This window comes from Phyllobates terribilis, unplaced genomic scaffold (assembly GCF_046119375.1).
Source record: "Phyllobates terribilis strain yellow unplaced genomic scaffold, ASM4611937v1 Scaffold_5__5_contigs__length_657084704, whole genome shotgun sequence".
Taxonomy (NCBI): domain Eukaryota; kingdom Metazoa; phylum Chordata; class Amphibia; order Anura; family Dendrobatidae; genus Phyllobates; species Phyllobates terribilis.
The window spans coordinates 183,704,734-183,808,504 of NW_027362765.1; the positions used below are offsets into that span (position 1 = coordinate 183,704,734).

At 43.6% G+C, this 103,771-nt stretch overlaps 3 protein-coding genes and 1 long non-coding RNA gene across 8 annotated transcripts; 3 read left to right on the top strand and 1 right to left on the bottom strand.

Moving 5' to 3' along the window:
• The first annotated feature begins 134 nt into the window (after positions 1–134).
• Positions 135–1,883, top strand: LOC141271036 (uncharacterized). Its single transcript, XR_012321804.1, has 3 exons — positions 135–179; positions 878–963; positions 1,801–1,883. It is a non-coding gene; the product is annotated as an uncharacterized lncRNA (long non-coding RNA).
• Positions 1,884–19,320: 17,437 nt separating this feature from the next.
• LOC141271037 (coenzyme Q-binding protein COQ10 homolog B, mitochondrial-like) lies at positions 19,321–23,699 on the top strand. The gene is made up of 5 exons (XM_073681140.1): positions 19,321–19,524; positions 21,621–21,770; positions 22,199–22,391; positions 22,871–22,972; positions 23,290–23,699. The coding sequence occupies exons 1-5, from the start codon at positions 19,418–19,420 to the stop codon at positions 23,449–23,451; spliced, it is 714 nt and encodes a 237-aa protein (XP_073537241.1). The 5' UTR covers positions 19,321–19,417; the 3' UTR covers positions 23,452–23,699.
• Positions 23,700–26,487: 2,788 nt separating this feature from the next.
• Positions 26,488–78,779, top strand: MLX (MAX dimerization protein MLX). Of its 5 annotated transcripts, none has more exons than XM_073683582.1 (9): positions 26,488–26,611; positions 55,182–55,320; positions 65,885–65,921; positions 68,625–68,708; positions 72,173–72,279; positions 73,456–73,555; positions 75,008–75,107; positions 75,861–76,062; positions 78,000–78,779. In XM_073683582.1, the coding sequence occupies exons 1-9, from the start codon at positions 26,574–26,576 to the stop codon at positions 78,054–78,056; spliced, it is 864 nt and encodes a 287-aa protein (XP_073539683.1). In that variant the 5' UTR covers positions 26,488–26,573; the 3' UTR covers positions 78,057–78,779. The 5 variants fall into 5 exon arrangements, with proteins under 5 accessions (XP_073539683.1, XP_073539687.1, XP_073539684.1 ...); XM_073683583.1 differs by having other exon boundaries at positions 26,559–26,611; positions 55,185–55,320; XM_073683586.1 differs by lacking the exon at positions 55,182–55,320 and having other exon boundaries at positions 26,510–26,611.
• A 1,675-nt stretch (positions 78,780–80,454) lies between these two features.
• On the bottom strand, positions 80,455–96,834 carry PSMC3IP (PSMC3 interacting protein). Its single transcript, XM_073683587.1, has 8 exons — positions 96,673–96,834; positions 93,879–93,979; positions 93,275–93,364; positions 90,992–91,103; positions 90,384–90,529; positions 83,361–83,414; positions 81,049–81,108; positions 80,455–80,791 (listed from the first exon to the last, which is right to left on the bottom strand). The coding sequence occupies exons 1-8, from the start codon at positions 96,695–96,697 to the stop codon at positions 80,735–80,737; spliced, it is 645 nt and encodes a 214-aa protein (XP_073539688.1). The 5' UTR covers positions 96,698–96,834; the 3' UTR covers positions 80,455–80,734.
• Between the last annotated feature and the right edge of the window lie 6,937 nt (positions 96,835–103,771).

The window sequence follows — 103,771 nt, forward strand, 5'->3', positions numbered from 1 at the left end:
GTAGGGGGGTCGTCTTATACACCAGGTCGTCTTATACGCCGGAATATACGGTATGTAGGATTAATATTGTCTAATACATTTTATTTCTTCATCATTTTTTCACTCTTTTAGAAACAACTATGTTGGCGGATGCTGACAGTAGAATCTGTGAGATCCCGGAGATCCAAGAATCTGACGGTGTAAGTATCATGGAGAGAGATGTGGGTGTATCACCAGATTATGGGGTGTGAATGACACGTCCAGTATTATCCCCCATATAACCATGGATGTCTCTATTCTAAGAGGAGATGACACTATTGTGTTAGATAATAGCATTTATATTAAATGGAATCTGTCACCAGGTTTTTGCCATCCCATCTGAGAGCAGCATGATGTAGAGGCAGAGACCCTGATTCCAGCGATGTATCGATTACTTTACTGGGTGCAGCAGTTGTGATAAAATCACTAATTTTTCTGCTCTGAATGCTGAGCTCTGTATAACCCCGCCCACACCACTGATTGGCTGCTTTCTGTGTGCACTGTGCATAGGCAGAAAGCTCAGTGGTGGGGGCAGGGTTATACAGAGCAATAGGACTACATGGCACAAGACAGATAGTCCTCTAGTGACAATCTACAGCAACACACAACTTCGTAAGTGATATATCGCTGGAATCAGAGTCTCAGCCCCTACATCATGGTGCTCTCAGAATATATAACAAAACCTTGCAGACAGATTCCCTTTAGGTTCTCCTCTGTGTGTCTGTTGAACGTCCAGCTTGTTTCCTACATCGCATCAGTGCACATCAGCTGTGGCATAATATAGGAGGGAGACGTTTTTGCATCTGGAGCTTTTTTCCAGCTTCTTCTATATCTTTATATCAATTCTATTCTTTTATAGAGCGTGATCAAATCATTGACCCCGTCAAGACAGCCGCATGAGAGCGACTATGAGACATCCAAACTGATCAGCAGTGGAAATTTTGGGTGAGTTTTCTGTTGGCATAATCCACATTTCTCAAGGTTCCCAACGACAATGCTCCAGCCTCTGTGCTCTGCCCTTCAGTGTTATCATGGGAAAATTATATGATTCTGTAAGAAAACAAACTGTTAAGGAAAGGGATTAAAATAGAATAATATATTACACCTGCCTGTCCTAGACCCTCATCTGTTCTTACACTGCCACCCCCATCAGAGCTTCCCGATCCTCCACGCCGGTCTTTGTTTTTCTTCAGGCTCCATTAGAGAACTGATAAGAGTAATTGGCTACACACGGTCAAGTGAGGGGTGACACAAAATTTACGTCAATGACATCTGCACCCCCCACCCTCCACCATGACCATGTGAGTCTACTCACTGGTCTCAGCAATAAAGACTGGCACAGAGGACAAGTGGCTATAATGGGTTTCATTTTTTGTAACTCCTTCGCTCCCCTCCATTTATTATGTGGTTATGTCTTGGGGTATGCGGGAGCATAATTAACGTCATGTTATGGCAATTGGAGCACTTTTAATTTGGACCAACTTTTATTTGCACTGAATCGTATCTACTGGTCAAATGTAGTGAATCTGCCCAAGAATAATTTCGGTAGATTCTCTCATCTGTAATGTGACCTGGGTGAGGGCTCCGGCGGACGTGGCATTGTGTAGACCTCCCATAGGTGATCTATGTAGTGATCTTTTATGGATATCTAGACATGGATTTCCAGTGACGGCCGGACTTCTAGCATTAAACATTAGTACAAAAGATTATACAGTATAATGACTTCTATAGATGTTGTTTTAATAAAGATTTATTCTAACCATGGATTCTCTTTCTCTCCAGTGCCGTCTACTTAGCGCACCATAAAGACTCACACCAGATCTTTGCTTTGAAGAAAATGGCCAAGCGGAACCTGGACACTCCAAAAAGAGTGGAATGGGCCTTTCTGGAGAGGGACATCCTAACATTCGTTGATTGTCCCTTTCTGGTCTCCATGCTCTGCTCCTTTCCAACGAAATCTCACCTGTGTATGGTCATGGAGTATGTAGGAGGTAGGACATGTATATTGTAGTATATTCAGCCCATGTCTGCTTACGATTTATCCACATGGATGGTTATCCACGTGGACGGTTATCCACAAGATGATTAGGATGGTTACATCCCCACAGAGCATTTACGATAGGTTATCTATTACCAAGATGACCCGAAAATCATTGATCTGTGTGCAGGGGCACTATGGGGCTCGTGATTCGGATGGGGACCGGCGCCACTCAGCACTGGGCCCCATTTCTCCACCTGTCATGAAATTTCAGCGGTATCTGCATCCTCAGAATGTGGATACCGATGAATACAATGGTGGATCAGGGAGACAAAGGCAAAGCAGGTGCGATGACGTCACAAGATTGCACCTGTAGTGTGGAGTCTCTGTACTTACACTGCACAGACCACAGCAGTGTGCCAGGGAAAATGGGGCAAAGTGAGTAGTGCTTTTTGTTAATGTCAGTAATTATGGGGGCTATAATAATAAATGGGTTTCTGGAAGGAGCCAATAATACGGATTTGGGTTCTGGTGTGACCATCATACTGATTTGGGGGTGGGTGAGGGCCATGATACTGATTGGGGGACTTGTGAGGGCCAATCATACTGAGTGGTGGGACTGGTGGGGGTCATAATACTGAGTGGTGGGGCTGGCGGGTGCCATAATAGTGAGTGGTGAGGGCCATTATACTAAGTGGTGGGACTGGTAGGACCCATAATACGGAGTGGTGGGGCTTGTGAGGGCAAAAATATGGAGTGGTTGGGCTGGGGGGGCATAATACTGAGTGGTGAGGCTGATGGAGCCATAATCTAGATTAGTGGGGTTGTGGGGGCCATAATACATAGAGGTGGGGGCCAAAATACTGAATGGTGTGCTGTGTGAGCGGCTATGAGGGACTATGAATGCCCCCATATTGAGTTGGCGGCGGTGAATACTCCTACACTAAATGGCAGTCTTCATATTGAGTGGTGTGCTGTGGGGGTTCTCATTTTGTGTAGGGGTCCTCATTCTGTATGGGGTTCCTAATTTTGTTTGAGTGGCTGTGGGGCCCATCATACTGAGTGGGGAGTTGTGGGGGCCATTACATTGTGTGAGGGGCTGTCGGGGCCATTATACTAAGTGGGGGAACTGTGGGCGCCATTATACTGAACAGGGGGCTGTGACTGGCCTCATACTCAGTGGGGGAATCATACTGACAGGTGCTACCTCCCTGTATGTGTAAGATGAAACTGCAGGAAGGAGGAATCACTGTGGGGACATCTTATTCAGTGTGTGGGTGGGGGCATTTTTAGGAGCATCATACCCTAAAATGACCGTAAAAAGTGTATTGCTGTTGAGAACACTAAGGGGTTTATATAAATATATATATATATATATATATATATATATATATATATATATATGTATATATATATATATATGTTGGTTTTTTTTTTGAAGGGGCGTGCAATTAGAACTTTTGCTATGGGGCCCTTAGATTTCTATGTACGCCACTGTCTGTGTGATCTCCCTGTAAGTCCGCACTGAGTATGTCAGTATCTCCAGCTGTAGACGAGATGTGACATCACTTCATGTTATTACTTACATGGACGACATTTCTCCATTGATTCAGACTAATATTATTATACATTATATCTGTATATATTCTATCCTATCCCAATGTCTCCGCTCACTTCCCATTATACATCATGGTGATCTGCTGTATAAACCACTCACCGGTCATATTTCCTTTCTTCTATAGGTGGCGACTGTGAGATGCTCCTAAGCACCAGGGGTCCTCTATCTGTCCCCTTGGCCCGCTTATACTTTGGAGAAGCGGTTCTTGCTGTGGAATACCTCCATAGCTACGGTGTTGTGCACAGAGACCTGAAGCCGGATAAGTAAGTGCCCCTCGTAGTATAATAAAGGGGGGAAGTTATCATTTATTATCATATGGTCTGTGAGGCTAAAACCATCTTCTCTTTCACAGCCTCCTGATTACATCTGCTGGACACATAAAAGTTACCGATTTTGGGCTTTCAAAAGTTGGTGTCATGATACCAAAAACCAACACCTACAAGGAATTAGCGGAGGACATCACCAGGGAGTTCCTGGATCGTGAGGTGGGTAACACTTACAAGAACACGGTTTGCTCTTTACAAATCTCATCACACTATTGTGTCGTCTCTACATTCTTCATTTCTAGAGAACGTTTCCATTGATATTTTATCTTTTGTCATTGTGTTTTTATGGCGAGAACTTGTTATAATAATCATTTCATCATTCTCATCTCTTTCTTCTGTTGTTTTCCAGTTATGTGGCACCCCATATTACATCGCCCCAGAGGTCATCCTGAAACAAGGCTATGGAAGACCTGTTGACTGGTGGTCAATGGGGATAATCCTACATGAATTTCTCACGGGATCTGTACCATTTGATGGAGATTCTGTAGCTGAGCTTTATGACAGGATTGTCATTGGTAAGTGGAATAATCCGACCATTGCTTTGATCGGTTACATTGGTTTAGGTGTTTACTTTGCTTTAGCTTACAGTCCAGTAAAGAGATTTTATTTTCTGTATAACAGGCGACATAATTTGGGATTGTAATTCCGCTCCTACTCCCAATGCGCAGAACCTGATTACTGGGCTGCTCAGAACAAATCCTGCAGATAGATTTGGGACAGGTAAGAGATATAATACTATTAATATTCCTATTAATATTCACCTATCACACTTATCACTCATGTCCATGAGAATCAACACTTCTCTATCAGCTCATCCATTCCTAGTTCTCCACACTATGACTTTCAGTCTTCTTCCTTCATGTTGACTCAGTTATGTCATTAATTCAGATTAAGTTAAACTGTTCAGATATGAAGCAATCTCTGACAATGTCCACATCACTTTTGTTTTCTTGTTTTTTTTTACAGGAGGATCACTTGAGATCAAGAGTCATCCATTCCTGAGTGACTTAGATTTTAACAACCTTCTAGGTCAGAAGCCGGAGTACATTCCTCAGCTTGCCTCAGATGTGGACACCAGCTTATTTATCGGTAAGTAGAAGAAGACATCATCTAGACTAAGCAGCTGTTTGTCTTGTCTTTCTTAAAATGTAATAATCAGTACCCACTAATATTAGTGATAAACGATGCCTGTTTTATACTAACAATCTCTAATAACACTTCATTGCTTTTGTAGATCACTCTGAAATAGACCATTCGGTCTCAGAGGATGAGGAGGGCACCAGTGAGAACAATGAGAGCCTTGACTTCCAGAACTTTACATCATCTTCTGAAAGGCTTTCTAAAGTAAGTATGTGATCAATAAATCCAAAATATGTAAAACAAAAAAGACCTCTAAAAGTAAAAAAAAGTATTTCATATCTTGTTTTTGTCCATGTTTAGCTCTGTACCATCACTACCAGAACGATGAATGATGAGGACCAGAAGTCTCCTCCAGAGTGTACCCCAGCAACCGATACAAATATCTCAGAAATGTGAGTAGATTATGGGGTCATTACTGGGAGTTCCAGGCTGATATATGTGCACAACACAAAATATAGGACATAAATACCATAATATCAAATTCAGCGTCAATGATTAGCGGTCATTGTGCTTTTGGCTTCAGCAACCGCTGGTGATAATAGCCCATAATTGCAGCCATTCACGTGTATTAGAGCTGCCGATACTGTAGGAGAGATGTAGTATTACATGCCAGCCATTATTGGTAGTTGTTTTTCGCTCTGATCCATAGAAGGTAGATTGGAGCATAAAACCTTCCTCACTATGACTGTCATATGTCCTATTAGACCCTCTAGTCGGTGTTCTTCTAGTGAGACCACCCCTTTATTCTGCATTTACTTGTGATTTACATGTTTTTTTCTTCCTAACAGGCAGAAAGAATCGTTTTCTGAATCTGATAGTGACGACGCTATAAACAGCTTGCCATCCTCGTCCCCATCATCAGGTATGTATCTACAGCATCAAAATGAAAATTCAAGCCTCAAATATTTGATTTTTCTGTATTAGGTCTCCTATGTCCAGGTTTCATGGATCCCAATTATATTTTCCATGGGCCCATACTGTATTTCTATTTCCCTAATTTTCTCCAGGAGTTTTTTTATGGATTCTGTGAGATACGTTTTAGCATTCAGGAACTCTCTTCAATATAAGGAGACATTGTCCCATATAGTAGAATATCGCTCATTAGTGATGCACCACGTGGCGGCACACAGGGCGCTTACTGCTCCATATCAGTGATACATCTAATGCCCCTCAGATTAGGTCATGAACGGTATATAGGACTTATTCTGCCCTATAATAATGTAATGCCAGATTATCAGGACTATACGGGACAGGACTAGAACAATTCTTCTATATACAGTACACAAAGCCGATCCTATAAGAATATTTCTTTACTGAGTTTTTTTTTTACTTTGATCAGAATTTCCAACTGAAGAGGAAAGAAAATCTGAAATGAATCTGAGTATAGACCAACAAAACTCAGAAAATGGGAAAAAGGGGAAAAAGAGACGAGGTAAGTGTGAGAATCATCTCCATGTTGTGTGATGTTAGTGATGAGAATAAGTCATGGGGAGCAGATGTTATCTGTCAGTGATGGGATTGTCACATGTATGATGGCTGACAATGACCCCGGACATCTGTGTGAATAAGATTCCTCTGTTGTCCGGCCGGCCACACTGACCGCACAGTAGTATCATGTAATATGGAGTCCCATCACTTTCATTGTATTTATTTCTCTTCTCTTAGGTTCCATCTTCCGCCGGATCTTATCATCCTGCCGGCGTGGACTATCCAGGGCAGCTCGTGCATTTGCATGCTGTCACTGTTGCCCAAGTGTCATCTAAAAGACGGAAAAGCTCCGCATCTAGCGGAGTACAGCAGATCCACCATCACTGCTGGACCTGTAAAGAAGGACCTTCACCATCTAGCTGTGGCCTTCTAACTGTAACATCTCTACCCGGACTTGTTTCGGTAATGCCTCTGTCACCAGGCTCCGCAGTATCCATACTGCTCGCCTGACTTGGCTTTTTTTTACTGATCACCTGGTATCTGACCCGGATTTCTTCCTGACTATGATTTTGTCTACTGATCCTGTTCCTGATTTTGTTCATCCCTTATCCTTCTACCCTATCCTTAATAAAAAAAAAAAACTATCAAACTTCAGTCCGCATTTTGTTAAGTGCTAAAAATATAAAAATACATATTAACACTTCTGCTTTTAATAGCAGTCTTTCTTCGTAGCAAATATATATACATATATATATACAATGCCGTTCAAAAGTTTGGGGTCATTTAGAAATGTCATTATTTTTGAAAGAAAGGCACATTTTTTTTCAATTAAGCTAACATGACTCAAAAATACACTCTCTACATTGTTAATGTGGTAAATGACTTTTCTAGCTGCAAACGTCTTGTTTTTATTGCAATATCTACATAGGCCCATTTCCAACAACCACCACTCCAGTGTTTTAATGGTACATTGTATTTGCTAGCTGTGTAAGAAGGCTAATGGATGTTTAGAAAACCCTTGCACAAGTATGTTAGCCCAGCTGAAAACGGTTTGGCTAATTTGAGAAGCTATAAAATTGACCTTCCTTTGAGCTAGTTGAGAATCTGGAGCATTACATTTGTTTGTTCTATGAAACTCTCAAAATGGCCAGAAAAAGAGAACTTTCATGTGAAACTCGACAGTCTATTCTTGTTCTTAGAAATGAAGGCTATTCCATGTGAGAAACTGCCAAGAAACAGAAGATTTCCTACAACGGTGTGTACTACTCCCTTCAGAGGAGAGCACAAACAGGCTCTAACTAGAGTAGAAAGAGAAGTGGGAGGTCCCGCTGCACAACTGAGCAACAAGACAAGTAGGTTAGAGTCTCTAGTTTGAGAAATCGACGCCTCACAGCTCCTCAACTGGCAGCTTCATTAAATAGTACACGCAAAACACCAGTGTCAACTGAAAAGGCGACTCCGGGATGCTGGCCTTCAGGGCAAAGTGGCAAAGAAAAAGCCATATCTGAGACTGGCTAATAAAAGGAAGAGATTAATATGGGCAAAAGAACACAGACATTGGACAGAGGAAGATTGGAAAAAAGTTTTATGGACAGACGAATCAAAGTTTGAGGTGTTTGGATCACACAGAAGAACATTTGTGAGACGCAGAACAACTGAAAAGATGCTGGAAGAGTGTATGATGCCATCTGTCAAGCATGGTGGAGGTAATGTGATGGTCTGGGGTTGCTTTGGTGCTGGTAAAGTGGGACATTTGTACAAGGTAAATAGGATTTTGAATAAGGAAGGCTATCACTCCATTTTGCAACGCCGTGCCATACCCTGTGGACAGCGCTTGATTGGAGCCAATTTCAGTGTACAACAGGACAATAACCCAAAGCACACCTCCAAATTATGCATGAACTATTTCAGGAAGAAGCAGGCAGCTGGTATTCTATCTGTAATGGAGTGGCCAGCCCAGTCACCAGATCTCAACCCCATTCAGCTGTTGTGGGAGCAGCTTCACCGTATGGTACGCAAAAAGTGTCCATCAAGCCAATCCAACTTGTGGGAGGGGCTTCAGCAATCATGGGGTGAAATTTCTCAAGATTACCTTAGCAAATTAACAGCTAGAATGCCAAAGGTCTGCAATGCTGGAATTGCTGAAAAGGGAGCATTCTTTGACGAAAGCAAAGTTTGAAGGAGAAAATTATTCTTTCTAATAAAAATCATTATTTCTAACCTTGTCAATGTCTGGACTATATTTTCTAATCATTTTGCAACTCATTTGATAAATAAAAGTATGAGTTTTCATGGAAAACACAAAATTATCTGGGTGACCCCAAACTTTTGAACGGTAGTGTATATATGTATATATAAATACAAATATATATATATATATATATATATATATATATATATATATATACAGTATACATACACTATATAAAAAGACACATATGCATGTTTTTTCTCAATATCTGACATGAAATCAGAGTAAATCTTTCCCATTTTAGGTCAATTAGGATCACCATAATTTTTTATATTTGCCAAATGCCAGAATAATGAGAGAGAGAGAATGTTTTAAGGCATGTTTATTACTTACTGCAAAGTCAAAGTCAAAAGTTTACATACACTAAGATTACTATGCTTTTAAACAATTCTGGACTGCCGATGTCATGTGTTTGGAAGCTTCTGATAGTTTTTTTTGGCAATATCTGAGTTAATTAGAGACAAACCTGTGGATATATTTTAATGCACATCTGAAACACACTTCTTCTTTGTGTAGCATCATGGGAAAGTCTAAAAAAATCAGCCAAGTTATCAGGAAGAGAATTGTGGACTTGCACAAGTCTGGTTCATCCTTGGGTACAATTTCATGATACTCGAAGATGCCAAGTTCATCTGTACAAACAATTATACGCAAGTAAAAAGCAAGATGGGAATGTCCAGCCATCATATCGCTCAGGAAGGAGATGAGTTCTGTGTCCCAGAGGAACGTGTTTTGGTCCAACATGTGCATATCAACCCAAGGACAAAAGCAAAAGACCTAGTGAAGATGATGGCGGAAGCTGGTAAGATTGTGTCAATAACCACAGTGAAACGAGCACTGTATCAACATGGGCTAAAAGACCACTCTACCAGGAAGAAGCCATTACTCCTAAAGAAACATAAAAAAAGCCAGATTAATGTTTGCAAATGCACACAGGAACACAGACCTTAATTTTTGAAGATATGTCCTGTGGTCTGATGAAACTAAAATTTAAAGGGGTTGTCCGGTACTTTTAAAAAAATGCCAGTGTGTTTTAAAGATAAATACAACCTTCTTTCTAATTACCTTGCGCTGCTGATACTGCCTGTGAGTGGCCGCTCACAGGCATCACGTGACCCCCCGCTGACGTCACGACAAGTGAGGTGTGACTCAGCGCTGGGGTTCCCGTCACACCCAGCATCCACCGCGCACTTTCCCAGTGAATGAGGACAGGAAGAGTGCGCGGTGTATGTCGGGTGTGACGCAGGGGAATAACCCGGCCCACAACCCAGCAGCCACCGGTGGAACGCGGAAGAGGGACCCCCGGCTGCCGCCGCACCTTGTTGACGTCAGCGGATGTCAGCTCTGGCTGCAGCCGGGGGTCACGTGCTGCCTGTGAGCGGCCACCGATAGCGCCGCTCACAGGCAGTATCAGCAGCGCAAGGTAATTACTCACAGGCAGTATCAGCAGAGCAAGGTAATTACTCACAGGCAGTATCAGCAGCACAAGGTAATTAGAAAGAAGGTTGTATTTATCATTAAAACACACTGGCATTTTTTTTAAAAGTACTGGACAACCCCTTTAACTTTTTGGGCATAATGACCATTGTTGGGAGAAGCTTGAAAGCCTAAGAACACCATCTCAACTGTGAAACACAGGGGTGGCATCATCATGTTGTGGGGTTGTTTTGCTGCAGGAGAGACTGATACACTTCACAAAATATATGGCATCATGAGAAAAGAAGATTATGTAGCAATACTGAAGCAACATCTCAAGACATCAGTATACCACAAAAGGTCACAAACTTATATGCTTCCAATAAATATATCACCATCAAAGAAACCTAGGCCATATGCGCCTTGGTTTAAATGGAAGAAAAAATAGAAAGACACATAAAATTAATTATTATTTATTTCAACAGTTTAAAATAGAAACAGGATTAAAAAACAGGTGCCCTCAGAATACATAACAAACATATTCCCTTAGCTAAACAAATACAGTGGTGGGGGGCCCTATATCAAAAAGGGTCAAAAGGTATATTACAACTAATAAATATTGTGCACAATTCCTAAAAAAAGGGGACTAATAATGATATAATAATTTGATAATTTAATATCGGTAAATAGTACAACCTGCAGATAAGTAAAGTGCAAATGTGCCTGAAACAGTATCAAAATATGTAAATTAATATATATATATATATACATACACCCTAAGTCAAATTATAAATAAATATATAAAGTGAAAAAGTGCATAAAGAGATTAGTGCATACAAAAATACACTTGCAGGTGTACCAGAAGAACAAAGGTAGTGCAATAATTGTAATTACATCTTATGCATCCCATTTAGCAAGTGCTAACAACAAGACCTGTCAGGTGGATGCATAGAAATAAAAGCACAGAAGTAATGTGTACACCTCAAAAGAGATTACTTACATAATGACCACCAAGGGAATAGCAAGGGGAGATATGCCGTCCTAAACCCCTAGCTTGGGTGGAAATGGGCTTCCAAATGGACAGTGACACAAAGCATACTGCCAAAATGGTAACAAAGTGGCTTAAGGATAACAAAGTCAATGTTTTGGAGTGGCCATCACAAAGTCCTGATCTCAATCCTATTGAAAATTTATGGGCAAAGCTGAAAAGGCAAGTGCGAGCAAGGCAACCTACAAACCTGGATCAGTTACACCAGTTTTGTCAGAAGGAATGGGCCCGAATAACGACCAACTATTGTGAGAAGCTTGTGGAAGGATATCCCAAATGTTTGAAACAAGTCATTCAGTTTAAGGGCAATGGTACCAAGCACTAATGAAATGTATGTAAACTTTTAACTTTGCAGTAAGTAATAAGAATGCCTTAAATCATTCTCTCTCTCTCATTATTCTGACATTTGGCAAATACTAAAAATTATGGTCATCCTAATTGACCTAAAACGGGAAAGGTTTATTCTGATTTCATGTCAGATATTGAGAAAAACATGTATATGTGTCTTTTTATATAGTGTATGGAAACTTCGGGTTTCAACTGTACTGGTCAAACGGGGGTGTTGATGCTGCTACCAGTGGGGAGGAATGGGAAGGAAGGTGATGCTGATGATTGATGATGATGCCACTAGTAAGAGGCGTGGGTGGAGAAGGGGACTTGTTAAGTGGTTTCTGGGAGATATTTTGCGCTGCACGGTGGTATTTGGCACTGCTGGGGAGGTAATTAGTGCTGTACTATAGTATTTACTCCGTGCTGATGTGTCTATATGGAGACACATATATATAGTATTTGTGTGCTATATAATGTTGCAGCGCCTAAGGGACCATGTTGAAAATTCTTGTATAAAGTACAGTAATTGCTGTCCATACAGGGTCCTTAATTAAAAACTGTGCAAAGCGATGCTATGTTAGACTTCAAACACTCACAGCCTAAGTAAACTCATAACACATACTGTATATTGCACACCCCTTAACTTTTACAAAACAGAAAGAGGGACAAACTAAGCACCCAGGTAAATTTTGCCAATGCCCCTAGTCTCACTTATTTACCATTTCTTTCTATGGCAGAGGGGACATGGAGGCAATGAGGGTCATTCAGCAGAAGACTGGTACTATTCCATTGTATCCAGGATGGTTGGGACCTATAGATTTATTTTTGTTCATTCATTCATAGTTGTAGCAGTGAGAACTTTCTCATTCTTTCAGTGTTTGTTCTGGTTCACACCTCTGTATACAAAATAATCCGAGGACGCACATTCAGCTGAAATGTATTGCGGTGGAAGGACTCGCTGGCTCTCTGCGCTACAATACACGACATCGGCAGCTAGCCTCAGCGTGCCTGTGACTGGCGGCGCATGGCAGTGATATCATGTGCTGTCCGTCGCTTGTACGCAGAAGTCCGCTGCGAGGACCTCAAGCAGCGTGGGAAGGTAAGAATAATCTTTTCTTTATGTGTTGGAAAAGAACAAAGCCCTGACCTGCCAGGACAACGGGGATGCCTCCTTAAATTGGGGACATCCCGATGAATCCGGGACTGGGGGAGCTATGTGTAATATGGTACTGGCAGTCCATCTTGTTTTAAGCAGATGGGTTTTAGCTGTTTTTGAAACCTAATTTGAGATTAGGAGGTAAGCACGGGAGGAGAAGTGGAGAAAAAAGCAGATTTCTTTGATAACATCTAAGGGCTCTTTCACATGTCCTGATATTTCCGGTGCTGGAAAAACCATTACCGGAGATATCCGTGTGCCACATTAGGAGCACAAGTACCAGCGCTTGGGAATCAGCGGTACAGGTAGGTATCTCCTCCAAACACATAACCCTAATGGCATGAACGTTAAACATGATCTTACTTATCATTATATTTAGCTCTAGTCCTCAGTTTTTCATCCTTGTGTATTGCTATATTTGTCACTCTCGCATTTTTTGTACTGGGGTTTTTCTTGGTTTGTTCTTACTATGTATATTGTTTTTAACATATTTATGGCTTTTCCTAATTGGACTTTTTTTATATCCAGGTTCTGATTGGTAGCTCTGTGTCAGATATCATGACAGGATGTTCTATATAAACATGACCGTGGCCTCTGGAAGCTAGCAATGATTAAGAACCACTAGGTTCGAAACGCATCTGCTCCGGTCAGACTCCCCACGGGGTTGTGACTATATGCTACTTGTCTATCTATATTTTTAACTAATCTAATAAAGACTTTGGATTTTACGAATTACACTTCTTCCTCTCTAATCAGTCTCCCAGAGGCTCAGCTGGCTCTCCACGCTCCAGGAACTCCGAGGGTGAGCTGACTTTTAATTTATTGTGCTTTCTCCTATGGGTAGGTTCACACGAGCCTATAAAATATCATTTATAGTTTCATTCTGAAAAGTGGGACGATTTTTTCTCACTTGTCATCCATGCGCAATCCGTTTCTTTAAAGCAGCTATTAATCATTTCCAGGACCATTTTATAGTTTCCTATATTACACAATAACAATGTATCTGTAAAAATCGGGTGCTATACTGTGGCTCCATGTTGAATCCAATTTTTTTCATGCACCCATAGACTTAAATGGGTGGGCCTCATCCGATTTACAGAAGAAACTAGTAAAAGCTGCGATTTTTTTCACACTTAGATTTGGTCAGTGAAAAAAAATCGCTCACTGCACTACCCCATTGAATACATTGATCCGAGTGCTGTCACTTTTTTTTGTGAACGAGCCCTATCAGTCAGTGAAATACAGACAGCACATAGATAGTATGAGGGCTGTCTGATTTTTTATAGACTTGCATTGGCGAGTTTGATATGTGATGCTGATCAAAATTAGACATGTCTTTGAGTTTTTGTACGGTCGTAGTAGACTGCGTCTGGTTGTCCGCCTCCAGTAAGCGTATATGGCCAAAAATTATGTGCGACAGAGCACATGTTCACTCTGTTGACACCCTTAGAGTATATAGCCCCGTCGGCGCATACGCCCAAATCTCGTTTTGTGTGGGATTTGGACATAAGCCCCGACGGAATCACTGAACAAGTGCCAAAATGCAGTGTCAAAGCACCCCAAGGCTACGTTCTCACGATGAGCTTTTAGCGCGTTTTTGACGCTGCATGTTTTCTCTGAGTCTTACAGTTCCAGCAAAGTGGATGGGATTTATAGAGAACTTGTGCCCACGTTGCTTCTTTTTTAAGCTGTGTAAACTGACCTGCGGTGCGTTTTTCAAATTCGCTGTTTTCTGTGCAGATTTTCCCCATAGACTTACATTAGATGTGAAAAATTTGCAGGTAAAAAACGCACATGTGTTTTAAGTGAGTTTCCGCTGCGAAAATGCATCAAAAATGTATGTAATCCACACCTAAGTATGTCAATAAAGTTCAGTGAAATAAAAATACCAGGAAGTTTCAAAAACAAGGCAGCTTTATTTAAAGAATGACACCTAACAGAATTAAAAGCCACAGCATCAAAAAAGTTATAAAAACGCATGTTAAAAAACGCACACTAAGACGCAATAAAAAATGTAGGTAACCTAATTTAAATAATAGGTGCAGAAATGCTGCAACATCAAAACCACATCAAAAGCTCATCGTCGGAAAGTAGCATTAGGTCTCTTTCACACGTCAGTGTGTCCGATAAGTGTAGTGACAGTTTCCAAAAGTACCGGAGACACTGACACACGCAGACCCATTCAAATGTATGGGTCTGTGCACATCTCAGTGTGTTTCCACGGACCGTGTGTCCTTGTACTCCGCACGCTGACATGTCCGTTTTTTTGCGGATGCACAGTCCGCAAAACATCCCACACGGATGACATCCCTGTGTCATCCGCGTGACACGTACCGGCGCTTGGGAATGGCGCTGTTCCCAAGCGCCGAATGCTGAACACTGCCCTCATCATGGTTCCCTGCTGTTGCTGCGATCAGCACCAGCAGGGACAATGATGAGAGTAGTAGTAGTCTGCTTCCACTGTGTCCCTTTGTAAAATAAGAATAAAATAATAAAATCCATATACTCACCTGTCCTAAGTGTCCCCCGCTGTAATCCATGCGACCGATCAGCAGACGAGCCAAGGAGAATGAGCGGGAGGGCTCTGGAGCTGAGCTCAGGAGCGGTGTCCTGTCACTCATTGAGCGCAGCTCCGGAGCCGCTACCAGGAGTGGCTCATTCTCCCCCGCTCCTCGGCGTCAGTGGTCATAGGATTACAGCGGGGGACATTTCCGGACAAGTGAGTATAAGGATTAGACTAGGATTAGACTACTACTACCCTCATCATTGTCCCTGCTGGTGCTGATCACAGCGCCGGCAGGGAACCATGATGAGGGCAATGTTCAGCATCCGACGCTTGTGAACAGCGCTAACTGTAGCGCTGATGCCCAGGCGCAGGTCTGTGCGATCCTGATGAGGCACACGGTTGCCACACGTGTGACACACACGGCGCGAATATCTCCAGTACCGGAAATATACGGGAGTGTAAAACCGGCCTTAAGGTAAGTTCACATGCTGCTTTTTTGCAACATTTTTTTATGCAAATTTTCAGCTGCGTTTTACAGTACCATCAAAGTCTATGAGATTTCAGAAATCTCATGCACACACCTTGAATTTTTATCCTGAATGATTTGTCAAAGAGCTGACTTTTAGAAAAATGCAGCATGTCACTTCTTTCAGCGTTTTTGCAGCGTTTTTTCACCCATCGAAAGCAACGGGTAGTGCAAAAACACCACAGTAAAAAATGCAGGTATCAGGTTTTGCTGCGTTTTTTGGTACCAAAACCTGAGGAAGTTGAATCAGGTTATTTCTTTATGCACTAAACTTTTTTCAGCGTGCACAAGAGACAAATGAACACTGACAAAAACGTCTCAAAACACATAGCAAAAACGCATCAAAACCTGCCTTTTTTGGGGTTGCTTTTTTATTGCCAAGAGAGCAGGTTGTGCCCCCAGAAAAAAAAGAACAGCAAAAACGCAATGTGTGAACATAGTCTTATAGGGATTCTGGCTGCTCACTCTGCTGACAAAAGTTCTTATTGCAGACATAGACTTGGCCATAGTTTTTTATTGTGCTAATATACCCATCCCACAGATGTAGCTATGGCGTCACATTACACCATTCACCCAGTTTATGGCAAGGCAGGGGTTATGTCAGAGCTCAGTCTAAGGCTATGTGCCCACGTTGCGGAAATGAAGCAGAAAATTTCTGCTTCATTTCCGCATGTCCTCTCCCGGAAAAACGCATGCGGAATTCCGCACGCGTTTATTGCGCGTCTATCGCGCGCTTATCGCGCGTTTACCACATGCGGAATTGCCTTGCGTTTTTAATGCATTGCACAAGGCAATTCCGCTTGCGGAAACACAAAATTAATGAACATGCTGCGGATTTTTGAACGCAGCATAAACGCTGCGGAAAAATCCGCAGCGTGGGCATAGAACTTGCGGAATCCCCTTGGGGACCATGGGGAGCGTATTACCTAGCGTTTAACAAGCGTTTACGCTGCGGAAATTCCGCAGCGTAAACGCTTGAAAAACGCTACGTGGGCACGCAGCCTAAACTGCTTAAAAGCTCCATACTTTTGGTTTCAGGTTGGGGTCTTGTCTGGAAGTGGCAAAATCCTGGCCAGAGCAGATTTTTCCAGGCCCAGGAAACTGTTGTTTTGTAATGCCTGATCCTATTATCTCCTCTCACAGATTTCTGGCAGCTGCTTGGGCTACGTTCACACCTGTGTTCAAGTATTTTGTCTGTCTTTTCCATTTTAGGATTTGACAAACAGAATTAATTCCCAAAATGGATCCATTGTATATCTGATGCAAAGAGAAGCAGAGGGACCCCATTGATTATAATGGGTCCATCTCAGTCCCATTATGAGTCAGGTTTTAGAATGCAAAAACAAAAATTCTCCAGGACGCGCTTTTTGTTCTGCTGCAAAAACTGACACAGCACAATCAAAAAGGACCCCATAATAATAAATGTTTGCATCCAATCTTCAGTGGATCAGTTTTTAGGATTAATTACATTTCTGTTCCTAAAAGTGGAATGACTGAATGCAGGCACGAACATAGCCAAAATATTCTGTCTATTCGCAAGACATGTGCACTCGGTCAAATTATGTATTTATATGTAGTGGGGGACCAAGAGAGATGGCTGTCACTTATTGCCAGAGTCATGTTCATTGTGGCTTACGGCTATTACCAGGGGTCCAATCTGTACCTCTGCATGCCTCCCAAGCCAATTACACATGTATTTTTCCTGTATCTTATGTCCGAACCCCCCTACGGGTGCACTGAACAGGTGCCAGAACACAATGTGAAAGCACCCTAAGTATTGATTCTATGGTAAATTATGGTGCTGCCCCATACAGGCCACATAGACTCCATGGAGGGAATTTATCAAGGGTTTTATACCATTTTTTTTGCATCAAAAAATAAAAATGTTTCTTGTATGCCGTTTTTGCTAAACGCTTTACAACTTTTACTATTGTACAGCACTCTCACCACTTTTTTGTGAGTAATCTGGGGGTGGTTAGTCATTCAGATAGCCAGATTTATGAATTGTGACTGAAAAAGTTGCCATCTCATTCTGGTAGGTAGGAGTGAGTGGGCAACTTTTTTAAAAAGTAAAATGTGAGAAATCAGCTCTAGACAGAAGCGTTATCGCACCACATTTATCAATGATTGTACAACAATTTGATAACTTTGATGCAAACAACAGCAAATCAGCAACAAGGAAAAGTCACTTCTAAAACTCCCTTCATAATGAATTCCCCCCTATCTGTTGTAACAAAAAGGATCTTGGAGTAACCGGGCACCCTTATTAGCACATGTATGAGCCTCACAATGCACTGTATTAGCATCAATTCCAGTGACTTTTTATGTTTGTAGCTATTGTCATGCTAGGTGACCACGAAACAAATGGTGAAGCCCCAGGCAACAACCTTCACCTTTCTTGGCCAGGTGCCCCACCTGCATCATGGAGCGTTTTACAAAGATCTGATGGAGGGACTGTGAATAGTCACAACTGGCCCTTGTTATCCAAACACAGAATGGGAACAATAGCTTAGATTCCAGATATTCTTGGTTTGCAGACTTTATAAGACTAGAAGGCTTCCTTCAAAGAATGAATTTCGTTAACGGCAACTTTGGCCGGCATAGAGAAATATAGATGGCTAACGTGGGAATAAACCTATAGCCCCATTCAGACTTCTGTTTTTTTTTCCTTGTACATGAAAAAAATTGTGTTTTTATGATCAGAGTTATACGTTCTCCTGAACATACCCTGAATGAGGCGTTAGTATGAAGTTGGCTGGAGTAAGGCCTCATTCACACGTCAGTTTTTTTTGACGTATGAGAAAAAGTGTCCGAGTTTCACCAGTGATTTTCATCAGAGTTTAGATTAGATTGGTCAGAGATTCATCAGTTTTTTTTTCATTGAGAAGAAAAAAAATTAAGTTTCTACGACCAGTCAGTGAAAAATGGACAGTGTATATATGGCATAAAAAATGCAGTCAGGTTTTTTTCACTGATCTATAGACTTACATCGCCGATTTTGCTCTGACACTTGGATCAATATCTGCCTTGTCTCCGCAATTTTGCACAGACTACTCCGTCCGAGGAAAAAATCTGAACTGAACAGATCCATAGACTGTGATTGGTGCGAAAAATACGGATAACACTCATACGTAAAAAACTGACGTGTGAATGAGCCCTAAGACGCACTCAATTCATTAAAGGTGTTTTCCACTGCTAGGAAATTGGACTTGCAACCACTCTAAGGCCTCGGCCCCACTATCAGTGTTTGGTCAGTATTTGGTCAGTATTTTTTCTCAGAAGTGGGAGCCAAAACCAGGAGTGGGTGATAAATGCAGAACTGGTGACTTGTTTCTATTATACCTTTTCTCTGATTGTTCCTCACCTGGTTTTGGCTCCTGCGAAAAAATACTGACCTAATACTGATAGTGGGGCCGTGGCCTAAGAAATGCACATCTCTGAATAGCTTTGGTGGATAGTCAGCACTAACTTCTGATCCTGCACTGCGCATGCGGTCAGAACTCCTCAGGTCACTACAGAACACAGGGAGGAGTTCAAAAGGAAACCCCGCCCATCTGCGTGACGACATCGCCCGGTCTTTGTCAGTAGAAGGAAACTGAACTGCTGGGAAGGAACTTGTTCATTAGCTCAGAAGCCGGGAACGAGTGAGGAGCTCTGCTGCCGAGACACAGCCGCCATGACCGGACACTGCGGGAAAAGCGCCTCTGTGCTGCTGCGAGCCCTGCTGGAGGCGGAGAGCCGGCCGTGCCATGCGGTGCTGAGGAGCAAGCAGCGAGGACTCAGGTGAGAGAGCGGACCGAGTACTACTACCACCACCATTATACTGGTACTGTAACTACCGCACTGCTTCCCCCAGTGTGGGCCGGACTCCTGTGGTGAAGGAGCAGCAGTGCTATGAATGTGGTAATAGATCTTCCCAGGTCATAATGGGTTTGGGTTATTTGCACCCTGGTTGCTGTGATGTGCGCACACTGACGATCGTTAGAGGAGCTCTTCAGTGTACGACCACCATGGCGTGTACTGACCTGTAGTCCTGGCGACCACACATGAGATCTGGGTAATTGGGGATGTCGGTCACAGTTGTGATTGTCGCCCTGTAGTCACTGATGTCCCTGGGATGGGGGGCACATTACCTGCATGGTCTTGCTGGGCACTGTATAGAGGTAGTGCTCTGTCTGGCCCTATAGGTGACGCCACATGGCTTTGTGGTGATATATTGCTCTTTTCTAGTATATAATCCCAGTAGTCAGTACAGATGTCCCCTGTTATACCATTATGTAACTTCTTGGCTGTCCTACAGGCGTCTGAGTGTTTCACCTATGAATCCTCTGTAATCTTGTCTTCTCTGTTCTGACAAGTCTGATCCCCCTCAGGAGTTCACCAGCAGTAATTCTCAGAATATATTATTCGATCAATAGTGTTAGGTGGGAGCCGCTCATTCACTTTCATTGGATCAGGCCACGTCAGATGGCAGGCATTTCTTTGTGAGATAATGACGTCTGGGGAGGGAGGACCTCTGGACTATTCTTGGAACTCCGAAGACTTCTAGACTTCTGGCATTTTTTAAACCTCGTGATGAGGCCCCTGCAGGGGAAGTTTCTTGGAATTTCTCACACCACAGGAGAGAATTGTTACATTTTAGCACTATTCTTGTCTTGCAGTTACGATGTATATTTTGCAGCATTTTTTTGTCAAAATTGCCATGACTTGACAACTTTTATCGGCGATCAAACTACAACAACAAAAAAAAGCAACTATATCCATCTCACACACACATTTGGATCTGTACATATTAGGATCTTGGCATCTTTTGAATACCGTTATTTGTAGTACGCCCGGCAGAGGTTAGGACTCTAATGATTAGACTCCTTACAGCCATGCTTGCCTTTCAGCATCTGTACTCAAACTTTTGGTTTTAGAATTGTAGAAAAGCGCAGAATGCCATGACTGTCTGTGCTTCTGGTAAAAAAAAACAAAAAACACCCGAGGTAAAGATGGTCGAGAGCCTCTTGGATAGTTATGTGAAAATATCATGTAACACACATTATAGGACCAGAAGCATCCCACCTGCCCTATAAATCTCACTGCTGGCATACGTCCGTGTTAAATGTGCCTAGATTGCCAACCGGACCGGTTGCCCTGACCCCATATGGCACACACAGGCTTCTTACATGGCCCATGGGCTGCTCTCTGGTGTCTCTGCTCCTAGGGCAGAATACCTCCATTGTATGCCACTATTAATTTCTCACAGATTGGAGCCTACAGACATCAGCATTACGGATCCAGTCCTAGATATAAGATCTTATGTATCAGTTTGGGTTTAGGTATTTGGTGCTTTCCGAGGAGCGAGTGTGAAGAAACTTCTAGAGCCGGTCTATTGTAGTTTGCTGTAATGCACGGTTTCCTGGAAGGGAAGTGTCACGACATGGTGACTCAGAGAACAATGCCTTGTGTACAGGAAAGTGCCTTTTACACACCATTCCCACACGGCCCTGTAGACCGGTGGTCTGCATCCTGTAGCAAACCACAAGTCCCAGCGTATGCTGACCTCATGCTCGAGTTGTAGCTGCAGAGGGTGCAGACTTCCGCTTTAAAAAATAGCAATGTTGCGTTAGTGGCAAAATAAGGAGTAAAAAATATCAAAACTTAGGATAAGGAGCCGTTCTCTGAAGTAGTGTAACATCGGATGCAGAACTAGTCTGGCTGCATATGAATGGAGCTGCAGGCTGTTAAGAGACAAGTCCCATGCTGTTACTTTCCAGCATAGTCTGGAAATTCTATCCCCATGATGGGGGATCTGGGATATTTTTACCAAAGCACATTCTTCAGATTGACCTTTTGAGCTGTACAAAAAATTTTTTCTTCTACATCTATTTCAGACATCTGAGCTCCTGTGGAATACTCGCGTCACAATCTACACGACTACCTCTACCGTCTCCAGTCCATGTGCCCACGAGATCCTTCCTGAACCTTGCTGCACCCATCCTGGGGAGCAAAAGAATGGAGTATACAGAATCCAAAGTCTTGGGGTAAGTAGTTATCTTATTGGAGGAGAAACAGAAATGTATTTAAGGGGCTGCTTGGGTCTACAGAAATTGTTAGATTTGTGAGTCCCACCCCTGGGATCCCCAACAGAACAAGGAATTTACCATTGACTGTCTTCTCCTCGTTCTCCAGTATAAGGTGAATCGAGCAACTGGTTGGGCAAGTCTTTGGCCCTGAAGATATTACAGCTTACTGCTGTGCTGGGCTACAAGCCCTTGGGATTCTTTCTCATTCCCCACTCGTCCTTATTTGCTAGCTGGCTTAGTAGGCTATTACCTGCCATTTTCTTATTTTTGTTATAAGGAAGTACATTTGTTTTGCGGACTCTCCTACAGAAGCAGCCATAACTATTTTATCTGGTTTTCATATATAACACAATCTAATATAATGGCCTTTTGTTATTTCACTTTAGGTATTCGATAAAGCAAATGTTTGACATTGTTGCAAATGTGGAAGACTACAAGAGGTTTGTGCCTTGGTGCAACAGTTCGAAAGTCTTGTCCAGCCGCAACGGAGTGACCCGAGCTGAGCTAGAAGTTGGCTTCCCACCCATCGTGGAGCGTTACACCTCTGAAATATACATTAAACCAAACCATCAAATTCGGGTGAGTTCTTCTCTACAGTTTTTTGTTTTTTTTTTTAATTACACTTGATTTTACAAAGGTTAATTATAGCAATTTAGTCAGCAACGTCATTCTTTGGCCTGTAACACCCTTATGTCGGCGTATGCTATATCATTGGCGTACATGCCCACATCCTGATTAGCATTGAGGTGAAAGGTTCTTTATTCGCATGATGTAAGATTCTGGGGAAAGTCGTCTCTCTATGGACTTTGTACTGCCAAGCCTGCGCTGTCTGGCACGTAGTCTGACCTTTGTTCTTCATCATGCCGGTCTGTACGAGAGAAGTCTGTGAACAGTTGCAAAGGTGGAAATCCTCTTGCAAACTTGAACCAGTTTTTACCCTCTTAGTGAGACACTGTATAACAAAGCTTTCACCTATTTGCTAGTATATGCCTTATGTAGGAGTACTATCAACATTATTGGTCTCTTAATTATTCCTTTTATTCTCCCCCTTGGCACAGGCTGTCTGCAATGATGGGAAGTTGTTCAGTCATCTTGAGACGGTGTGGAGATTTGGGCCAGGTTTACCTGGACGCCCGGACACCTGCAAGCTTGAATTCTTTGTAAGTTGTCGTACACCTATCATTGAAACTACAATTAGGATAGGACCTCTGTTTTGCAATTAGATTTTTGCTCAACCCTAAAGCAATGAAGTAATTATTACAAACTTATTCCAGCCTGTGTATTTCATACAATGATACACTTTGAGTTTGACTTTTTTCTAAGCTTTAACTCTTAATAGTTCTTCAACTGTTTTGAAACTAACTCGCTGTAGAGTCATGAGTTGTAAAGCGGTAGTCAAAAGTTGTTGGCCTTGTAGGCAGTTGCGTTAACTTTGGTTCTGATCAGGTTTCTCATTATTTCCTTATTTGCCTTGTAGGTGTCATTTGAATTCAAGTCTCTTCTCCACTCTCATTTGGCCACTGTCTTTTTCGACGAGGTAGCCAAGCAGATGGTCACAGCATTCGAAAACCAAGCAGCCGGAACGTATGGACGTCAGACCGTTTCATTACGGGCAGCTAAACTGCAACCTGCACATTAACAGATGAATAAACTTTTTGCTGATATCATTGGTCCTATGGATCGGAACACTATATACATTGTACGACTTGAAACCGGACCACATCAAGACTTTGCACAAACCTCTCTTTATTTATATCTATTTAAAAGGGACTCTCTTAAATAATTAACTTATTTACAACCATGAAACCTATTTAATATCGTGCGGTTTTTAGATCTAACAAATTACGTGATCAGTGTTGTACTGTCTGAATACACAACTATTTTGTATACAGTGTGATAAATGTGTTTTTACTACCTTTTCAAACCACACAATTATGTGTATATAATGTTTTAGCAAAATTTTGATTTTATAATCTAAGTAAAATAAAAATTGAATTTTTTTTTTAATGGTTAAATCAGTGTATGACTGATTTTATGAAAATGCATAATTTGGGTTTTGCTTGCCACACTTTATATTGCCCAATAAGAGCACAGAAAGCGGCTCATGAAAGTAGAAGAGTTGGATAACTGGCTGGCAGCCAGTACAAAATGACTTTTTAAACCACTACAATGTGATTGCCATAACAATGGTTATGAAACAATGTGGTACCCAAGGCTTGTAAGGGGCTGTATGGTGGTACATAATGCCCCCTCTAGCTCTGAAGTACATAGAATGCTGTGATGCAATACAATCCCTCATCGTCTGCAATATGTTTAAGCTAATGATACCAGGAAGAATAGCGCCATAGTGCAAATCTGGTAACATGCATGTGTCTCCCAAAGAAATAATAGAAATTGGCTCAATGTACCTCTATGGGGGTCTTGTAGAATAAAGGAACTATTAATTTTATAGTGTACAGGAATCCTTGGTTTGCATAAATGCAGTTTCCTTAAGATGACAGGACATCTGAAGATGCATGTTTCATTCTATAGTGACTGGTTTGCTTGGCTGAGCATCTTATGAATTTTCAATGGGATTGGAGTAAGCCACATCTAGTGGATGGCTAGCTCTCCTGAGAAGAAATGGATCAAAGGTTAAAAATCAACATGCCCAATCCTCCTTTTAATCTGATATCTGTCAGGGAAGAATCTGGAGGGAGAACCCAACCCCTGTACACACAAGATCTTTAGCTGGTCCCACTGAAATAGTTTGGTTTGGCCAACATTGCGCTAATGCATATGAAAATCAGATTATATGGGCAGCTCCAAGTAAAATCCTTAGCCTTTCACAGGTAGCCAAAATGTACGTAATTTAAAACTCAAAATGAGGCAATTTCATGTTTATAGTCAGGACAGAATGCTTCTTAATGAAGTCCTCGGAGCTGATAAAGTGCCTGTTCAGCAAGTCGCAATTTTGCATGGTGTCCACGGCAGATGTGTAAGCAATCCACAATTCTGTTCATCATAAAACAGACCTTGTGTTCTGTATTATAGGGTTATTGGAGCTACATGTGCCATTGTATCATTAGTGCTGCCATCAGGGCTGTGGAGTCTGTAAGCCAAACCTCCGACTCCTCAATTTCCATGACTACGACTCCGACTCCCTCATACATGGCTCATGTTTAAATGATAAATTTACTGTAGCACAGATTCATCTCAGCTTAAAGTCTACACCCTTATATCCGGAATAGAACATTTCATAACTTTCCCAAATTCTTATGGAAAAAATATTCCTCACAAACTGCATTGAACTACTGTACCCAATTTATTATATATTTTAGGAGTTGGAGTCAGTCCATTTTATACCGACTCCACCAAAATGGGCTCCGACTCCACAGCCCTGGCTGACATCTGGTGACAAATACAATTTGCATGGATTAATGAGAATAAACCTGTGCTACAGTATCTGGCCCATAGCTTATAGGCACGGTTTACCATAAAGCTGCATATCTGCTTTCACATTTAAGCCAATTTCATAGAGTGCACTTTCAGAATGTTTTTTTTTTTTTATGAATAGCCTTTTATGTCCATTATATAAAGTATTCAGCAGTTTTAGAAGTTTTCATAGCTTTTCCCTTTGCATTTGAAATAGAATTTTCTGTGTGCTCTTCCTTTTCCTTCCATCAGCTCCCCCTCCATAGGCCTTTATAGGTATTGCATACAGATTTGTAGACAGATTTGAGCTTCTTTTGTTTTTTTTAATTTTGAGTCCATGATCAGTGGAAAAAAACTTCTTTGTCTTTTAAGATGTATTACAAAGCTTCTTATCTTCACTAGTACTATTGATTTATGGGAAAAAAGTGTAGTTACTATTTAACTTCACGCATCTGCTAGTAAGATACCACAATGGCACTTGTCTCAAAGCCCCTTTTTAATCCTGGCTGCTTCTGCCCTTATCTGTGCTAGTTCTGGCTCCATACATTCGTGTGCAGCTGTAATACAAGGTCCACACATGGGCCCTAATATTACCTCTTTATGTCTAATCGGATTTGTGGTATCTCTCTTAATCCATGTGTAAATAACTTTTCTTTTCTACAAGCATTGCTTCTGAGGAAGGTTATCTATTCCTGTATATCAGCAGATGGAGGCTGTGCAGCTCTTTACCAGTGATCCCTATGGCTTTGCTCTTGTTAGTGTGCACTAAATAGACTTTTCCTGTTGGGTTATGTCACAGATATGTGCGGGGCAAAAGTAGTATCAGCGGTTCTAAATATCACTCAATCCCAAATCTTCATGCTTGCCAACTTCACTCATTCCACAGTGATAATCTTATATTTCTGCAAGATGGCATCTTATGCATGAATAAATCCAAGTAGCTGGTGCCAAATGTGCCCAGGTGATGCGTGCCTTGGCGGACCCCAACGAGCCTCTCTGCCCTGGCATATGGATACAGGAATGAGGATGTAAAATGAACCTTTACAGAGTTTTGCTATGATTGTTTTGGGGGAAGGGTGCACTCAGGAAAGTGTGATCATTGACTGGCTACATTCTTTCTCTACTTTTTGGAAAGTTTACTTTTAACTGTAGCAGACAACATAAGATCACATCAATAGTAGTAAAGTAAGGAAACAATGAGATTAATAATCCCTGACAAACTATTTTAAACTGTAGTGTTCTGGCCAAAGAGACAAGTTTGTTCTGGCCGGCTTCGAGTACAGACTGCAGGCGTTAACACCCTCTTGTACTTCTTCCAAGGAATGTTCTGATCTCAGACCGAGGCACATGAAGGATCTCCGCTCTCCAGACTTGGACATTAAAAGGTCAGCAGGAATTAGCAGGAGGGGTGTTCTAGGTTATGCAGGCCTCATGGGGTCTAGTGGATAGTAATGTACCCGGATCTTCAAATAGATATAGAGATGTCCTGAATAGTTTCATAGGGGATGGGGGGGGGGGGGGTCTGTAGCAGGAACAGATCTACCCCATTGCTAAAACTGCTATAGAAAAATTGGTAATCTGGCTAATCTTGCCGTAAGAGGAAAGTACTGGACAGACCAGGGAGATTTATCAGATTTTGTGTCTGTACTCTAGGACACAGCATAGGAGGTTATATAATCTAATCCCGGAGATTCTCTTACTTAGTGATAAATGAGTCAGGGAAATCTGGAGCAAACAGTTATGGGTGTGTGCAGCACTGAGAAAACGTATTCACAATGCTCGGACTGAGAACTATTGATGGAAGTTAATTCCAACAATACAAAGTTGTTGAGACGCGCTACCGGCAATGGCCATTTCACTTCACTCACCGCTTCTATGGTCATGGTGTGTAGCGTGTCTTGCCAATTCGCTCTGTTTTTATCAATTGAAAATAATAAAGACGGAAATCTTGCATATGGTGAGTGCCGCATGTCTCTCCTTCTGTAGTTGGGATTGTCACAAAGATTTTACCAATTGAGATGGAGCACCATCAACACTAAATGTCTTTTTGATGTGTGAAATCCTGGTAGTGTCCCATGCAGTTAGATCACACATGTCAAACTCTGGGCCAAATCTGGCCCTCAGGGTGATTATATTTAGCCCGCAACGCCATATGGAGGACTATGAGGGGCCCATTATTCTGTATGGAGCACTATGAGGGGCCCATTATTCTGTATGGAGGACTATGTGGGGCCAATATGCTGAATGGAGAACTATGTGGGGCCCATTATTCTGTATGGAGGACTATGTGGGGCCATTATACTGTATAGAGGACTATGTGGGGCCCATTATTCTGTATGGAGGACTATATGGGGCCTATTATTCTGAATGGAGGGCTATGTGGGGCCCATTATACTGTGTGGAGGGCTGTATGTACAGTTGGGTCACCATACTTTGCCAGGGGAGTTGGGTTGGGGGGGGGGGGGGGGAGTACAGTGGGGTCATCATACCATACGTGTGGAGGAATTCACTATGGGGGCTATCATATTGTGTTTGGGGGGGCACTTTTGTTGGCATCATACTTTATGGGGGCAATGAAAGGGCATTCTATGGACTTCAAAATGAGGAAAATTACTGTGTAAGGGCTGCAAAGTTGTGAGATATGCTCCTCTGTGACCCCACCGAATATTACATTTTTTTTTTATATATAAATATCAAGCTGGCCCACGACTTTGTCCAAGTTTTTAATTTTGGCCCTCTGTGTATTTGAGTTTGACATCCCTGAGTTAGACAGAAGGGGCAGAAGTACAATGTTTTGTTCTATTTGTTTGGTGTGTAAAGGCCGAAGTTAGGAAGTTTGCTAATATCTGGCCATTCTGTAACTCTGTAGTATACGTCCATCATTTTGGATCTATTTTGATATCTATTTCAATTATTGCTTTTAAATAATTACTTGAAAAACTGTGCCGCCATATCTTGCTTAGCGTGAAAGTCCACCTTTAAACACCATTTTTTTTACAATGGTTTAAGGTCTAGAGCTTCAAATCCCTCTCATATTATTAATTGATAAAATTGGTGGGCGTGCTGGACATTATAGTTTAAAGGGAGTCTATCACCCCCAAAACTTGATCTAAACAGCTTATACAGTCCTATATGGGTCTTGGCTCCTATAAAAATCATCCTTGTATTGGCGTTTTCACTTGCTTAGTTTGTCAGAAAATGCATTTTTTATGCAAATGAGGGAGCTCTGGTGCACCCATGGTGTGGCAAAGTGCTCATTGCACCATTTCACCCACTCAGTTATCATGCTGTGCCACTTCATAGACTAACAACTGCAGTTTCTAGAGTGCTGTGGTCTTTCATTGCTAATAATCATTACATCATTAGCATTATGCCATCATCATGATTATTAAATCATCAATATAGTATAATAACATCATAATGATTTTATCTTTATAACATCATAGTGATATTATAAAATCCTCATGAAATCATTATGACATCATCATTAAGTTATTTTGAAATCATTATAAAATCATCATGAGAACATTGTGATACCATTATGAAGTCATCAATACATCATTATGGCATTATCATGACATCATTAATATAGCATTATGACATCATCATGATATCAACAATATATGGTGACATCATGATGTCATCATGTGACATGATGACACCAATATATCATTATGACAAGGTTATGATATTATCCAAGACATCATCAACATAGTGTTATAACCATCATGATTATGTTATCATACTGACATCATTGTGATATAATAATGACATTATGGCATCATCATACAATTATTGTGATATTATGATATCATCATGACATCATTATCATCATTAATATAGCATTTCAACCTCATCAGATGTCAGGTCATCTACATAGGACAGTTAGTGTCCCATAAGGTGGTATATGTAAGGTGTCCATTGCAAAAGTGTAATGCCATTTGCAGTTGGCATGATTTTGACAAGGAGCGTTCATACTAGTTCATTTACTATCTGAAGTGTATAACTAAATTATTTCCCTCTGGAACCGGAACTAATATATGGCAAGATGTTTTGGTTTCATACTTGGTGCTTCCTCCGATATTCTTGGTTATACTTCTTGATCTTTGCCCATCCTTGGCCTGTCTTTTATATTATTATTATTTATTATTATAGCGCCATTTATTCCATGGCGCTTTACATGTGATAGGGATATACATAGCAAAAACAATTACATAGCCTTAACAAAACGAGTCCGCGACTGGTACAGGAGGAGAGAGGACCCTGCTCACGAGAGCTCACAGTCTACAAGGGATGGGTGAGGATACAGTAGGTGAGGGTAGAGGAGATCATGCAGTAATGTGGTGGGGCGGTGGTTACTGCTGGTTGTAGTCTTGTCGGAAGAGGTAGGTCTTCAGGTTTCTTTTGAAGGCTTCCATTGTAGGCGAGAGTCTGATGTGTTGGGGTAGAGAGTTCCAGAGTAGGGGGGATGCGCGGGAGAAATCTTGTATGCGATTGTGGGAAGAGGAGATAAGAGGGGAGTAGAGAAGGAGATCCTGTGAGGATCGGAGGTTGCGTGCAGGTAAGTACCGGGAGACTAGGTCACAGATATATGGAGGACACAGGTTGTGGATGGCTTTGTATGCCATGATTAGGGTTTTGAACTTGAGTCTCTGGGCAATGAGTAGCCAGTGAAGGGATTGACAGAGGGGAGAGGCTGGGGAATGGCGGGGGGACCGGTGGATTAATCGGGCAGCAGAGTTTAGGATAGATTGGAGGGGTGCGAGAATGTTGGAAGGGAGGCCACAGAGCAGGAGGTTGCATTAGTCAGGGCGAGAGATGATGAGGGCAAGCACTAGTGTTTTTGCAGAGTCTTTGCTGAGGAATGCACGGATCCGGGAGATATTTTTGAGTTTGAGTCGGCAGTAAGTGGAAAGGGCTTGGATGTGTGGTTTGAAGGAGAGATCAGAGTCCAGGGTTACCCCAAGGCAGCGAGCTTGTGGGACTGGGGAGAGTGAACAGCCATTGACGTTAATGGATAGGTCAGATGGGGGATATGAATGAGAGGGTGGAAAGATGATGAACTCTGTTTTATCCATGTTGAGTTTTAGAAATCTGACAGAGAAGAAGGATGAGATGGCGGACAGACATTGTGGGATTTTGGTTAGTAGGGAGGAGATATCGGGTCCAGAGAGGTAGATCTGTGTGTCATCGGCATAGAGGTGATACTGAAAGCCGTAAGTATGCCACTCCTTATCAGTTTTGTACAAGTACTCCCCCCTTGGGTACCATGTTTCTGAATTCCTATCCGTTTGCAGTCAGCTGTTGCTGTCAGACACATGAAGATTTTTTTTTTTTTTTTTTTAAAAACTAATATACCCAATAAGGGCTTCTAAAGTAAAGAACTGACAACCCCTTATACATCATAACCCTGTCTATTCCAGTATAGCGCCTATCTATATTCACTACACTACCAGTGCAATGGTTGTGGGTCCAACATGTGTCTGCTGGCCTATATGTGACAATGTATACTCTGAGTACAGCACTGCAGGGGGTGAGGACACTAAATAGATAACGGTAGGATAATGTCATTTGTGATTTGGATATTTTGATAAATTTTGTCATTTGCTGCATCAATCATGTAAATGCAAAGGATGTGGAGCTTGTCACCCTAGTCATTATGCTCACAAATTAGATCACTGTTGTAGTGTACATCAGATAAGGCACCTACAACCCTGGGGGTGTGAGAGCAAGATACTGAGGGTAACCTCAAGAAGAAGCCAATCTCCATGACTCAGCTGGATGAGACTTCTCAGCTAATTAGATTTCTGTGGTTACTCCAGTCTAATAGAATAAAACAGGTTATAGCAGTTTCTCCATCAATTAGGTGGTCAGTTCCTACAACCAATAATCAGAAGAACAATGCCATGCTAAACAAGTAAGCACAAAGTCATAGGGAACAGTATATCAATGGTCTGCCGTTGTGTGCACCTTCCAAAACCTAAAGCCCCAAAAAATCACATAAAAATGTGCAACATGAACATTATTTGTGTAACGAGATAGACGTGGTGTAGTTCAGGAAGAAGACTTGGAGAAGACCCTGATAGCAATACAAATCGAGGATAGGGCAGCATAGGAAGGAGTTGCAGGGGCCACAGGTGTCTCACTACAGGTGCCACGCTAATTTCTCACGGTGATAACAAAATGGTGATTTGATTCAATCAAACATGAAATACAGACACACATAAATACAGATACCATAACACTGAGTACCAACCCGGTCATTAATAGATTCAACGAAATACTAAATCAGGCAGTGGAATCTATGAGACAGCAAGTTCTTCACCCATTACGCCCCCCAAGGAAGGGTGGATTTTCCCACAGGGAATCTTCTGAAGCAGTCTTTGTTGCCAGGAAGGAACACCTTTACATGCAGCAGTAAACTAATGGACCCTATAGAAAGGTAATGAGGGATGGGGGAAGGGTCCTTAAAAAGTCTTGGGCAACTGAGCATTGTTTAAAAGCAAAAGCAAGAGAAAAAGGGAGTCCAGAAAATTCAACAAAAATGACAAACTTTTATTATAATACATTAAAAACCAATGGTGAGGTTACAAAATGTAATCACTGATGAATAAGTGATAGCAGAAGCTTGGACAGGGTTATATGTAATTATTTAGAAGCTGCTACTTCTATATACAAATGCCAGAAATGTCATTGCACACAATTATATTACAACGTATGGCTTCCCCACCTTGCCAAATCATGAAAACATCATCTATGTACCGCAACCAATATTGCACATGGTCTGTGCCCTGTTCACCTCCATCCCCAAAAATGTGTCTCTCCCAATATCCGAAGAAGAGATTGGCGAATGAAGGCGCCGAGGCTGACACTCTCATTGGCAATTGAAAAACCGGTGATGCAGACTGGCTGGCTATAAATATACGTCACCGGAGTCAGTATACACGTGATGCGAAACGCGCGGTTTTTGGACGGTACTATGGCTAAATACCTGTTCTCTTTTACCTGATATGTTTTATATGCCTACCTTAAACATAAGATACGGTTTACTTTGATGTCATGTACAGTTGAAACCAGAAGTTTCCATACACTATATAAAAAGACACATATTCATGTTTTTCTCAATATCTGACATGAAATCAGAATAAACCTTTCCCGTTTTAGGATAATTAGGATTACCATCATTTTTAATATTTACCAAATGCCAGAATAATGAGAGCGAGAGAATGTTTTAAGACATTTTTATTACTTACTACAAAGTCAAAAGTTTACATACACTAAGATTACTATGCTGATAGATTTTTTGGCAACAATTTTTTTTTAATTCTGATTTCATGTAAGATATTGAGAAAAACATGCATATGTGTCTATTTATATACAGTAGTGTATGTAAACTTCTGGTTTCAACTGTATATAGGAATTGGATAACACCATCCCATACTCCATACGCCAATCATAAGTCATATCTTGTAATATAATTATATGCACTGACATTTCTGGCATTTGTGTATATAGGTAGAAGCTTATAAATAATTACCTATAACCCTAAAGATTGTTTAAAATCAGTAGTATTTTTGTACTTGTCCTTTAAGAGATTGGGAGCCAGTGTTGCAGTGATACTCTGTATCTGTAATGAGCCAATACATTATATCCTACAGCTAGATGACAATATCATTATACAGTGAGCTTACCCTTTTTTTGGATCGCTTCCATCCCCACACAACCATGCATCCTCGACAACCTGCGTAATATGGAAAGACAAACAAACTAGTGACGCCCAAGGTTACCTTACTTATCTTCCAGTTTTCAGCAGGGATTTAGGTGAAAAGTTCCTTTACTTTGACAAAGGGAAACAGTAACAGCATTACGATCAGAGGTTAAAGAGAAGCAGTTCAGGCCCTAATGAAAAATCTGTAACAGCACCACTACCCCAACTATATAACATTTATAATATTAATGTCTTCTAATAGAGCACAGGTCTGTGGGTCTTAACTTCCAGTAAATGTTTTTTTGTATGGATGTAAGTTTAAAGAGGAACAGAATAAGAGAAGATGTATGTTAAAAGGAATCTGTCAGTAGGATCAATCCTCCTAAGCCGTTTATATGGGCATGTAGGTCATAGGAAGCTGAATAAAATGATACCTTGGTATCCGCGATTTGATATCTTATTCCAGAGAAATCCACGTTTTTCTTATATGTAAATGAGCTGTTAATATCTATGGGCTGGACACTGATCTGCCTGAGAATCTGCCTCCAGAGCTTGTTTTAAATAAATGGGGGCATTACCAGTTTGAGACATGTAATGACTGACAGTCTGCTCTCATAATCACACACAGCTCTGCAGTGAGATCACAGCTAACACAGTACAGCAGAGCTAACACAGTACAGCAGAAGTGAACTTTACAGAACTGGACTCATTACAAATACATTTACAGCTTCAGTTCTCTCACACTGTTCCACCTTCCCTCTCAAAGGCAACAAGTATGGGGGGAAGGGCAGTACAGCAGAGCTAATAGCTCTGTGAGAAGACAACTGTAAATGTGCTTGTTGTATTTGCAATGAGACAAGGTTCAACTCTGCTGTATTGTGTTAGTTATAATGAGGAACAGCTCTGCAGCAGAGCTGACAACACTGCGAGAGGAAAAGTGGTGCTGAAAATGTTTGTAAAGAGACAGAGTTCACCTCTGCTGTACTGTGTTAGTTATAATGAGGCACAGCTCTGCAGAAGAGCTGACAGCACTACGAGAGGAAAAGTGCTGCTGCAAATGTTTGTAATGAGACAGAGTTCACCTCTGCTGTACTGTGTTAGATCTTCACTCACTGCAGAGCTGTGTGTGATTATGAGAGCAAAGTGTCAGTCATTACACGTCTCACACTGGTAACGCCCCTTGTTATTTGTCATAAGCTCTTGAGGCAGATTCTCATGCAGATTAGTGTCCGGCCCATAAATCTTAACAGTTTATTTACATATAAGAAAGTGTGGACTTCTCTGGAAGAAGACATCGGATTGCAGATATCAAGGTATCATTTATTCAGCTTTCTAGGTTGATCCTACTGACAGATTCCCTTTAATGCTTAACAACTGGAATTACTATTATAGAAAATATTAATCAGATCTGTGTATGGCCAGAGTGAGAAACTCCATCAAGCAACTATATCTCATGAACCTGGACCCATCTGAGTATAACATAGAGGAGTGCATAATTAATGTAAAAAAGACTTGTCTACCACCGTGTTTCATTTTACAAGCAGCTGGAGTGAAGACTAAAAATAAAAAAAAAATACTTAAATATGAATCCCCTGAATGTTGGTCACCACTGCAACCACTGATTGGCTGCAGCAGTCATGTGCTGACCACACTGGGAGAGGAAGAGAAGAGACCGGTGGGAAACTTGTGTGACAGTATGGAGGACAGTCAGGGGATTGGTAGACGAGTATGTGTTATATTAATTTTAGGGACATTTTGTAAAATAAAAAATAGGTATAGACACTACTTTAATGTGATCAAACACGTTACACTAGAGATGATGGAGAAATTTAACAGCAAAGAGCAGACTGATGGCAAACTGTCTTTGTATAGAACGATGCTCTTTCTTTGAAAGAATATTTTTAGAAAGCTTGATCGTCTTGGTCAGTATGACTGACAGTAACGGCCAATTTGTGCTAAAATGTATATAGTTTAGAGCTGAACAATATAATTCTTAGCACCCTGCTGTGACGTCCAACTTCCTTGGCCAACAACTGAATGCCAACATCCTGGTGTTTACAAGACCCCACAACATCTTGGCGCAAGGCACATGAGACTAAGATGCCAGCATTCGAGTGCAGGCCTAAGAAGTTTACAGGTCCGGCTGCCATGGAGTACCGACGTGGATGCTGGATCGGGGTCCTGCAAACCTTTTAGCTCATCTCTACTATGGATGCATCGAGGAAAAGATTATTTACCAGTCAACGGGATCAATCATCAACCTACTTCTAGAGCGACCATTAAGTTCAGTCAGTTCAGGTTTTATGTAATGTAACTCTTCTAATCTGTTTGCTCCGTTACTGCTGCAATGAATGCTATAGTATTTATACCGAGTTGTGCAAATAATAGTCCTGGTAGTGACAGCATGGCCGGTGTGAGATGAGCGGCTTCCTTTCTTACACACATTTTCTACCAGATTCACTTCTTAGATCCAGAAATACCCAGATTAAGGTGGATAACCCGCGTCTTAACTTTAAGCTGCTCTGGTCTGATCAGGAGGCGGCAGGAGTCCTGACACTTGCTCAGATATACTGCTGGGTGTCACTTTTGCCAGCGATAATTGTATTAAAGTGACAGCAGGACAAGCGCTGTTGCAACGTGTTATACTCTTAAGAGGTTCTTAGAAATGTCATACTTTTAATATCTTTAATAAACAGGGGATAAATAATTATATTTATGTGTACATGGCTATCAGCAATAAAGTTTTCAAAATGAGAGAGATCATTATCAGGAATGTAGGACATTTCTTTTAAGAATGGCAGCTAAACAAGGGGGTGTGTATAGAGGGGAGCGGGCCTCAAAAATAAAAATGAGGCCTGTGTTCTGAGTCGTGCCAACTCTATTTTATTTTTCCTTTCCAACCTGGCATAACTGTTTGCCAATGTTGGGTGTCTATGGAGTGGATAAGCATTATGTCGGCTATACTTACTAATGAGCTGAACCCCCTCTCTCCACAGGCCAAAATGTATGAAGCAGGGTATATACACCCCTATATCTGTCAATGGTCAACCTAGACACTGACAGTCTTCTTCATCGGGAACTTATTGTGCAAGCACCATCCCAGGGAATGGCGACATTACACTAAATCCAAGGTGGGAGAGGCAGGACACTGACAGGAAAGTGACCTAACAATCACTGACAGAAGAGTGACCTATCAATCATTGACAAAAGAGTGACCTATCAATCACTGACAGAAGAGTGACCTATCAATCACTGACAGAGGAGTGACCTATCAATCACTGACAGGAGAGTGACCTATCAATCACTGACAGGAGAGTGTCCTATCAAACACTGACAGGAGAGTGACCTATCAATCACTGACAGGAGAGTGTCCTATCAATCACTGACAGGAGAGTGTCCTATCAATCACTGACAGAAGAGTGACCTATCAATCACTGACAGAGGAGTGACCTATCAATCACTGACAGAGTGACCTATCAATCACTGACAGGATAGTGACCTATCAATCACTGACAGAAGAGTGACCTATCAATCACTGACAGGATAGTGTCCTATCAAACACTGACAGGAGAGTGACCTATCAATCACTGACAGGAGAGTGACCTATCAATCACTGACAGGATAGTGACCTATCAATCACTGACAGAAGAGTGACCTATCAATCACTGACAGGATAGTGTCCTATCAAACACTGACAGGAGAGTGACCTATCAATCACTGACAGGAGAGTGACCTATCAATCACTGACAGGATAGTGACCTATCAATCACTCACAGAAGAGTGACCTATCAATCACTGACAGGATAGTGACCTATCAATCACTCACAGAAGAGTGACCTATCAATCACTGACAGGAGAGTGACCTATCAATCACTGACAGGAGAGTGTCCTATCAATCACTGACAGAAGAGTGACCTATCAATCACTGACAGAGGAGTGACCTATCAATCACTGACAGGAGAGTGACCTATCAATCACTGACAGGAGAGTGACCTATCAATCACTGACAGGATAGTGACCTATCAATCACTGACAGGAGAGTGACCTATCAAACACTGACAGGAGAGTGACCTATCAATCACTGACAGGAGAGTGACCTATCAATCACTGACAGGAGAGTGACCTATCAATCACTGACAGGAGAGTGACCTATCAATCACTGACAGGATAGTGACCTATCAATCACTGACAGGATAGTGACCTATCAATCACTGACAGGAGAGTGACCTATCAATCACTGACAGGATAGTGACCTATCAATCACTGACAGGATAGTGACCTATCAATCACTGACAGGAGAGTGACCTATCAAACACTGACAGGAGAGTGACCTATCAATCACTGACAGGAGAGTGACCTATCAAACACTGACAGGAGAGTGACCTATCAATCACTGACAGGAGAGTGACCTATCAATCACTGACAGGATAGTGACCTATCAATCACTCACAGAAGAGTGACCTATCAATTACTGACAGGATAGTGACCTATCAATCACTCACAGAAGAGTGACCTATCAATCACTGACAGGAGAGTGACCTATCAATCACTGACAGGAGAGTGTCCTATCAATCACTGACAGAAGAGTGACCTATCAATCACTGACAGAGGAGTGACCTATCAATCACTGACAGGAGAGTGACCTATCAATCACTGACAGGATAGTGTCCTATCAAACACTGACAGGAGAGTGACCTATCAATCACTGACAGGAGAGTGACCTATCAATCACTGACAGGATAGTGACCTATCAATCACTGACAGGATAGTGACCTATCAATCACTGACAGGAGAGTGACCTATCAAACACTGACAGGAGAGTGACCTATCAATCACTGACAGGAGAGTGACCTATCAAACACTGACAGGAGAGTGACCTATCAATCACTGACAGGAGAGTGACCTATCAATCACTGACAGGATAGTGACCTATCAATCACTCACAGAAGAGTGACCTATCAATCACTGACAGGATAGTGACCTATCAATCACTCACAGAAGAGTGACCTATCAATCACTGACAGGAGAGTGACCTATCAATCACTGACAGGAGAGTGACCTATCAAACACTGACAGGAGAGTGACCTATCAATCACTGACATGAGAGTGACCTATCAAACACTGACAGGAGAGTGACCTATCAATCACTGACAGGAGAGTGACCTATCAATCACTGACAGGATAGTGACCTATCAATCACTCACAGAAGAGTGACCTATCAATCACTGACAGGATAGTGACCTATCAATCACTCACAGAAGAGTGACCTATCAATCACTGACAGGAGAGTGACCTATCAATCACTGACAGGAGAGTGTCCTATCAATCACTGACAGAAGAGTGACCTATCAATCACTGACAGAGGAGTGACCTATCAATCACTGACAGGAGAGTGACCTATCAATCACTGACAGGATAGTGTCCTATCAAACACTGACAGGAGAGTGACCTATCAATCACTGACAGAAGAGTGACCTATCAATCACTGACAGGATAGTGACCTATCAATCACTGACAGAAGAGTGACCTATCAATCACTGACAGAGGAGTGACCTATCAATCACTGACAGGAGAGTGTCCTATCAATCACTGACAGGAGAGTGTCCTATCAATCACTGACAGAAGAGTGACCTATCAATCACTGACAGGATAGTGATCTATCAATCACTGACAGGAGAGTGACCTATCAATCACTGACAGGAGAGTGACCTATCAATCACTGACAGGATATTGTCCTATCAATCACTGACAGAAGAGTGACCTATCAATCACTGACAGGAGAGTGTCCTATCAATCACTGACAGAAGAGTGACCTATCAATCACTGACAGGATAGTGATCTATCAATCACTCACAGAAGAGTGACCTATCAATCACTGACAGGATAGTGACCTATCAATCACTGACAGGATAGTGACCTATCAATCACTGACAGAAGATTCACCTATCAATCACTGACAGGATAGTGACCTATCAATCACTCACAGAAGAGTGACCTATCAATCACTGACAGGAGAGTGACCTATCAATCACTGACAGGAGAGTGACCTATCAAACACTGACAGGATAGTGACCTATCAATCACTGACAGAAGATTCACCTATCAATCACTGACAGGAGGTTGACCTATCAATCACTGACAGAAGACAGGCAGCGGGATGGGAATAGCCCACCCATTGCTCATGCGGTTCATTGGCATAACGAATCGGCAATACATTTCTCTGAATGGTAAACACAGATTTCAAAATAAAGGTATGGATGTGATCAGGATTACTGTGTATTTAAATAGATAGCCTTAGTGTGGAGTAGAAAAACTTGATGACAAGTTCCGTTTAATTTGTGAATCCCTCTGCACTGAAAAATTAAAAAAAATATTTAAAAAAGATATGCAGAACTCTTTCAGAATATGTCCTATTCAACTGATGCTCTGGGAGCTTTCAAGTAATTGATTTTAGAAGATTATTTCCAACATGTACTCTTATCACCTACCCACAGGATAGGAGACAATTTGCATAATGGTGGTGATGGGACCATTAAAGGAATTGTCCATTAAAGGGATTGCCAGGCTATGTGACTACAGACTTGTGAATCCTCACAGTGCACAGTGTGCACACTGTCAGGATTCTCTAATACCGGTGCTGGGAGCGGGTACAGGCATGACCCCAAGTATGCAATTTTCATATATATGGTCAAATTCCGATTAGACACTGCAAGTGCGTTAAGAGAGGCCTTACATGTCTAGTCAGAATATGGCTGTAAGTATGCAGATCACATACTTGTGGTCACATGACCACCTGCTCCCGGTGACAGCAAATCTTGACAGCGCGCACACTACTATGTGACAGCAGACTTGAGCCCCAAGCCTGGACAAGCCTTTTAAGTACTTTACCGATCTTAAGAACAAAGCTCTAAAATGCTGGCAATCTCTGTCAGGTCTCACCAGTTGGACCTCCACCAAACTGCAACTTATCACCTATCCTATGGATAGGGGACAGGAGTGCACTTAATGGCAGACAGCTCCTGCAGACATGGCTGGCCCCATTATTTCAGTAACCATCTGAACCTGGCCTATGGAAGACATACACATATGAAAGATGTTCAGTTATTACACTATCAGTACTAATCCCCACATTACCAAATACATTCAGCTCAGCCATAACTATAGAACGGCGGACAGCACTTCTCTCATGACAAAAGAATTACCGTCGTTTCTCTCCATAACGAGGATACCTAAGTGTATCTGACAGTCCTCATACACTTTAGGCCATCTTCACGGTGTACTTGCTGCAGATTTTTAATCCGTATTTCATAATAGAAATGAAACTGTGCATATGTGGGGTCGCACTGCAGAAAGTGAAATCCAGTGTAATTTCCTGCACAATCTGTGTGCTTCATTTACCATCAGATCTTATTACTGATTTGTTAGCCTGTTTCTGATTATTTGATTCAATAGAGATACAAACATGATCAGAAAAATTATCTTTTTGTCTATAACTGTTCCGTTCAAAATGGGTAACTTGTATCTCTGACTGAATAACTTATTCAATTAATACTGCCCCCTGCCGGCACCATAATAACCTGTGATCATGTTAACAATTCATATGCCTGAAAAACTTTACTGACAGGTGGAAATTTTAAGTAATGGTTGCTGGGATTGCAGTCACACCCTGGCCACAGAGCCACAAGGAGCCCAAAACGGCTTATAGGAGAAGTCCAATAATAATAAAAAGCTGTGATAGTTGGGGGCCCTATGGAGAGTTTGCATTGGGGCCTACAAGCTGTTTCCGTTTGTGCAAAAAGTAAAAATAGTCACTTGTCTAATAATTGTACAAACAGTGTAGAGGAAAGTAGAGGAAAGTAGCTTCTACCTCTACATAGAAAGGGATTCTTTTCTGTAAGAGCAGTGGCACTATGGAACTGTCCTAAAAAGACGGCTGTCTAAAAAATAAGCAGGTACTACATATTGATCCAGAGATAGGATGGCAGGATTGTGAGTTGAACTACATGGACTTTTTTGGAGTGAAAGGAGGTTAGATTTATGGGCTATGTTGTTAGGACGCTATAGCTGGCTATGTCTTGGGGCATTATGTAAGCAATGCTTTTGGGTGCACTGAAGGGCATGTGAAAGAAGCTGCAGCGGCACCCGGTCCTCCAATCTATTGCAGACCATAGTTACACAACACTGACTTGCTATTTCCCGTGGTTTCTTTAATTCCATTACCAAAAATATCTGCCGTATTGATATAAACTCCCTGCGGTTGGACTGTTCAAGGCAAACATGATTTCTTTCAGTTCAGAAAACAAATTGTTCTCTTTCCATTAAAAACAATTTGTGGAGAGAACTTGGCCTCGGTCCTTGTCCCATGCTTATCCAGCTGCCGTCCCTTAAAGCCAATCCAGGACGAGGGAGAAATGCAGAGCGATAATTGCTATTCCCTATACATTTAGATAAGGCAGCTTCTAATATTAGATTGCACTTACAATGGGGAAAATAAGTATTAGATACACTGCAGATTTTACAAGTTTTCCCACCTACAAAGAATGGAGAGGTCTGTAATTTTTATCGTAGGTATACTTCACCTGTGAGAAACAGAATCTTAAAAAAAAAAAAAAAGAAAATCACATTGTATAATTTTTAAATAATTAAATTGCATTTTATTGCATGAAATAAGTATTTGATCACCTACCAACCAGAAAGAATTCTGCTCTCACAGGCCTGCTAGTTTTTCTTTAAGAAGCCCTCCTACTCTGCACTCATTACCTGTATCACTTGTACCTGTTTGAACTTGTTACCTGTATAAAACCTGTCCACACACTCAATCAATCACACTCCAACCTCTCCACCATGGCCAAGACCAAAGAGTTGTCTAAGGACACCTGGGACAAAATTGTACATCTGCACAAGGATGGGATGGGCTACAGGACAATAGGCAGGGAGGATAGATGGGGTCATGTATCGCGAGGTTTTGGCCAACAACCTCCTTCCCTCAGTAAGAGCATTGAAGATGGGTCATGGCTGGGTCTTCCAGCATGACAATGACCCGAAACCATAGGCGGATTATAATGAGGACGATCTGGGCTACCACCCAGGGCCCCGAACCTCCAGGGGGCCCGGGGCTCCCTGTACGCGGCCGTGTCTCCTAGCTGTGACGTCACGCAGTGCACACCTGGCCTGCAGTGCTGCACCGGAAAAGAGCAGAACTGGAGCCGAGAAGGGGGATGGTGAGTGTGTGTCTGTGTCTGTGTGTGTGTGTGTGTGTGTGTGTGTGTGTGTGTGTATATATATATATATATATATATATATATATATATATGTGTGTGTGTGTGTGTGTGTGTGTGCAGGCAGATATCATTGTGTGATGTCTGTCTATATGTATTTTTGTGTTTCAAATGTGTTTATGCGTGTATGTATATGTCTGTATATGTTTGTGTGCGTGCGTGACTGCGTGCGGCCTCCCGCTGAGTATAGATGGCGCTGTGCGGCCTCCCGCTGTCCCTGGGGGGGGCGCCGTGCAGCCTCCCGCTGTGTATAGATGGCGCCATGCAGCCTCCCGCTATGTATAGATGGCGTCGTGCGGCCTCCCGCTGTGTATAGATGGCGCCGTGCAGCCTCCTGCTGTGTATAGATGGCGCCGTGCGGCCTCCCGCTGTGTATAGATGGCATCGTGCGGCCCCCTGCTGTGTATAGATGGCATCGTGCGTCCTCCCGCTGTGTATAGATGGCACCATGCGGCCTCCCGCTGTGTATAGATGGCACCGTGCGGCCCCCTGCTGTGTATAGATGGCGCCGTGCGGCCCCCCCGCTGTGTATAGATGGCGCCGTGTGGCCTCCTGCTGTTTCGGGGGGGGGCGCCATGCGGCCTCCCGCTGTGTATAGATAGCGCCGTGTGGCCTCCTGCTGTCTCTGGGGGGGAGCGCTGTGCGGCCTCCCGCTGTGTATAGCTGGCGCCGTGCAGCCTCCCGCTGTGTATATATGGCACCGTGCGGCCTCCTGCTGTGTATAGATGGCGCCGTGCGGCCTCCCACTGTGTATAGGTGGCGCCGTGCGGCCTCCTGCTGTGTATAGATGGCGCCGTGCGGCCTCCTGCTGTGTATAGATGGCGCCGTGCGGCCTCCCACTGTGTATAGATGGTGCCGTGCAGCCCCCTGCTGTGTATAGATGGCGCCGTGCGGCCTCCCACTGTGTATAGGTGGCGCCGTGCGGCCTCCTGCTGTGTATAGATGGCGCCGTGCGGCCTCCCGCTGTGTATAGATGGCATCATGCGGCCCCCTGCTCTGTATAGATGGCATCGTGCGGCCTCCCGCTGTGTATAGATGGCGCCCTGCGGCCTCCCGCTGTGTATAGATGGCACCGTGCGGCCTCCTGCTGTGTATAGATGGCGCTGTGCGGCCTCCCACTGTGTATAGGTGGCGCCGTGCGGCCTCCTGCTGTGTATAGATGGTGCCGTGCGGCCTCCTGCTGTGTATAGATGGCATTGTGCGGCCCCCTGCTCTGTATAGATGGCATCGTGCGGCCTCCCGCTGTGTATAGATGGCATCGTGCGGCCCCCGCTGTGTATAGATGGCGCCGTCCGGCCTCCTGCTGTGTATAGATGGCGCCGTGCGGCCTCCCGCTGTGTATAGATGGTGCCGTGCGGCCTCCTGCTGTGTATAGATGGCGCCGTGCGGCCTCCCGCTGTGTATAGGTGGCGCCGTGCGGCCTCCTGCTGTGTATAGATGGCATCGTGCGGCCTCCCGCTGTGTATAGATGGCACCGTGCGGCCTCCTGCTGTGTATAGATGGCGCCGTGCGGCCTCCCACTGTGTATAGGCGGCGCCGTGCGGCCTCCTGCTGTGTATAGATGGTGTGTGCGGCCTCCCGCTGTGTATAGATGGCATCGTGCGGCCCCCTGCTCTGTATAGATGGCATCGTGCGGCCTCCCGCTGTGTATAGATGGCATCGTGCGGCCCCCGCTGTGTATAGATGGCGCCGTCCGGCCTCCTGGCTGTGTATAGATAGCGCCGTGTGGCCTCCTGCTGTCTCTGGGGGGGAAGCGCCGTGCGGCCTCCCGCTGTGTATAGCTGGCGCCGTGCAGCCTCCCGCTGTGTATAGGTGGTGCTGTGCGGCCTCCTGCTGTGTATAGATGGCGCCGTACGGCCTCCCACTGTGTATAGGTGGCGCCGTGCGGCCTCCTGCTGTGTATAGATGGCGCCGTTCGGCCTCCCGCTGTGTATAGATGGCATCGTGCGGCCCCCTGCTCTGTATAAATGGCATTGTGCGGCCTCCCGCTGTGTATAGATGGCATAGTGCGGCCCCCTGCTGTGTATAGATGGCATCACGCGGCCTCCCGTTGTGTATAGATGGCATCGTGCGGCCTCCCGCTGTGTATAGATGGCACCGTGCGGCCTCCCGCTGTGTATAGATGGCACCGTGCGGCCCCCTGCTGTGCATAGATGGCGCCGTGCGGCCCCCCGCTGTGTATAGATGGCGCCGTGCGGCCTCCTGCTGTCTCTAGGGGGGCGCCGTTCGGCCTCCCGCTGTGTATAGATGGCGCCGTGCAGCCTCCCGCTGTGTATAGATGGCGCCGTGTGGCCTCCTGCTGTGTATAGATGGCGCCGTGCGGCCTCCCGCTGTGTATAGGTGGCGCCGTGCGGCCTCCTGCTATGTATAGATGGCGCCGTGCGGCCTCCTGCTGTGTATAGATGGCATCGTGCGGTCTCCCGCTGTGTATAGGTGGCGCCGTGCGGCTTCCTGCTGTGTATAGATGGTGCCGTGCGGCCTCCCGCTGTGTATAGATGGCATCGTGCGGCCTCCCGCTGTGTATAGATGGCACCGTGCGGCCTCCCGCTGTGTATAGATGGCGCCCTGTCGCTGTGTATAGATGGCTACGTGTGGCCTCCCGCTGTGTATAGATGGCTACGCGCGGCCTCCTGCTGTGTATAGATGGCTACGTGCGGCCTCCTGCTGTGTATAGATGGCACCGTGCGGCCTCCTGCTGTGTATAGATGGCATCGTGCGGCCCCCTGCTGTGTAGAGATGGCTACGTGTGGCCTCCTGCTGTGTATAGATGGCTACGTGCGGCCTCCTGCTGTGTATAGATGGCATCGTGCGGCCTCCCGCTGTGTATAGATGGCATCGTGCGGCCCCCTGCTGTGTATAGATGGCGCCGTGCGCCCCCCCCGCTGTGTATAGATGGCGCCGTTCGGCCTCCCGCTGTGTATAGATGGCGCCGTGTGGCCTCCCGCTCTGTATAGATGGCGTCGTGTGGCCTCCTGCTGTGTATAGATGGCGCCGTGCAGCCTCCTGCTGTGTATAGATGGCGCCGTGCGGCCTCCCGCTGTGTATAGATGGCGCCGTGCGGCCTCCTGCTGTGTATAGATGGCGCCGTGCGGCCTCCCGCTGTGTATAGGTGGCGCCGTGCGGCCTCCTGCTGTGTATAGATGGCGCCGTGCGGCCTCCTGCTGTGTATAGATGGCATCGTGCGGCCTCCTGCTGTGTATAGATGGCATCGTGCGGTCTCCCGCTGTGTATAGGTGGCGCCGTGCGGCCTCCTGCTGTGTATAGATGGTGCCGTGCGGCCTCCTGCTGTGTATAGATGGTGCCGTGTGGCCTCCCGCTGTGTATAGATGGCATCGTGCGGCCTCCTGCTGTGTATAGATGGCACCGTGCGGCCTCCCGCTGTGTATAGATGGCGCCCTGCGGCCTCCCGCTGTGTATAGATGGCACCGTGCGGCCTCCCGCTGTGTATAGATGGCTACGTATGGCCTCCCGCTGTGTATAGATGGCTACGTGCGGCCTCCTGCTGTGTATAGATGGCTACGTGCGGCCTCCTGCTGTGTATAGATGGCTACGTGCGGCCTCCTGCTGTGCATAGATGGCTACGTGCGGCCTCCTGCTGTGTATAGATGGGTACGTGCGGCCTCCTGCTGTGTATAGATGGCTACGTGTGCTCAATATTGAGTCATACAATTAATGTAAGGCTATGTGCCCACGATGCAGAAATGCTCCGGATTTTTTTTGAGCGTTTCTGCATCTCCCTGGCAGAAAAAACGCATGTGGATTGTACATGCGGATTGTACATGCGTTTTTCCTGCCGGGGACTTGCGGATGTGAAGCGTTCTTCACATGCATTTCTGCATGCGGGTTGACAAGCGCTTTCCAAGTGATTTTAGCATCACTTGGAAAGTGCTTGACAACTTGGTCACACTATATAAATCCATGCAACCGGCATGGATTTATATAGTGTGACCGTAAAAGAATGGTAAAAAATAAATATATAATTACCTTCTGATGGCCTGCTGACGTCAGCGGTCGCGTGACCCGTCACATGACTAAATGATGTCACGGCAGGTCCTTTTCAGACCATCGCGAGCTGCCGGCAAGCCAGGACGCATCGGATAAAGACACCGGGGGCCATCAGAAGGTAAGTATAATATTTATTTTTTATTTTATTCGTTTTTTACAGGTTCTATATTACCCGGGTCTGGAGGAGAGTCTCCTCTTCTCCAAACCCGGGTACCATCCGCACATTGAAACGCATGGATTCTGCATGTACAGATGCAGTGATGCGGATTCCATGCGTTCCAGTGCAAGTCAATGGCGTCGAAAACGCCGAGCTTCCGCAAAATAATTGGTAGTGCTGCGGATTTTTCCGCAATGATAATCCGCAGCGGAAATTTCCGCAGCATGTGCACAACACATGCGGATTATCATTGGGGAACATGGCAGGCCTTCTACCAAGCGTTTTTAAGCGTTTCTGCAGCGGAATTGCCGCTGCGGAAACGCTTAAAAAATGCATAGTGGGCACACAGCCTAAAAAATATTGTTATAATTAATATTGTGCCAAATTAATTTCACGTGAACTATCACATGATCTATCACAGGGGATCATGTGACATGTCACGTGATACATCAGGTGTGTGTAGGTAGGTGTGTGTGGGTGTGTGTGGGTGTGTGTGGGTGTGTGTGTGGGTGTGGGTGTGTGTGTGGGTGTGTGTGTGGGGGGGGGGGTGCGCCTTCTAAACTGCCCGGGGCCCTTGCTACTCTTAATCCACCCCTGCCCGAAACACACAGCCAGGGCAACTAAGGAGTGACTCCGTAAGAAGCATTTCAAGGTCATGGAGTGGCCTAGCCAGCCTCCAGACCTGAACTCAATAGAAAATCTTTGGAGGGAGCTGAAATTCAATGTTACTCAGCGACAGCCTCAAAACTTGAAAGATCTGGAGAAGATCTGTATGGAGGAGTGGGCCAAAATCCCTGCTTGGTCAAGAACTACAAGAAACGTCTGACCTCTGTAATTGCAAACAAAGGTTTCTGTACCAAATATTAAGTTCTGTTTTTCTATTAAAATTTTTATTTCATGCAATAAAATGCAAATTAATTATGTAAAAATCATACTGTGTAATTTTCTGGATTTTTTTTTAAGATTCTGTCTCTCACAGTTGAAGTGTACCTACAATAAAAATTACAGACCTCTCCATTCTTTGTAGGTGGGAGAACTTGCAAAATTGGCAGTGTATCAAAAACTTATTTTCCCCAATGTATTTATTCATTAGAATAGGACAGGTGCACAGTGCCCGCAGCTCGCACATAAGAGTCAGCAGATATCTGTAGAAGTGAAGTGATGTCACCAACCCTTCTTATCTTCCAATGTGGAAACAAGTGGAGCCGGATAACCCCTTTAATGGAGGCAATCACTTTGAAGCTTGTCTGGTTTAAAGGACCCCTTATCATTTTCCAGACAGATTGCAGGGGGTGCTGTTTCATAGAACAATCAGATTCAGCTTTGTTATGGCAATCACAATGATAATGCCTATTTACTCTGTAGTGTCAACAAAGGAGCATGTCAGGGGGCCATTGTATACAGAATTAGCTGCAAGCAAAGGGTGCTGAGCTAGATACAGGATACCCATAAGGCTCTGTTCACATGTTCAATAGTTCTTTCCAATTTTGATCCCTTTCGGGATCACAAAAATGGAAATAAGATTTTGGTTGTCCTCCTGTCCAGCTGCTTTCCTTGGAATAAAAGACATAGTCTGCACAACTCTTTATCCAGCCCCCCAAAAAGCAAATAACAAATGGATCAAGACACCTCTAGTAAAAACAGATCCATTACAAACTAACAAAAACAGATGCAACACAGAAACCAAAGTGTCCGTTTTTAATCTTGACAGATCAGTTCAAAAATGGAAACTTTTGGATCCATTTTGCTTTGTTTTGGTAGTGAAAGATTCTTTTTGTTAATCCTGATCCATTACAAACAGAGGACAACTGGAAATATGAAAAGAGCCTTAGGGCATAATTAACTAACATGATAAAAGTTGCATTTCCTTGCTCCTCTATGAAGCTTCCCATATTCCTTGAATAGCTGTCAGTCCAACATTGGTTCAGCGAATAGCGATCATCCCTAACTCCCCTATATACATGCAGACTTGGCTCGCCTGAGAATTAATAATAATAATTTTTATTCCTATAGCGCCAACATATTCCGCAGCACTTTACATTTCAGAGGGCAGACAATAAAGACAATACAGAGTAACACGTAATTCAACAGACACCAAGAGGACAGAGGGCCCTGCTCGCAAGCTTACAATCTATGAGAATTCATGTGTTTTCAATATGGAAAGGCAAGAAAGACATTTGCTTGGTCAGTTAAGGTTGTCCCAAAATCCAAAAGCTTTCAAAAAAATCCTTCAATCATTTTGTTGTTGTAAATGCACACTAACCGTGCATTCACCCACCTCTTCCCATCCCATTATTAATACCCCCACGGCTCCTGACCCATTGGGAAGTTGTCAGGATGGGTGTTCACGCAGCTTAAAGCAGATGACATGCGCAATAGTGGGAAAAAGTCCATTTCCCATGAGCACATTGCTCTCTTCTGTGCACTTTTACTTGCCTCCATATACAGGGCAAGCAAGAGCAACTAAATTGTACAGAAACAACGCGTATGCGCTATCTAATTGCACAAAGAGGAGACCCACTTTGTGCATGCTCTTGTAGAAAGACATGGAGGACATTGCCATGAACAGTGATGGACAGCACACCCTGAGGATGGCGCACCAGCAGGCAAGACTGCTGTTTTTTCTTGTGTAACAGTTGAATGTATTGACAAACCCTGATTAGTTTTGACATGTAGTGCAATTGCACTTAGTTGGGATCTTATTCCATCCACTTTAAAGGTTAGGGTAATACTGTAAATGAAAAGGGATGCGGTGACAGCTCTGGTCGCTACTTTTGCTGCATGCTGAGTATTCTTCTTACAACGAGCACTGACAGTGCGCTCTCTTACTTCTGATCAGAGCAAGCGCACTGTCACTGTGCATATTGCATACTGCACAGTGACAAGAATCTACTTCAGAATTGACAACCGATGCATGCTCAGGAGAGCAGCGATTGGTTCAACTCATGAAACAGAGGTGACTGATGATGTTTCATTTCAGCGAGGGGGCAGAGGCTGCAGCAGTGACTGCAGCCTCTGCCCCTTGATGATGCTTCGTTTGAGTATCCCAAAATGCGCTGGAATTCTCAAGCAAAGCATCATTAAAAATGAAGTACAAAAAAAAAATAAAGCAGTTAAGGTAGTGAGGGAAGGATAGGGAATTTTTAATTAAAGTATATTAGAAAATAGTTTTGATTATGGCATGAAATAGAGATTTAGGCTGAAAATGAATTTGCATTTCGGATCACTGCTTTAAATTCTAGATTCTATGTTATTTCCAGACTGAATTTAAAGGCTATTATCTATTTTCTCTAATTGCGACCTACATTGAAGAGATCTGCAGAAAAAAGTACCCAAAATTTAGCTTACTATGCTAATGTGCTTTTGGCTTGGGGTAAACGACGACACAGGTCATATGGCCAAAAATTGCTGTATATCGCTGCTACATTGCAGCATAATGTAAGGGAATCTAGTTGTTGCAAGAAAATCCAACTTGTTTAGACTTTTTGTGACTCGCGGTTGCAGTACTTTGTGTGTCACAATGCGACCACATTCACTTGCACAATGCAGCACCATACAGCCCCAGCATTACTAGTATGATTACAGGCATCTAGGTATGGAGGTGGCAAGGAGTAGCTGGGTGTAAGTGGATGCCCTAAGCATTAGCAGTAATATGAATGGAAATACAAAATATTTTGTCAGCTGGCTCGGTTTACATGGTGGAAGAGAGATAGGCCAGCAGCATCAGGAACAGGGTAGGCGGCATCTGGGGTCATAAACTACAAATGTAGCAGCTGCATATGGGTGTAATGTGGCTGCATTTTATCGTCAGTGTTACATCTGTGATACCGGGGGCATTAATTCCCTCATATATGTTAAAGTCGTTGGAACCCACCGATATCAGACTAAGGACTCGTGCAGACGACTGTGTTATCGGTGACCGGTCCAAGTGCGATCTGACAAAATACACCCGGACTAATGTTAGCCTATAGAACAATGTTTTATTGGATATTTGGATTGCACTCGGCCAGGCTACTAAATGAGTCAGTGGAGAACATCGGACTGCACGCAGATGTCATCAGACTGCAGTCAGAGTTTCGCCCACTGACACAATGGAGAAGATGGAAACATTTTGTTCTCCATCTTCTCCTCACAGTGTCTTCCAATTTCCTCATCCGAGAGAATCCGTTCACACTATATTGACACTCTGATCAGTGTGTTATTAGCATAATCGGCCACATTCTCTTGGATGAGAGAATCTACAGCCGCCTGCACAAGCCCTAATATGTATGGGGCCTACCGGCTCTTCCCCGACAGATGATGTCTGGATCTAGAAGGATAAGATATGTTGGATTTCCAACAAAGGGTCCTTTTGTTCTCCTGGAGATAAGTCACTGCCAGAAGAGTCTGCCAGTGTCTCTCAAAGAACACAGGAATCCCTGGCCGAGCCCCGGGAGAGATAACTGTCAACCAAACAATCATTCAGCCGACAGCTATCTAATGTGAACGGGGAAAAGCAGAGCATGCAGAAATAGTAAATTTGTCAGACCACCTGTGTCTTGTTTATTACAACGAGGGTCTTCACAAGATAGATAAGTATCTAATTAATAAGGGTCCCATTTTCCTCGCTTTGAGTGGAATCAAGTATATGCATTGCTGCTTCATTCAAAATCTGTGGGACTGACGGACATGGCTGCGCTGTACTCTCTGTACTCTCTCTGTGAGTTTACAACTCTTGGGACTCCCCTGGAGTCAAGGCTGGATTCACATGTTAACCCACCCGCAGTGCTTTTATGCTCCGATTGAAAAACACAAATAATATTCATACGGCAAAATCCAGAACATCCGCAGGGTCAGATTGTGCAGCATGAAATAGAAAATCAATAGTGGAAATATACCCACAGGACTAAGATGCAGTGGGTCATCTATAAATGTATCGGAAAAGGAAACATCATCTTTGAGTTTTTTTTTTTTTGTAAAATGGTAGTGATTGTAACATATCTTGTCAGCTAAGTTATAAGTTTTGGCTTCACCAGTTTTGTACTGAATGATATTCTGCCACCTAGTGGTGACATATAAACATAGTACGAGCATATAATTTACAGGGTATGTACACTTTTTCAATTTTCTTTTTGCAAAACTGTCCTAAAATAAAACATAGACTTTATAAAAATCATTTCGTGTTTGCAGCTTCTATGCAGAGCTATGTGCTTCAATGGTTGCAGACTGCAAACAAACCTTGTGTAGTTAGATCCTGCAGTTAAAGGGAACCCGTCGTATGCAAAAAACACTATTTATCTTTGGGTAAATAGCATTAAAATGCTTCCTGGCCGCCTTACTATCATCATATGTGTGCTGAGCGAGGTGTCAATGAAAGTGATGGAGTGCGATTATAGGTGACACATGGGTGGTGACTGTAACTGTGCCCCTATGTTTGATAGATGCCAATACATTACTAACCCCTGGGCTTTATGGCAGCAGACATTATACAGCTGACATCAACCCCATAAACCATTACCCTGATTGCCACTACACAAGGGCAATCGCGAAGAGCCGGGCCAAGCGCCAGAATTAGCGCATCTCATATTTTTATGCTGGGAAGGGCCCAATAACCAGGGACCTTCCCAGCCTGATAATATAAGCCCGCAGTTGTCTGCTTTACCTTGGCTGGTTATCAAAAATAGGGGGTGATCCAACGTCATTTTTTTCAATTATTTATTTATTAGTGCAATACAAGTACAGTAAAATAGACACGCAAGGCACTGATTATATCTCTCACGAATATCTATCTTGCTATCTAACTATCTTTCTATTCTCTATCTTTGCACATCTAACACCTAAACATCTGTCATTTCACTTCTGCATTCTATTCTAGTACGTGTCACACTGATGGCACATGGGTGTCACACTTTATAATCATCTGCAGGATGTATTGACAGCCGTGCTGCCGGAAAAAACGGACACGTCCACGTGTGGGTCACACGGACACATGGTACGCAGCCCCATATATTTTAATGGGTCTAAGATGAAATTAATGCAGCTGGTTGGATCCCTGCATATAGGCTACCGAAACCCCACCTACATGCAGCTAGCCAATGAAATCACTGGGTGGGTGGGGTTTTATATGGGTAGGCTGTATATACACCCTGCTGTATTCCCTCTATAAAATTAATACATCTATGAATCTATCATTTATCTATCTACAAGTGCTTGTGACTAAATTAGAATATCATGAAAAAGTTAACTTATTTCAGTTCTTCAATCCAAAAAGTGAAACTCCTATATTATATAGAGTCATTACAAACAGAGTGATCTATTTCAAGTGTTTATTTCTGTTGATGTTGATGATTATGGCTTACAGCCAATGAAAACACAAGTCATCATTATCTCAGTAAATTAGAATAATAAACAAAAAACACCCGCAAAGGCTTCCTATGCGTTTAAAAAGGTCCCTTAGTCTGTTTCAGTAGGCTCCACAATCATGGGGAAGACTGCTGACTTGACAGATGTCCAGAAGGCAGTCATTGACACACTCCACAATAACAGAATAACAATAACAGAAATAAACACTTGAAATAGATCACTCTGTTTGTAATGACTCTATATAATATATGAGCTTCACTTTTTGCATTGAAGAACTGAAATAAATTAACTTTTTGATGATATTCTAATTTAGTGAGAAGCACTTGTATCTATCCCATCCCATCAGTCAGTGAGGAAGAGTATGGGATAATCTTTATTGCCAGGGCTGGTGTTCTGGTGCTTTGTGCATTACTTCTATTCCCCGTAACAGAATCCAGTACTGGTAATGGGTCGTTCACGTACAATCCGGCACAAAGACCCGGCTCCCTGCTGGGAACAATGGGAACCCAGTGAGAGCCACTTACAGTCTCTGAATGGTTCTCACTGGGGTAAAATGACGATGTTCAGCAGGTGAAACCATGCCCACTCAGGAATTCCATTGGCTAGCTGGAGGTGGGAGGGGGGGGGGCAGCTTCAGTGATTTTATCTTAATTATGTGTTCACTTGCGGTGAAGACATATTTAAAGGGAATCTGTCACCTCCTGGGTCTTATCAGACCTCTAATATGAGCATACAGGTGATAGAAATGTAAGTCTATACATACCTATATGCCTCATATTAGAGGTCTGCTTGCTTTGAAAAATCTTTTTATTCAATCCATTTTCTGATGCTTGCGGGCTGGGGAGCAATAACTTTTAACCCCTTTTCGACCTTGTCAGTAATAGTACGTATCTTCGCCCTGGTCCTATAGGGCCAGCTACGTACTATTATGCGCAATCTTTAATGCGGTCCCGCGACTGAAGTCATGATGATCGCATTAAATTTCTGGCGCCATCTTACCTTAGGGTAGATGGCGTCGCCATCCCGGAGGGTGTCGCCACCCCCCCCACAACCACGATCGCTGTGATTGGCTGTTCAATTCTGAACAACCAATCACAGCATTTCTCACTGTTTCAGGCAATCAGATTGCCTGAAACATTGATGTGCAGCCTAAGATTGGCGTTCATAAGAGCACCGATCCTAGGCTGTTGCCTAGTAACCCAGCCCTCGTCCCAACCTGCTCTGATTGGTGTGATTGCTGATTACATTGATCGCACCAATCAGAGTGCGGTAACAGGGCGGTGACTGAAAAGACAATCAAAGTTCGGGTCATCGCGTGCAGGACACCTTGCATTATCGTTGTAATGCAAGAACTTGTGGATGGCCTCAAAACATGTCCGGGTCATGACCATTCGGAACACTAGAGTGTTATACAAAACGTCAACACTCCAGTATTGCCGAATTTCTGGCTTCTTCAGGATCCCCATATGAAGGACCACGCCCCAAAACTTCATCATTTCTTCTGCGTCTCCAGAAGACCAGTTAAAAAATTATGAAGAGGGATTTTTGATAGCGAGTTTGGGATTAGCGGGACATTTTTATGTTATGTATGTGGTGCATGTGTGTCAGTACTTTATTTAGAGTGTATGTGTGTCAGTGTGCTTGGTGTAAAAAAAAATTTTCTGATAAAAAAAAGAAATAACCGTAGGTGGTGCAAACAGCGAGCACAAGTGCGGATCAGTGAACTATGTCACCGTTCAACGCTCGGCGGTTGCTGGATGTGGGCACAGATGTGGTGTAAAGGAGGGGGGGTGTAAAACAGTGAGCATGAGTGCGGATCAGTGATCTATGGTCGCTAATCAGCGCTCGGCCACTGCAGAAAGCACGGAAAAAAAAACAAAAGTCGAGCGATCAAGTACTGATCAGCACTTGGTGGCAGAAAGGCGGATGGGAAGGGTGGAAGGGGGAGAAGGGGAGAGGGGAAGTAAATGAGGAGGGATCAGATGTCTTCTGTAGCAGCAGCAGGAGCAGCGATTGCGGTGCTACAGGCTTCTGTGGCACTGCAAGGCCCAGCATGGTGCACAATAGGACAGCGCGAAGGCCCTCTACAAAAGAAAAAAGGTTAGTGGAAAAAAAAGTGTAAAGTAGCAAGCACGAATGCTGATCGGTGTTTTCTCTCACCGATCAACGCTCGGCGCCTGCTAGATGCACACACGGAGGTGGTGCAAAGTGTGTGGGGGGAATGGACAGGGAAAAAAAAAGTCATGGAAACCACTGGTCAGTGCTCGGCCGCTGCAAGACTCATGAAAAAAAAAACTGCCAAAAAATGAGCAATCAAGTACTGATCAGCGCTCGGTGGCAGAAAAGGGGGATGTGGAGGGTGGTAAAAAGAGAGGGGGGAGGGCGGTAAAAGAGGGGGGGGGATAGGGATGGATGAGGGGAGATCAGAGATGGGCTTACCAAAGTCTTCTCTGTTCTTCTTTCAGCAGGATCAGGAGCAGGATCAGGATTAGGAGCAGGATCGGCAGGAGCAGACCCCAGCAGGAGACCGAAGACCCGAGCAGACCCCAGCAGGAGATCAAGACGACCAGAGCAGGAGACCCAGGAGACCGAAGACCGGAACAGGTAGGAGAAAAGTCTTATGGTGACACTAAAAGGCCCAACACAGAGAGATCAGACGAGTGACTACACTGTAGAAATCCTCACCATCTGTGAGGAGTTGCAGGGTGGTCACAGAGGGGTGATAGGGCAGTGACAGCAATGTCACAGGCCGGTCACTGCCCGGTCACCTCTCGGTCAGGCACTCTGATTGGAGTGATCGATGTCATCTGTGAGTGGGAAAATTGTGTGGGATTTGGTGCATCCACTGCTGGATAAAGGTTATCATCACCTCTATGTGGATAACTTTTATACCAGTGTCCCCCTCTTCAAGTCCCTCTCTGCACGAGGTATCGCAGCCTGCGGTACTGTCCTCAAAAATCAGAGAGGCCTCCCGAACAGGGCCGGCGTCAGCACCCGGCGCACCCGGGCAAGTGTCGGGGCCCTGAGCAGGTGGGGGAGCCCACTCACAGTCGGGCACCCCGGCGTGCTATGGGACCCGTGATCGGTACGGTGCAGGTGCCAGCGCTTGCGCCCCCTCCCCCTGCTTGCTCAGGGCCCCGGCAGCCGGCGGCACAATACTTACCTCTCCCCGTGCCCCCGCAGCAGGTCCTGTCTCTTCCGCGGCTGCTGCACTGTGACGTCTCAGGTCAGAGGGCGCAGTGACGTCTTTACACCGCGCTCTCTCCTGAGCAGTCACAGCGCAGAGCGGGAAGACGCCAGCAACGCTGGAGTCCAGAGCAGCGGCAGCAGGTGTGGAGAAGTAAGGTGAGTATTTGATTTTTTTTTTATATGTAATGGAGGCATGGGGCATTATATGGGGGGGGGGGGTGATGACATCCTTCATGGGGCATTATATGGGGGGGTGACATCCTGCACGGGGCATTATATGGGGGATTGACATCCAGCATGGGGCATTATAAGGGGGGTGACATCCTGCATGGGGCATTATATGGGGGGAGGAAGGATGACATCCTGCAAGGGGCATTATAGGTGACATCCTGCATGGGGCATTAAATGTGGGTCCGAGGGGGAATGACATCCTGCATGGGGCACTATATGGGGGGGAAGTGACATCCTGCATGGGGCATTTTATGGGGGGGAGAGTGACATCCTACATGGGGCATTTTATGGGGGGGGGAGAGTGACATCCTACATGGGGCATTATATGGGGGGAAGTGACATCCTGCATGGGGCATTATGTGGGGGCACAGCCTGCATGGGGCATTATGTAGGGAGCAGTATTCTGTATGGAGCGTTATATGGGGGCCAGTATTCTGTATGGAGCGTTATATGGGGGTCAGTATCCTGTATGGAGCGTTATAAGGGGGCCAGTATCCTCTATGAAGCGTTATATGGGGGCCAGTATCCTCTATGGAGTTTTATTTGGGGGCCAGTATCCTGTATGGAGCGTTACATGGGGTCCATTATTCTGTATGGAGCAATATATAGGGCCCATAATACTGTATTAAGGACTATGTGGGGTCATTATTCTGTATGGAGCAATATATGGGGCCAATAATACTGTATGGAGGACTATGTGGTGCCCATAATGCTGTATGGAGGACTATATTGTCCGGTCTGCACTGTGCACTGAGAGGATTCACCGGTTTCTGAGCTTTTGTAGAATTTACAATAGATATCGCTCATGTAATGTAAGAAGTGAAATCTTTGGCATTGTACTACACTGTGTTCCAAATTATTTAGCAAATAATATTTTCTCAGATTTTCCCAAATTACCTATATGAATTGCAGTCATTGTAATTTTCCAGTCAAATAACTATTAGAGTACAATTGAAAGTTTTTTGCACAAACTGCCTATGATAACAGTATATTTTAAAAAAAAATAAAAAACTCAAACTGCCCTCAAAATGCATGTTCCAAATTATTATGCACAGCAGAGTTTTCAACCTTTTCATTTTAATAAAGAACAAACAAATGGTCATTTTTGAAATTATAAGCATTAGCAGGTTATTACAAACTGAAACCAAACAGTTTTCAACTCAAAACTGTATTCTAGGTGATGTTACATTTGCACATAGGACCCCTTGTTCGAAAGGAGCTTCTGAACTCTCTCATGCATTGAATTTGTCAGGTTTTGGATGGTTTCTGCTTTAATTGTTTTGCATGAGGACAGAATACCCTCCCAGAGCTGTTGCTTAGATGTGAACTGCCTCCCGCCATCATAGACACTCCTTTTGATGATGCTCCAGAGGTTCTCAATGGGGTTGAGGTCAGGGGAGCATGGGTGCCACACCATAAGTTTGTCCCCTTTTATGCCCATAGCAGCCAGAGATGCAGATGTGTTATGTGCAGCATGAGACGGGGCATTATCATGCATGAAAATGATCTTGCTGCGGAATGCACGGATCTTTTTCTTGAACCATGAAAGGAAGTGCTGTTTGAGAAACTCAACATACATTATGGAGTTCATCTTTACCCCTTCAGGGATCCTAAAAGGGCCGACAATCTCTCTCCCCATGATTCCAGCCCAAAACATTACTCCACCTCCTCCTTGTTAGCGCCGTAGCCGTGTTTGCATGGGGTGTCCATCAACCAGCCACCCTCCACTCCATCCATCTGGACCATCGAGATCATTTCATGCATGATAATGCCCCGTCTCATGCTGCACATAACACATCTGCATCTCTGGCTGCTATGGGCATAAAAGGGGACAAACTTATGGTGTGGCACCCATGCTCCCCTGACCTCAACCCCATTGAGAACCTCTGGAGCATCATCAAAAGGAGTGTCTATGATGGCGGGAGGCAGTTCACATCTAAGCAACAGCTCTGGGAGGGTATTCTGTCCTCATGCAAAACAATTGGAAGCAGAAACCATCCAAAACCTGACAAATTCAATGGACGAGAGAGTTCAGAAGCTCCTTTCGAACAAGGGGTCCTATGTGCAAATGTAACATCACCTAGAATAAAGTTTTGAGTTGAAAACTGTTTGATTTCAGTTTGTAATAACCTGCTAATGCTTGTAATTTCAAAAATGACCATTTTTTGTTCTTTATTAAAATGAAAAGGTTGAAAACTCTGCTGTGCATAATAATTTGGAACATGCATTTTGAGTGCAGTTTGAGTTTTTTATTTTTTTAAAAAATATACTGTTATCATAGGCAGTTTGTACAAAAAACTTTCAATTGTACTCTAATAGTTATTTGACTGGAAAATTACAATGACTGCAATTCATATACGGTAGTTAATTTGGGAAAATCTGAGAAAATATTATTTGCATAATAATTTGGAACACAGTGTGTATATATATATATATATATATATATATATATACTGTATATATACATTTCTCTGCGGTATCTGTGCATCATTAATCGTGGTATGTGTTAAAGAGGCCCACTGAGACTCTTTCGCCCAGGGCCCACAAAAACCTGGAGCCAGCCCTGCTCCCGAAGACGCTAATTGGGCAGATGCTCAGAAGGGGTGAGAACAGAGCCCAATATAGAGACCACCTACTGGTGGTCAAGTACAATGACAAGAGGGATGTCCTTTTCTTGACCTCCATACATGGTGATGGCAGCACCCTCAGCACCGTACAAGGTTCCTCTACACAGGTCGTCAAACCAGACTGAGTAGTGGGGTACGACAAGTACATGGGGGGAGTTGATCTCTCTGATCAAGTCCTCCAGCCGTACAGTGCTTTGAGAAAGGCCAAGGTGTGGTAGAAGAAGCTGGCCGTACACATCGTACAGATGGCAATGCACAACGCTTCCCTCTATCATGATGTGCAAGCCAGACTTCTAAGTCGTACCTTCAGTTCCAGGAGGTAATGATCAAGGCCCTGATATTTGGCAGTGGTGACGGAGAGGGCCCCACTACTTCCGGAACTGAAGGACCTCGAATTGTACCAGGCCAGCATTTCCCGGGGAAAGTCCCTCAAACAGGAAAAAAAGGTAAGTCACAAAAGAGGTGCTGAGTGTGTTCCAAAAGGGAAATACGCAAGGACACCACTTACCAATGCGACACCTGCCCCGATAAACCTGGCCTGTGCATGAAAGAATGCTTCAGAAGGTACCATACTTCCATGCACTACTAAATTAATTTCTGACGTATGACAACCTGACGAACACTACACAACTGACGTAGTGTTCGTCAGGTTGTCCTATGTCAGTTGTGTAGTGTTCGTAAGGTCGTCCTACACAACTGACGTATGACACTACATTATAACATTCACAAATCGGGTATCAGTTCCAAAAAGGGGGCATTTGTTGGGCGTTTCCACTGTTTAAGCAGATCAGGGGCTCTAAGAACGTGACATGACGCATGCAGACCATTCCATCAAAGTCTGCATTCCAAAGCGTCATTCCTTCTCTTCCGAGCCCTCACGTGCGCCCAAACAGTAGTTTTCTCCAACACATGGGGTATCAGCGTACTCAGGAGAAATTGGACAACAGATTTTGAGGCCCACTTTCTCCTGTTACCCTTGTGAAAATATTTTTTTTAACATTTTTGTGGAAAAAATGTTTTTTTTTATTTTCACAAGTCAACATTATAATTTTCTGTGAAGCACGTGGGGGGTTCAAGGTGCTCACAACACCTTTAGATAAATTCAATGGGGGGAGTCTAGTTTCCAAAAAGTGGGCACTTGTTGGGCATTTCCACTGTTTAGGCACATCAGGGGCTCTGAAAACGTGACATGACGTCCACAGACCATTCCATCAAAGTCTGCATTCCAAAGTGTCACTCGTTCCCTTCCTTGCCCTATCGTCCGCCCAAACAATGGGTTTCCCCCACATATGGGGTATCAACGTACTCAGGAGAAATTACACAACAACCTTCGGGTCCAATTTCTCCTGTTACCCTCGTGAAAATAAAAAAATTGCAGCTAAAAGTTCGTTTTTGTGGAAAAAAAATATATATTTTTTTACGGCTCTACATTATAAACTTTTGCAAAACACTTGGGGGTTCAAAGTGCTCACCACACATCTAAATAAGTTCCTTAAGAGGTCTAGTTTTCAAAATGGGGTCACTTGTGGGGGGTTTCCACTGTTTAGGCACATCAGGGGCTCTCCAAACGCGACATGGCGTCTATCGTCCGCCCAAACAATGGGTTTCCCCCACATATGGGGTATCAACGTACTCAGGAGAAATTGCTCAACAACTTTTGGGGTCCAATTTCTCCGGTTACCTTTGTGAAAATAAAAAAATTGGGGTCTAAACTAAAATTTTAGTGAAAAAAAGTTAAATGTTCATTTTATCCTTTCACGTTCAATTGCTGTGAAGCACGTGAAGGGTTAATAAACTTCTTGAATGTGGTTTTGATCACCTTGAGGGGTGCAGTTTTTAGAATGGTGTCACTTTTGGGTATTTTCTGTCACACAGATCCCTCAAAGTGACTTCAAATGTGATGTGGACCCTAAAAAATATGGTTTTGTAAAGTTTGTTGTAAAAATGAGAAATCGCTGGTTTTAACCCTTATAACGCCCTAACAAAAAAAAATTTGGGTTCCAAAATTGTGCTGATGTAAAGTAGACATGTGGGAAATGTTATTTATTAACTATTTGGTGTGACATATTGCTCTGATTTAAGGGCATGAAAATTCAAAGTTTGAAAATTGTGAAATTTGCTAAATTTTCACCAAATTTCCGCTATTTTCACAAATAAATGCAAATGATATCGAAGAAATTTTACCACTGTCATGAAGTACAATATGTCATGAAAAAACAATCTCAGAATCAGGGGGATCCGTTGAAGCGTTCCAGAGTAATTACCTCATAAAGTGACAGTGGTCAGAATTGTAAAAATTGGCCTGGTCATTAACGTGCAAACCACCCTCGGGGGTAAGGGGGTTAAAGCAAGGCACACTTTTTTCTCCCGGCTATGTTGTTTCCAGCAGTGGTCTTGTGCGCAGGCGCCGGGGAGTCACAGTGGCGTTAAAGGTGATGTGCGCATGCTCGGGACTTGGAAGATGAGACTGCATGTCACAGGGCACTGTGATGTGCAAGGGAGGGGAGGAACATTGTAAATCCCAAAGTAGGCGGCAGGGATTTCTTCTCGTCCCCCGGCCCACAAGCATCAGAAAACAGATTGAATAAAAAGACACTTCAAAGCAAGCAGACCTCTATTATGGGCCATACAGGTAAGTATAGATTTACATTTCTATCATCTGTATGCCCAGATTAGAGGTCTGAAAAGTCCCAGGGGGTGACAGATTCCCTTTAATAGGGATCCATTTTGGATCCAAAAGAGGCAGCTCTTTTTGGTGAGCAGAGCCAAGTGATCCAGATCACCAAAAAGACCCAGACTGACGATCACTATGCAGTAGAGGAGATCATGCTGATGCTGTGTGATGTTGGGGAAAGAGTGGGAGCAGTTTAGGTGGAGTTACAGGTCTGTGCTCACTGCTGGCTTGCAGCCCGCACAAGGTATGATGGGAAATGCAGTAAGGAGGGAGCAGAAGATTCTAAAGAGACATTGATCACTATGCAAAAAGCTGGTGTCAGGGCACAGAAAGCGAAGCAGAAAGGCATAAAACAACACAAAACTTGGCAGAAAAGGTATATGCGGATCTTTAGGGGCATTGTCCTTAAAGGGGTATATCCATCTCCAAGATCCTATCCCAATATGTAATAGGTCTAATAATAATATTCGCAAATAACTCCAATTAGAAATGTAGTATAGTTCTCCTGATAACTTATGTTGCTTACTCCATGTGCAAGGCATTGCAGTAGCTTAGGTATCCATGGTTACAACCACTCATGTAGTGACAGTTAGTTAGTTACTAGTGGTCACAACCACCACTAGTTTTCAGGAGAACTATACTACATTTCTAATTGGAGGTATTTGCTAATATTATTATTATTACACCTACTACATATTGGGATAGGATCTTGGAGATGGGAATACACCTTTAAGCATTTATGGCAAAACCAGTAACTAAGTTAGGGTAGTGGACAACCTCTTTATGTGAATGGAGTATGCTCAGCTGGGGGACATTACACATTATTGTCACTATGGTAGGCCCTGCTGCCACCATCTTGGTCCTCCTGTGAAATCCACCCTGTGGGCTGACTTTGTCGGAGATCAATCATTTTTCTATATGATGCAATACTATAAAACGAAAGCTCAAGAGCTATGGATGAGTGAATACATTCGCAGGACCCTAGTCCACGGTCAAGGTCAATATTCCACAAAGTGGATGTGAGCGCTGCGAACCGCCGACACCTCCGCCTTGGGTGCGCCACTACAATGAAGTCGCGCCAGTGAGGCGGCAGCAGTGTCGGCAGGTAGGGTCACGCGGCTCCCGTCCACTGCGTGGAATACTGACCTGGATCTATTCGCTCATCGCCAGCAAGAACGGAAAATTGCCCAGTTGTGGAGGGGTTAAAAATAATGTATGAAAAAAATACTTTGCATTGCCATAGTCTGAGACCCTGAACTATTCAATCCCTCTGTGGATGGCGCTGTGGGCACTTTTTATTATTATTATTTTTAGCTTTTTGAGGCGAGATGAGACTGAAAAACGTCAATTCTGGTGTCTTTAGTGACTTTACTGTAGGAATAAGTGATTTCACGTTTGTTCGTTTCTGTAATGGGTAAAGGAGGAGGAGTTGTACTGTTCGGTGTGCATTGTTATGGGGGCATCTGAGGGTGGCAGGATTATGGGGGCCATGCTGTATTCGGGGTCTTCTCTGACTAGCTGGCTCTTCCATACACAGCATGTGCTTCCCTAGTGGGGTGGGGGTGTGAGGGGGTGAGTGGAGGTGATGGGGTGAGGTGCCGTAGCCCTCTGCAGTTCGGGGAATGTCCTGGCAGATGACACATCAGGCCTGCGCCTCCTCAGCCGGCCTCACACTCTCCGCCAGCAGAGGGCGCTCCCGGGCACGCCGCAGCTGAGGCCTTGTTATGTAGTCTGTGCCGGGCCAGGATGTCGGAAGCAGCAGGGGCAGCATCTCCCGAGGACTCCTGGAGCAAAGTAAGGAGGGCGGCGTAGGACAGACCGGGGATGGTTAGAGGTGCGAGGCCCCAGGAGAGGACAGGGCTGGAAGGTAGGGCACGGAGCACAGGCCGCACCGGAGCAGTGGTGTGGTGTTATCCCCTCCATTACATGTCGTGTGTTCCCATCCCATAACCTGCTCCCTGGCACCAGCTGCTAGTGATCCTGGCATTACTGGGGCACATACCTGTCACACAGTGGAGGATGGTTCCTTGTTGTGTTCTCATTGTTTATGTCTATGGAAACTTTCTCTCTAGGTGATATCTTGTAATGAGGAGCGGGCTTCCCCTATATCCATTAACCACAAGGTGTGTGGGGGCTACAGGGGGTCACTGCCTGCGTGGTAAATGCCATGACGTCTCTATTGGACAGCATGTGGCGCCCTCCTCACCGCCAGCTGTATACGCGCTGACTGTTTCCACTGATGGCTACTGAGACACCCTTAAAAGTACTTGAACCCAAGAAACCCCATAAATAACGGGGATCCTTTTGGATTTGTTGGGATCTGTTTGAAAACGTGTTGATCGTAGCTGATAAGAAAAAAAGCTTTGCTACTAGTGTGAACGGAGCCCTACATAAAAGACTAACAGCAGCCCAGCCCGCCATGTTCATTCGGCAGATAATGGTAAAGAAGAGAAAACATCTGGGTATGGCCGATCCTTTGTTCTCAAGGGAGATGAGTCGCCTCCAAAACTTAGTGACCGTTCATGTGCCCGTCTGAAAAGATGGACACCGATGGGGAAAAATAGTATCGTTTGAACCAGGGCTGTGGAGTCGGAGCCCATTTTGGTGGAGTCGGTATAAAATGGACCCACTCCGACTCTTAAAATATATAATAAATTGGGTACAGTAGTTCAATGCAGTTTGTGGGGAATATTTTTTTCATAAGAATTTGGGAAAGTTATGAAATGTCCTATTCCTGATCTAAGGGTCTAGACTTTTAGCTGAGATGAATCTGTGCTACAGTAAATTTATCACTTAAACATGAGCCATGTACGAGGGAGTCTGGAGGTTTGGCTTATCAACAAAACAGCCCTGGTTTGAACCCTGTTCGTATCGTTGCGCCTTATGGCTTAGTCGGTGGTCCCTTCTGTACCCCTGAAAAGAACCCCGAGCAGTCATAGACTCACTGTATACTCTTAAGCCCCCGTCTCACATAGCGAGATCGCTGCTGTGTCACGGTTTTGGTGACGCAACAGTGACCTCACCAGCAATGTCACTATGTGTGACACTTTGCAGCGATCAGGCCCCTGCTGTGAGGTCGCTGATCGCTGCAAAGTGTCCTGGACCATTTTTTGGTCGTTGCTCTCCCGCTGGTCAGCACATATCGCTGTGTGTGACCAGCGGGAGCAGCGATCAGGCTGGTAACCATGATAAACCGGGTTACTAGGGGCACATGTGCCCCTAGTAACCCGTTGTTTATCATGGTTACGAGCCTGCTAAAGTGAGCGGTAACCTCCCGCTCACCGTAGCAGAGTGGTATCCATGATAAACAGCGGGTTACTAGGAGCGCGTGTGCCCCTAGTAACCCAATGTTTATCATGGTTACCAGCCTGCTCCTGCTTCAGCAGGCTGGTAACCAGGAGCAGGACATCGTGGAAAGATTCTTTCCACGATGTCGCTGCTCCCCTGAACGTTGGTGAGCCTGCCTGCTTGACAGCTCACCAGCGACCACATAGTGACGCAGCAACGATCCCTGACAGGTCGTATCGTTGTCTGGATCGTTGCAGCGTCGCTAAGCGTGACGGGGCCTTTAGGGACACATATCCTAGACCTCTATCCCTTCCAATTCCCCCTCCTACACAGGAATGCTCAGCCTGACTGGGCATCGACTCCACTGCTGGACCCCCTGCGGCTAATCTACCTGGGGAACAAAAGGATGAGGTGACCGAATTCAGACCCCTTCCTCCCCCATCCCTGAACATTACCTGCCCCCAACATCTGTAAGGGAAGAGTAGAGAGTCGGCTGAACTAATTATTTTAAAGGGGTTTTCCACTTTTAGCAAAGTGGGCACCTAATGCTTCCTGGCATGTAAAATCAGAAAGTACTCACGCCTGCGCCTACTCTTTTTTTTTCTTCAGTGTTTTGGATGCAGAAGTGACATCACGTTGACAACTCACAACACACTGCAGCCAATCACTGCCGACAGCCTATGCCATGCACATTGACATAACTGTACATTGACATAGCTGTTGATCTCAGTGATTGGCTGCAGCGGTGTTGTGAGCTGTCAACACGACGTCACCCCTGCAGCCAAAACGCTAAGAAGGGAGCAGCTGGACCTTGGGAGGGTGAGTACTATCTGTCTTTGTTATTGGAGTCCAGTTTTCTAAAGTAGAAAACCCCTTTAAGTCTGCTGTTTTGAGGTTTTAATTTACTGCAGTGTCATTAGCCATGAAAGAAGGCATGATACTGCTGAGTGATTATTATTTTCACTTCAGGCTTCTGGGTGGCTAATAAAGATGGCATCTGCCAGCAAAGCTCTGGCCTCAGTGTGACCTGGGTCTTTTTGTGAAGCAGGATTTTCAGCTTTTTACCCACATCATACTTTATTTGGATACAGAGTGAAGAAATTGCAGCTCCTTTTGTGTTTAATATGTTCTTTTTCTTTTTTTGGGGCGGATCTTTTAGTCTGACTCGTCCTTCAATGATAATGCTGTGGAATCAGGTGAGACTTGTCAGCCATATTTTATTTTTAGTCTACAGTTACTTTGGTTATTGTTTATTGGTGCCGGGTACCAATTGGGACTTGTCACCAGCAGCAGCTTCTTGTAATGTCCCACAAGGGTAGGACTGAGCTGCATGCAAGGTCCCATGCCGCACCAGTCTAATGTATGGCATGTGTCATTGTGTACCATATTACGGTCCTATATACAAAACCATAGGGACTCTACATACCGCCATGTACACCCTGGACATGGCTTTTCTTGAGTTCATGAGGCCAAAATCATAATTTAAAGAAAAGTATAATATATTTTGATTCCTCTGAACAGCTGCCACCCATGACTGATAAGCAGTAGTGATGAGCGAGTATGCTCATTACTCGAGATTTACGAGCATGCTCGGGTGTTTTCTGAGTATCTTCAGCGTGCTCGGGTGTGATGTGTGAGTCACTCCAGTGTGCATGATTTGTGACTGTTTGACAGCTTTAATACATGTGAGGAATGTCTAAGAAACAGACATTCCTCACATGTATTAAAGCTGTCAAACAGTCGCAAATCATGCACACAGAGTGACTCAAACATAACATTTGAGCACGCCGCAAATACTCGGCGAGCACCCGAGCATGCGAAAGGGTTAACAGCACACGCTTGCTCAGCACTAATAACTAATACAGACCTAACAGGAAGTCTCTTTTCCCTGCATAAATCATTACCATCTTCAGCTCCTGACCCAGCTGCTCCCTCCTCCCCCTGCCAGGGACTTCTGCAGTGACTTATGACTCATGAGTGTGCAGGGAAAATTGACTTCCTGTGTCTACACAGAACTTAGAAGGATTCAGCTGTCAGTTTTTAATCACATGATGTCATAGACCTAATGGAAAACAGAAGAATTAGCTGGGTAGAAGGGCAAAATGAGCAATTGTAAGTACACAGTGCTATATAATATGATGACTGTAATATATTAATTTGATTACAATTTTGATGGGAGGAGTGCTTCTTTAAGGGTATGTGCCCACGATCAGGAACCGCTGTGGGTTTGAAGATGCATGTTTATGCAGCGTCAAACCAGCAGCGGCCAGACGTTACAGCATAGTGGATGGGATTTGTAGAAATCCCATGTCCATTGTGCGTCTACGTGCACCTGCGGATCACCCATGGAAACTGACACGTGGCTTTCAGACCGGGAGCATGTTAATTTCTATTGGGGGTCTGCATGTGGACACATAGACTAACATGAATGAGAAAAGTCCGCATGTAGGGAAAAAAAAAATAATTGCTGCCGCTCATCTGCATAATGAGGGCGGTAGCTGAGCGGCTGTTCTGCAGTGTTGGGCCGCAGCGGCTCCTGATCGTAGGCACATAGCCTTAGATTATACATTGTTTGGAACCCCTCTACCCCCGAGTAAATAACTTTTTGTAAAGTCACTGATGCATTGCCAATAGCCAAGGATTCTCACTGATGTCAAAGTAGGTTTCTGTAACCCGTTTATTTATGCTGCACATCTCGTATCTTCACAGCATAGATAATTGCCTTCAGATGACCCCAAAGATTAAAGTCTAAGGGGGTCAGATCGGGAGACCTTGGTGGCCATTCAACTGGCCCACGATGACCAATCCACTTTCCAGGAAACTGTTCATGTAGGAATGCTCAGACCTGACACCCATAATGTGGTGGTGCACCATCTTGTTGGAAAAACTCAGGGAACGTGCCATCTTCAGTGCATAAAGAGGGCAACACATCATCATGTAGCAATTTCAGATATTATTATTATTATTTATTATAGCGCCATTTATTCCATGGCATTTTACATGTGAAAAAGGGGTATACATACGAGAACAATTACAATAATCTTGAACACAATGTGACAGCGACTGGTACAGGAGGAGCGAGGACCCTGCCTGCGAGGGCTCACAATCTACAAGGAATGGGTGAAGATACAGTAGGTGAGGGTAGATCCAGTGGCATTGAGGTTTCCATTGATGAAGAATGGCCCCACTATCTTTGTACCCCATATATCACACCATACAATCAAGATACGAGATGTGCAGCATCTGAAACAACGGATGCTGGAAGCCTGTGCTAGCATTTCTTCTGCGGTGTTGCTATCAGTGTGTCAAGAGTGGGAGAAGAGGGTTGCATTGACAATACAACACAATGGGCAGCACTTTGAACACATTTTATAAGTGGTCATAAACTTGTAAAAAACTCATGAAAGAATAAAGTTACGTTAAAACCAAGCACACCATTGTTTTTCTTATGAAATTCTCAATAAGTTTGATGTGTCACATGACCCTCTTCACATTGAAAAAATAAAGTTTGAGCCAAAATGGCTGACTTCAAAATGGCCGCCATGGTCACCACCCATCTGGAAAAGTTTCCCCCTCCCAAATACTAATGTGCCACAAACAGGAAGTTGATATCACCAACGATTCCCATCTTATTTAGGTGTATCCATATAAATGGCCCACCCTGTAGTTTAATGTTTAACGACATTGTGAAATCATAAATTATCCCTGTCTAAAAGTAGAGGTAGAACTCTTATATTGCCAGTCTTATAATCACAGCAGCAACATCATTTAATGTCAGTATATGCTCCTGTGGTTCTTGTGCTGTGCAGCAGTCAAATTTCTATTTGTCATGTTAGATGTCTGAATGGTCCGCGGAGGGATAATAGCTCGGGCTGAGGCTGATTGTTTCTCTATTATAGGTCATATCATGGAACGAAAAGGAAGCATAGTGTCCAGAGCGAACAGCATCGGCTCCACCAGTGCATCCTCCGTCCCTAACACGGGTAAGTTCACATCTCATTTCTCTCTTCTCTTCCTATTTTGTTTTATTTTCATGTCAGTTGTAAAAAGAAAATAATATTGTGCTCTTTATATGAATACAAGCTCAGTAAGGATCTTGGTGAGAGCTGCTCCAGTCAGAACCATTATTTGTTGCACTTTTGAAAATTGGTAATGATACTTTTTTAGTTACTGGGTACCACGTCTGGTCTGCAGGTGGTCCAGTTGACTATGACCCTTCTCTGCCACACTGTTGAATGGAGGCAGCGCCTACTGTGAAGTTATTTAAAGGGGTTGTCCGGCCTTAGGGTACAAATCTGCAGTCACTCTGTGACTGTAGACTTGTGAGTCTGGTGCTGGACAATCCCTTTAAATAACTTCACAATCCTCCAGTGTCGGCAGAAGACACGTGATGAAGTATGTGATTTGCATACATGCGGTCACGTGCCAACTAGACATGCACAGTCTCATTGCAAGTGTATTGAGCAAGGCTGGACACAGTCTAGTCAGAATGTGGCTGGAAGTATGCAAATTGTATATTGCGGTCACATCACCGCTTGCTTCTGGCACCAGAGAATCCTTGCAATGCAAGGAATCTCAAGTCTGCAGTCACATAGAGTGACTATACACTTGTAGCCTAAGGCCGGACAACCCCTTTAATACCAGAAGAGTAAAGGACTATTTATATGTTCAGTAAAAAGTCTACTGACTATTCATAAGGACACTGGTTCCCGCTTATAATTATCAGCTCCTGTAAACATGACCGGGATCAGCTGATGAGGGACCCTAACTGAGGCACTAGTTCTGCAGTCATATAATTTTGGCTGGAGTTACACTTAAAATGGCTTATGGAAAAGGGTTGCCACTTTTAGGTACAACACATTTGGCTTGCTTCTCCCTATTCCATCTGTCTCATTGTTTTTTTCCCCTACAAAACAGTCTGAACTAAAAAACCTTTTACATGGGGCAATTCTAATCTGAAAAGTCATTACCCTAGATGTGAGTTACACTGCCTGTGTATGGACCAAGGTTTCTAAACTGGCCTGGGGTCTCCTGACACAAACTCAAAAGCCTCAAGAGCTGTTGAGGTTGGGTCAAGAGACTCTCGGCCGGTCCGATAATCGTGGTCCGTACTGTGAAATGCAAATGTGCAGCCGGCTTTAAGCTATACATCCACACATCCATGTCTGTTTTCAAATCTGTATGTGCACACATTGAGCAGATTATTCTGTACAAAAGAGTATTGGCAAGAAAAATGCTCTGTAAAATACTTTTAAGCATTTTTACTTGCGTTTTTTCCCTATTTATTTGAATTGTTGAAAAACAATGAAATTGACATGCGGCAGATTTGAAAAAACTCAATGGTTCAAATCGGCAAGGAAAAAATAAGCAGCATGTAGAAATATCATTCACTTAGCTGGTACTGGAAAGTGTAAAAACGTAGCTTAAAAGGGAAGTTTGTTTTCCTCTCGTGTAATCTGTATTGCCTTTTTTTTTTTCTCATCCATTTTTAAAACCTAAATAGGTATAAACTGTCTGATCCATTATTTATCCATTAACTCTAAGCAACAATGGATCAGTTAAAAACAGATGGAGCTCTGAAGTACAACAGCCTGTCTTCTGTTTTTCTTCTGCTTTATACGGATCACCATGGACTTTAATATCAGTCAGTTCAAATGCAAGAGAAACATTCTGGCACCACGCTGTTTTTTCAAAGGATCAATCACCAGGGCATAATTCAGACTGTGTGCTTCAAGACTTAAACGGTGGTGCACATCCAAGAAATATTTCAATCACAAGCAAGAATAGAAGGAAAGGCAGCACTCACCCAGTCTTCTTTAAAACGTTCCTTTATTTTTGTGTGCGAAGCATTTCAGCGTGCAGCATTGGACTGAGACCCTGAAGGGTATGCGGGGGAGAGGAAAAAAGGGACACCGGCCGTTTCGCTGCCTTCCGGCGCTTCAACGGGTCAAATGGACCCGTTGAAGCGCCGGAAGGCTGCGAAACGGCCGTTGCCCCCCCCCCCCCCCCTTTTTCCTCTCCCCCGCATACCCTTCAGGGTCTCAGTCCAATGCTGCACGCTGAAATGCTTCGCACACAAAAATAAAGGAACGTTTTAAAGAAGACTGGGTGAGTGCTGCCTTTCCTTCTATTCTTGCTTGTGATGGACTTTAATACGCGAGTCTGATCTGCCAAACGGATGAGAATAGGACATGCTCACAGATCGGGCACAGATCTGTTTATAAGGCTTTGGCCAAATGGCTGTATATTCTCTCATCAAAGAGAATTGGGCCAATAATGCAAATTACACTGTGATCAGACTCAGATTCGAGTGTGATGAGCACAGTCTGATTTGATTGTCTCGGATGAGGAGCAGATGGAGAAAAAAAATTCTCCATTTTCTCCATTGTGTCAGTGCACATAAATCGGACTGAACTCGATGTCCGCAGACTGCAGTCCGATGATTTCCACGCATTCATTGACTTGCATGGCCGAGTGCCATACGATAATCGGATCAAACTGGGACATGCTGCAATTTTTTTTTTCCTTGGCCCCATAGACTTAACATTGGTCCAAATGCAATCCGATGTTTTGTCAGGTCTCACTCAGATGGAAAATACGGTGGTGTGTACCTGACCATCAATCAATGTGTGTATGACTCAATGAAACTATGCGTCTGTGTGCAGGATATGTACAATGGATGTGTTAATGCTGCCTTAAATGAAGTGAACGCTCCAAATCCTTGCCCAGATTAAACATGTGCAACAATCAGGCAATCAGCAATAATTGTCTCTCATTATGTATGTAAACTGTACACGGGTATCTGCTAGTTCTTTTTACTGGAAATGGCATAAGACAGGTGACATGGTTATTGCACCATATAAATGTCATGCAATCCGTAATCTTTAGAAGTCCATTTTATAAGCCTTGTCCTCTTGTAATCTCATTGGTACACAGAGGTGGTTAGGACAGGATGCTGGGACAACATTTGTGAAGCCTAAATTGTATTTTTCCCTTGAAGGTAAACTAGCAGGGGATTACATTATCTCCTATGCCCTAGTATACTTTCTCTGGCTGATTGGAGCAGGAATGATCCAGTACTGAAGAAGGGCGCCCTGGGAATGTAACTTCTGATAACCTGCTGACCCTTCTAGGTCAGGCAGCGGGTTCATTGTAGCATCAATACTTTTAGGGGGATCTGTTCTCATAAGTCAGCTTTTAACAAGAGGTGGTGATCAGTGATTCCTACACTAATGGACTTGATCTTTGCATCAGCAGATACATGGGAGGGAAGGAGTTGTATGGGACTGTGGTCGAGCCGCATGCTGCAAAGTACTGTATATTAGATGATGGCAGATAATGCTATACCCTGAAACAAAGGGAGGTAGAACAAATGTAATAAACTTCACCTGGGGTGACAATGCCATCTGTGTGTGCATGATCGACAATAATTGTTCCCCAACCTTAGATGACGAGGACAGCGATTACCGGCAGGAGAGCATTAAGGATGCCTATAAAGACAGGCGCAGGCGGGCGCACACACAAGCTGAGCAGAAGCGGAGGGACGCCATTAAGGTAAGCAGCATTGCAGTATGTTCTAGTTACGCCCTTACATAACCTAGAAGGAATATGCCCTGAAGCTGAACTGTAGCTTGCTTGTTTAGGACGGCCATCGTATATGAACATTGAGGCTGTATTTTTGCTACGCTGTGTCCGGAGCACAGACTTGTTGCTATGAAGATGCATTGTAGAGGGCACTTAATCACTGACAATAGTATTTTTTTTGCATCATTACACATGGAGTCATCTGGTCTTGGATAATAAGTAACTCACATACATAACACATGGCACTGGAAAACATTCACTGCAATCACCTCATCTAATCCATGTTTGTTTTTAAGGGAGCCAGGAGCAGTTTACTAGTCATGGTACTGATAGGAAATAAATGAGAAAGGGCAGTGGCTTCATTTGTCCGCTGTCATCCCTTGTTTTTCTTGAGGAAAACAGAAGAAAATCCTAGTACCGCTATGAGGCCATGTACATTTTGGCTTATCCCTCCGCTCTCATTGGCATTGCAGATGTTGAGGCTAGTTGAATTCTTACGATTCTTTGTTCCCTTGGAAGAAACGCCAGTAATAGAGAGGTCCTGAAGCCGCTGATTAGCCTCCCCCTGTTGTAATAATATGCACTCTCAACTTGGGCCTAGCATACATGTCAATGGAGGAGTTAGGTGAATCCGCTCACATCTGAACAATATTTGGCTACTTATATGAAGGCTCTGTACTTATGTTAGGCTCTGTTCACACTGTTTGCAGTATATTTTGGAGGTACATGAAGGCTTCATTCAGACTTCACCTTTTTTTTTTTGCATAGAAGAAAAGTCGGACTGCGTGCTGGATCAGTTTTTCATTCATTTTTGCTCCGTGTTTTTATTTTTACCATCTTCCAGTATTTAAGAAAAAAAAACAGCCTATACCACTTTTTGAGAGATGCCTCTTTATTGAAAAGCACAGTAAATGCAATGTTCAGCACAGTGAAAAGTGAACACATGCTGCCACAAATGGGAAGTTTGGGCTCAGTGTGAACACTGCCTGTATGACATTACTGTGTATATACCCTGAATGTGTCATACTTGTTAGCATCAGAGCTGTTAACATTCTGCATCTATATACAATTTATGTTAAGAAGCTCAGTTTTAGTTAAGCTTTATCTATTAACAATTTAATTCATGTCTTTTCCTGTCCAATGCAGAAAGGCTATGATGATTTACAGACCATTGTGCCTACGTGCCAGCAGCAGGATTGCTCTATAGGCTCACAGAAGCTCAGCAAGGCGGTGGTCCTGCAGAAGAGTAAGTGCGTTGTGTAATAGTTACTGGCCGCTGTGATGTAACAGGCTTCACTTCCTACAGTATGTCTTGTGTACATCACCATTAAAAAGGGAAGCAGTCAGCTGACAAGCTCCAGTCTAGAGAAAATGCAATTACAAGCTTATTAGGGAACTGAAGAGCCCTCGACTATTCCTGGCTTTTCATTTCAAGTTAATCCAATGAGCTAATTATACAGCTGAGTGCAAGTATATGGAAAAGAAATGTGCCTGGGTGGGAGGAAAAGCATCAATGTCACATCCACTTTGGGCCCAAAGTGGAGAGCCACTGCAATCAGCAAGTCCCTCGTTGGTTTCTCATTTGCTTTAATGGGCATTATGTAACACCACATTTCCCCATGAAGCTTTCTGTAACAATCATAGCCTAAAAGGCTTATAGCCGAGGTTTCAGCTGCAAGATTTAGGCTATGTGCCCACGTAGCGTTTTTACGGCCGCGAAAACGCTTGTAAAACCGTCTGCCATGCAAAGCAATGTGAATTCGGATGTGCTGTGCACATGATGCGCTAATCAGCGCGCCAAATTCACATTGCGTTGCAAAACGCAGCATGACCATTTCTACCGCGATTACGCTGCAAATTCGCGGCCATTGAGGAACATTGAAACGCAGCAAACCTGCAGGTATATGTGGATTTCCTGCGTTTCAATTAAATTCAATGGCCGCGAATTTGCAGCGTAATCGCGGTGCGTGTGGTACCCAGGATGAAGAGGAGACTACAACTCCTCTTCATCCCGGCTACCACGCGGTGAAAAAAAGAAATAAAGTTAAAAATAAAAAAAAACCTGTATACTCACCTGTCCGGTCTCCTCCTGGCGGCGGCGATCCTCTCTCCTCGGTGTCGTGCGGTGTACTTGCAGGACCTGCGGTGATGTCATTTAGTCAGGTGATGGTCGCGTGACCATCAGCTGACTAAATGACGTCACCGCAGGTCCTGCAGGTACACCGCAGGACATCGCCGGGAGAGGTAAGCATACAGGTTTTTTTTATTTTTAACTTTTTAATTCTTTTTTTTTTTTTTTTTAAACTATAGATGCAGCATTTAAAGGATCTAAGTTGGTCACACAATATAAATCCATGCCGGTTGTATGGCTTTAGATTGTGTGACCAACTTGTCAAGCACTTTTCCAAGTGATGCTCAAAACCACTTGGAAAAGTGCTTGAATAAAAGCATGTAAAAACGCTCCTCTCTGGCAGAAAAAACGCATGCAAATCGGACCCCCAGGTATCAGACCCCCACCAATCTGCAACTTATCACTTATCCTGTGAGCAGTTATTGGGGGCCAACACCTTTGAATATCCAGTGATTAAAATTTCTATTTCTGACAGCTATCAACAGGTGAGCAGGGAATATGATATCCTATATATCCTCAAGCCAGTTCTGACTTCGACTGATAATGTTGTTGTGAATCTTCCTACAGCTATCGATTATATTCAGTTCCTACACAAGGAGAAGAAAAAGCAAGAGGAGGAGGTTTCCACACTGCGAAAAGAGGTCATGGCCTTGAAAATCATGAAATCGTAAGTGATTTCAATAGACTTATTTGTACTGATCCTCACCTTTTAACTGGATATTCTGATCTTCATAAATGAATATTGTTGGACAACGCTGGCAACAAGCACTTCTGCAATTCACAGCTTATTAAAATTGGTAGCCGTTCTGGAGTTACGTTTCTTTTGTTTACGGCTTGTTGCCTAGGAGACCGACCACCGCTGCTATCTAGCTTGTAAACACTGCGCTAAAGTAAGCATAGATTAGGAGGTAACAGCTTGCTGCAGCTATTCTGGCCAGATTCAAAACAGTGCTGACGAGCTGAATACAAAAGAGCTTGTGAGCACTGCGCATGTTCTGCTGTCTACCAGTGGTGGTCGGTTTCAAAGGTAACGAGCTGAAAACATGTTACTATCTCAAGAACAGCCGAAAAAATTAATAAAAACGTAAAAGGTGCTTATTTAGCAATTTACTGTTTAACAATTTGCAGTACAATTGGAGTTCGTATATTCATTAGTCGCAGTGTGCTGACGTATCGTGTTTGTATATTGCCCATATAGTGTATTTGTGCATTAATTTCATACTAAAGGTGTGCGAGCCCTATTTTTTCATTTTGTGTAGTTCTATTTACAAGCACTGCCGATGATGATGATGCTGCTAATAATAATTTTATTTAGAAAGCACAAACATTCTGCAGCACTTCACAATTAAACTGGAACGTGTATGAAGATGGGATTAACCCTTTAAGAGCACACTTTAAAGTGATGTATTTTTACTTACAGAAATTACGAGCAAATTGTTAAAGCTCATCAGAATAATCCTCATGAAGGGACTGACCAGGTCCCAGACCAGGTGAAGTTCAGCGTGTTTCAGGGAATCATGGACTCATTATTTCAGACCTTTAACGCCTCCATCTCCGTGAACAGTTTTCAAGAGTTGTCGGCATGTGTCTTCAGCTGGATAGAGGAACACTGTAAGCCACAGGTATGTGATCAGCCTTACATGTAAACAGCTAGTGAATCTCAACCATACCAATCAATGGGCTGATGTACAGTATAATTGCCTACACTAAATCTACCACAATGCAATTGCAGCATCGGCAGGAAGATGCACAGAATAACCCCGATGACGCAAAAGCCAATGGTTTCCTCATCAGCTACTGGACAAACCAACCATTCTTAATCTTTCAAGTGTGCCGCACAAAATAAATAAAACTGCATAGCTTTCTCCTGCGCCAGCGCTGCAGCCAATTGGCTCTGATGGCATTGAGAAGACTGCAGCTTATCAGTAGCCTCTGATTGGCTGCAGCAGCCACTTGATGGAATAGTCAAGCGACTGCTGGGAGATTGGAGGAGTAAGGCTATGTGCCCACGATGCAGAAATGCTCCGAATTTTTTCCTGAGCATTTCTGCATCTCCCTGGCAGAAAAAATGCATGCGGATTGTACATGCGTTTTTCCTGCCAGGGACATGCGGATGTGAAGCGTTCTTCACATGCATTTCCGCATACAGGTTGACAAGCGATTTTAGCATCACTTGGAAAGTGCTTGGCAACTTGGTCACACTATATAAATCCATGCAACCGGCATGGATTTATATAGTGTGACCTTAAAGAATGGTAAAAAATAAATCTATACTTACCTTCCGATGGCCCTCGCAGTCATTATCCGCTGCGTCCTGGCTTGCCGGCTGCTCGTGGTACACTGAAGGACCTGCCGTCCCATGACTAAATGACATTAGCGCTGGTCCTTCAGTCCACCACGATCTGCCAGCAAGTGAAGACAAGGAGACCGGGGGCCATCAGTAGGTAAATATAATATTTATTTTTTATTCACAGGTTCTATGGTACTCCTTTCCTCCAGACCCGGGTACCATCTGCACATTGAAATGCTTGGATTTCGCATGTACAGATCCAGTGATGTGAAATCCATGCGTTCAAATGCAAGTCAATGGCGGCAAAAACGCAGCGCTTCCGCAAAATAATTGGTAGTGCTGCGTTTTTTTCCACAGTGGAAATTTCCTCAGCACGTGCACAGCACATGCGGATTATCATTGGGGAACATGGCAGGCCTTCTACCATGCATTTAAGCGTTTCTGCAGCGTTTTTGCCGCTGCGGAAACTCTTAAAAAAATGCATCGTGGGCACACAGCCTCATGCTGGCCCAGGAAGTTTATTTTCTGCAGCAGATTAGCCATTAAGGTGTTCTCCAGTAGTAAACACGCTGCAGATTGAGGACTGTTTGTGTATGACTGTTGCCTACCATAATCTGTCACATTTGTGATTTGGATTTTTTCCACCTCTGTCAAATTAAAATACAAGTGTATGGCAATGCAATGAGATGCTTGACCTGCAGTAAGCTATGTATGCTGTGGACCATGTTTTTTTTACCACAACAACTGCCAAACTGCTTTCGCTAACAAATTGCCACCCTCTCCCCCATTATCAGTACTTCCAGCAGAATGCTGTTAAAGGGAACCTGTCACCAATTTTGTCACTTAGCAGCTTAAACTGTCTCCTTATTTAGCATCTGTGCTGCTTTCCCCAAATCCATATATAACCTGTATGGCCCCAAAAAACCTTTTCATTTCTCCGGCGCTGTATTCAGACTCTCCACCCCTCCCCCCGGGATGGCAGTCCTTCTGGTCATCCTCATCGCCGAGAGAGATCTTGCGCCTGCGCAGTATGCTTTGCCCAGTTTGCAGTTGGGAAAAGCCAAAAAACAGAAGTGTGCATTTTGTGCTGTCTGTCTCTTTGCAGAGTGGTCGTCTTCTAGGACAGCAGGAACGTGTGTAATAAGGATATTTTTGACTTTTGGATGCAATAAGTCACTAGTACAACTTAGAGAACTGCACTGATGTTCTCATTTCTTGATGTGTCCTACAGTATTATCATAAACTATAATAATACATTTTTCTCCCTAGACCCTCCGTGACATTGTGCGCAGTGTCTTACACCAGCTGAAGAGTCCTCTCTACTGAGACATCCCCCCCATCTGTTTCTTTTGCAGAGTTTGCCCTGAACAGACTTCTCATTTATAATGTTGCAGAAATTACAGCTGGGCAAGCTAAGCATTATGGGTAATTATAACCCGTCAATGCCAAAAATGGACTGTGATCAGTGATAACTTTTGATACTAAATGAGATTTCCTTCTCCTCCAATGTCCTTCCATCGACAGTGGGCTTTTAATATTAATCCATTAGTGGTACCTGAGAGAGAAAACGTGTAATGTTACATATTTGATGACTTGGGGGTTTGCTGAATAAGCACATCCTATGAGGATTGGTTTGCCTTAATGTCTTTTGTAGTAGCAATGTAAAAGGGAGGAGGGCTGTACCGATGTCTGGTATATGGCTCGCTGTCTTCCAGGATGAAATCCCTCGGTATGAGCAGTAACAATAGAAACGTTTGGCGCTCGTGCATTGAACGCTGAGGTGGCAGAGGAAGGATCTCACAGTCATTGTATATAATAATGCTGATCAACAACAGACAGCAGTTTATGGACTTACATGAAGGGGCAGAGGCCGCCCAGGGCCAAGGATCTGGGTTTGCAATATCTTTCAAAATTAGTGATTTCCTTCTAGACTATACATGTGTTTTATGAAGCTGGATCTACAGGATCCATTTCTTTCTTTTTATATTTATTTCTTGTGGAATGTTCTTTGTACTGCTGATTTATAATAAATTTGTGACATTATCCAGATCCCTGACGTCTGACTCATAATTAATACATGGTTATCACAAAACATAGTAATGTCTTTTAATTTATAACACATTTACAACATTTTATATACAAAATAAATGTAATTACACCAGTCCACTTCTAGGGTGACTTTACTGGTGCTTGTAGAAAACCAAAATTTGCATTGTGTCCTTAGCCGAATCACTTTGCTCTCTTCTGCTAGGTTTTATAGGAGGGTGCTACCACCTCTTGGGTACACAGACTATAGACATTTATTACTTGGTCTTGTACGCAGACCACTGTAGTGCTATGGTTACAGACTGCCCAGTCTGATACAATGGTGACAAGTGCAAACTGCTCATACTGTCCAACCTGTCCGCTGCTTGGGGACAGACAAGTCGTATTAGCAATCAGTCTGCCCCATCATTGCTCGCAGGCCTATAAACGAGTGTAGATTGACTACTGTAGAAAATTGACCTGTAAACAGGCCATAAGGCTGAGTTCAAACAGCCACAAATTGTGGCTATGACTGGCTCTATGTTGTGCTGCCTTTATATTGCATGCATTATTCTGGTCTGCACGCTGCGCTTTTTTTTTTTTTTTCTGTGTGGAAAATCAGTCATATATACTGACTATAATGGGCCCATGTACAGTCTGTGACCCGCCGGGACAGAATATATGTTCATCTGAAGGAATCACTAGGTTCATTAATGCTGACTGTGCCTGCAGCTTTCTAATGTCTGCCCATCAAGGGAAAGTGGATGGGGCACAGTATTGCACCGGTGATGGAATTATTATTAAGGCATCAGACATTCGCACAGGTTCTCTCACCTGTGCAATACTAAGGAATCCTGAAAACATAGTGGTGAGGGCCCTTAGGACTGGAGTTTGGGAATCACTGATGTAAAGGCTCCCATATACCTTCTAATAGCTCTTGCCAATCTCTCTCCCTGCCCCCAACCTTACTAATGAACATGCACTCTTCATTCAGTTGCGTACGCACCGATTTTCCATTGGGCATTAGGAGTAAGATGTGGTATACCTCTGGGTGCAGCTCATCTCCTGAGAGAACTAAAGGAGCAGCTGTTAAAATTCCACATCAATAGTTTTTTTCCCCTATTATCTATAAGTGGGACCTGTTACAACAGGCCCCCTGTATCCCAACCATACCCAAAAAAGTGTGGCAAGTGGAGAAGGATGCGGCCAACACTCCAAAAGACTCAGGTCTTTTTGCTCCTCTGTGTGCGATATGAGTAATAAATAGTATTATTGGTTGATGTGCTGAAGCCACAGAAGATTACTAGTTGTTCTCTACATTATACAGCAGATAACAAAACTCCTCTGGTAAATGTTCTGTTTCACCATCTATTTTGCTTCCCCTTTTCAGAAAATACTCCTAATAGCAGGGAACAAGTCAGCAGCGCAGATGGGTGCCGGCTAGTGTTGAGCGAGTATGTTCTATTAACCCTTTCGCCGAGTATGCTCGGGTCGAGCTCCGAGTATTTATAGCTGCTCGGTGATATGTTTAAATCGCTCCCGTGTGCATGATTTGCGACTGACAGCTTTATTACTTGAGGAATGATTATTACATGTGAGGAATGCAAAAGAAACAAAGCTGTCACAGTTGCAAATCATGCACACGGGAGCGATTTAAACATATCACCGAGCAGCTATAAATACTCGGAGCTCAGCCCAAGCGTACTCAGCGAAAGGGTTAACAGGACATACTCGCTCAACACTAGTGCCGGCTTATTTCCAGCTTCAGAACGGCATTGCACACAATACTTAATACAAAATCTATGGCTTTAGTTCCCTGAAAGCATAATAGCCAGTGGCATGTCAGGCAAATATATAACTGTGGAGATCTGCTGAATGGTTTAGCATAAGCTATAGCACAAGTCTCAGGGTAGCTGTATACCAGATGCTTCTTCAGTTTATACACTCCAGCTTTGCCAGATACAGCTACATGTGGATGGTCAGACATCTGGTACAGTCACATTGTGCTCTTCATCTGTTTCAATCCCAACTTCTTCCTGCAAAAGTTTCCAGCGAGAACAACATGAAATAATTAAATTCCTATAACCAAAGAGCTAAAGTGGTCATCTCATGAAAACAAATTATGCTGGTCTGGCAATTAGTTATGCCGGGGGGGAAGTATTACATGGAGTCCATTCAAATGAACGAATGACCATGTAATGAATGGACGGTCAGCATCAGCTAGATTGTTCCTGGATCATTTCACACTACAAATTTGAAAACTAATTCTCAGAATATAACTGACATTACTTACAAAGAATTGCTTCTTGCTTTTTGGGTAGCCTTCAAGTATAGCCTCAAAAATATCAGTAGCCTACAGTGTAAAAAGACCAAACAAAAATTTATATACACCTTAGAATACATATCAAAGTGCACCAATAAGTGTACAAACATCAAATAGTTGACATTTAAAACTGCATTACTGCCATATTGAACTTACAAATTAACTATTTTCTGCATCATAAAGTGAATTTATGTCCTCGGAAGGGGGTACACGTGTATGGAGGGGAGCTATATTTCATAGCTGGCATATGTAACAGCAGAGCTGAGCTCCGGTAGTGGCTGTTGACCAATTAGTTGTCAATGGCAATCTTTCAGGTACCATCATTTCTCTGCGATGTAAGCATAGGAGACCAATAGGTTAACCTAAGGCAGCTGGGGCGGTCTGCCATTTTGGTAGTCCTAAGGAGCTCTGCCATGGGCTGAGCGCCATAGGAAACCATGATTTTTACTAAATATTGCAGTATATAGCACATTATCAAACAATCATTATTTTATTTTCTTTTTAAAGAGGGGGTGGGAGAGAGGGGAAAGGGGGAAAAAAAGCATATTTGTTATCCCACATCCGTAATAGCGTGAGCTATTAAAATATAAAATGAACCAAAAGGTGGTGACTAAAAATGCAAATTTTTTGTGATTTACTTCTACACAGTTCAGCAAAATGGTGGCAGCCTTTTTGCTATATTGTTAAATATATTGTTTTTTGCTCACCTCTGTCACCTGTGCGTTCGACGTATCTTCAGATCACCGCTGCTCACAATGAAGTCCCTGGGCCTCTCACGCTTTGTTGGGACTTTTCGAGTAAGACCAAGAGGGTTCTGGCATGTGCATAACCCCCCTAGGCCCCATTTAAAAGGTGAAAGGCTTAGGGATTTCAGTGCAAGCAGCAGCGAGGACCTTATGAGCAGCGGAGGGACTTAAGAGGTCGGCAGTACAAGTTTGTTTTTTGTTTTTTTTTTTAACATCTTCCCTTTATTAAGCTTAATATGAAACATAAAATTCACGAGAATAACTTCTCCGTGAATCTATTTTTTTTGCAAAAATTGTTATGAATTCGAATGTTGCATACTCCGCTCATCTCAAGCGGTGACCCCAAGGATAAACATTATAAATACATATGTATGGATAATATACTATCAAGGAAAATTGTGTGCAGAATATGAGTAATCATATGTTCAATGTAAAAAATACATATCACTATTATTAGACAAAAGAAAGGCAAAATAAAGAGACATGGAATAAGTGGTTAGTAAGCAGACAAACTATTGCAAGATATAGGGCAAAGGAATGGAGGAATAAAATTACTCAAAGGCTAAGTGCCCACGAAGCAGAAATGCTGCAGATTTCCGCATCTCTCTGGCAGGAAAAATGCATGAGGATTTTACATGCGTTTTTCCTGCCAGGTAGAAGCGTTTGTCAAGCGTTTTTCACATGCGATTTCTCAAGCGCTTTCCAAGTGATTTTAGCATCACTTGGAAAGTGCTTGTCAACTTGGTCACACTATATAAATCCATGCAACCGGCATATATAGTGTGACCAAGTTAATAGTTAAAAAAAAAAAAAAAAAAGATAAAAAATAAAGATTCTACTTACCTTCTGATGGCCCTCGGTCTTTTCTCCGCTGCGTCCGGTCTGTTGTACGGCTCATGGTGGTGTGAAAGGACCTTCATGACGTCATTTAGTCATGCGACAGGTCAGGCGACCGCCGACGTCAGCGGTCGCGTGACGTGTCACATGACGTCATGGCAGGTCCTTTCACACCACCGCGAGCCGCCGAAGACACCGGACGCAGCGGAGAAAAAAGCGGGGGCCATCAGAAGGTAAGTAGAATCTTTATTTTTAATAGGTACCATGGTACCCGGGTCTGGAGGAGAGTCTCCTCTTCTCCAGACCCGGGTACCATCCGCACATTGAATCGCTCAATATCCACGTGTGCACATGTAGTCATGCGGATATTATGCGATTCAATGCAAGTCAATGGCGGCAATTACGCTGCGTGTCTGCAAAATTAATAGACATGCTGCGGATTTTTCCGCAATGATAATCCGCAGCGGAAATTTCCGCAGCATGTGCACAGCACATGCGGATCATCATTGGGGACCATGGGACACGTATTACCAAGTGCTTAAGCGTTTTCTGCTGCGGAAATTCGGTGGCAAAAACACTTGAAAAACGCATAGTGGGCACGCAGCCAAAAGCTATATAGTAGACTGTTAACCACCCTGAATATTAGTACTATGACACCAGCAAGCTGATCTCACAAGTGTAGTAGGCAGCAATACTCACCATGCGTTTCCTCTTTCTCCATTCTTTACCGTATTGTTTCCGTTCACTGTACACCTGCAGAAAGCAGCAGGTACATGGCATTACATAATTTACTGTATATATTTATGTATTAGGGTTTTCTATTCAATGAAATTGGACATATATTTAAAAGTGTTTGTAGAGGCTTGACACTAAAGTCTGCAGTCACTATGTGACTGAAGACTTAAATCCTCACAGTGCACACAACGTGAGGATTTTCTGGTGCTGGCAATGGGCAGCCACGTGACCATTGCAATTTGAATACATGCAGTCATGTGCCACGCTCAATACAAGTGAATGGAGCGAGGTTGCAGACGTCTAGTCGTAATGTAACTGGAAGTATGCAAATCACATACTTGCAGTCACAGGATCGTCTGCTCCTGGCATCGGAGAATCCTCACAGCATGCCGCGCGTGCACTGTAAGGATTTAAAAGTCTGCAGTCACAGAGCGACTACAGATTTTAAACTGAAGCTGGCACTGAAAGGGGTCATGGAAATGCATCAACACCACGTGATCAAGTTGTGGGGGTGCTGCTTGCCAGCAAAAGTGCGCAAACCGGAAACCCAACCATTTAAAGGCCACTGTCAATGATTTATTGCACTATCTATATGGCTGAACAGCAGCAATCAGAGCTCGCTCCGGTCACTTGTTAGGGGCAAATACCGACTGACACGGACGGCACCTGCCTGACTTAGAGCGGGCCCAGCAGTTTTCCAACTCTTCTTTGGCGGTTGTGCCTTTCCCAGCTGTATATGACAGCTAGTGAAGACAGCTCACATCCAGCACTTACCATTACAGCTGCATTGTTGCACTAGTTCTTCGAATACAAATGTCAGCTATGGGCACATGATTATTCCTAATATATAAGTACTAATCAAGCAAGGAATAATTAAAACTTAACTTTTAATAAATATATTATATAAAATACATTAAATGACATAGTGCTAAGTGCTCGTGTAACCAAAGTGAACACACAAATGCACCGGGAGATGCTTACTTACAGATGAAGACACCACCATTAGTCTATGGTAATATTATATATCATTCATTGTAAATCCACCAGTAAACATCACCCATATCCAATGGATTCTCAAAGGTAATCTTTTTTTTTAAAAAAAAAAATAAAAATTAAAAGATGCAGTATAAATAGGGGATATTAAGTAGCATTGGCAACAATGTCCATTATACCCAAATACATTGTATGAACCACATTAGCTTATGTAATCCTATCACACTAGCCATACAGATAGGGTGCCCCTATTACCATTAGGACTTATCCCCACTGTGGCTAAAAGAAAGCTCTCACCCAGGGAATGTGAATTCGGATGTGCTGTGCACATGATGCACTAATTAGCGCGCCGAATTCGCATTGCGTTGCAAAACACAGCATGACCATTTCTACCGCGATTACGCTGCAAATTCGTGGCCATTGAGGAACATTGAAACACAGCAAACCCGCAGGTATATGTGGATTTTCTGCGTTTCAATTAAACTCAATGGCCGTGAATTTGCAGCGTAATCGCGGTGCGTGTGGTACCCAGGATGAAGAGGAGATTACAACTCCTCTTCATCCCGGCTACCACGTGGTGAAAAAAAGAAATAAAGTTAAAAATAAAAAAAACCTGTATACTCACCTCTCCTCGGCATCCCGCGGTGTACTTGCAGGACCTGCAGTGACGTCATTTAGTCAAGCGACCATCAGCTGACTAAATGATGTCGCTGAGGAGAGAGGATCGCCTCCAGGAGGAGACTGGAGAGGTGAGTATACAGGTTGTTTTTTTACACTATAGATGCAGCATTTAAAGCATCCAAGTTGGTCACACAATATTAATCCATGTCGGTTGCATGGATTTATATTGTGTGACCAACTTGTCAAGCACTTTTCCAAGTGATGCTAAAATCGCTTGGAAAAGTGCTTGCAAAAACGCATGTAAATCTGCATGCGTTTTTTTCTGCCAGAGAGAGGCAAAAACGCTCTGCATCAAATCTGCATCGTGGGCACATAGCCTAAAGTTATAGTCCCAGCAGGTAGTAGTTAGGTGTGTGATCTCCTCCCCCATCACCTGTTGATTCTGCTGTGTCTCCCCAATCCTAATGCTCCTATTGTAAGATCACTGCCCTGCAGTTTCAGCCCAGAGCTATTTCCCTTCTCTGATATAATCTTATGCAAATTCTGCATCCTCTTGCAGCCATACAACTTCCTTTCCCTGTTGGCCAGTATCTCTAACATATGACGGAGAGCTGACGTTAGTCCTAAGCAAACAGCAGCGTGCGGTCGTGTCCACGTCAGAAGCAGCGGAACAGCCAGCTATGTTGTACAGAGTCTACAGCAGCAACATAGCAAGAATTTTCTAATGAAAGGCAAATAAAAATGTTCAGACATTAAGGTGCCCATACCTACTAGATAATTGTTGAATTGGAAGTTTTTTAGGGAGAATCACTGACAACCTTTGTATATAGGGGCAACCTGACTATCCCAACAGCATATAGGATTAGGCATGGTGGATTTATATTTTTTTCATCGGCATCTTTGTATTGTTTTGACAATAATCTAAATCTCAAAAGAGCAGTTGAAGGAAAAGGGAGACAGAAAAAAGAGTCGGTGTAGGATGTAAGTATTATAGGGTAGAAAATAAGTATTTTAACCACTTCGCGCCAGAGCCTGTTTTTGCCTTCGTGACCGGGCCAATTTTTTCAATTCTGACCACTGTCACTTTATGAGGTAATTACTCTGGAACGCTTCAACGGATCCCCCTGATTCTGAGATTGTTTTTTGTGACATATTGTACTTCATGATAGTGGTAAAATTTCTTCGATATCACTTGCGTTTATTTGTGAAAAAATCGGAAATTTGGCGAAAATTTTGCAATTTTCAAACTTTGAATTTTCATGCCCTTAAATCAGAGCGATATATCACACAAAATAGTTAATAAATAACATTTCCCACATGTCTACTTCACATCAGCACAATTTTGGAACCAAAATTTTTTTCTGTTAGGGAGCTATAAGGGTTAAAAGTTGACCAGCGATTTCTCATTTTTACAACAAAATTTACAAAAACATTTTTTTAGGGACCACATCTTATTTGAAGTGACTTTGAGGAGCCTTTATGACAGAAAATATCCAAAAGTGACACCATTCTAAAAACTGCACCCCTCAAGGTTATCAAAACCACATTCAAGAAGTTTATTAACCCTTCAGGTGCTTCACAGGAATTTTTGGAATGTGGAAGAAAACAATGAACATTTAACTTTTTTTCACAAAACTGCTACTTTAGCCTCAAATTTTTAATTTTCACAAGGGCAGCCAGAAAAAATGGACCCCAAAATGTGTTGTGCAATTTCTCCTGAGCACGCTGATACCCCATATGTGGTGCAAAGCCACTGTTTGGGCGCACGGCATGGCTCGGAAGGTAAGGAGCACCATTTGACTGGAATTGATAGCGGACGCCATGTTGCATTTGGAGAGCCCGAGGTGCCTAAACAGAGGAAACCCCCAACAAGTCACCCCATTTTGGAAACTAGACCCCTCAAGGAACTTATCTAGATGTGTGGTGAGCACCTTGAACCCCCAGGGGCTTCACAATTTTATAATGTTGAAGTGTGAAAATAAAAAAACACATTTTTAACACAAAACTGCTACTTTAGCCTCAAATTTTTAATTTTCACAAGGGCAGCCAGAAAAAATGGACCCCAAAATGTGTTGTGCAATTTCTCCTGAGCACGCTGATACCCCATATGTGGTGCAAAGCCACTGTTTGGGCGCACGGCATGGCTCGGAAGGTAAGGAGCGCCATTTGACTTTTGGAATGGAAATTTGACTGGAATGGATAGCGGACGCCATGTTGCATTTGGAGAGCCCCTGAGGTGCCTAAACAGAGGAAACCCACAACAAGTGACCGAATTTTACAATCTACTCCTCTGTATAAATTAATCTAGTGGTGGGAAAATAAGTAGGTAAATGGTCACTAAACCCATAGATGAATTCCCACAGAGGTGTCATTTCCATAATGGGGTCACTTCAGGGGGGATTATGCTGTTCTGGCACTTTTCAGAGTACCAGAGCTAAAGAATCCCCCCTGAAGTGACCCCATTTTGGAAATGACACCCCTCTGGGAATTCATCTATGGGTTTAGTGACCATTTTAACTCGATGGATGATTTCCAGAAACAAGCACGCAATGGAAGGTTTAGATTCTGGAGAACCCCCCCTGGAAATTAAGTGAGCTCTACTCGAATGTGTCATTCACTAAATGAACCAAATGTTTGAATGACAAATTGGGATACATTTTTACAGTTTAAAAACGTGGTTCTGTGTGGAAGATTTTACAGCAGTCAGTGACGCATAAAGCTGGCAATGATGGGCATTGTGGGCAATAGTAGCGGGTATCACGCCTCATTCCTCTCTTAGTACATACACAGCATCTTTTCTGGGGGTTCCTTCTTGTTTCCGTTGCTGGAATAAGTGCAATAAAATGTCGCTCAGTGAGTCTTTTCACATCCTCAGATTCTAATGGATGAGCGGGGCTAACACTTTGAAAGACAAGATTTTCAATTACCTTTTCTTGATAATCAAGAAAAGGATCTGAATTTCCTGCTTTTTTGTACAACACAAAAGAATTGTATGTGGCCACCTGAAACAAATAAATAACCAACTTTTTATACCAGGTATAGGACTTTCTTGATACCTGGTATGGCTGTAGAACCTGGTCTGCAAGGTCCACACCCCCCATGTGTTTGTTGTAGTCAATGACTGACACAGGTTTTTGCTTCGGAGTGGTGGATCCTAGTTCTACAGTGGCCCTTGTGGCATCTGTGTGGATCGAGCTGAGGACAAAAATATCCCTCTTATCCCTATATTTCAGGGCAAGCAGCTCTCCGTTGCGTACAGCCCCTGACTGCCCCTTTTGGAACTTTTGGTTGACCAATGGTTGTGGAAACCCCTGACGGTTTTTACGGATGGTCCCACAAGCCCCGATGTTGTGTTCAACCAGACTTTTAAATAGGGGTATGCTGGTGTAATAATTGTCCACATATAGATTGTAGCCTTTTTGAAAAAATGGACTTATCAGCTCCCAAACAATTTTTGCAGATGTGCCCAGATAAGTAGGGCATCCTGGTGGGTTTAGTTGGCTATCTTTCCCCTCATATATGCGGAAAGCGGATGTGTATCCGGTTGAACTTTCGCACATTTTATAGATCTTTATTCCAAACCTTGCCCTTTTAGATGGGATAAATTGCTTGAGGTGCAGTCTTCCTTTGAATTTTACAAGGGACTCGTCTATAGAAATATTTTGTGTTGGGGTGTAGAGGCTTAAGAATTTTTCTGACAAATTTTCAATGATGGGTCTAATTTTATATAACCTGTCATGTTCTGGGGCATTTCTGGGCAGGCATTGGCTATTGTCGTTAAAATGCCAAAACCGCATGAGCATTTCATAACGGGTCCTAGGCAGAATGACTGAAAACATAGGGGTGGCTTGAACAGGGTGGTTGGACCAGTAGGATCGAATGCTCGGTTTTTTAACAAGCCCCATGGCAAATGTAAGTCCTAAAAAATTTTTTTATTTCCGGGACATTAGTTGGTGTCCATAAATTTGCCCTAGCATAGTAAGATCGGGGATTCTGGCTTATGAATTGGGATGCATATAAATTTGTTTGCACGACAATATGCTCTAGCAAGCTGTCTGTAAAAAACAAATTAAAAAAATGAATTGGTCCAAAATCTTCCACCTCCACATTTATACCAGGAGTGGCGTTGAAATCAGGGCTGAATGGAGCAGCCGAATCCGAAGCCTCCCATCTGGGAAATGCTATATCACGTGGCAAAGCCCCTTGTACACTGGCGTGCGCCAATTCACTGGTAGCAGGGACAGCGCTTGTACTGGGCAGTGTTCCCTGATTTGGAGACGTTTCTCCAGTAGCGCTATTTGCCCCTATTGCTGTACTGGTCCTTGGGCTTGAGGATGGAACAGAATCACTGCTCATTTCTGAGCTCTCAGTGTCGCCGCTACTAAAGCCCTCAAAATCCATATCTCCATCTGAGATTGCGCTGTCATCAGTGTCAGAACACAGCAGGGCATACACCTCCTCTGCGGTATAAGTCTGACGGGCCATTTTATTTTTAGATTTTTTGACTGGACTGAACGGACCGGACGGGACAGGACTGACGGACTGACTGATCTGACAGGACTGACTGATCTGACAGGACTGACTGATCTGACAGGACTGACTGATCTGACAGGACTGACTGATCTGACAGGACTGACTGATCTGACAGGACTGACTGATCTGACAGGACTGACTGATCTGACAGGACTGACTGATCTGACAGACTCACTAACCCTAACTCTTACTTTCTTTTTTATTTTATTTTTTTTACTTTTACTGTGGCAAGGCTGACACAGCTCTTGTCACACTGTTTCTCCTCTGCTCTCTCACTGAGATCGGAGGAGAAACAGTGTATTTATCAGGCAGATCGCCCGGGAAAGTTTGTTGCTAAAACAAACTTCCCTGGTGATCTCTCTGATTGGCTGGTGTGACGCTGACATCATCGAGACCTGAGCCAATCAGGTCTCAATGATGTCAGAGGTCACAGTACCGGGATCCCCGCCGCTCCTGAGGTATGTGGGGGGTCCCGATCGCCGACCACCAGCTGTTACTATCTTTTAAATGCCGCGATCACTATGGATCGCGGCATCTAGAAGATAGGAACAGGTTAACATCATGGGGACCTGATCCATTCAGGTCCCCGTGATGCCACATGTCAGAGCTATCGCTCTGAACCGGTACCGCAGCGCTAGCAGGACCCTGGGGGTCCTGAGCACTGCGGGACCACCCACCGTTTTTAAACGTCTGCGCTGCACAGAGCCCGGGCAGCGCCGACGTTTATGTACAGTGGGCGGTCCTGAACCGGTTAAGGTCGGCTTTACTTGTATTGGGTCTGTAATAGAAGAAGTACATTGATTGGTTGCTATCAACATGTGTCCAAACCTAAGACTGTACCTTCTCCTTTTCTGCCGGGGTGACATGGTTAGTTGCAGATTTAATCTTCTGCAGCTTTTCATCGTATCTGCTACATTCCTGGGTTAATTCCTTGATTTCTTTCATCATCTCTTCAGTTGTCATGGAGCTGTTCAGCTCTTTCAACTCTGTGGAAAGTGACATTTCCCATTATTAATAACACATGCCAAGGGGAAATGGGCAGAATTCTGCCGCTGCCCTCACCAACCACACATGTAAGGCTAAGGGCTCATTTTTTCTACTAAAGTTGAACATTTCAACTAGCCATTTCCTGAAAACAGTTTTAATCAACCTGGCCACCCATCCATCTTGTACAGAGGATGTCACCCAGGCTTACATGCTGCGATGCTAAAAAGGTAGGATACATAACTAGGAGTCTTTGTAACAACTTTGGGGTGTTCTCTGCTCAGCCATTCACTTTCATGAACCATACAAAGTGTAGCACTCTAGTAAGAATCTACTAGTTTCTCTGTCTCTCCATTATATGGCTGTACCAAAGAGACCCAAGAAGGAGAATCTTGACAAGTCCGATATACTCATGTCCATGTCGCTGTCCTGGGTATCACAAGACTTTAAAGAACATGACGCACCTGTCTCCAGCTGACGGCAGCTCTGCTGGACACTCTGCATCTTACTGGAAAGTTCTGAGATCTGGACATCCAGACTCTTCAGCTCTGTGTCACTCACATTTGGGAACTGGTCCTAAACATTCAATGAGGTATATTATAGCCTGTGTTAATAAAGGTGGGGTGTCTCATTCTTTAATGGGTAAAATTGCAACATGGTTAAAAAAAAAAAAAAAAAAAATCTATATATACACATACATACACAGGGTGGTCCAAAAGTAGGTGTACAGAAAGTGTAATAAGGTTATTTAGGGGGAGATTTATCAAACATGGTGTAAAGTGAAACTGGCTCAGTTGCCCTTAGCAACCAGATTCCACTTTTCATTCCTCACAGACTCTTTGGAAAATGAAAAGTGGAATCTGATTGGTTGCTAAGGGCAACTGAGCCAGTTTCACAGATCTAGTTTTCAAAGATAGATCTCCCCCAAATCTGTTTTCTTTTCAGATAACACATAATGGCAAATAAAATCCATTTTCTTTGATCTGTATTTAAATTAACAGAGTATTGGAAATCTCAGCATGCTAAAACCGTTAGAGCCAATTGGGTTGAAACATTTGGTACTCAAGCCCCAAAGAGACAAACCATTTACCGCATTCGTGACAAATTCAATACCACTGGCTCAATCCTTAATGCTCCAAAAACTGGTCGACCCAAAACAGTCTGTACAGAAGATAATAAACAACTTGTTGCTGAAACATTTGTTCAGAGTCCAAAAAAGTCCACAGAAGAGCCTCTTTGGAATTGGGAATTTCACGAGCTTCTATCATGCGAATCCTGAAATGTATTAGGTGGAAAGCTTATCGTCCACGTCTAATTCATGGTTTATTGGAGGATGATCCAGACAGGTGGCTGCAATTTAGTGAGATTATGCTTAACGAAATTGAAGAAAATCCAATAATTTTAGATAACATTATGTGGAGTGATGAAGCTTCTTTCAAATTATCCGGCCATATTAACAGACATAATTGTATTTACTGGTATAATGAGAACAAGCATTTAACATTAGAGCAACAACTAAATGAGCCTGGTGTCAATGTTTGGGGTGGTATTTCAAGTTTTGGTGTTTCAGGACCAATATTTTTTGATGGAACAGTCACAGGAGATAAGTATCTCGAAATTCTAATGAATCAAGTTGTTCCCCAGTTACAGCAACAGCCTAATTCAAATGACCTTTATTTCCCACAAGATGGGGCCCCTCCACATTATTCAAGAGTAGTCCGCGAGTATCTTGATGAATCATTTCCTAATAAATGGATTGGCCGAAGAGGCCCACTTGATTGGCCAGCACGTTCACCAGACTTGACCCCAATGGATTTTTTCTTTTGGGGAGTACTCAAGGACAAAGTTTATAGTCGAAAACCAAAAAGTGTCAGTGATTTGAAAAATTACATAAGAGATGCATTTCAAGAAATTAATACCCAAAGAGACTTGTGCGAAAAAGTTTGTCGAAGCGTAAGAGGCAGACTTCAAAGCTGTGCAAATTGTAATGGAAAACAGTTTGAGCACCTGCGTTGACAAAATTTAAGGGCTTTTGTATTTTTGTTCTGAATAAAACTTAATTGTCAATGTTATGCTTGTGTTAGTAAATATAATTTTATATATAAATCAAAATAAAATGTTATTATTTTCTGGCCACCTACTTTTGGACCACCCTGTATATATATTTTTTTGCAATTTACCTCTTATTAAAAATTTTCACAAGTGGGGGGGGGGGGTGGATTTTCAATAGTGGTGATCGAACCTGTCAGACTGGCTATCTCTGCATGTGTCACAGCTGTCAAACAGCCGTGACACTTGCAGGCGAGGCGACATTAAAAGAAATGCCAAGCACACCAAAATACTTGGCGAGCACCCAAGAGTCCTTGCCGAAGGGGTTAATAGAACACGCTCGATCATCACTAATTTTCAAGCATAGAATACAGAGGTGTCCGGAAAACTATCAGCAGGGGCTGGTGTTCAGGACAAAGAGCGCAGCATTTGCAAGCTTTTTTATTATAGAGCATGTAAGTGTTGCTCTGAATCTGGCCATCTTCAGTGCCGGCACGCTCCTCCAATGCTTCAGAGGCAAAGCTGCCTTTGCATACAGCATTGGTGGGTGCATAGTTTGGACAGCAGCAAAACCATGTCGCTTGTCTGAACTGCCAATCAGGAAGATGGGTGGCAGGTGAACGGCACACTCTTGAAAATAAAATGTGAGACAACACCTTTAAAGGAAGAATACGTTACGTATCAAGAGGCTAACTTACCTGATCAGCAAAGTAGATTTTCTGCTTGCCGTAAACTTTTTCCTTAATTTTACCCTGCTGGGCAAGTAGTTCCATTGCTTTGACAACAGCCTACAGTGAAGGAACATAATATAAGAATGGTGAGAGTACAGAGGTGAAAATACCGTTTACCAAATGAATGCTAACATTGTGGAGAGCACAAGTTACATGTATTACAAGAATTCATTGCTTAATGAGAATCTATCAGCAGTTTTGACCACACCAATCTCCTTATACTGCTAAATACGTCCTAAGGAGTCAGGTTCATTCTGCTATGTAAGCTAATGAGCGGCCAAGAGTCCACTGGGTGGTCCTGAACATGAGAAGTGTCATGGCGTCCTGACTGCAAAGCCCCTCACCCTCTGCTCTAACGTGACTGCTTCAGCACTTCTACATCATATTACGTCCTGTCAATCAAGTGCAGAGTCTTGATTATTTCAGCTTGTGTGTACGATTATATGAGTATCTTACCCACACAATACAGTGGGTGAAATCCACAGCAGCTATAAACCTGCAGCAAGCCCTCAAGCCCAGAGCAGCTGTATAAAAATGCAGAATATCCCTCATCACATTATAATCTACGTACGGTTTTGCCGAGCCCATGTTCCCTCTGCAGGTTACTGAATACGTCCTGTGTGCTGTACGGCCTGTTCTGGTCATTCAGGTACTTCAGTATGAGACCGCTGGCTGTGGGAGAGCGATCAAACATGTATTACAGAAGTCGCCTACAAAACGAGGATCTTACCAGTGATATGGCTACCTATGGCGGCACATGTCTCTAGGAGGTACTCCCATTGTCAGAGCTCAGCCACAACGGTGACCGCTGTCAGCCAGTGATTGGTTCAGTGGCCATTTCCTGACATTCTTGGTACATTGAGATGGTACCAGAATGCTGGGAAAAGGGGAATCGTGAAAATATTCTTTGTGTCAGTCTGACACCTTTTAGAAATACTTTTTATTATTTGGACAGTCCATCAAAAGGAGTATTCCTGCCCTGCTCACTTCCGTATAAGAGTGGCAAGTGGGGCCTCGTGACGTAATGTGCATAGATTTCTGCCGAATCTTACTGCGAGGGATAGGGACTGTGCACCTGTCCTTTTCATCAGATGTGAAGTCACCAGCCACCCCCCCCCACCCCCCCCCTTACATGTGAAGGAGGCTAAGCCTGTGTCTTCGTGCCACTTCTGGTGGGTGGACACCACCACCCACTCTTAGGCCTTAAAGGGGTCTCATCAGGCAGTGTTACTGACATTGTCTGGCATCCACATGGTTAATTTTTACCAAGGACCATAAACTCTAAACTTTTACTGCTATCCTAATCTGACAAGAACCAAGGCCAAAGATTATGAGCGCTTATCTCCTAGCATACAGAGTGTCACGCTGGACGCCTACTTAGTATAAGCTTCTAAGGATGGGAAGAGGGACCTAGTTTACCAAAACTGGAAATTCCCCATTCCCTATAGTAAGGGGGAAGGGGATGCAAGGAAATGGACCATTTCATATTCATTGTACTTGCCCCCTTATTAGCTCAATGTCTAGTCACAGACCTGGGATTTACATATTCAAAATGTAGGCCGATCTGGAGACCGGAGCCGAGGACTGGGGATTAGTGATAAGCACACGTGCTCGTTACTCGAGTTTGCGCCGAGTATCGCGGGTCCTCGAGTGACATGTTTGAGTCCCCACGGGGATTGCCCGAGAATGTCACTCGAGCACCCGCAATACTCAGTGCATACCTCAGCACCCTAGGCAAACTCGAGTAACGAGCACGTGTGCTCATCACTACTGGGGATATAAAAGATTGTTTGAACTGAACGGTGTTCACATGCTGGGGGTCAGCCAGGTCTGAGTGTGCACCACCATTCTGGCCTCAGAGAATCAAAGAGCAACTATGGAGTGAAACCTTTAGTGACTTTGTTATTTCTCCTTTTCATTTTCTATCCCCTTCCATATTTCTGTGTCGCCTTATTTTTACTCTCTCTCTCATTAATAAATATATTTTTTTTTTTTATTGTAAGTACTGCACTTTTTATATTAAAGCTTAAACCTATTACATTTGGTCCTTGCAGGCTCTAAAGAATCTATAGCATTTCAGACTGTTTGGCCTTTGATCCTAGTGTGTACTTTGGGACTCATCACCCCAATTGTCAGATGAGTGGTAGCCGTGTGTTGTGAATCTGGGGTGTGATTTATGCTCCATTTACAGCCTATAGTGGATGGTGACTGTAAGATTTAGTAAGTGGAGATAGAATAACCCACTTCACATGCTTAGAAGTGTGTACCTGACAGTCATTACAGAGGGTTTTTGTTTTTTTTACCCTAGGGAAAACTTTTGGCAAGCAGTGCACAGTATGTAATTTTCACACGGTTAGGATTCAGCTCTGTTAAGTGGTTCAAGCAGTCGTTGCTTTGCTGGGGTCCTGGGTTTAAATCCCACCAAGGACAACATCTGCAAGGAGTTTGTATGTTCTCCCTGTGTTTTCGTGGGTTTCCTCCGGGTTCTCCTGTTTCCTCCCACACTCCAAAGACATACTGATAGAGAATATAGATTGTGAGCCCCAATGGGGACAGCGATGAGGAATATGATGGCGCTATATAAGCAAAGCATAATAATAAAAAGCAAGACGTTACAGTCTAAAAGGATTTCCAGTGTGAACACCGCAAAATTTCAAATATAGATACAATTGTGATATGGAGAAAAAAAATTGCCAAAAATATATTTAACACAAAAGGTCGATTTAAACAATAGTTCATTTTCAGATGACAAATTCCCTTTAAAGTGGATGCAGCACATCTGCACAATATGGCAGTGATGTGAATGAGGCCTAAGAGACACCTAAGTACCTGTCTCCACTGACCAGACTACAAGAATGGGGTTCAGGTTACCGTATACGACACACCGATGGCGAGCGCGGCCAGCACTGACCAATCAGAAGGCCAAATTACGTCCCTTCCACTAGTTCCAGAAACCTATTGCTATGACCCTGTCTATAGCAGAGCTGCCCCCTCCGCAGACCACAGCTGTGCCCACAGTGCCAGACGCCCCCTATATACAACCACATGGTCCGCGTTACCAAGAAGGGTGCGTTATATGCACAGGGTGGGACCCAAATGTGGTAAAGCCAGTACAAATAGTGCTGGCAGAGCCCAGTCTGTGGGGCAATGATACTAACAAGGGGGGTGTACCAATAGACAACTAGTCATCACAACTTTCATTTCCAAAGTACCTTTGAAAAACAAGAGATGATCTGTGATTGGTTGCTATGGGTTGGCTGATACGTCTCCAGTCACACACATACATTATATAGATCTCCTGGGAAGATGACGTTAGATCTGACGAAGGACACGAGTGACACGCAGGCAGCCGCTCCCTCACTCACCCGCAGCGTCCTTTGATTTACTCATCTCTGGGTATCCTCCACACTGCGGATCCGACTCGATAAATTGAGAATCCCGCCACGACGCATTACGGCATTTCCACTTACGAGTGACGTCACATCCAGCTTGAGGCGTGGAACGCAAACGCTAGCCTGGCGCTGCAGGAAAAATGCGTTGTTACGTCAGTGGTCACACAGCGTCGGCGGTCACGTGACTCTTCTTTATCTAATGAAGAGCGCCCTCCGCTGTAGGGTTCAGTGTGGTGCTGCAGCGGGTCTGGTTAACTTGTTTGGACAAAATGTACTTTAGTTGTGGGTCGGAACCTAGGAGAGCGCTGCACTGTGACGTTTAATTAAAGCTGGGCAGATTTTTGGTGGAACAGAAAAAAAAAGGAGCTACAAACAGTAACCAATCCGCTCACTGCTCTCATTTATCAAGAAGCCTTTGGGAAATGAAACCTGCAACCTAATTGGCTGTGATTGCCTCTCCCCCACTTTCAGCAGTTATTATGGTTTTGGGATCACAAAAAAACGAAATCTAATAATCCTGGACAGGACCCATTCATTTCAAGGAGGAGGGCAACCTCCTCTTCCATGTTCCTCCTTTCCAGCTTTCATCCATCTAAAAAGGTGGTGGATCAAAAATCGCTTGCATATCTTTTTGGCTGGTCAAAAAAGCAATTGGATCTTTTTTATTGACATTGACCTGTATAGGAAATCCGTCCGATCATCTGTGATCCCATCCATATTTGTAATCGCTGCAGGCCCCGAACAGTAGAGATGTTCAGAGACCCATCTAGTAAAATCAGATGCAAAATGGACCCCAAAGTGCATCCGTCTTTCATGGTTGATCTTTATGTCAGCAGATCTGACGTCATGTTACTTAGTTATAGGATTGGGTGGGATGTGGGGAATTTGATCCCTTTTTATACCCCTTGTAATATGTTTGATTGCCTGATAAAGACCCATCTCTGTGGTTGAAGCATTGTGAATATTTGGTGAATAATCTTCACAGTTCCTTCCACCTTGGCACGTGTGCTGCGGTGTGTTTCTTCTTTTTCTGTGCATGCGAGGTTTGGGACCAGACGCTGCAGGAACCAGAAGACTGATTACCCATCTGCTCACAGCGCGCTATGCTGGGACTGCTGACTTGCATGTACAGGCTCCTGCTCTATGTCCCATAACAATAAGATATGGCGGATGTGTGAGCTCTCCGTCCCATAGATATTGAGTAAACTCTGTGTAGTGATCAGTATGAGGACGCCACAATCAAGTTATTGCCAGCTGTAGGAAAATGCTCTCCAACTGAATGGGTACCATATAGTGCATATTCCTGTAGGAGATATATGTGCGCACCCCCTGCTTTAACAACCAGACGCGCATTGATTAGCTGAATGTCAGGTCGCTACTTTCATTTTTCAAAGAGCCTTTCGAAAGTGACAGATGCATTGGAAGTATTTGTCATGGGCAACTACATTGTCCTTTAGGCCATGCGTGCAAAGATTGCTATGTGCCACTCCTACATCGCAGCATAGTGACTGGCGTTACATTGCGATCTGCAAGGTACCACACCAAGGTCACAAAACGTTAGAATGATTTAGTTCTTTTGAGTCTTCTTGGATTTTGGGTACCCTGTGGGCCAGAATGCAGCCCCCTTCCAATGTGCCCTGCTGCAATGTAGCAGCATGCAGTGACCTTTGCATGCAGAACCTCTGCCCGTCTCAGTGTAGCTCCCACCCAACGGTCTGCATCAGCAGATAACAAACTTAGGGCAAATTCACAAAACTGTGTGAAGTATCTGCCAGGTCACATCCAGAGAACGTCTTACATGTTTTGAGTATGAATAAGGCTCCTTATACCTGGCTGCAGAGTGCCCATATGTCATTTCATGAAAATTAAAGGGACTCTTGTCAGCACAGAATGACTGCTCAAACCAAGTATAGGCACTCTGTGCACCCTTGGCTGTGATCCCATGATGTAATGTCTATATACTCTTTTGCGTCCTCCTCTGCCCAGGAGCTGTAGTATGATCAGACCATGTTCCTGTACGGTCAGACACAGACATTACACAGTACACAGCAGGGGCACATTTATAAGATTATCTCAGCACAGGGACATTTTATTTAAACACATCTAATTGTGGAAGATATTATTATTCCAAGATTTATTAATTAAAATGTACTTTGTTCGCGGGAAAACCCCTTTACGTCCAATTTTGCATACTACAATGCACAAGCACAGTTCAGATGGAAAATAATTTATGTGAATTCTGGCACCGACTACTGTGGGTCCAGGTGCCGGCGATGTGACGCCCATTGTAGAATGAGGCAATGGACAGAAATATTGTACTCTCACTTCAGCCTTAGGCTTTACAGTTTTGTGATGAACCAACTTGCAAACCTGAGAACTGTTAAGTGTTACTTCCTTTATACTGAACTGATGCTTAAAAAAAATAAAAATCTTTAATGCATTTGTCATCTGACATGCGGTGGCCAGACATCCATGAGAAGAATGAAATATACTAGAGCTCCAGAGGGTTTAGTACAAAGCTGTAATGCTTAGTTGATCTTGAACTCTAGATTTTCCTTGCAGTGTTGCATGATCATAAAAATCTGCTCCACAAGTTGTCAAACCATTTAAAACAAGCAAAATGGTGGTATAGAAACAGTGCAGTCTATAGGGGCTGAAGCATTAAACAACTTTAGAGTATATTCACACATGTCCAACATGTTGCAGAAATCTTTGAGACGGTCATTTAGTTCCCATTATCTGACTGGGGCTGTTTTTTGTTAGCAGACATGTTGATTTCTGCATGCCCTATTCAGATGAATGATACTAAAAGAACCGTAAAGTGCAAAGAGTGTCTTATCCAAGTTGGGTAAACATGTACGTATATACAGATATATAAATACTAGCTATTGAACCCGTTCTACGCCCGGGTGGCGAGCATTTTTTATTGGTATATGGTCTCCCATGTTGGTATGTGCTGCCCCCCTCCTGGTATTTGTGCTGCCCCCACCATCCTATCCCGGTATGCGTGGCACCCCTCATCCCCAATCCCGGTATGTGTGGCACTCCTCATCCCCAATCCTGGTATGCGTGGCACCCCTCACCCCCCCCACTATACACACATCTCCAAAAAAATAAACAGACTCGCCTTTCTTCTCTGTACTCCAGCGCTGCAGAATCCTGTTCTGCCGGAGGCCGGGGGAGGAGTGCAGCGACAGAGCGCCACGCTGTCCGGCGCCATTTTGCTGAAGACACACTGTAAATGTGTCTTCAGTAAAATGGCGCCGGATAGCGCTATGCACACGCGCCGATCCTTCGTCTCACTCCGCTCCTTGACTGATCATCCAGCAGTGCAGATCAAATCGACTTTTCCTGGTATCTTAGTTATTCAGATGAATGGGGGAGTCACAGCAATGAACGATGAATATACCTTAGGTCCATTCAGCCGTCCGTGATATTCTTCTATGTAAAACACGCACCGCTATTCATCAGTAATCACAGATTGTACACCGATTCCATCCGTGTGCTGCTGTCCGTGATTTTCATGGACCTATAGACTTGTAATCCTGTGACTCAAATCAAAAACGACCATGTCTAGGTGAATTTTTTTTTCTTCGGACAACTCAGCCATCAAAAAACAACAACACAAGAACAGGTGAACAGACCAAGACTATAATGGGTACATATTCGTCCTATCAATGAAAATAAGATTGAACAGGTTCCTGAAAAACAGATGGCCGAATGGTGCCATGTTCAACACAGCTCTGATACACGGGGCCCGAAATGTCCCAGTGTGACATTTTATGGAGAGATGATAACTTGTAGATCATTGATGGTCCAGCTGTGGAGTCCCTCCTCAATCATTTCCCATGCCACTCTTATAGAAAACAAATGGATCGCGGTCAAGCATATGCATTGCTGCTTCATTCAAAGAGGGGACAAACAGGGGCCAGTCCTGGCAATCAGCAAGACCCCCACTGATCTAGCAGTTATCACCCATCTTATGGATGTCTAGGTGATAAAGGTTGGCGAGTTTCGGTAACAAGAAGTTGTCACCTATCCACAAGATAGGTGATGATTTCTAGATTGTTGGGGGTCTCGCCGATCACCAGAACAGGATACTTCTGTCCCCTTTGAATGGAGCAGTAGTGCATGTACTCAGCCCCCATTCCATTCATGATCATAGAGTACCAGAGAAAGCCGCGTGTGTGATCGAACTTCTAGATCAGTGAGGGTCCAACTGCCCTCACCTATCCCCCGGAGAGGAGAGAACATCTTATATACCCCTCTGAATTCTAAGTTGTGAAGCTGGGCTCTTCTCCAACATTTTTGTGGTCGGTTTGCAGAGACTGCCAGCACACACAGGATGGGATACACCATCCGGCTGTCCGGCAGACATCGGGCTTATGGAACCACTTAGTAGCCATTCATGGGCTGGTAAATATGGCCGGTAAAATACTGAAAGGACACAGGGTTTAGTAATAACATTTTACTTGACTTCTGAACGCTGTGGCAAGACTTGGGTTACACTTTACACAGATTGTCTACAACACTAGGCTTTCCGTTCTGGTAATGTTTCCCACACATGTACAATCCCGCCATCACACCACAGTCAGTGACAGACATGTTCCCCGATGCTATGGCCTCCCTTGCGGGCAGGTTTCCCACTGAGACCATTTACATTTCGGCAGCAGACGAATATCTGTCATAAGAGGTTCCCCTAATTTATTGCAGGAAAATGTGGAACGCACACAGGAGACTCATTTTCCAGATCGATCATGGCAGTGTTTTATCAAGCCCTTAATTAATGTCTGAGCGCTCTTAATGCTTCATCTGCAGCCAAGACACTGATGAAAGCACCGACTGTAGCCTTTCTCCTAGAAGACCCCGGCCCTGGTCTCATCTGCATTAGTACCAGCTCACAAGACAAATACACAACATTTTACAGTCCAGTATCCATGACAGATGATGATGTCTGTATTATTCACTCTTGCTGTATATTAATAAGCCGCAATTCTCAATCTTCATGAACAGGAGCAATACAATAATGTATTAGGATTGTAGAGAAAAATCTATAATGCTGCTTGCTGAAAACAAAATCAGAATACAGGCAAAAATTTATGGCAACCTCTATTCTGCCCAATACACAATCCTTCAAAGAAATATCAAAATGTACGATGAAGGGAATCTGAGGAAAATTTACTTATTCTACACCATTATCAACAGCGTGCCCCAAAGGCATAGAGGGAGGTAAAGGGAACCTGTCATGATGAAAATGGTACCCAATCTGCAGGCAGGATGTTATAGAGCAAGAGGAGCTGATCAGATTAGATAGATTTTTGTGAGAAAAGTTTCAGTAAACTTGTTTCTAATTGATTGAAATCTCTGCTGTGCTTGCATGAATAAGAGTCCAGTGGGCGGTACTATTCGGTGATTTGCATGCATACAAGTCCAGTGGGCGGTCCTACTCGGTGATTTGCATGCATACAAGTCCAGTGGGCGGTCCTACTCGGTGATTTGCATGCATACAAGTCCAGTGGGCGGTGCTACTCGGTGATTTGCATGCATACAAGTCCAGTGGGCAGTGCTACGCAGTGAGCTGTATGCATACAAGTCCAGTGGGTGGTCCTACTCGGTGATCTGCATGCATACAAGTCCAGTGGGTGGTCCTACTCAGTGATCTACATGCAAACAAGTCCAGTGGGCAGTGCTACTCGGTGATTTGCATGCATACAAGTCCAGTGGGCAGTGCTACGCAGTGAGCTGTATGCATACAAGTCCAGTGGGTGGTCCTACTCGGTGATCTGCATGCATACAAGTCCAGTGGGTGGTCCTACGCGGTGATCTGCATGCAAACAAGTCCAGTGGGCAGTGCTACTCGGTGATTTGCATGCATACAAGTCCAGTGGGCAGTGCTACGCAGTGAGCTGTATGCATACAAGTCCAGTGGGTGGTCCTACTCCGTGAATGACAGTCTTCCTTATATGATTGACAGATATCTACATGCACAATCACTAGTAAGACCATCCAGAAGACTCCGATGCATACAAAACCAGGGTTTTCAGTGAATAAAATACAAGTAAGGCCACGGCCCCACTATCAGTATTTATTCAGTACTTTTTCTCAGGAGTGGGAGCCAAAACCAGGAGTGGGTGATAAATGCAGAATTGGTGACTTGTTTCTATTATACCTTGTCTCTGATTGTTCCTTGTCTGGTTTTGGCTCCAACTGCTGAGAAAAAATACTGATCAAATACTGATAGTGGGGCCGTGACCTTATACCAAATCTTTTCCAACAAACCTCCTAATCATTTTGCTCAGCTTCTCCTTCTCTATACTATGTTGTCCACAAATCAGCCCGCATGTAAAGTGTGACAGGTTCCCTTAAACCTATGAATCTAGTAATAAACTAATCAGAATGTCAGTTTATGCAATTACCTACTATATAAAAGGTTAGATACAGCAGAGTTCAGAAGATGGATGTACTAGCTGTGATAGAAGTTGAGCATTAAAAGAGATTTTCCACCAAGGATCTCCCACAGGATTGGTGATAAATGTATGATGAGCAGAACAAGGGCCCGAGTTCCCCATCACATCTCTCACTATTGGGGAGTCTGAATGCAGCAGCTGTCATATGGGCCATTTAAAGTCTATGGCACAGCGTGTCTGTATGTGTTGTTTTCACAATGGCATGAATGCTGGACAGCTGCTCCATTCCCTTTTCTTCACCATGGTCATGTGTTTAGCAGAACAAGGGACTTGGTATGCTTCTTCTAGCCATCAGGGGGGTGCCAGCAATCATACACTGAACACCTATTTTGGAGATAGCAGTGAAACCCCCTTTAATGCAATACTACAACGCTACCGGGCAATTTAATAAGACTGCCGTTTCACACTCCAGTTTATGGCTAAAGATCGTTGGGGTGAAATAGGCCCAATTTATTAAGAGACTTGCAGACTATGAGCAGGCAGAGATTTGTGCCACTTTTTGCTCCATTTTCTGGTTCCTACAAAGCTCTATAAATTAGAGAAAATTTGATGCATGCCAGAGTTTGTCACGAAACTAGCACAGACTTGAGATTAAGTAGCCTAAT

Bases quoted from the DNA above. Each gene is read 5' to 3' on its own strand.
- MLX (XM_073683582.1), top strand. From the start codon at position 26,574: ATGAAGGATCTCCGCTCTCCAGACTTGGACATTAAAAG. The intron at 26,612-55,181 runs GTCAGCAGGAAT...TTCTTCTTTCAG, and splicing joins CCAGACTTGGACATTAAAAG to CAGGATCAGGAGCAGGATCA. The intron at 68,709-72,172 runs GTAAGTTCACAT...CCCCAACCTTAG, and splicing joins ATCCTCCGTCCCTAACACGG to ATGACGAGGACAGCGATTAC.
- PSMC3IP (XM_073683587.1), bottom strand. From the start codon at position 96,697: ATGAGTAAATCAAAGGACGCTGCGG. The intron at 91,104-93,274 runs GTAAGTTAGCCT...TTGAATGTTTAG, and splicing joins AAATCTACTTTGCTGATCAG to GACCAGTTCCCAAATGTGAG. The intron at 81,109-83,360 runs GTGAGTATTGCT...TTTACACTGTAG, and splicing joins GGAGAAAGAGGAAACGCATG to GCTACTGATATTTTTGAGGC.
- LOC141271037 (XM_073681140.1), top strand. From the start codon at position 19,418: ATGACCGGACACTGCGGGAAAAGCGCCTCTGTGCTGCTGCGAGCCCTG. The intron at 19,525-21,620 runs GTGAGAGAGCGG...CATCTATTTCAG, and splicing joins AGCAAGCAGCGAGGACTCAG to ACATCTGAGCTCCTGTGGAA. The intron at 22,973-23,289 runs GTAAGTTGTCGT...TTTGCCTTGTAG, and splicing joins CCTGCAAGCTTGAATTCTTT to GTGTCATTTGAATTCAAGTC.